The 144,179-nt window shown below is 39.1% G+C and overlaps 1 pseudogene; it reads right to left on the bottom strand.

The window, feature by feature from the left end:
- Nucleotides 1-134,268: 134,268 nt before the first annotated feature.
- Nucleotides 134,269-134,398, bottom strand: LOC118010139 (annotated as a pseudogene).
- Nucleotides 134,399-144,179: the final 9,781 nt, after the last annotated feature.

Here is a 144,179-nt window from a genome sequence, read left to right on the forward strand (position 1 = left end):
TCTTCCTGAGAAGACACATGGACCCGGTTGTCATTTCCAGACTCTAGCCTGTGCAGCCGATTACTCGGGATGGTGTGGGTGGAACAGAAGGAGCACGTCCTTTGATCTTTATCCATTGCTTACACTTCAGTGCACCTCATCTTACCCACATGTTGCTGTGGGCTCAGATAGCAAAACCAAGGTGTTTGTTTTTTTTTTTTCTTGCAAAAATGAAAATGAGCAGAACGAGCATAGAATTTGAAGTTCTCTCTTCATGTTATAGCTTCACAGAAACTGCAATCGGACAAGAGTAGGTATTATTTTTCTCTGACTTAATTTGGCATCATTTAAGTAGGATAAAATAATGGTACCGATTAAGTTCAAATTAAGTATCTCTGCAAGGATTTCATCCGAGTAAGGCCTGATTATTTGCACACTGGAATACTCAGACCATTGTATTCATGTTTTGCAACGTAGTCTTCATCTGCACCTGGGTTTGCAAGGGTAAGGACATGAAAGACTACTTCCATCAGTAGTTTTAATATTTCTCAGTCAAAATATATAGGGGCTATGAGGTCTTAAGAACTGAAAGTTTACCTTTCCATGATGTTCTCTTCTCTTTGGAACATAAGAATATTCATCAACAGAAAAGATAGGATTTGGATGAAGTAGGAAGCAGTGTGCTACAAATAGCAGCTAGAATGGGCTTTCAAAAAATGCATGTAAACATTAAAAGATACTTGGTAGAGGGGCGCCTGGGTGGCTCAGTCGTTAAGCGGCTGCCTTCGGCTCAGGTCATCTCAGGGTCCTGGGATCGAGTCCCACGTCGGCTTCCTTGCTCAGGGGGAGTCTGCTGCTCCCTCTCCTTCCAGCCCTGTCCCCACTCGTTCTCTCTCTCTCTCTCTCTCTCTCTCTCTCTCTCCTTCTCAAATAAATAAAAAAATCTTAAAGAAAAAAAGAAAAAAAGAAAAATGAAAAAGATCCTTGGCGGAGAGTTATCTCTCTGAAGAAGGTAGATGACTTTTCTCAAGCTGGATCACTTGTATTTTATTTACATTTTTATCTCATTTCTTTCTTCCTCAAGTACCCATCTTAATACCTGCATCTTAAGTAACCCTTGACTCAACAGGCACCCATCCTGCTCCTATTACTTGTCATGCTTGAGGCTGGATGGCCTGGCCCTGCCCTGCCCTCCTACTCTCCTGGGGCTCCTGCCATAAATAAGTGAATGAATGAATGAATGACAAACCAGCAGTATTAACTTCACAGGGCTGCCATAACAAAGTACCACAAACTGGGTGGCCCAACATAGAAATGTCTTCTCTGCAGTCTGGAGGCCAGAAGTCCAAGGCCACGGCGCGGGCAGGAACTCCCCTCACTGGTGACTCTAGGGGAGCATCTTTCCTGCCCTGCCCCTGGCTTCTGCTCACAGATTTCCCTTGGCTCCTGGGGACATCGCTCCGATGTCTGCCTCCTTCGTGTGGCTTTTCCCCTTAAGTGTGTGTCTCTGTCCTCATTTCAGTTTCCTCTGAAGAACACTGGATTAAGCCCCACCTTAATCCTGCATGACCTCCTTGCATCCACATCTGCAACGACCCTATTTGCAGATGAGGCCACACGTGATGGGCCAGGGCCAGGGACTTCGATGTATTTTGCGGGGGAGACAGATTTCCAGCGGTGGCATGCATATGTGCATGCAGACATATGTACCCACGCACGTGAAGTCGCACTAAGTAAATGACTCCTCATACGCAACCACAGGCAGGGGATCCACACCGCCCCAGGGAGAGAGGTGGTGCTTGAGAAGCCCCGCCGGGCAGAGGGTAGGAGGAGCGGGGTCAGCTGGGGACGCAGGCTGGGAGCGGCCAAGGAAGCTGTGGTCCCCATGCAGTCCCCATGCATACGCGGGGCTCTGCAGTCCATCTATTTTACTCATACTTTAGTGCCTGTTTTCTCTTGTAGTTTTCAACAGAAATCACTTCGTCTTTGTCAAGTTTTCACGGCTCGTAGTAATAATTTTGAAGTATTATCCTTCTATTCATGTTTTTATTAAAATTCCCGGAGAATTCTTGGGAAATCTAGGGTAATGCTAAATAGGAGAGAAATACTGATTTTTTTTTTTCTTTTCAACTTTTTATTGGAAAATAAAACTTAACAGCTTGCTATTAAATAAGCTATTGTACAACTACTACATAGAACAAGAGAGACAGTGCCAACACCTCAGAAGCCCTCCAGGTGACCCTCCCCCATTAAAATTCCTCCCTCTCCCCTAGATGAACCACTCTCTCTTTTTTTTTTTTTTAAAGATTTTATTTATTTATTTGAGAGAGAGAGAATGAGAGAGAGCACATGAGAAGGGGGAGGGTCAGAGGGAGAAGCAGGCTCCCTGCTGAGCAGGGAGCCCAATGCGAGACTTGATCCCAGGACTCCAGGATCATGACCTGAGCCGAAGGCAGTCGCTTAACCAACTGAGCCACCCAGGCGCCCTGAACCACTCTCTTGACGAGAAATACTGATTTTTAAGTAATGTATTTACAGGAACACCTCCTACGGTTCGCGTGTTCAGAAGCACGGCTAAAGAGCAAACTGGGCTATTTTATTTTCAGTTTGTCCCCGCTGCTTTACTGTCACGTTGTTACTGGTTTCTTACTCATTTATTGCTCTGTTCTCTCCTTGGCGATTCCAGCCTTCATTTCTCCACTTTTTCTGATGTCTTCCAAACTTAATCATGGATATTCCTGCATTTGCATTTCTTTTCTTTCAATTCACACTTAACAATGAGTATTTGGGGCTTTTCTTTCCCAATTTCAGGTAGAATTGCTACCTACTCTGTCTTTCCTAATTTATTCATTTTCATAGGCTATTTTCCTCAAAATTATAAAAAAAGATATATTCACAATAGAGAATAGATAATCAACAAGACAACGTATGCCCCATTTTTGCATATTTTAACTCCACTGATTGTGACTCAACAGATTAATTTTGTACATGATAAGAATAGCAGCGAAGATTCCAGGTAATGTGAATGTGGATAAAGTAAACTTTTTTCTTTTTTAAAGATTTTTTATTTATTTATTTGACAGAGAGAGACACAGCGAGAGAGGGAACATAAGCAGGGGGAGTGGGAGAGGGAGAAGCAGGCTTCCCGCAGAGCAGGGAGCCTGATGTGGGACTTGATCCCAGGACTCTGGGATCATGACCTGAGCTGAAGGCAGACACTTAACGACTGAGCCACCCAGGTGCCTCTAAAGTAAACTTTCTTTTCAAACCTGTATTTTAATGCAGTTTGTGGAGTTTTACTGCCTTGAAATCTTTTTAAACCATACCCTAGGTAAATCTCCAGTAATATTTGGTAGATGAGATAATGTATTTTGATAAAATTTGGACAGGCCTGTCTTCCAATGATAGTCGTAATGTTTTAAAATAACATATGCTATAAACTAGTGTTAGAGAACTGACTTGTGAATATTAAAATATAAAAGTTATTCATATTTCATTTTGGAAAGTCTTAAATTTCATTGGGCAATTCATCATGGGCATGGATATGACTACTAACCTATGCATTTGTGCATAAAAGTTATTAGAATAGAAGAAATGACATTTCTTCATTATGTTTGTTAAATTTACATTGAAATCTATAGGTGAGAATCTTATTAGAGTTGGTTTCATCATGTTTACGTTGCTGACAAGAAAACTGGCTTTAGAAACATGAGGTGCTTTCCCCTCCCGGACTCCATTCTCTGACTCTCTGCTCTCCCTGACTATCCGTTTTCCAGAATCTCCATTTGGAAACCTCAACTGATGGTGCAGGACCCAGTAATGTCGTTCACTTTCCGCCCCCAGTAGGCTCTGATCTTTGCTTCTCTTCTCTTTTGTCTGTAGATGCTTAGAGGGTTGGTATACTTAATTGAAGGGGAAGGACAGGATCAAGTCGGTCTTTGTATTATGAAAATAATTGTTAAAAATTAAGTCAGTATTTACTGCCTAACATTTGCACTTCTAGGTCGTTGCCCCTGTAATATGAGATGAGACATGGTTGTAACTACATATAAAACTTGTACTATCCTGAGATGTCATTTAGAGGTTCCACCTTAGCTCAGTTAACGCAATCTTTGTGATACAGTGAATTCTATTTATATTAATAGTTAAGAGGATAATCACTGATTTTGGAAGGTATTTGTATCAGGTAGTAACACCCTAACAGACTAACAACAAGGGAAATAGTGGTGAACACACACACACACACATACACACACACAACACTCTCTTTAAGTAGTTCTAGATTAACAATTATTTGTTAAAGGAATTTTAAACTCTTTTTATCCATAATATCTTTGCACATCAAATGTAGGTATATAATTATTACCACCTTGAGCCAAGAAATATTGTTGCCCTTAAAAAGATCTAGAATCTCCTTATGGTACCAAACTAGCTTCTTCCTTAAAATGGATGGTTCACTGTGGTTCTATAAGCAAATGTATTAACCTCAAGACTAAAATATTTGATACTGATCTCTTTTTCTTTTGGCCTTTATTCTGACACAACTCTGATCTTCAGATCAGAGTTGTGTGTTGAGCCTTAACTAGACCAAAATCAAATTTTAATAAGAATCTTCACTGTCTGTGACATTTTCTTCTACCTAATTGATAGCGTAGGCCCATGTTATATGAAAAACTATTTTTCAAGCATATTCTCAATAGCGGAGCACGTGTTAGTGGCAGGAATTGGACCGAATCATTGTGTAGTCTTCAATAAGGATTCACAATTCTATGGAAAATGGGTTCCAGATGTACCTGAAGGGCACTTATGTTCTTGAGCAGTGTTTGCGGGTCTACCAATGGTACCTTATTCTCAAAATCTTACTACCTTTCAACTGTCTTTTGCTTTTGGTTAAAGGTAATTCCAAAAGCAATACAGTGCTCAGTGGGTATAATTAAATGGAAATATTTAATTATTCTATTAAAATGATTATGTTTTTCTCTTCTAAAAATAAAATAGAAGCAAACTGTAGGATGGTCAATATGACAATTATCAGATTCAGTTAAAAAAGAAGGGACTCCTTCATATTGCAATATATACATTCAAACCAACATTTTGCACAGCTCAAACTTACACAGTATTACATGCCAATTACATCTTAATAGAAAAGTACGTCACCTTGTTATATACTGAGGCATCTAAGCTCATTTTTACTTGTGCTGTGAAATAAAACTTGAACTCACCTTTCTGTGGTTTTGTCTCTTCCAGAATGTCATATAGTTGGAATCATACATACTAGGTTCTTTCACTTAGAAAAACACATTTAAAATCCTTCCTTGTCTTTCTGTGGTGTGATAGCTCATTTCTTGATTTAGCCGAATAGTATTCCACTATAAGGCTATACCATGGTTTTTCACCTATTCACCTATTATGAAAGGACAACTTGGTTGCTTACAAATTTTGGCAATCATGGATAAAGCTGCTGTAAATATTTTGTTCAGATTTTATGTGAACATAAGTTTTTAACTGATTTGGGTAAATACGTGGGAATGCATTTGCTAGATTAGATAGTCTAATTACGTTTCACTTTGTAAGGAACTGCCAAATTCTCTTCCGAAGCGACGGCGTGATTTGCGTTCCCACCATCAGTGCGGGGAGATTGCCCTTTTGCTGCACATCCTCACCAGCACTGGGTGTTCGGACTCTTCCAGATCATCGCCATGGTACTAGATACACGGCAGCATCTCTCTCCTGAAAGACACAGGACGTGGGGCATCTTCTCATAAGCTTATTTGCCATCAATGTATCTTCTGCGGTAGGTGTCATTCAGGTCTTATGCCCACTTTTTGTTAAATACTGTTTTGCCCTGGAGAAGCATTTTCCAGGAGACAAACCATGATCTTTTAGGGCAGAGAGGTGAAATTGCCAAGATGGCTCACGGGACACCATCTATAGTTATCTGATACATCCTTCACTGGCACTTTTGCTGGTCTTATCATGGAGAGGACACAAGAGGAATTCTATTGTACATTTAAAACTGACAGTTGTAAGAAGAGGTGCTGAGAAAAGTCAGGACAGGTGCATCTAGACTTGTCGCCTTCCAGATAAAGCCACACTCCTTGACACATCAGGGATGGCCTCTCAGAATCCTCCCCTGACTGCCCCTCCAGGCTCATTTCTAACCACCTGCTCAGCAGCAGCCTCCGTGCCCCTGTGCAGAGCTGCAGCAGGTCCCTGCGTGCTCTTGCCATCAGGCCACCCTGAGCCTGCAGACTGCCTCCTGCTACTCACAAACCAGCTCTGGAGTTTCTTCCTGGGGAAATCTCCCTTAACCACTCCTGTGATAAGTTATGGTCACGCCAACCATTCATTTATATTAACTTATTTGCTACAACACTATAAAGGAAGGAGTAATGTTTTATCCAATTCCATCTTAGAGGAAATAGAGACTCAGGGAATTGAATTCATATTCCCAGCATCATTCAGCTAGTTAGTGACAGAGTCAGGGTTTGACACACAGGAGTCCTGCTCCAGAGGCTCTGTTCTCCTCTGCAATGCCACGTCCCATCTGAAGTGTGGTTTCTCCTTTTCCTTCTTTGTTACATCCATAGCAATGAATGCATGTGTCAAATTGGCATTGTTCCCACTTGATTTAAAGCATTATGTTTTTCCTTCCATTGTCTATGATCTCCTTTAAGAGAAGAATTATGAGCAGAGTTATGCATCTCATATCCTCACCACCTAGTACACAGAACATCTAGTTCACAGAACATACAGTATTTAAAAATGTGATTGATGAATGCATAATCTAAAATTATTAAAAGGAATTACTAGTTTGCAATACCAAAAAATAGAATTAAAAATTCAAACCAGTAAGTTTGGACTGGTTTGCAATACACATTTTATTCCTTAGAAATTAAGCTAGGGAACTAGAAGGGATGGCACAGCGTTCATGAAGATAATGGCACCATGGGATTGCTATGGGAAGAAAGGCTTTGGAAATTTGAGGCAAAGGCAATCTGCATTAGTTTACTGTTGCTACTTAACAACTGACCACTGACACAGAGGCTTAACATTACCCATAGTCTCCATGGGTCAGGTGTCTGGGCACAGCTTGCTTGGGTCTTCTGCTCAGGGCCTCCCAAGCCTGCAGTCAAGGTGTTAGCTGGGCTGTGGTCTCATGTGAGGCTCAGCTAAAGAAGGATCAATTTTTTTTTTTAAGATTTTTTAATTTATTTATTTGAGAGAAAATGAGAGAGAGCACATGAGAGGGGGGAGGGTCAGAGGGAGAAGCAGACTCCCTGCCGAGCAGGGAGCCTGATGCGGGACTCGATCCCGGGACTCCGGGATCATGACCTGAGCCGAAGGCAGTCGCTTAACCGATTGAGCCACCCAAGCGCCCGAAGGGTCAACTTTTATTGGCAGAATTAAATTCCTTTCAGTCATAGGGCTTCATGGTTTTTTGCTGGAGATCAGCCCTCAAGTCCTGGGGCTCATAGCACAGACAGCCCACAACATGGCGCGTGCTCCTCCAGAGCCAACAAGGAGTGTGACAGTGAGAGGGCCGTGGTCTTAGTGTGCAGTCAAGGTAAGTGCACGCATCTCATCATCTGGGCTGTGTGCTGTTCATTCAGTGCAAGTCACAAGTCATGCTCATGACCATAATAAAGGGAAGGGTGCAAATCCCAGGAGGTGGGACCAAGAAGGGCAGTGCCTAAGTCGTCTGTCCACCATATGATATCGGGAATAATTTTCAAGACAGTTGGCTCAACATCCTGTCACTCATCGTCCGGGTATATGATGTTCCTATTTTATGATTTTCCAGCAAATGAAAGTTTTGAGCACCATTTTGGAGAATGATAAAGCTTTTTGATGGAGATGAATGCCAAATACACACAGATGTGTTTAAGCAAACAGCAAACACAAACAAAAATCTCAAGGAAATTTTTCCTTACAAATTCAATTTTTGGAATATTTTTCTAGGCCTCTTGCAGCTACATTCTTGTTCTTCTAAACATGAGGGCTCCTTCAGTAGAAAAAAAAAATAGAGTGTTTAGTTATTATTTAAGGCATGTAAATTCTATATGCAGTATTTGTATTATTTTATCATAGGGATTAAGGATTTGGGATTCCTTTGCAGAAAGGAAGTTGCAGAGAGAAAATATGTAAACAAGATATCCTTGCTGGATATACCGAAGACATGCTATTGATGATTTCTGAGGTCTAATTTTATTTTATTTTATTTTCTCCAGCTTCATTGTGGTATACTTGACAAGTAAATATTGTATTAAGGTGTGTGATGTGATATTTTAGTATATGTATGCATTGCAAAATGATTACCACAATCAAGTTAACTAACAAATCTATCCTGTTATACAGTCATTTGTGTTTGCTTATTTACTTTGTGGTAAGAGCACTTTGGATCAACTGTCTTAGCAAATTTTGAGTATACAATACAGTATTATTAACTTTGGTCACCATGCTCTATATTAGAACCACGGCACTCGTTCATCCTATCAAGGAAATTTCTGCCGGTTGGCCACATCTTCCCATTTCCCCCACCTCCAGGTCCCTGGCAAGCCACCATTCCACCCTCCATTTCTTTAGGTAGACTATTTCAGATTCCACCTGTCAGTGTGATCATGCAGTGTGAGTCTCTGTGTGTCTGCTTTATTTCATTTAGCATAATGTTGTCCAGGGTCATCCATCCTATCACAAATGGCAAGGTCCCGTTTTGGCATTGGGACACTGAGAGAGCCTCAGAGATCAACCCTTTCCATCCCAGTGTGGTCATGTAACCCTTCGGTTTTTAGTTTTAGAGGATAAAAGGAGCTTGGCATGTGTTACAGTGTAGTAATCAAAAGTATCAATTATGCAGATATATTGTCTGGGTTCATTTTCTGGCTTCACCATGTATTTTTTGGTGTGAATTTGGACAAGTCACCTAACATCTGCCTTATGTAAAATCGGGACAATAATATTCCCTACAGGATTATGGTGAAGATTGAATGAGTTTCCACATACAAAGTGTTTGGAAAGTACTTACTGTATTTTAAGCACTATACAAATATTAACTAATTTTATGGTCGTAGTAAGTAAATGCCTTCAACAGGGCACTGCAATCCACAGGGCCTCCTATTTTTTCATTTTATTTTCTTTCCACTTAGATCCTCCCAACATCAAGGCTCTGATTTTACAGATAAATGGAAAGAAAGGTATGCTTAGCCTTGCTCTCTCTACGTTGCATAAGTTAATTAATTTTTTGTAAGTACATTGAGGACATGAATCTTTTTTTAGGTAATTAAGGCAGTGAGACCGAGTATAGTTATTTTTATAGCCTCTGAACAGGTATTTTAGGAACATTTTGAAAATTGATTTAATCACCAAAAAATCCTTTTTAAAACAAAATCAGGATTTTTGCCTTATTTTTACATTAATTTGAAAAACACTCATCTTTATTACACATTGTTAAAATAGTTCGTTATATGATCTTCCTTGAGGCTAAAATGACAGAAGAGTCTCCAACTTAATTAGAAAAGGAAATAAATGAAAATTCCCTTCTGTGGTGTTTCCTGTAGCCTCCACACCTTCCCAGAGAAGGTACTGAAAGCGGAGTCGGGGGCGCTGTCGGCTGTGGGCACCTCATTATGAGTAACTGTTAGGGCTCTGCCTCCCTGACAAGCTTTAATCGGGTGATAATTCGCTCTTCTCCAGTTTGGTCTTAAGTGCAGTGTCGTAAGCTTGATGTGTAATTAATAACAATGAGCAGGTAAAACTCGCGCTCACATCTTTTCATTAGAGCAGAGGAAGTTTTCAGGATCATCTATCACTTTGGTTTTTTGTATCAGGGGATTGCTTTCTTCCACAAGTGACATTTTCCTTGCACTTCTTGCTTTGTATCTCATTTTTCTTAATTTCACAGAGTCTAAGCTGCAGGCTCCTAGTCTCTATTTACTTCGCAGAGTTTAGATCACTGAGTTGTGTTTGTACTAATAAAGTCCTGGAAGGGATGACTGATTATGTGTTGGTTAGCTTTTATTATGCTTGCTTCAAAACAGATTTTAATAGTGAACACATGTAAAAACGTAAGATCATAATTATTTTTAAGAATCTAAATCAATATGAAAGAAGAAAGCTTTGAAAATATAAGATAGGATATAATTATACCATCATGGAGTATAATTATTTTATTTATTTTATTTTTTTGTGATTCCTGGAAGTAAAAGTGAGAGGGGTCTATATATACCTGTAACACACCCAACAAAATCATAGCAAGTGACCATTCTTTTTTAATGGGAAGAAAATCCCTGTGTGTCCATATGTTTGTGTGCAAATATGTGTAGGAGAGAGAAATGTGATTTTAATACTTACATATTATTATTATTTCTCGGCCAAGTCCAGATTGGTAGAAACAAATAATGGCTATCTCATATGAAGTGATTTATAAGAAGATCTTCTAATGACTGTCAATACGAGGAAGATGAATCTTGTGGCCATAACAAACTTGGATACAAGTTCCTGCCAGGCAGGAAGTCAATTTCTTACAGTCTGATCGGGAGGGATGTCACTGTGGTGAGGGCTGTGACATCAGTGTCTGTATTTTGCCACATTTCAGTTTCCTTTTTTCTTTTATGGCCAGCAAAAGTGTGAGTCCATGTACGTGTGTAGATGCACCCATCCCTCCAGCATTTGGAAAAATTAAGCCATTGAACTTCTCAGGACTGGGAGTGTGTCTTATTTTTTTAATTGCTAATTAACACATTGATTTTCATCCACCTAATTAATCTGGGCTGTACTGTAGCATAGAAGGTCAATCCTGGTAGTATGAAACAAGAGAAATTTTCCAGTTTAACCATCCAAGGAGAGGAGAGGTGGGAGAAAGTTTATAAGAATATTAAATTCTGGGCGCCTGGGTGGCTCAGTCGGTTGGGCGTCTGCCTTCGGCTCGGGTCATGATCCCGGGGTCCTGGGATGGAGCCCTGCATCAGGCTCCTAGCTCAGCAGGGAGTCTGCTTCTCCCTCTCCCTCTGCCTGCCTCTCTGCCTACTTGTTCTCTCTATCTCTCTGTCAAATAAATAAATAAAACCTTTTAAAAAAAAAAGAATATTAAATTCTATTAACTGACTCTTGATGTTAAGATTAGGAATTCAAGCAGGATTTCAGCCCAGCCAGGAAACAAGTCTGCAGTATTGTGCTCATCTTCCCTAGTGTCGTCTCTGAGTGGAAAAGTCCATGAATCAGGCTCCATAGGACAGATCTTTCATTCGGTACAAACTCACATGAGAAATTAAAATAAGGATAGATTGAGAAGTTTGGTTTGGTAAAATATCGACTGGAGTAAATCAAGTTAACTTCTAAATTGTGGTGGAAGTTTCTCAGCTTGTAAGAGGCCGTCCACGCAGATTTAAACGTGGCCACGTTCTGTTCTTTCGCGGGCAGTTCAGGGGGTGTGGGAACCCCTTTCTCCGAGGGGGACCGCCAGGATCCTAGTGGTCAAGAGCTGTTAAAGACGCTGTCTTTTCTGTAGAACAGAAGAAATCCAAAGGAAGAAAGCTCAGTCCGTGTCTAAAACCTATTTGGAAAAAATCCCCATATGGACCATCTCCCTGTATAGAAATGAGTAGAAAAAGGAGAAAACAGAACTCATACAATATGAGGATGCTTCGACCATCTGCCCAGCCTAGAGCAGCCTCAGGAAGATCAGACACTATCTTCCTCTCTAGCACCTGTCATAGCGGGGCTGGTGCATCGCTCGCTCGCCATCAGTGACTGAATGTGCAGGGAATCATTTCTTTGGTTTTACTCTGAAGGTGGGGTGTTGTGAGAAGGACTTTAAAAACTTGCTTAGAAACCCTTTATTCTGTTTTGTGCCTCCTCCAAATCATCCCTGTGCAAAAATAAACACCAAACACTCTTCATCTTTTCTAGATCAGTACATTTAGTGATAGACTATTCTGTAAGGAATATGTTTGGTATATTATAACCACCACCTTTCTATGTTTTTCTTTTTTCTTACCCAGTATTATTATTTTTTTTTTAATTCCACAGAATTTGGACAGAAAACTTGACAGAGGAAGCAAAAACAAAACAAAATAAAACAAAAAAAACTTTTTTTTAGTAGAAAAGTTTTTCCATAGAATTATGGAAAATAATCATACAAAAAGCAACAGTTCTTTCAAGTTATCTTAGCCACAGTCCAGTCTCTCTGGGTCTAAGTGATGGCCGTCTTCAAATCCTTCCAGCCTCCTTTGACTTCATTTTCCCATTTAACAGAAACTGTTTCTTTTATCCTGGACTGATGTTAAGACATCCCTTGACAGGCATGGAAAATGCACAGTGTAAGTAGCCCAATGACTTGAACTTGAGTGTATCCTGGGGCAACAGCTAGAAATATGCATCCCTCGTAAACTGTAGAACATTTAAGGAGAGACAAAAGAAACCATAACCCCAAAACACAACTAAGTATTCTTTGTTTGAATAAACATCACTTCAGTTTACCTTCTGTTTATTCACATTATTATAACATGCCCAGACAATATTTTTGACATTTTTCTAAAATTATTGGAAACTCTCACAAACCACACAATGATATTATTGAAAAATTAAATGACAGAGCCATTATCCATTATTAATATTTTCCATGATTATCTCCTGGAACTTTTTGAACCTTTCTCTCTCTTTCTCCATGAGAACCAAATCAGCTTGTTTTCATATAAAAACGTATTAAATGTGCTCATTAATCATGTTTCTTTTAAATTAGTCTTCACCTATGCTTCTCTTGAAAATGCATCAACAATCTGATTTCAATATTCATGAGAGAAAACCACCATCGGTTTTATTATCTTTGTTGCATATATTCTGATGATCATATTTTCTTGCCTTGGGATTTTATTGATTAGAATTGTGTTATATCAAAGAATAAGCATTTTTAAATAGCAACTAATTGTTTTTATCTTTTCATGTGATAAACTTTAGAAAATAAAGCAATGTTGGGTGCCTGGGTGGCTCAGATGGTTAAGCGTCTGCCTTCGGCTCAGGTCATGATCATGGGATCCCGGGGTCCTGGGATCGAGTCCCACATTGGGCTCCCTGCTCAGTAGGGAGACTGCTTCTCCCTCTGCCTCTGTCTCTCTGTCTCTTATGAATAAATAAATAAGATCTTTAAAAAAAATAAAAATAAAAAAATAAAGCAATGTTAATTGGAATAATGTATTTACTGGGAAAATAATGACCTCCCTAACTCTATTATTAGTTTCGCTATTATTGGGTGCCCGGCTAGCTCAGTTGGTAGAGCATGAGACGCTTAAGTATTATTTTTGCTATAATTTATTATACTGCTATGTTATAATGTTATATTATTATACTATTATAATAAACTATTTTGCTATTAAAATTTACTAAAAATATATTATTTGGAAAAATGTCATGTACATGCTTGATATTGTCACCCATTTGATGAAAGTTTAAAAAAAGAGGGAAGATAGAGTTAGACTGTGGCTAGCTTCACATCAGACTATTACCATGCACAGTTAACAAAGCTGCCCATGGAATGATCTTTCAAGATAATTTGTGAATCTCTGGAAAAGGCTGTACTGATGAAGGTAGTCTTACAAGGATACTAAGAGTATATATTCTAGAACCTACAGTGTTTTGGCATTTCCAAACCATGTGCCACATTGTGCAAATCTTTTTGTGGCATAATTTCCTCACTTCTAAAATGGGGGTAATAAGGATTGTTAAAAGTTAAGTTTGTTAATCCTGTCAGGTGTTTAGAACAGTGCCAGGCATAATGTGGGCAGAGTAGTTACTAGACATGTCGTTAAGCCACAAGAGAAAGTCTGCTATATGGAAAGCCAGATAGATCTGCTAATACTCAAATTGCAACATTTACAAGCCCTGTGGTCCTAGATACTTAGCTTCCTTCCCTTCTTCACGTGTTAAAGCTTATTTGTAAATATCAGATGAGATAACCCATGAAAAGTTTTAGCTCAGTACTTTGCCAGATAAAAAGAGGCTAATTCCTCTCTTCCTTTAAAAGAGCTAATGGTTAAGATATTTGATCAAAGCTAAGATGTCTTCTAACCAAAAATATATCCTTATTTTACCACGCCCAGGAAAGGAAAAATATTGTCAATTAAATTATAACCCAATGTTTTCTCATCATTGAGATTTTTCATTTCTATGTATTGAAACATCTCTTTTAGGTTAATGAAGCCATAGACTTTAATGTATCATTCTTGGTGCCCATAAAAATGAAAAAAAGTGATTGTCACTCCCATTGGGCTGGGACAAATGGGGAAATGCACATGGACACGTACAAATCTAAATTTGGATTTTGTTGTTTTTAAATCCCTGACTCTGCTGCTAAGAAGGTAGGAATAGATAAGCGTAAGTGATGATAATCTGGAATTGATACTTGTACTGAATCTCATGTGTGTGTCTTTGATATCTCTAGCAGCTCATTATAACGTTATACATAAGACTGAAGTGGAAATAGTTTTTTTAGGAGATTATATATATATATATATATATATATATATCCCTAGTCTGTTTGGGCTGCTTTAACAAAATGCCATAACCTGGGTGGCCTATAAACAACAGAAATTTATTTTTCACATTTATGGAGCCTGGGAAGTCCAGGATCAAGGTGTCCACAGATTCAGTGCCTGGTGAGGGCTTCCTGGTTCATGGATGATGATGTCTTCTCCCAGTGCCCTGACATGGTGGAGGGTGAGGAACTCTATGGGGTCTCCTTTATAATGGCACTAATCCCATAATGACCTCATCACCTCCCAAAGACTCACCTCCTAACACCACCACTTCACGGGTTAGGTTTCAGCATATGATTGTTGGGGAGACACACAGTTCATCCATAACAAGTATGTGTGTGTGTGTGTGTGTGTGTGTAGTCCTACTTGGGGTAAGGGAGAAATGGAAAAAAAAATGTTTTAAGGACACCTGGGCTTCTCGGTGAGTTAAGCATCTGCCTTCGGCTCAGGTCATGATCTCAGGGTCCTGGGATCGAGTTCTGTGTCCTCAGGCTCCCTGCTCAGTGGGGAGTCTGCTTCTCCCTCTCCCTTTGCTGCTCCCCCTGCTTGTGCTCTCTCTGTCAGATTAAGAAATAAAATTTTAAAATAATAATAATGCGTTTGATTCTAAAGATTTTTACAAGTCAATGCAAGAAAAAAACAATCACCTGAAAATCCAGTTTAAATGCAGATTTCTGGGTCCAGTCCCTAAGAAGACCTTGACTCAGAGACAGGGGTTCGTCCCCAAACTCTAGACATGTAACAAGTGTTCTCGGTTGTAGTGACAAGAGTGTGAGAGGACCCAAGAGTTTCAATCAGCCTTAAAAATCCCGGCTTACTGTTGTTTGGTTGGTGGGCCCTTTCGTTAACACCTAATGCAGTGTATTTTGAAATCTCAAAAAAATGGTGACTCTATGTCAGGTTGTCCACCCAAAATGGATGCATACCTGTGCAGGGACCCCACCGACAGGTAGCGAGGGCGAGCATGTTTGGGAGAAGCGCACATAGGTTTGTCTCTGAGGCAGTCTGGGTTTTATGGTGCAAGCCCCGCCCCCCTGCCTGCCCCCGTGTGCTGTGATCAGCTTCCATCTGGAGCATCAGGGGAACTGGAAGGGACAAGGTTTTCACCCAGGCTGAGTGTCTAGATGTCAGATACATCTCCAGGAGGCCCCTCTTTCCTTATCAGAGTGAAGGTTATGTTCGCAATATACTTGAAATAAGGATGTCACAGCACTTTACAAACTTCAATTAGGACTCAAATATTCTAGCGAGGAAAGTAATTTTCTCAGAGAACAGGTGAACCAGTCTCTCCAAGGGGCAGAGACAAAGAGGTTAAGTGATTTGTGCAAATTCATTCTGGGGGTTAGTGGTGAGCCTGCCCCAGACCGAGGAGTCCTGCTTTTTCTCGGGGCATGATTTCGTCCTTGCATTTTTCATGAGAGAAAAATGCACTCCCTCTCATGTTATTAGGCAAGTCATAGAAGACATAGATTCACAGTGAAATAGCAGCGATCACAGCCCCTTTCCCACTGTTGGTGTCTGTTCCTTTCCCTTCTTGACCTGAAGAGAGGGAAACATCCTCACGTAGAATGTGTGGGGAGTCTGTAACATCGGATTTCATCATGTTTCAGGTTTTTATTCATCTAGCTCTTTATAAAAGGTGCTTGGGGGAAATTATAGATGTTCCTTATCACTTGTCTTTTTGTTCTTTTACTGTTAATATTTATAAGATGCTCTGTTACTACTACTTAAGGATTTTGGTAATGTTTCCAAGATTGGAAGTGTTGTATTGTCATAATATGTCCTAACTCATTATATAGTGAGATTAAGAGCAAACTAAGCCTTCTCATAAACTCAAACTGGAAACCCATTCTTAAATGATCCCTGTTCATACTGCATATGACTCACATCTCCTGGAGAAATTATATTTTCATATAACAGAAGGTAAGAAATCACTTTTAAGAGATGAGAGGGTCAGTCCCCTGAAGGTTTTTCCTCTGGAGGCAACCACCACCCTAACGTGCATCTCCCTCTGCTTTATAGGATGGCAGCTCAGACCAGGAAGCATCTCTTGAGTATACAGCCTGTCTTCTTTAAAGTGTCTGACACTCCCGAATTCACAAGATGATTCGGCTTAAATGCATCCAAGAATTTACGTGAAAATTCTGGATCAGTGTTTGATGCTTTGTATCTATGTGGGGAAAAAAAAAAAAAAACACTTTTAAAAAAAATCTGACATTAGTTGCAATCTCTCCACAGAAGATTCTTAAAAGCATTTATATTAAAAATAAAGAGAGAGACTTTTACCAAATGAGATGTAGATAGTTGCCATATTTGACTTTGGAAAATCAGTTTGAAAAGCAGCAGCCAGAATTTTTATGAAAAAAAAAAATATGTTCTTTGTACAGTGGAAAACAAATGTATAATGAATTAGAAGGGAAGGTATGTAGAAGGTTTGGGGAATCCATTCACATCTTCATTATTTTGATAGCATGCAACGTTGCACTAAATATACTGGTTTGGGTTTGCTTGTTTGGGTAATTGTTTTTTGCTTTTTTTTTTTTTTTTGCAGTTTTTGAGTTGTTTCCCTGCTGAGTTACTACAGGGAAGGTTATATGCTCCAGAGCTACTTGGTTTTGTGACAGGACACAGGGAGTAAAGTGCTGTGGTTCAATTGTAGCAAACTCCTTTTTTTGTGTTTACCAAAAACAAAGCAAACACAAGCAAGAAGAACCTTGGTTTATTAATAAGGCGTTATGTTGGTAATGCTAATCTATAATTCCAAGGACATCCTCCCAGGGCTCTGAACTCATTTCAGGGTTGTGACTTCATTATCACTTCGTTACTTCACAAATCCGTGAAGCCTCGAGATGTTACAGAATTCTGCATTTCCTATATGCCAGAAAAAGAATTTTACTCTCTCCTTCTTATTTGCTTGAAGATTTCAAAATCCAAAAAACATCCATGGAGTGTCTGCCATACTCCTTGTGTTTCACATACACTAGCTTTCCCAAGCATCCTGAGGATGCTGTAGGAGGCGATTATCCCCATGTGCATGATGAACTGCCGGCGACTAAAGGGAGTTTGCATCTGTCCTTTCAAGTCCTGCCCTGTTTTCAAAAGAGGGCCCGATGTTAAAGCAGGGAAAGTGTATTAATGTTATTCTCCAAAGACTCTTTAGATATTTTCAGTGCATTATCATTTGTGAAGTAGTCCTTTGGGGCGTGGCTGTTAGCTAAGGTAAAGGGCAGGTGCATTTTCTAGCGGGCCGGCTTCACAAGCAAGCTGCACCTTAACATGCCTGATGGCCACATAAAATCCACTCCTTTCGGGAGTTAAGTGGTCTGTTCGGAGGCAGCATAGTACGCTCTGCTGATTGAAATTTTATGCCTCATTGATGATGCTATTTGCAGTCATCAATATTGGTAAATAAAACAGAAGGCAGTCCATTGAGTTTTATCTTTGCTTGACACATATGACTTTTTTTTTAGAGTATTTGAAAGAGAAGTTCTAACGCAGAAAATGACTGATACGATTTTTCATCAAAAGGATTTTGTCACTAATTGATGTACAGTGTTTACATCTATAGTACAGTTCAATATTTTGAACTTATGTTTCAAATCTTCATATTTCTCACAACTTAGAAGATGTCAAAATAAATTACACTGTCAAGGGAAGCACTTTGTGTTGATTTGAGTTGCTTTCTACTATTTTTAACTTTAGGAGTAAATCAGGAAATACGTTTTTATAAAGAGGCGTTTTGGTATTAAAATTAAGTGAACTATTTGGCTAGTGGAAGAATGTAAACAGGGACGAGAAGGAAGGGAATCTCTCACCTGTGCTGCCAAATTATAGGTACCACGCTTGTGAATAGGAACACCCTTGGGAGTAGGTATATGGCCCCATAACATTTGTTAAAATCAATTTTACTATGGTGTGTGGCATGGAGGGGATGGGCTGAACAGTGATAGAATTCAGTTCATATACTTAACAGTTTTGTACGTGATGGATGAAAGAAACGAATGGATATTTACTGGACACCAATCGTGTGCCAGGCACAAAGTGGGCAGGTGGCAGGTTTATCCTCTGTCCGCGATGAGACTGTTGGGTTTATGGATTCGGTGTCTCAGCTACCAAGTGAGGGAGCTGACTTTGGAAATCCAGGCTTCTGTCTTCAGGACTCCATGACTGGCCAGGTTCTCTAAAACTTCTCCAGGAAGGAGCAGAAACCCTGAACCCAGGCAGAGGGCTTCATCCTCCAAAGCTGTGAGGAGTACATTTGTGTTGCTTATAAGCCACTCAGGCTATGCTATTTTGTTATAGCAGCCCAAAGAGACTAAAACAGATACAGATAGAGGCGTGGGGACGGTCACAGGTGTGGATATATGTCAGCCTTGAGTAACATAGCAAGTGTAAGCAGTACTCATAAAAACCCGGAGTTGCTCACGGGGCAGAGAAAGAGGGAGGCGACCGGGAAACTGGGCACGTCCCTTTGTTATGGTTTTCTCTGGACAGAACAGGTGAGGCAGGGCAGGCGGGCCTGGGCTGGGCTAGCCCCCTGTGAGAGTGGTGACGCCGCGCAATCCGTGTTTCTGTGTTGAACGGGGCGCCCAGCTTCGTGCCATCCTAGGGCTCTAGATGGCTCTAGGTGACTCGCAATAAGCTTAGAGGTGCCTAGATGCCTTTTGGTGGATTTACAGCATCAATTGACTGAAACTAGAAGTGTGATTAGTACAGGAAGGGCTTTATCTTAACCCTATGTTGTCACTGAAATTGATAGTAGGCGTCGAATTTTCCGGTCTTTGGTCCAGAGACATAAGAATAAGAGGCCTTGTGTTTACGTTGTTAGATATTTTCTTTTAGCCTATCCAGGCGGCTAGAACACGATACCATAGACTGGTTGGCTTGTAAACAGACATGTATTTCTCACGGTTCTGGAGGCTGAAAAGTTCCAAGATCAAGGCACCAGCAGATTCCCGTGTGGTGCAAACCTGCTTCCTGGTTCGTAGATGGTGGTGGTCTCACTGTGTCCGCACGTGGTGGAGGGGGGAGGAGCTCTGTGGTGTCTCTTTTATAGCGGGCCTGATCTCTTTCATGTGGGCTCTTCCTAATCACCTAATCGCTTTCTAGAGGCCTCACCTCCTAATGCCATCACCTGGGGGGTTAAGATTCAACATACGGATTTGGGGGGGACACAGATATTGCAAGCATGGCAACATGCATTTTATTTCTAGTAAGTGATACAGTTAATTAGCCCCTTGAAATAAATGTTTGGCTAAAGAATCGTAATTCAATACATAGTAACCAAATATGTAGGCACCTTCATAAAACTTCTCACATAAAGTACAGAACTCTAGTGAATAAGAATTTTGGACAAGGATGATTTTATACAAATCTGTAGTTAGGTAAGGTTGTTTCATTCTACCCTTTGGAGACACACCTCTGAGCCTCTCCAAGTACCCAGGAAACTGCTTTCTGAACTGCCTCAGCCTCTTTCTGAGGATAGAAATCACTCTGAATACGAACTTCACATATTGCAATGGATGATGAGGGTCACTGACCCCCAAACAGAAATTCCAGGACATTCACACAATGCTGTGTTTTAATTATAGTTGTTAATTATAAACATTCAAAAAATCTCTGTTATGATATTAACATGATGTGGATATCTGTTAAAGAGAACAGAGGATATCTGTTAAAGGGTAAGGAGTTAGAGCGGTAAAAACGGATTTCCTTCAGGAACCATTGCAGCAGAGGGAAAGAGGCCTCAGTCTAGTAACAGGGTGCCATTTGGAACACAGCAAGGGCAAGTGGGGGTTCATGGTCGAGAAGCAGGTGAGGCCAGTGGATGGAATATTACTAAGAGGAAATTTCAGGGGTAAAGGTGGGGGTGTGTTGGCTAATCCAATTTGGCAGAATTCTTGCTGCAGGCAGGCCAGGGTGATCAGATATCAAGGGTGGCGCTCTTTCTAAACTAACTAAACAGTCTTCTTGCTAAACCTGGGTGATGCAGACCTGGAGGGCTTAGAGATGCCTGGCTAGAGACTGGCTAAGGACAGAGTGTTTATCAGCTGCCACGTCTTTCTGAGGCTGTCTGGTTTTCCCCAGCACCTTCGTCCCCTAGTCTGGACATGGCCAATAACCTAACGGAGACCCCAGCTTCTGCTGCTCCAGAGTCCTCCCCTCCCACCAGTGCACCCTCAGCTGGCTGCCCTGTGGTGAGGACCCAGGATAGGGAGAGACAGAGCCCCTCGAGCCCTAGGCAGGCCTGGCTCAGCTGGAGGTACCCACCCAGGGCACAGCCTGAGGGTGTGAGGAGCCTAGTGTCCGGTGATGAACTTGGACAACCAAGACGTAGGAACTAAAAACAGGCCTCCTTTTCTCTCCGGGACAGACAGTTCCCAGGCCTGGTGGCCCCACACCACCTATGGGAGGGACTTGCGGTGAGCATTGAGCACCTGTGTGTCCTATGGGCTGGGATAGGCAGTGGACGGCTCCTGTGTTGCTCACTCCTCTGCCTGTCCCATTTTCACCTCCACTCATCACGCTCTGGGATTTTGGTTTCCCCAAAGGCCTCATCCCTTAAGTTTTGGCTCAGGCTCGGGTTCCATAAAGAATGCAAGGTGAGAGAGTGATGAATTTTTGTTGAGTGCTCCAGTGTTGGAGATTCTTCTAAACATGATTTAGGGTTTATTCCACTTAATCCTTTAAAAATGACCAAATGGAAGGGCGCCTGGGTGGCTCAGTTGGTTAAGCGACTGCCTTCGGCTCAGGTCATGATCCTGGAGTCCCGGGATCGAGTCCCGCGTCGGGCTCCCTGCTCGGCAGGGAGTCTGCTTCTCCCTCTGACCCTCCCCCCTCTCATGTGCTCTCTCTCATTCTCTCTCTCTCAAATAAATAAATAAAATCTTTAAAAAAAAAATGACCAAATGGAAGCATCAAAGTTAAGAAAGTTGTCCATGAAGTAAGTGGTGAGTCAGGATTTGATGACAGAGTTAACGGAATTAAGGACTTTTTTACACTTTGAGTTAGTAATTCTCTCTCTCTTAACTTGATGTATAATTGAGACATTATATTATATTAGTTTCAGGTGTACAATGTAATTATTTGATATTTGTATATATTGCAAACTGATCACCACAATAAATCTAGCTGACATTCATGACCATGCTGTTAGGATATTTTTCTTTTTCGGTGAGAATTTCTAGGCTGTCTGTATTCCTTTAGCAGTATTCAATTATGTAATACAGTATTTTTAACTATAGTCACCGTGCTGTATGTTACATCCCCATGACTTGTTTATTTTATAACAGGAAGTGTGTACCTTTTGACTCCCTTCACCCATTTTGCCCTCCCGTAACCCCTCAAATCTCACAGCCACCAATCTGCTCTCTGTACCTATGAGCTTGGTTTTTCTTTGTCTTTATTCTTCTTTAAAAAATTATTTATTTATTTTGAGAAAGAGAGCAGGGGGTGGAGGAGGCAAGGAGGTGAGAAGCAAAGGGAGAGAATCCCAAACAGAATTCCTGCTGAGCATGGAGCCAGATGGTGGGCCTCAATCCCAGGACCCCAAGATCATGACCCTCATGGAAATCAAGAGCTTGACACTCAACCCACTGAGCCACCCAACAACCACCCCTGTTTGTTTTTAGCTTCCACAAATAAGTGTGACAATACATAAGATACCCAGTATTTGTCTTTCTCTTTCTGAATTATTTCATTTGGCCAAATGTCCTCAAATTCCATCCATAGCACCAATGGCAAAATTTAATTCTTTCTTTATGGATGAATAGAATTCCATGATATATTTGTTTTCTTTATCCATTTATCCATTGATAGTCATTTAGATTATTTCCATATCCTGGCTATTGTAAATCATGCTGTCATAAACATGAGGGTGCATATATCTTTTTGAATTAGTGTTTTCATTTACAATCAATAAATACCTAGAAGTAGAATTACTAGACTGTAAGGTATTTCTATTTTTAAGTTTTTGAAGAACCCCATACTGTTTTCCATAATAAATTGGCTACACCAATTTACATTCCCACCAACAGTGAATGAGGGTCCTCTTTTCTCTACATCATTGTCAAAACTCCTTAACTGTCTTTTTGATTCTAGCCATTCTGACAGGTGTGAGGTGATCTCTCATTGTAGTTTTGATTTGCATTCCCCTGATGATGAATGATGTTGAGCATCTTTTTATGTACTTGTTGACCGTCTGATCTGGATGTCTTCTTTGGAAAAAAATGTCTTTTCAGGTTTTCTGCCCATTTTTTTTTTTTTAATTGGATTGTTTGTTTTGTTATTGAGTTGTATAAGTTTTTAAAATATGTTTTGGATATTAACCCCTTCCTGAAGATATAATTTCCACATATTTTGTCTCAGTAAGTTATCTTTTCATTCTGCTGATGCTTTCCTTTGCTTTGTAGAAATTTTCAATTTGGATGGGTCCGACTTGTTTATTTTTCCTTTTGTGGCCTTTGCTCTTGGTGTCATTTCCAAAAAAATCATTGCCAAGACCAATGTCAAAGAGCTTACTGCCTATGTTTTCTTTCTTTCTTTTTTTTTTTTTATTTTTAAGATTTTATTTATTTATTTGACAGAGAGACTGCGAGAGCAAGAACACAAGCAGGGGGAGTGGGAGAGGGAGAAGTAGACTTTCCAGTGTGCAGGGAGCCCAGTGCAGGGCTAAATCCCAGGACCCTGGGATCATGACCTGAGCTGAAGGCAGACGTTTAACAACCGAGGCACCCAGGTGCCCCTGCCTATGTTTTCTTCTAGGAGTTTTGTGGCTTCAGGTCTTACATATATATATATATATGTCCTTTATTAGGTTGAGTATGTTTCCTCTAAAACCACTTTGTTGAGAGCTTTTATCATGAATGAATGCTGTAGTTTGTCAAATGCTTTTTCTGCATCTATTGAGATAATCATATATTTTTATCCTTTCTTTTGTTGATGCGATATATCATGGTAATTGATTTGCCAATTTATTTGTGAATGTTGAACCACACTTGCATCCCTGGTATAAATCCCACTTGATGGTGATGAATGTTTTTTTAATGTACTGATGGATTTGGTTTGCTAATATTTTTTTGACGATTTTGCATCTATTTTCATCAGAGATAGTGGCCTATAGTTTTTTTGTTTGTTTGTTTGATTGGTTGGTTTTGTTTTTGTAGTGTCTGTGTCTAGTTTTGGTATCAGGGCAATGCTAGCCTTGTAGAATGAGTTTGGAATCTATGCTTCCTCTCAATTTCTCTCTGTTTTGGAATAGTTAGAGAAAAATAGGTATTAACTCTCTTTAAATGTTTGGTAGAATTGATCCATGAAGCATTCTGGTCCTGGAATTTTGTTTATGGGCAGTTGTTTGATTACTGATTCAGTTTCATTGCTAGTAATTAGTCTGTACAAATTTTCTATTTTTTCCTCATTCAGTTTTGGAAGGTTGTGTGTTTCTTGAAATTTAATCATTACTTCTAGGTTGTCCAATTTGTTGGAATATAATTTTTCATGATGTTCTCTTATAATCCTTTGAATTTCTGTGGTGTCAGTTGTTATTTCTCTCTTTCATTTATTTTATTTTATTTGAGTCCTCTCTCTCTCTCTCTCTTTCTTAATGAGTCTGGCTAAACGTTTTATCAATTTTGTTGATCTTTTCAGAGAAACATTCCTGGTTTCATTGATCTGTTCTATTGTTTATTTGGTCTCTATTTAATATACTCTGCTCTAATCTTTAAAACTGCCTTCCTTCCACTGGCTTTGGGTTTTGTTTGTCTTTCTTCCGGCTTATAGAGTTTCTGCTGAAAAATCAACTGCTAGCCTTATAAGGTTTCCCTTGTATGTAACTGGGTATTTTGTTTTGTTCTGTTTTATTCTTTTTTTTTTTTTTTTTTCCTGCTCTTAAATTGCTTCTTTTTTTTTTTTAAATTCTCTCTTTATCACTACTTTTTGCCTTTTTAATTATTATGTGTTTGGGTGTGGGCCTCCTTGGGTTGATTTTGTTGGGGTTCTCTGTGCCTTCTAGATTGGGATTTCTGTTTCCTTCCCCACATTAGGGAGATTTTCAACTATTATTTCTTCAAATAAATCATCTGCCTCCTTTTATGTCTCTTCTCCTTCTAAGGTCCCTATAATGTGAATGTTAATATGCTTGATGGTAGCACTTAACCTATTCCCTCTTTTATAATTATTTTTTCTTTGTGCTGTTCAATGAGACTGTTTTAAATTACTCTGTTTTCTAGCTTGCTGATCCATTCTTCTGCTTCCTCTAATCAATTATTGATTTCCACTAGTGTATTTTTAATTTCAGTGTTTGAAGTCTTCATCTCTGATTGGTTCTATTTTATATTTTTTATCACTTTGTTGAAGGTCTCACTGAGGCCATTACTTCTCAAGCCCAGTGAGTATCTTTATGATGATTACTTTGAATTCTCTACCAGCCACATTGCTTATCTCCATTTCATTGAGCTCTTTTCCTATAATTTTGACCTGTTCTTTCATTTGGGACATACCCTCCAACTCCTCATTTTTTGTTTTAATTTTCTGTATTTATTTCTATGTTATTAAGAAACTCAGCTATGTCTCCTGATCTTTTTTTTTTTTAAGATTTTATTTATTTATTTGAGACAGAGAGGATAAGAGACAGAGAGCATGAGAGGGAGGAGGGTCAGAGGGAGAAGCAGACTCCCCACCGAGCAGGGAGCCCAATGCGGGACTCGATCCTGGGACTCCAGGATGATGACCTGAGCCGAAGGCAGTCGCTTAACCAACTGAGCCACCCAGGCGCCCCTATGTCTCCTGATCTTGAAACTAGTGGCCCTATTCTTATAGTGCCCTGCAGCACAGTGTCTCCTGTTCACCAGAAGCAGGTGCTGTCTTGGACTTATAGTTGGGTGAGGCCAGGTGCCTGCCCTCAGACTCTTTGTAAGAGCTGTGGTGACACTGATCTGCAGGGGCCTCTCGTCCCCTTGAGAGGCTTTCAGGTGGGCAGGGCCAGTGGTTAGAGAAGATGTGTGCACCCTGTCCATCCATTGGGGTTGCAGTGACCCAGAAGAAATAGTGCCCCCAATTCTATTGTTCTTGGAGAAGTCTCCAAAAATCCCTGCCTTTCTAGGGCACATTCTGAGATTAGTAAATAAATCTCCTTCCTATATAACCCCATGTGCTTTTCTAACTGCTGCTTCTATGCGGTATGTGGGCAGGGTTGTTATGCTGTGTCTTTAGGGGCAAGGACTATTTCCTACAGCACTCTGGCTCTCCCAGAGCTGAGCCCACTGATTTTCAAAGTATCCAGGAGTTAAGCCTCACTGATTGTAAAACTCGTGTAATGAAGCCCTCTGATTCTTAAAACCAAATGTTATGCGGACTTGTTTTCCCAGGGACTTGTTTGCCCACCCCCATGTCTAGGGTGTCTGGTATGGAGTTTGCTCCTCTCCCTTCTCCTTGCTGGTGGGGTCCCTCCAATTGTGGTGAGCCTGGCCCAGAGTTTGGTTCCCAACTGGTTTTCCGCCCCTCCTACTATTTTTGATGTAACCTCTTTTCTATGATGAACTGTGGAGAGTGTGTTCTGCCTGTCTTTGGTTTGTTTTCTGTGTTGGTGGCACTACTCCAGCTGTAACTAAGTGTGTTCATGGAACCAGGTGACCTACGGATCCTCCTACTCTGCCATCTCCCCAGGCTCCCTCTCTATATTCCATGTTTTCCTTCTTTATACGTAGGTTGCAAATAAAAAATAGAACTCATTTTCTTTTAAATTAGAGAAGGCAGTATTTTAGGCTACACAAAAGAGTAACTAGAGACAAAATGCTTTATTCTATTTTGAAGTAATTTTTGAGATTTTCTAAGTATAAGGAAAATAACAGTATAAATGAATTGTAATGAAGGGTGACAAGAATCAAAATTCATCAACTTGGAGGGGAAAAAAGTGTGCTTCAGAATCTGTGTCTTCTGACAAATCTGTATAGAACAGATTTTCCATCTAAATGTTAAATCAGGGTTTCCAATTAATTCTTTTGAAAACTTTGAAAGAAACATTGATTCTCAGGGTTCAGGGAAATGGTACTGATTATTTAGAAGACCTCTCATTTAAGGTTTTTACATCTTCTTTAAAACCCGTGTCAAGTGGTCTGATAATTCTAATCAGTGGAAACATCTATTACCCTCTCAACTTCTGCACACTTGTCCTGTTCTCCTTGCTGGGTCAAAGGGCTTGCTGACAAGTACTCTGATGGTCAACCTGCCTAGAAACTTTCCCAAAAGAGTAAATTGAATAAATTGTAAATGTTTTTCAGAAACACGCTCCATTTTAGTGATCACTATTTCCTCCTCTAGCTTTTACTAGTATGTTTGACATTTTATAAAATGTTTTGTTCTTGATTTTCTTAAATAGGATGCCATTTTTGTGAGCTTGGGGAACATAAGACTTTAAGTCCCTGTATCTTCATAATATTGTAGTTAGGATTAAGTCAGTTAGGGCCTGGCATGGAATAACGTCTCAGTTCTGTCAAAGGTAATTTTTAAAATAACATAATTAGGTGTTTCATACAGATAGAAAATGAGTATGTTTATATGATTAAGAAGGAAATTAATATGACGTGACAAATTGTTCAAAAGAGAATCCAGAAAACCACCCATATAAGCAGGATGTAATGCCGAAATAAATTACATGTAGGTATAAAACTGGCTTATTATAACTTGAGGAGGGATATCCCAAAAAACATTCCTTTACATGGCTGCGGAATGGAATTATTTGCATTGCTATGAGTTATCTATAATTTGTAGAGTTTAAAATTGCTCAAAACAAGGAAAGGATTTAGGCCAAGGATAACCCAGGTGGGGATCAAGCAGTGGAGTGTACTTAGTCATGGAGCACTGTCTCCAGATACGGTCCATTTCAGAGTCATTTGTAAAATAACTTTACCTTGTGTTATTTTTTTCCTTATTCTTGTATTTCCTGTTGTTCTTCACAAGTCCTCAAAGATCATGAGTAGAGTTCAGTAATCTCATTATTAAGATGGTTGATGTATGGAAAAATAGTTTATGAGCGTCATCTGTAGACCAGTGTTTGATTTTATAATAATATCTGGTTCTACATATATTCTCAATGTTTGCAATGTAATGTCCACACAGTCTTGAATTTGTTTCATGTAAATTCAGTAATTCTATTCACGCATTATTCTCATTCATTCATTATCCCAGTAAGTATTTATTGAGTGCATGCTACGAGCTTGAAGTGTCAGAAATGCAGCACTTCTAATCTTACAAGGGAATTATTTTCAAGTAATAATTCTACAGAGAAAAATAAAAGAGAGAAGAGAGAGAAAAGGCCAGAGGAAGGTTAACTGACAATATGGTAGCCAGGTTATGCCGCACTGAAGAAGTGGAAGCCGCATAAAGTTTGAAAGAGAGGAGGAGGAATCTTTTGCATACCTGGAGGCAGAGGTCCCTGAAGAGGGGAATCTCCCCTGAGGAGAAGTCTACCAGGTGGGATTGAAAATGTCAGAGGCTAGAGGCAGGGGAGGGAGGAGAACTGAGGAGAGAGCACTAAGGTGAGGTCAAGAGCACAAAGGGCTGGAGCATGTCAGCATTGGGAGTCCTGAGAAGGGCTTTGGTTTTGCTCCATTCGAAGAGGCCGAGGGTGGCGTGATTTGGGTATTCAGAAGGGTGGTTCTGACTGCTGCTTTGTGCATCGCCTGTGGAGGGTGGATGGCAGACGCTGGGAGAGCAGGTCAGGAGGCAGGCATTTACCTTGTGTGGGCAGCAGAGGAAGTGGTGAGGAGGTGGCTCCCAAATGCACTGTATTTGAGACAGCAAGGCATCATCAGAGGTGACTGGAAGAATTCCACACAAGCATGTGGGGGTTTGGTTCTAGGTAAAACCTGCTTCCCTGTCTCCATCTGAATTTGCTCTCTCAATGCAGTGAGTTCCACAGTGTTTAGCTCCAGCTCATACTCCTAATCTAATAATAGAGTAGGATCCTGAGACCAGTTTGCTTTCTCTCTTATACTCCTATCTTTCAGCCCCAAGCAAAGCATTTACACTCCTGTTTAATCCCATTGACAGATTCCTCCCAGAACTTTGGCTCATCCTCATGCCCAACCCATTCAGGAGCTTTGGCTCTCCTCGTTTTTTTCCACCTGTGGGGAGGCTATTGTGCAGGTCTCTGCCCTTCTTCTATATAAGCCTCTGGGTAAGCATGGCCTGTCCTACCTTCCTACTTGGGTCCCTGTAGTCTGAGCTCATCCAAAGAGTTCCAAAGGCCCCACCAATCTACATAAACTGTTCTTTTCCTTCCCTGTAAGAACAGTTATGCTTTCACTATTAGAATGTCCCTTAAAGAGCCTGGTACTGTCACTGAGGTTTCTTCTTTCTCAGAGTCTGCTGCTGAGAGATTCCTTGCTGTCTTGTCAGACCCATTGAGATTGACTCCGTGAGGACTCTGGGTGCTCCCCTGATTGTTGGCAGCATTTCCTTCCGATCAGCCAGTATGCTGGAAAATCCCTCACACTGTTCTAATTTATAATCAACCCAATTGATAACTTAATTACCCTTTGGGCTACATTTAATTCAATAATTACTGATTATCCATTATGTGAAAAACACAGGACATGCTGAGGTGATTAAGCCATAGCAGGAGGCACTGAGTGGGACTCATCTTAAGCAGTGTTCTCTCAGGTACGCTAAGCACTATTGTTATAAACACACAAGAAGACACAGAGGAAAAACCATGCATTCAGCTTGAGAAGGGTATGGACTATTTTGTTGTTTTTATAAATTACAACTTGAAAAGTCATTTGTGGCCACAGGAATGAACAGATGAAGTGGGACTTAGCTGGGGGGAAGGAGTGTGTAATTCATTCATCTAAGAAGAAATAGAATGGTACCTATTAAGAGGATATAAGTCTTTCAGTATACCAAGGGCTTACAGCAGAAAGTTTGAAATTTTGTGCTTGGTCTCACCAAGATAAGTCTTGCCTGCTACGCTAAACATGTTATATGTTCTCTTTCTCTTCCATGTTTTTAAATGTTTTTTTCCCCCCTAACTTGGTAATTCCTTTAAAAAGGACTATAGCACAATGAGTAACAAATGAGATACTTTCTCAGGTTCTCTTCCTGATAGCTGGTGGGTTCCAAAGAAAAGTCAGCTAGCTCTCCCTTTCTTTCCCTGGGGCACACCTTGAGGCACCTCCACTCCTTTACTGAACTTAGCCTGGCAGGTACCCCTGTTCTACAAAAGGTAGTACAGGGGCGCCTGGGTGGCTCAGTTGCTAAAGCATCCAACTCTTGACTTTGGCTCAGGTCATGATCTCAGGGTTGTGGGATGGAGCCCCACATCAGGCTTCCTACTCAGCAAAGAGTCTGCTTGAGATTCTCTCTCTCCCTCTCCCTTTGTCCTTCCCCCTGCTCATGTGCGGTTTCTCTCTCAAATAAATAAATAAATCTCTTAAAAAAAAAAAAACAGTACAGAAGATAAAGAGTGGTAGGCTTTTTAAGCAGAAGAGTTACATTTGAATATTTGCATCTTATTGGTTCCTCAGGAGAGAAGTGTAGACAATCGAATTCAGAAGCTAGGAAGAGAAGCAAAGGGATGAGGCAGGGCTACTGCAGTCAGGAAGCCACGGAGAGGTGGAATTGTCATTACAGAAATCTAAAGTTTAAGACTTCACAATCAAGCCTTGCTAAATCATAATACTAATTTGTTAGTTCAGGATCAGACTCCCTACTCTACTGACTATAAAACCAGTGCTCAATCGACTACATGCTTCTGCTTTTCAGGGCTACTTTTCCTTGGTTTCTCCATTCCCCCCCCACCCCCAGTTCTTTCCCAAAGCATTAAACAAAACTTAACATAAAAAAGAAATTTCCAAAAAGATAGAAAATGTTTTCTAAGGTATATGTTTTTATTATTTTTATCACAGGGCTTGAGATTTATGAAATGCTAGTTTCCCAGACCTACCATGTGTTGCTTTGAATTGGTTTGGTTAATATGGACAGAAAAAAAAAAAAATGGTCATATTTACCAGGATGTTGAAGGAGAAAAAGAGAGATTAAGATTTTTTTTTCCCCCCCTAAAATTACAGTTTCTCAGCAGGTTTGATAAGCTCGGTAGAGAAAGAAGTTGTCTGCTCTTAAATCAGAATCTCTGTCCCCGTTGGTTAATCCCACTGGGTGATTTACATGCACACAAACAGCTCCAACTGATTAACAGTTTAGAAGCATGACCACTAGGAATTCTATGGGAAAAATGAGGAAAGGGATGAGCACAGAATGAGGACATCTGAACCGATCCAGGTGCAAAAACTACACATTCAGTAACGGGTCAATTAAATAATCTGTACAGTGACTCCTTATTTCCTTGCCATGAATTGGTTTAATTGAATATGAATTGAAGTAGATTATTAGCTGGAACTCATCCCCAGGAGCTTTGTGCAGACATGAGGAAATTGTTAAGGACTTTCAACATTGTTTACAGAGTGACTTGTTAATTTTTTTTTCTTTACTCTAAAGAATCTGGGGCAAGAATAAGTAGAAATGTGAAAAGAAATCAAAGCTAATCACTTTTCTTTTTGTTTTTCTGCCAAGAGACAGACTTTTTGTTGCCTTTCCGAGGCCAGTCGAGGGATGTTTAGAAAGCGCTCCCAGCTGAATGTTTCCTAACAGCTGAGGGAATGAGGAGATTTGCACATGAAATTCTAGCTTCAGTGTTGTAAAAACACATTGTAAAATTTCATTATAATTTAAAAAATAACCATGGAAGATCTCATTGCTGGAGTCATCTTGAAATAGTATCAAGTAGTATCTCTACTCTTCAAACTGTGTTCTTTGGATTTAAAGTTTCAGTGGCTAGTTGTTTTCCTACATATTTATTTAGATTTCCTTCAATTGAGGGTCTTTTCATTACTATAATTTAACATATGTTAGTTTAACCCATAATTTAAAATACGGTGTTAAATATGGTATAACCTTTGGGATATATTTATTTGTTATACTCTATATAAACATTATAAATGTGTCGAATGCATATCAAAGCATCACATTGGAAAGGCAATTTGTAATACCAATGTAGTAGAAAGTACTATTCAATCATTCATATTTAAAAATTAATACTTATTATCAGACAAAGGATCTTTAATGTTCGGTATGTTTCTTTGCCAGTTTCTTTCCCCTCTTATATGCACTGGTAAAGATACTATGCCTAACATTTTATTTTTATTTTTATTTTTTTAAAGATTTTATTTATTTGACAGAGAGAGAGAGCGAGAGCAGGAACACAAGCAGGGGTAGTGGGAGAGGGAGAAGCAGGCTTCCTGCCAAGCAGGGAGCCCAATGTGGGGCTCCATCCCAGGACGCTGGGATCATGACATGAGCCGAAGGCAGACGCTTAATGACTGAGCCACCCAGGTGCCCCTACGCCTAACATTTTAGTGATACATATTTACATTACACTACTAACAGCACAAGACACAGCTTCCTTGAATGATAGATGAAAACTGCATATCTACCAAAATGAAATCAATTGTTCGATATTCCTTTAAAGAGAAAGAATATTGAAATTTGGGAATAAAGTTTCAGCTTCTTTTCAGTTTTGTGAATGTTTCTGTCTCACACATTTTAATAAAACTAAATATTAATAAAACAACAAATAATTATGTGGTAATAGGCTATTCATTTTATCCTAATGTTTAGGTTTATATGATAATCTAGGAATATTCATACTATTCATAATATGAATATTTCCAGAAATGTGGTTTCTTGAGTTCCTATTGGAAAAGTTGACAAAAAAAAAAAAAATAAGTTTGCATGATTTCTCTCATTTGTTTTATGTGATCCAGTCTGGTGTCAAAGCAATAATTGTATCAGACAAAGTTAAATGGGCAAAGAAGACTTCATTCAAGACTATTGCAAAAGGGAGAGAGCTTGAGCTCCCCTCTGCTGAAAGAAAGGGCAGCTGGGTGTTAAGCCCTGGGGAAGGCAGGAAAAGTATTAGAGGGTGCCAGGGAGGAGGTGGGTCAGTGGGAGTGTCCAGCACAAGGCATCCTTCCTGTGTTTGCCCAGCCTTGCCCTGTGATGAGGCCCTCTGTGCAGGCTAGTTGGTGCCCATGGAAATGAGGATCTTGCTTTCCTACCTTGGCCCTATCTTTCTTGATGATTGCATTTCAAAGGAATGGCTCCCAAGTTCTTGAGAAAGACATTCCTTCCTAAACTGAAAAACTGAGAAGAGACCTTTAAAATGATTTCCATGTCAAAGGGGTAGAAAAAGAATTTACAATTGCAAATCTCCTCTGATAAATGCTCTGACAAGAGGGAGGTGAGGGCCTCCAGTCAGGAAGGAGCCTGTCTAAAGCTGAGGGGACCCTGCAGACTGGCTTTGCCACTGACATAAACACAATTATACTTTTTTCAGGTAGATAGGTCATATAGGTGGTGTATACTGAAGTACTTAAAATTATTTTTGTTCACAATCAGATCTTTGCATTTTACATAAACACTGCAGACCAATTCATATGATCACATAACATTCACACTTCTATGGTACTTTTACGTTTTCTTTTTAAATATTTCAGTATAGAAAGTAAAATAGGTCCATTTTAGAATTTTCAGAATTTTTTGTTTAATGATTGTGAATGAATAGGTTCTCCCCCCAAAATCTTTTTTTTAATTATAATTATTATTTTTTAAAAATTCTGAACATGTTCAAAGTTATAGACAGGGAAAAGAATAGTACAATGAGCACCCACATACTCTTTGGACTCATCAACAAGCATCATTTACATAGTAAAAAATTCAGCTATGTTCAATAGCTCTGTAACATTAACAGTTTGGTGTACTTCTTTTCATTTTTTTTAAGCATACCATAACTTTCTTTACTGGTAATCATAGTGCACACTCTAATACAATTTACTCTTTCCATATATAAATATTATATGAATATTATTATAAATGTCATTACATATTCCTGTCATTTAATTTTTCTATAATAAGTCATTGAATGTTCCATATTCTACTTGTGTTGGTCATTGATCTACATTGATTTTTTTTTTAGAGTGAGAGAGAGCATGAGTGGGGGAGGAGGGGGAGAGGGAGAGAGAGAGAGAAGCAGGCTCCATGCCCAGTGCAAAGCCCAACTCAAGGCTTGATGTTAAGACCCTGAGATCATGACCTGAGCCAAAGTCAAGAGTTGGATGCTTTACCAACTGAGCCACCCAGGCGCCCCTGTACTACCTTTTGTAGAACAGGGGTACCTGCCAGGCTAAGTTCAGTAAAGAAGGAGGGGAGGTGCCTCAAGGTGTGCCCTGGGGAAAGAAAGGGAGAGCTAGCTGACTTCGCTTTGGAACCACCAGCTATCTGGAAGAGAACCTGAGAAAGTATCTCATTTGTTATTCATTGTGTTATAGTCCTTTTTAAAGGAGGGGAAGGAGGGAAGGAAGGAAGGGAGGGAGGGGAAGGAGGAGAAGGAGGGAAAGGAGGGAAAGGAAGGGGAGGGAGGGAGGGAGGAAGGAAGGAAGGAAGGAAGGAAAGGAAAGGGAAGGAAAAGAAAGGAAAGGAAAGGAAGGAGGGAGAGAAAGAAAAGAAAGAAAGAAAGGCTCTATTGTGATGTCCTGACACTGACAACAGGCATGTCTGGTTTGATGCTATTTGGGCTGATCTCCAGTAGAGGTATATGCTAGGTCTTTGGGAAACTGCCGATGTCCTTACTTTGTTCTTGGTCAAAGTTTCCACGGATGGACTGATTTGTGATTGAGTCTTTCAGAAGTGTGAGAGGTTACATACAACTGTTAATGGCTAAGCAACCTATCTTGGTTCTTGTTCATTGTGCTAACCCAGCTAAAGACTCCATCAGGCTGCTGGAATTGAGCCATCCAAACCGGAGCTGCTTCTTTGTGGTCCCTGTTCCTGTGATGCAGGATTCAGTTGTCTCCCATGTGCTTCCACTGCACAATGTGGGAACTTCTGCATCTCCTCTATGCTGTATGTGGACAGTAGGGAACCAAAAGTCACTGGCTCACACCCTCTCAGTGCCTAAACACCACAATATGACTTCTGTCCTGCTCTTGCCAACCCATGTTGGTGTGGATCATGGTACAGTTAAGGTAACTAATTAACCCTCCATATTAGAACAGCTCTGAGAGTGGAAGGGGCTGTGAATTGGACTTATGAGATAGTTTCCTTCCTTAATGCCAAAAGGGAATCACAGCTCTCTACTTGATTTACCTGAGGCACTTCTATTGTCTGGCCCCTGCCCTCCCCTCCTTCAGGCAATGGATGCCAATGATCAAATGGGTGTGCATACAAAAACAATGAAAAACATAGAGACTGACCTGATACCAGTACTGGCTATATTGTATCCATATAGAGTCAATATATATAATTACATATACTGATATAGTCAGCACGGGAAGCTCTACAGTTGAGGACATGTTAAGGAAGAGGAGATGATATCTGAATGGGATCTTGGGAGTCTTTTAAGGGCAGTAGGGAGGAAAGAGAACTCCAGGTAGAGGGTGAATCTCATCCATCTGAAGATTCTGAGTTCTTCTTCATTCTTCCTTTGGAAAACCAAGAAACATTTTCAGTCTTCTGGCGACTCTTCTTTATTCATTCTCAAACTGAATTAATGCAGATGTTTTCCATTCCATTTTATTTCATTTTCAAATTTAATTAACGTAGATATCTTTCAATATAAGTAATGTGGAAGTGGAAATTACAGTCAATTTGAATTTCAATATCCTCTATTATACTCTGTTCCCCAGTCCTGAGCTGTATTTCCTTTAATAATAGCTACTGAAATATAATTCACACCATAAAATCCACCTATTTAAAGTGTACAATTCAGTGGTTTTTAATATAGTCCCAGAGTCATGCAACCATCGCCAGAATCAGTTTTTACAACACTTTCATCAAGCCACAAAGAAGCCTTGGACCCATTTTATATCACTCTCCATGTTCCCTCAATCCCAATGACCTCTTTCTGCCACGATGGATCTGCCTCTTCTGGACATTTCATATAAGTGCAGTCACACAAAAGGTGGTCTTTTTGAATAGCTTCTTTTATTAGATATTGTTTTCAAGGTTCATTCATGTTACAGAATGAATCAGTAGTTTATTTCTTTGTATTTCTGAATACTGTTCAAATTTATGGACATATACCATATTTACTCATCTGTTGATGGACATTTGGGTTCTTGTCACTCTTTGCAATTATGAATAATGGTATAAATGTGTACAAGTTCTTTTGTTGACATGTTTTTATTTTTGAGTATATAACTAGGAATGGATTTGCTGGATAATATGGCCATGTTTTCAGGAGCTTCCAGAGTGTTTTCCAAAAATGGTTATATCATTTTACATTTCTACTAGCTGTATATGAGTGTTCAAATTTCTCTGCATTTTCACCAATACTTCTTATTTAGGATGCTTTTGAATATAGTTATTCTAGTGGATTTGAACTGATATAATTGTGGACTTTCATTTGCATTTCCTTGGTAGTTAATAATGTTGAGCATCTTTTCATGTGCTTCATGGCCAGATGTATATCTTCTTTGGAGCAATGTCTATTTAGACTTTTGGCCCAATTTTTAATTGAGTAATTTGCCTTTTTATCATTAAGTTGTGAGAGATCTTTATATATTGTAGCTAGAAGTCTCTTATCATATCAAATCGTTGCAAAAATATTCCACAATTTTATGAGTTGTCATTTCACTTTTTTGATGATGTTCTTGGAAACACAAAGTATTTAATTTTGATGAGGTCCAATTTTTTTTCTTTGTTGACTAGGCTTTTTATGTCATATCTATGAAGACTTGCCTTAATCCTAGGTCATAAGAATTTACTCCTATATTTTTCTGAAGGAGGTGTATAGATTTATTTTTTATACTTAGACCTATGATTCATTATAAATTGATTTTTGTGTGATGTGTGGAAGGGGTCCACCTCATTCTTTTCATGGTGGATACCCAGTGGTCTAAGCACCATATTTTGAAAAGCCCATTCATTTTCGACTGCATTGTTTTGGCACTCTTGTCAAAAATCAATGGACTATAATGTGAACTTTATTTCTGGGCTCTGAATTCTATCTATTTATCAACATGTCAATTTTTATGCTCATATGACATAATCATGATTACCATAGCTTTGTAGAAAGTATTGGAGTAGGAGGTGTGAGTCCCTCCTTTTTTTTTTTTTTTCCTTGTTTTTCAAGATGGTTTTGGTTATTCTAGACTCTTTGAATATCCATAAGAATTTTAGGATCATCTTATCAGTTTCTGTGAATCAGCAAGATTTTCCAGATTAAATGTTTCTTCTTTTGATTTAGGTTTCAAGGACAATTTCCAGAGACTTTATTTATTTTTCTGATACTTCTCACCAGTTGTTGTTTTTCTTTTTTTGTTAAGGTTTTATTTATTTATTTGACAGAGAAAGACACAGTGAGAGAGGGAACACAAGCAGGGGGAGTGGGAGAGGGAGAAACAGGCTTCCCGCAGAGCAGGGAGCTCGATGCGTGACTCTATCCCAGGACCCTGTGATCATGACCTGAGTGGAAGGCAGACGCTTAAAGACTGAGCCACCCAGGCACCCAAATTATTGCTGTTTTTCTATGGAGCTCATATTCTATACTCCTGCTGCCACTATTCTGGACGTAGATCTCTGGATTCAATGTTAAAGTTGTTAAAATAAATTAAATATCCTCAACCATTGCATCTTCAAATACCTAGAGTATCTTTTTATACACAGCAGAGGAGAGCGTTATTTCCATGCATAAAGAAATCAAATTAATTATTTTGTTGCATTTGTTTCTCATTTCAGACAAGGAGATATGAGAATACAAAGCATGTGTTCCTTGATTTTGTTGTGGTGGGGGGGTGGTATTTTTTTCTTTTCTTTTCTTTCTTTCTTTCTTTTTTTTTTTTTTTCCTGTAATCTATTGCCCAAATTATCTTGTAAAAAATAAAAGTAACTCTTCACACTAGGAAAAGTATATGTATGTACATTATGTAATATTTTCATCATGTAGTTCTAATTACATGCAGGTTTAGCAACAGCAAGCAAGCTGGACTCTCACATTGTTTTTATAGACCACTGGATAATAATCATTACCCAGGAATTCCTATAAATTTCTAATAACTATTCATAACTCTCTAAATTAATTTCATTATTATGTTTGCTGATATAACACTCAGCTAACTCTCCCCTTATATGTAAAAGAAAAAAAAAGAAAGGAATTCCTCACTGGGTCTCATTTTTATCTTACCCTTCAACCATTTATCTACATCACAGATTTATTGTTTTAGCTGCCAGATTCCTTTCTAATGTTAGCTATATCAGTTTTAATATCTACCATATCAGTCAAAGTCCACTCAAGAGGCAGAAATCACAGAATAATTTGAAAAGAGAAAGTTTGATATACAATCCTCTTCAGTATATGAGGAATTAGGAAAATAGGGCACTGTGTACTCATGGGTAAAAGAATACAGGAACCGCGGAGGTAGGGAGAAGTTACTGCCTCTTGGGCTGAGTCACACGCACCCAAAGAAGAAACAAATGGTGGGATGGGGTGAGGCTCTGCTCCCAGAATGAGATCTATCTATACGCTGCAGCCATGGTTCATGGGAATATGGGCGAGTCCACGGTGATGCTGTGTTGTGCTGAAATTGGGAGGCACTATGCCTTGCTGGCCACAAAGCTGTCTGAGAGGACGTAAAGTCTGTTCATGGGGAGATGGCAAGCTTTGGAGAAGCTGCCGGTGGAGAGGCAACAGGTGCTGCTTGCTGCTGCAAGGTCTCCTGTATGCAGAGACAAAGAGAAGGGAAGCTCCTTCCTCCTCCAGGATCCTTCCAGTACCTTCTCTGACAAAGCTTAACATCACCCACTCGGGCAAAGAGAAATATTTACCATGTTCAGTGCCATTATCACAGAGCAGGGGATGTCAAGTGGACCTGAAACAAAGAGGCAATAAATTAATTGACACATCTAGTGCATAAGTCACATTTTCTTCACTGTGTGGGCTATTCTAGCTATTATTTTCTTTATACTTACTCTGTTCAAATAGATAAGAATTTTTTTTTAAGATTTTATTTATTTATTTGAGAGAGAGAGAATGAGAGACAGAGAGCACGAGAGGGAAGAGGGCAGAGGGAGAAGCAGACCCCCTGCTGAGCAGGGAGCCTGATGTGGGACTTGATCCCGGGACTCCAGGACCATGACCCGAGCCGAAGGCAGTCGCTTAACCAACTGAGCCACCCAGGCGCCCATCAAATAGATAAGAATTTTAGATGCATTACGTAGTTTTCCTTCCTGGCTTCCAGATTTCTTCCTTGATGCTTCTCTGGGTGGACTGAAACATCTCAATCATTTGTTAGTTGTCAAGAGGCCCCATTCACTAATATTCCCTCCCCAAACCTGTTTCTCAACTCCAAAGCTCCCCCCAAATACTGAGGTATCCTGAGTTAGACCCAGTTCAAAGGAGATGTGGAAGTAAGATGAGCAAATAGTTAAAACCACTTGGTTGAGAATGAGAAATACAGATTCCAAACTTCCTCCACATCTCCTCAGATAGCACATTTTAAACCTTGGACTGTGAAAGACAGACCACCGAACTAAAAGGTGTGGGGTCACTTTGTCACAGTCACGACTAAAAATGGTGGCCATCATTTTCATTTTGTTCTGTGTTAGATACATCTGGAACGGGGTCATTCTCCCACAAGCCCTGAGAATCAAGAATTATCACATTAATTTTTACAGAGCTCATAAAAATCTTTGGAAAATGAGAGCAATTGCCCTGCTCGGGATAAACAGTTAGGGGGTGGAGTGGAAACTGGCTTCATATCCAGGTCTGTCTTTAGGTGGATGTTCATGCCCATGGCCACCCTTAGTCCGAATTTATTCACCCAGTGAACACTGGGATAGCTGTCACAGTTACTAAGGTATTAAATTTCTTTTGCAGCAGATAGTAAACAGCCCCTGCCTGAAGCACCGTGATTAGCTCTGCTTCCTAACCTGGTCAGTCCAGTCTCCTCCCCAGATCTAGCCGGGGTTTGAGTAAGGGCTGGCCAGCAGGGGGCTCCAGATCCTTCCCACCCTCCCCCCAGGGCCACCGCCATCGGATTGCGATTTGGTTTCATGATCCTTCTGTCTTACTGACTTTTAAACAAGTTAAATATCTCCTCAGCTCTCAGTATAGTATGTGTATAAGAAGATAGCTCTACGTTTATTTCTATCCAAAGTGATCTAGCTACTAAACCCCCCTGTGTTGCATTTATGAAGAACCCAAGTGCCCATTAAGTGTTACCAGTTATTAGTAGTAGTATTACTATTATTTGCAATCAAAGAGAAAAAAAAGGATTTTACAGTGAGTCAGTATTTTATCCTTGGTCCTTATCTCTTTGTTTAGGATGAAGAATTTTAACCCACGTATTCCAACTCCATGATTAATATATTTTTCTTGATATTATCATAGTCTTTATCACATATAGGCCTTCACTTTTAGTTCCCAAATAACATCTTCCCTGGTGCATACTGACTTCGCATTGTAAAGCGGATTTTCTGAATGAATTTCTCCAAGCTTTAGAAACATTTATTCATAAAGTGCAGATGATGCACTTTTCAAAGGACAGGTGCCCTGCTCTGCTGGTTTTCAGCACTTGGCATAACGGCCTTCCGATAAGGGTGCAATTAATACTTTGAAAGTTTGTTTTAGCCAAAAGCAGTATTGTGGAAGCTAATGAGGAGGATGCATTGTATTAAGGGTAAGAGATAAGCAATTTATTGTTTGTCTTCTAATACCTGACACCAATTGCATGTTGATGGTTTTCCTCCTCAAAGAGAAAATAAGATAATTTACAGATGATCACAGTTCCATCTGTCACTTACTTGGCCAACAGTTTAGTCTGATGAGCCGGAGGTAATAATCTATAAAATGAGTCACACTTTGTGTTGCCAGTTCCGCTGTAGAGACAAATGGAGATTAGCTGCCTCTTTTCTTAGGCGTGCTCTAAAGTGAGGGGGCTCCGTACCCTGTGTTGTTTCTGTTCTGTGCCCCCCACCATCTACCTGAAAGTTAGCCATAAAATCTATTCAGAGTTGATGACCAGAATTTCTCAGCTTCTGAGATTCTCATTTTACTTTCCTTTCAAATGAATTCGGGACCCTCTTTGTTGCTAATTAATGTAAAAACCTACTGTGGAGTTGTCCTGTTCCTAATTTTCCTTCTGGAAAAACAGCTGGAGAATATTTTAGAAGAGTCTTCTGAAATATCTCAGCACAGAATAAAGGTCATTGGTTGTCATGTTTATTGTATCTCCGATTCCAAAATACCATCTTCCTTCTTGCTAGCGTTCGAGACCTCTTTGATGTCAGTTACCTTTTGCTTGGTGTCAGGCCCTGAGAAGATATTATTTTTTCTTTTTTTTTAAAGATTTTATTTATTTATTTGACAGAGACACAGAGAGGGAACACAAGCAGGGACAGAGGGAGAGGGAGAAGCAGGCCCCCCGCTGAGCAGGGAGCCCAATGTGGGGCTCGATCCCAGGACCCTGGGATCATGACCTGAGCCGAAGGCAGACGCTTAACGACTGAGCCACCCAGGAGCCCCCTGAGAAGACATTCTTATGGGGCCTTGAACCGCCTATCCTAAGTGTGGCTGGTGCTGGCTCTGGGGCAGGACAGTGGCTCTGCCCGGGGAGGGTGGCGGAGCCATGTTGGGCAGGGGATCCCTTTTAAAACTGTCTTTTGGGGGCACCTGGGTGGCTCAGTCATTATGCGTCTGCCTTCAGCTCAGGTCGTGATCCCAGGGTCCTGGGATCGAGCCCCGCATTGGGCTCCCTGCTCGGTGGGAAGCCTGCTTCTCCCTCTCCCACTCCCCCTGCTTGTGTTCCCTCTTTCACTGTGTCTCTCGCTGTCAAATAAATAAAATCTTTAAAAAAACAAAAAACAAAACAAAACTGTCTTTCCAGGTCTACGTGGAAATGAAGTTTACATGCTCTGTAAATCCAGGGAGATATAGGTTAGCACAAGTTACATTTCTCTAGTCTTATCAGCACGAGTCCATTTACATTCAGTTTCTTGAAGAATAAAGTATCAAAAAAGTTTTCTATTTCTCCAGTGATTGAATCTTGACTTCTTAATTGTGGCTTAAGTGAAATTAGAATGGCCATATACTTCATTTTTTTCCTCTGAAAAAGTGTATTCTTTTTTTTTTTTTTAAGATTTATTTATTTATTTTAAGGAGAGTGAGTGCATCGTCTCTCATGGTTCGTCTACCCCTCCAATTTCCCCTGCTTCATTCTTGAGGGAGAGAATCTTAAGCAGACTCCCTGCTGAGCACAGAGTCCAGTTTGGGGCTTAATCCCAGGACCCATGAGAACATGACCTGAGCTGAAACCAAGAGTCTGATGCTTAACCGACTGAGCCACCCAGGAGCCCCTGAAAAAGTGTATTCTTAAACACTTACCACATGTTTGAGGTAGAATAGATGCTAAGTAGGAAAAATGGCAAGATGGTCGCATCTGGGAGACGCTGTGCAGGCTGCTGGCTCAGCCCCTTCCCCAGCCTGGCCCTACCATGTCCCCCTCCCCCCAACCAGCTCCAGTCCTAGCCACAGTGTGTATGTTCTGGGCCATGGTGCTCGGCATTGGACACCAGACACAGATGGCACATTGTCCCTGGCTCCAAGGGACTTCCATTCTCCTAGGGGAGTGAGGGAGCTGAGCCACCATACATCCTGGGGCGACTGGGCCTGGGCCACATATTCACAGAGGGTTCCCCAGAGGTCATATCCGAGCTAGATTTTGAAAACCAAGAGGAATGCATTCAATAAATGAGAAGAAAAGGAAGATGAAACCACATATCTGAAGACAAGGATGTCCGTGTGTGACAAACAGCAGAGGAGCAATGGGGACAAAGGTACCAGGGGAATTCAGAATCATCTCCTGCCTTCCCCCGTCTCTCGTTTTGCCCTGTGTGATCCCAGCGCCCTATCTCTGCAGATCAGGAGTCTGTCGTCAATTTATCCCTAAATCTTATTCTTCAGACTTTTGCGAGAAACCATCAGTGAAACCCCAGAAAAATTTTAAACTGAAAATCCTCACAATTTAACTAAAATTAAAAAGCTGTACCACAGCATCAGTGTTTGTTTCTCCACGTACTATGCTCCCCATCTGCTTGTCCTGGGCACCTTTCTCATCAATTTGCCTTCAATTTTCAACTGGTCCTCAGGACTCAGGGACCTCTTGTTTTAAATCCAATACAATTTCTGGGACTTTCATTATCATGATATGTCGAAAGATGAACAGGCACACATGGAGTGTGTTTAAGTATTGGTTGTTTCACTAACTTCAACATCAACAAGAATACCAAGATTTAGCTTGTCTTTCTGAAGAAAATGAATCATGTTTATATCATATTTAACTTAGCTCTCAAGAATTTTCATTTTTTGTGGGTCTCCTTAAGAAGTTATCTCAAATAGTTATTTTATTATCCATTTCCTGATATTTCATATTCTTCAACACTCGAGAACTGATGGAAAGAACTAAAGAATTGGATGTTATAATTGTAGAGATGATGGTCTAACAGTGAAGTCATAGTTAGGAGTGTAATGATCAGACTTAGAACAAGGGTGCCTGCTGGAATTTAATGACTGATTTGCCCCAACCTAAGATGTAACAGCCTGACCCCCTGAAATAACCCCAGAGCCCTCCGGGCTACACACACACAGACACACACACACACACACACACAAGGTCAACTCCCGCCTCTGAGTAGAATTTATGTATCATCATTGCTGTCAAAAGCTGCCGAAATAAGTCACCTAAATACCGTTGTTAAGGTAAGTCATCCATAAGAAGCAATTTGTTCCAAACGGAAAATAAGATTACTTTAGATGATATCAGTGATGTTCAGAGACCCTGAAATGAATCACTTCACTGATGCAGAGAGGGGCAAGAAGCCAGGTGTGAAGGAGGAGCCCAGCGGTCTGCCTTGTCTCTCCCCTGCCCCAGTGACCTGAACTGAATAAAGCAGAGTGATGTGATGTGCCAGGAGGGGCCAGCTAGGGAACCTCCTGATGTTGGGAGTCCCGTGCTGTCCCAAGTCACTAAGGAAAGGGCATGAGATTATAACCCAACTAAGGTGAGTTCCCTCCCCTGGGCGTTACAGGTAGAGATTATGCCAGGGGGAGTGGTCACACAAAGGAGCCTTTATTTGCAGCAAATAAGGAGATCACAGGGAATAATTCCCAAAGCCATTACTCCCCAAACAACAAAATGGGGAAGTTTTAAGCTAAGGGAGCATGCACTTGCATGAAACGTGTGGGGAACTTATGACTATCCGTGAAGAAAGATGGAGCATGCACACTGAGTAAACATGTATGTAGCATACATGCCATGTTCACTTAGGGATGGAGACTTAACATCAGAAGAAGGCAAAATTCAGCTCCTGATGTCAGGAAGTTCACTTAGGACAAGGGGAACGGCTGTGGGCATGCTCTCAGAGCAGGTGTAAACCAAGTGGGGTCTTGGCTTGTTATCTGGAATAAGGAATGCTTATTCCCAGGCAAGAACCATATCAGTTGACCCTGAGTCCAGACTTCTGCAGAGAGAGCTGGTGGATTTGTTAGTGGGGTCTGAAAACACACAATGGCCGACCTCGGAGAAATAATTCTCTGAAAAACAAGCTTTAAATTTTCTGCTAGTTTCAACCTCATTAACCACCTGGGGCATGATTTTAAGATCCTTGTGGCCCCTTGTGTTCCACCTCATGACTTCCTCAGGGGAGGGCAGGTTTCTGACAGACAACTTTTCTTTCTTTTTTTTTTTTTAAGATTTTATTTATTTGACAGAGAGAGACAGCGAGAGAGGGAACACAAGCAGGGGGAGTGGGAGAGGGAGAAGCAGGCTTCTCGCTGAGCAGGGAGCCCGATGGGGGGCTCGATCCCAGGACCCTGGGACCATGACCTGAACAGAAGGCAGACGCTTAACAACTGAGCCACCCAGGCGCCCCGACAGACAACTTTTCATGAAAGAATATCAAACAATACAGACACTGATAGGTTTCTACTTGGTGTGGAAAGAAGATTAAACCACATTAGATATGAAAGGGAAAGTATAAAACACTGAATTATAGAATCAAAACATAAAACTAATTATGATAAATTTTCCCCCGGTAAGATGCCTTTGCAGGTCCTGTAACGTGCTGTTGATGGAGGCATTTCTATTATTTGAGGCCCTTGTCTCATAATTATATGTAACCCAAAAAGAGCTCGTCTGAGGGAACTCATATTTCATGCTTTCCAGTAGACTCAGTTCATTCAGAAATATGTCCAGGTATCACCTCAACAAGAGCTCTCCTTTGTCCCGTTTGCTCTAAAATTCCTTTTGTCTTATTCTTTGTCTTCACTCTGTTGCTCAATCCTGTTATTTTCAGAATCTTGACAGTGAACTGGAATTTTTGTCACACATATATTTGTGTAATATCTCTCTCCTCTACTATCATGTAAACTCCATGAGGGTATGACTTCTGAATATTTTGACTACTTTGTCTCCAGTATGCAAAATAGTGTGATTTCTTGTGCCTAGTCCATGCTTAATAAGTATGTTCCATAAATATTTGTGATTGTCTGAGTACTGAAGAACTCATTCTATCCCCCCTCCTTTTATTTAAAGATTTTATTTATTTATTTGAGACAGAGAGACAAAAAGCACAAGCAGGGGGAGCGGCAGAGGGAGAGGAAGAAGCAGACTCCCCGCTGAGGAAGGAGCCTGGTGTGGGGATCGATCCCAGGACCCTGGGATGCTTAACCAACTGAGCCACCCAGGCATCCCTCTATTCCCCTTTTTACTTTTGTTAACAAAAAATTTAGCTCTAAATTTAATGTCCAAATGACATATATAATTTTACAATTCCTTTGTACACTTATATTGATTTTTCCTCTCCATGGTTTTTTTAATCCTAACACAGCCTGATTGGAAGAATGTTAAGTATATAGATACTTTAAGTCAAATACTAAGTGTCTACATATCTTTTATATTAACCAAAATCCAGAACACGGGCATCACGAGATGCTGGTGAGGATGTAGAAGAACAGGAGCTCATTCATTCTGGTAGAATGTAAAATGTACAGCCACTTTGGAGAATAGTTTGACAGTTTCTTATAAATCAAACATACTCTTATCACAATATTCACCCCAAAGAGTTGAAAACGTGTATCTGCAGAAAAACCTGCACACTGACATTTGACACAGCTTTATTCTTAATTGCTCAAACTGGGAAGTAACCAAGATGTTCTTTAATAGGTGAGTGGATAAAAAAACAATGATATATCCAGACAGTGGAATAATATTCACTACTAAAAAGAAATGAGCAAAAAAGAAAAAAAAAATAATGAAAAAAAGGAGCTATCCAGCCAATGAAAGATGTGGAGGAATCTTAAATGTATACTACTTAATGAAAGAAACCAGTCTGAAAAGATTACATACTGTGATTAAATTCTAGGACATTCTGGAAAAGGCTAAACTAAGGAGAAAGTAAAAAGATCATTAGTTGCCAGAGGTTGGGTAGGGGAAGGATGAATAAGCTGAACACAGAGGGTTTTTAAGGCGGCAATAATACTTTGTATTATTATAATGATGGACATGGCATTACACATTTGTCAAAACCCGTAAGATGTACAACATCCAGAGCGAACCCTAAGGTAAACTACAGCCATGTAGGTTCATCAGCTGTAACGGATGTACCATCTGATGCGAGATGTTGATTTTGGGGGAGTCTGTGCATGTGTGGGGGCCAGGGGGCACCTATGGAAAAGCTCTCTACCTTCCTCTCAATTTTGCTGTGAACCTAAAACTACTCTAAAAATAGTCTTTAAAAAGAGATGAATCACACTCACAAATATTAATTTTCATGGGCTAGTGTTTATTCCAGGCTTATACAGGAGAAAAGATCAATATTCCACCCATACTTTTGCTGAGGCATTTGCCTGTGTGATTTCCCCCCAACATCCTGCAATTAAACTGTAACAACCTTCTGTCCAAGCTTCTTAGGGCCGATTTAGTTCCCAAGGCCTGTATGAATTTTTTGCAAACAGAAGGAATCTTTCCTCCTATAGTCCAGGCCCCTCCCCACCTGTAGAATATGTTTGTTTCTCTTAATTGAAACAAAATGAAAATAGAGCACTTGCTTCAGTTCTGTGGACAGGGGCCGGGCTTCCTGCTCAGTGTATACTCCTGATGGACAGATAGATGCTGTCTTTTTGCTTGAAGCTTGGAACTCACGTGGCATTCTCATATACAAAATTGTTTTGATTGCTGTCCATTTCCATTCCATGGTGTGGATGGAGACTGTCAGGGGCTCAGGATTTGGAAGATCATTGAGTAAGAGGCACTGGCATTGGGGGGGGGCGAATTGTGCAGGACAGGGAGCCTGGAGCCCCTGCCTGAACCCAGCAGAAACTGGAAGTGAGGCCGAGGCTGCAGCAGGAGAGCTGGGAAGTGGGGGTCAGGCACAGAGGGAAGCGGGACACGGGCAGAAGGCGAGGGAAGGAACAAAGTTGAGCATCTTCTCTCCATTGGGCATGGCGCCCGAGTTTCTTACATATATATGTTGGGAGGTTGAGATTTCTAAGTAAAGAAACTGGGTAAAGGATGAAGTCATTGACTGAGACAGGGAATGTGGGAGGAAGAAGCTTGAAAGAGACTTTATGTAACCGAGTGCAAACGTAGTTGCGAACTTCAGAGCCACTCTTGTTTCTATCCCTCTGTGGGTCTGTGTATTTCCCGCCTTCCTCCTTCCCTCTCCTCCTATTCTCCCTATCCACCCCCCACCCAGGCCTCACAATGTGGTTACCTCCAGCCTTACCCACATTGCTCCAAGATGCCTTCTGGCTACAAGGACGACTCCCAACCAGCCCTCTTAGGAAAATGGCTAAGTCATTAAATAAAGCACTCATTGCCAGATTACACAGGACTCAGCAGGCCAGAGAGAGAACATGGCAAATAATTCAGGTCATGTTACACTCAGTGGCGATGGTTTTAACTACTGAATTATAAGTAAAGCTGGAACGAAACTGGGAACTTGTATACACTTGTTTTAAATGTATCCACTGCGTCCTTAAGCTATAAAACATTACAGACATTCTGATAAGGTGTGTGTGTGTGGGGGGGGGAGGTGCTGCCAAACACCCATTTGAGTCTTTTCGCCACTCTTTGTAGTTAAACATTTCTAAATTTTCTTCCAGTAATTACAACCCCAGCCTGACATAGCATATTTTCTCAGTAGACGGTTTAATAATGCCGAGAAAATGGAAATAAACTATTTGTGAAAGAACATACTTTTGTTTGTGTGATCTATCTTACAAACTATTTGCAGTGTCTGAATAGGCTTCATTAGTGTGTGGCATTCTTTTCTTGTTTGTAAATCTCTTAGAAGGGATTCAACCTCTTTAGAAAGAGGTTTGCAGTATCCTCACTGCAATTGTTAATCACGAACCATAAATTAGGCAAAATGTACACAAATAGTAAATGCTATTGACTAAAATCCATTTATAGCTTAGAATCCAAAAGAAAAAAAGAAAACCAGTAATTTATCAGTGTGATTTAAATTATATAGATGGGATGTGTCTGCATGTGTATGCTTACTGGGTAAATAAGAAAATTGGACACCTATCAGAGAGAAGAGGGAGAAATTATCCTTTATGTTGTCCTAATGTCTGGTTTATATATCCTTCTGTCATTTGTCAATGACAACATTTAAAACTCTTAAACAGGGCTGTCTGTGTATCATTGATGAGAAAAATTCAAAGGTGAAATTAAGATGGAATGAGCTTTATGAATGTGGAAAATGATATATGTTATCTTTCACATTCAGAGGACAAGTTAGATGTCAGTATTGGTGGGAAATGGAATCCAAATATCAAAGGATGCTGGATAAATTATTCTTTTGCCAATCACTTCATTTTTCAGAATGATTCTCGGACTTTAAATTAAAAAATACATAACAGGGAAAATGTCAGAGATCTCAAGGAAATGTTTGCATGGTCAGAATGTGATAAGTAGAATTATATGCAAGTCTGGAAAACTTTAAAGAACTGGTGAGGTTCTTGTGTCCTGTTGCTGGAGCATTAATTAGTGGACAATACTTCCAAAGTGAAAATTTTCTCCAATCTGGATTAGGGTACATAGAGTTACTGAGGAAAGCAGGGGAGTGTCCCGATAGCAAATTTTAGCACACGTTAGTTTAGGCTCTGCAGAATGCCTTTGGTTGAAAATCCTCCTAGGTTGGTAAACAGAATGTACTCCCTTTTTGTAAGCTCTATTGGGAAATGTTATATTAAATGGGCATTTTTGAGTCTTTCATCTTAGTAAGGGTGAGCAAAATGTTTAAAACAGACATTATAGTCATACGCTCATCTTGGGATGATGCAAGTTGTGCAGACTGAAAATAAAGAGGAGACATCTGGAAGAGGCCGAGAAGAGACAGAAAAGGAGGAAGGTCCCATTGGACAGCTCAGCTCAGGGGTGATGCCTCAGGAAACCTCAAGCAGAAACACTTAACTATGCTTTTTAAAATTGTTATCACATGCCTCTGCCAAAGATTTCCACAGTACTTTTTATGTCCGACATCATTTGTTTTTAAGATAATATTGTGAGTTTCATAATTGTCTTCATTTCCGTGAACCAAGTGCCCGAGACATAAAATCGTATATTAGCCAAGCATTGTCTGTCAATTTTTTTTTACTTTAATCCCTCAAATCTTAGAAATGCTGTGTTTGCTCAGTTGTATTTCCTTCTTCTCCTTTCTCAACTCTTAAAATGTATGCATAACTTCAGGAAAGATTCCTGAATCTTAATTTGGAGATTTAATTTTGATTCCATTAACTTGTGGGTGCTGGTTCTCCTACAAGAGGTCAGGAAATTTTAAAACATCTCTTCCTTTTGAGTTAGCCTGTCTTCTTGAAATAAGCTTAGTATAAAGTCTTATGTGAAAGCATTTTTTGTTAGCAGATCACTGGTATTGGTAGTGTTATTGTTTTCTTATCTACAATGTCAGGGATTTGGATTAGAACCTCTCCAAGGAATGTTCAGATCTTAGATTTAAGGATTTTGTTTACCAGCTCTGAATAATATAATTCTACTCATCTCCTGAGGTCCAGATCAAATGCACCTACTTCATCATTTCCAATCATTCAAGATGTTGAATAGGTTTTCTCTTTTCTCTGAACTTTTACGGCATTTAGAATACACCTCTGTTCTGATAATCATCACACAGTGTCTCTGCCACTTGGTTGGAGTGACCCTATATAACCTGCAGGGGAGTGACTCTCGGGGTGGGCAAGAACTTGACCTTGTATTTACACGTTTTCCCTTGTTCACAAAAATTGGGAACTAATATGGAACCCATAATTTATTAAAATTTTGTTTGTCATGAATACTTTTAATTGTCCACTTAAAGTAGGAGTATCATTTCCCAGAGAAACAGTGTTGTTGTAAGTAGGCTCCGTTCCCAGACAGGAAGCTGAGGTTCTCTGGCTGCTTCTGAGGTCCCTGTCTCTTCAGCCCTTCTTTCCTCCTCTCCACTTAGGGCTACTCTTTGGCCATCTCCTCTTCTTTTAGCCTAAAAACAGATGTTTGTTGAAGACACAGAACTTCTTGTGTCTGATTATGTGTTGTTTGTGAAGTATGTACTCTAGTCCAAAGATCAAGGGTGCAAGAAATATAACTTTAAAAAAAATCAAAACTTGTTTTCTTCAGTGAGCCCGGGACCCATCAGCCTGGTGGGACATGTTCACCTCTTTTTCCTGTGCTGTGTGAGGTTCCTGAAAGCTTCTGTCATATTAGGGCACTGCCAGGAAAAAGGGGTTGATATATTTCCATAATCTCACCCGCCTCCACACTCAAGCACATTTCTCTCTGTGGTCTTGCCGCCTACCTGCTGGAAACAATGTGGTAACATCAATGGTGATATATCACCAAATAGAAATTCCCAGAAGTAGTAAGGAAAACGACAATGAAATATTCTGTAGTACTTTCAGTAACCTGAACTTCTGTGGATATATATTGCATCCAGCTCGACTGTAATCATGCAGTTCTTTAGTGAGGAACTTCAATACTGATGTGTTATTTTGACTCATTGAAATCTACTTATATCATGCAAGCTATCCATATGAAAACAAAGCCAATGAAGTATAAAATTGATTTTATGAAAGCGAAGACACTGGCTTTCCTAAGTGACTCACTGGAGAGTATAAATTTTGAAAGAGTAGTTAGTATGGGAAGAAACCGTATTAGGGAAATATTATCCAAAAGTATAGAATTGTTCAGCTTTTTTTTAGAAACGCAGTCTAATGGAAAAGACTTTATGTGGTTCTAAAGAGTACAGAAAATGTTTAATGAGTCAAATATGACTAAAAGAATGTCTTAGGTGATGACAGATGAAACTGACTAGCAAGCGAACAAGTGGAAAATCATGCACACGATGAAGAAAGTCTTAGCCAGGATTGGGAATGTAAGAAAGAGATGTCAGCTTCTTCATTTTCTTCCAGCACCCTTGTCCAACCTCAAAATACTACGATATCTATTATGTAGTCCTCGTGTCCTCTGTCCTAGTTCACTGAAGTAACACGTTGAACATGCATTCTCGTGTGAGTGCATGAATAGGCAATGACTTCAATGTGGACACAGATTGTCCTTTTAACTCCTGAACACCAGATGCAGCAGAAGGGAGATCATGTCTCTTTGTCACTGTGGAAATAAGATGGGTATTTTTCAAGTTAACCAATTAATTAATGATAAGTTAACCAATAGAATCCCTTATACTGTTTAAAGGTAAAATATTTCTCCTTATAGTCTTCAAAATATACACACAAGTTTTATATCATTTGGCTCTTAGAAACTGATACACTAAAATGCTCTCTTTCAAAAGAACCTCTGCTTGGACCATCCCTAACTGATGTTAAACCTGATCTTTACCTTTGATGAGCAATACTTTTACTTATCATGTCCACTGTTGGCATTTTAGAAGCAAATTATATGTAGCTCAGTAGAATTCAGTAATTTCCAAAGGACTAGACCATCAGGGTCAAAAGGATGGTTTCTCCAGATTCTCAAATTGCCAAATTGCATATTAACGCCTACTTTATCCTTGAAGGAGCCAAGGAATGGACAGAAAAGAGCAGACACACTTGGCTTGGAGAACACAGAATTACCTCTGCAGGACCTGGGGCATTGAGACTTGTGATGTGTTTACACTGGAAAGGATGTGGTGGTCATGAGCTCCCATCAATATCTGGAACAGTACTCTCTTAGCTAAATCTGGGGAAATTAGACAGTTACACTCTGCACATCCATCTTACCTGTTATTTGCTTTTATGCATCCGTGCTTTCAGTGAGCCTGAGTCCTTGTTATTAGCAACAGGGCAAAACAATGACAGTAATGCTATTACTACTAATAATAACCATATCTACAGATAGCATTCATTGTGCAGTGTGCTCAGCATTTCATGTTCATTATCTGATGTAATTCTTACAAAACCCCTGAGACAAGCACTATTATTGTTGCTTCTCACTACTCAGTAAACTTGTCTGCAAAAATACGGCATGATGGCGCTTTACTGTGTTTTTTTTTTCCTTAAAGTTTTATTCATTAATTTTTAGAGAGAGAGAAGAGAAGGATAGAGAGCATAAGCAGGAGGGGCAGAGGGAGAGGGAGAAAGAGAATCTCAGGCAGACTCCATGCTGAACACAGAGCCTGATGTGGTGCTCAAATTCTCAACCGTGAGATCATGACCCGAGCTGAAACCAAGAGTTGGGTGTTTAACTGACTGAACCGCCCAGGCACCCTGTGCTTTACTGTTTTTATGCTTTGCTAGGGTCATTTTCTCCCATGTTATTTATCTAAACACTGTCCATGTTTTAGGGCATTACATAAAATCAGCATTGCCTAAGCCATGAAGCTCTACCTGATTCTAAAAGGTAGAACATCTGTCCTCTTCCCAGTCTTCCATCATGCTAATCTTTATTCTATTTATAACTTCCACCTCATAATAGAGCTATTCAAGTCATATATATCGATGATTTATCTCATATGTAATGAATATTATATATGGTAGGTAGTTCGTAAGTTTCATGTATATTATAATACACATAGACACACATCTACACAAATACACAAAGTATAAAATACATATACATAAACATTTCATGTAGAGAAGGCACATCAGTTAGATTCTATATGCCAGACATAAGAAAGTTGGGTGAATTTTCATCTGTTAGCTCATTTATCCATTTGTATGTAGACATAATGACATCATCATTTAAGTTATTGGCTTGACATCACACAGATCACACATGGGAGAGATCAGATTTGGTTATAGTTTGAGAAAATTCTATTCAGATTTGAATCACCTCTAGCTGACCACCAGAGATGCGAGTGTTGAATTGCAATAGCAAATGATATAACTGCTATTTCTTTGGACTGAGAACTGAACAGCTACTCCAATAAATCTTGGTATTGCCTAAGACTGTGGGCATGTCTTTGACTAGGAAATCCTTCCTCCATTTAGCCACACAAGACTGTGGTTTTTGCTGAGGTGTCTTATATTTTTGTGCTACCATATGTACCACATGAACATCTAAATATGGTAAAACGATGAATCATTATTACACTGCACACTGTGTTGAAACGATGAATAATCATTGTTGCAATTTATTGGAAGTGTTTTTTTATTGTCCTTATAATAAAGTAAATTTCACCATTTTGACAATCTAGGACAAAGGAGGCAAGAATATAAAATGGGGGAGATAGTCTCTTCAATGAATGGTGCTTGGTAAACTGAAGAGCCACATGCAAAAGAATGGAATTGGACCACTGTCTAACACCATACAGAAAAATAAACTAAAAATGGATTAAAGACCTACATGTGAGACCTGAAACTAAAAAATTCCTAGAAACCATGAATGACCAGAATTAAAAAAAAAAAAAAAAGACGAGAAATAACAAGTGTTGGCAAGGCTGCGGAGAAAAAAGAACCCCTGTCCATTGTTGGTGGGATGTAAATCTGTGCAGCCACTATGGAAAACAGTATGGAGGTTCCTCAAAAAAATTAAAAATAAAAGTGTAGAATTCAGTAATTCTAATCCCATTCTGGGGTATTTACCCAAAGAAAACAAAAACGCTCATTTGAAGAGATATATGCACCTCTGTGTTTATTGCAACATTATTTATAATAGCCAAATTATGGAAGCAGCCCACGTGTCCATGAGCGGATGAATGGATAAAGAAAATGTGGTCTCTATATACAATGGAATATTACTCAGCCATGAAAAATAATAAGGTCTTGACATTTGTGACCACATGGATGGGCCTCGACAGTATTATGCCCAGTGAAAAGCACAGACATAGAAAGACAAATACTGTATGACAATTTCACTTGTATGTGGAATCTAAAAAATAAATGAAGAAGAAAACAAATTAAAAAAAAAAACAAAAACAGACTAATAAATACAGAATATAAACTAGTGGTTGTGGGAGGGATGGAAAAAATAGATGAAGGGGATTAAGATTTATAAACTTCCACTCATAAAATAAATAAGTCACGGATATGGAAAGTACAGCATAGGGAATATAATATAGTCAAGAATATTGTAATAACGTTTGGTGACAGAAGGTGACTACACTTACTGTGATGAGCATGGAGTAATGTGTAGAGTTATTGAATCACTATGTTGTACATCTGAAACTTATAGAACATCGTATGTCAAACTACACTTCAATAATAAAATTAAAACAATTCACCATTTTGATGAAAGCTGGTGTGCATGTTTATGTATGGCAGACTTGATCAAAAATAAATTAACATTATTTTCTAGTAAATGCAAAACTTTTCAGTAAAAAAATCTATGCTGATGATTGGATGTGAACCATTCCTTAGTTACACATCGATTACAAACACAATATTGAACACCTATTATATACCCAGTAATGTGTTTGGCAAAGCTCATCTCCATAATAATTCTAAAACGTAGATGGGGCAATAAATACTACTGTTATATTGGCCATCCTATCTTATTGTCCTTTTATATAACTAAGTAAAGGCAAATACTACTGCTGATTCTTTATTCCAAATTAGAACCGAAACCTTAAAAATCGATAGTGGTCTCCTGGGCTGGAGGGATATGAAGAGTGGGCAGTACTTTGAAGATGTGTGTGTAGCTGTAGATGCATTACTTGGACGGTCAACTCTCTACACTTATATGTTGATTGAATACTAATGTTAACTTATAGTCTGATCTCAAATCCCTCAAAGGAAAGCAATTATGTATTTGAGTTTCAAAAATTAAATTCAAGAAATGTAAGTTGTCATAGACCATTATTGTCTTCAAATTATGTACAAAAAATATTCTGGTATCAAAAAACACTTTTAGGGTATAAGCTTTCAGTGACATGGAATAAGGGAAAAATCAACCCAGTTACATAAATATCCTGGAGTTTATAGAAAATCAGAGGGCTGGTATATATATTTTTCTAGCTATTTTGGGGAAGATCTGAAAGTAAAGCAAAACAAAATCTCTTCAGGCACGTACTCTTTGAGCTGGTATTCTAGGTAAACAGAGGTAAAATATTATGGCTTGTGTCTAAATATAGGTAATATGCTTATATATATAAACATATAAGTACATGTATTAAAATCTATAGATGTCTGTGTGTGTGGGAGGATCTGAAGTATGGACACTGTTAATAAGAATCAGCAATGTGAGGCTGCAGTAGGTTTTGAAGAACTTCCATCTTTTACTCTATTTTTGATTTCTAACTTTTTAAAATTTTGTATTACTGTTATAAAAATAAAAACGTAAACAGCAAGATGTTTTAAAGGAAGTGCATTTAGAAATGGCCCTAACTTCGTATGTGACATCGCATGCTGCAGTGAAGGCTCGCAATGCGGTCGGCTTCCCACGTGAGCTCATTCGAATCTGTGTTTCCTAGGTTCTGCTGAATGGCTACAAGAGATAAAAGGCTCAGAGAAGAGAACAAATTTAGCCACATGGTCCAATAACTCAAACTCTGGCCAGCTTATAAACAAAATGATTTTTCAGAGTCTCTAAGAGAAAAGTATCCATAGAAATGACTCAAATTTGCTTTGGTTTTTATGTTTTTTTGAAGAATTATTTTGCAACTGCGTTTGCTGGTACAATGGTAGATTATGTCAGAGGCTGAAATAAGGTTTATAAAGAAAATTTCTAAAACTCTAACAAAATACAGAGACTCAGAGTTCTTTCCTTGATTTTCTGTTCACTTTAAAAATATATGTTTATTTTTTTTAATTCCAGTATAATTAACATACAGTGTTATGTTAGTTTCAGGTGTAGAATATAGTAATTCAACAATTCCATACATTACTCAGTGCTCCTCAAGCTAAGCGTCCTCTTAATTCCCTTTGCCTGCGTCACCCATCCCCCCACCCCCTCCCCTCTGGTAACCCTCAGTTCTTTTTAGTTAAGAGCCTGTTTCTTGCTTTGTCACCTTTTTCTTTGATTGTTTATTTTATTTCTTAAATTCCACAGGTAAATGAAATCATAGGGTTTTTGTCTTTCTGTGACTGACTTCACTTAGCATTATACTCTGTACTTCCATCCATGTTGTTGCAAATGGCAAGATTTCATTATTTTTTATGGCTGAGTAATAAATATTCCTTTGTGTATATCTTTGTGTGTGTGTGTGTGTGCGTGTGTGTTTATACACACATCACGTCTTTATCCATTCAACTATTGATGGACACTTGGGTTGCTTCCATATTTTGGCTTTTGTGAATAATGCTGCTATAAACATAGGGCTGCATGTATCTTTTTAAATTAGTGTTTTCATATTCTCTGGGTAGAAAGCCAGTGGTAGAATTACTGAATTATAGGGTAGCTCTATTTTTAACGTTTTGAGGAACCTCCATACTGTTTTCCAGAGTGGCTGCACCAGTTTGCATTCCCACCAGCAGTGCAGTAGGGTTCCCCTTTTTCCACATCCTCACCACCACTCGTTTCTTGTGTTTTTGATTTTAGCAGTTCTTACAGGTGTATGTGACATCTTTTTGTGGTTTTGATTTGCATTTCCTTGATGATGAGTGATGTTGAGCATATTTCATGTGTCTGTTGGCCACCTGGATGTCTTCTTTGGAGCAATGGATGCTCATGTCTTCTACCCATTCTTTAATTGGATTATTTGGGCTTTTTTGGTGTTGAATTGTCTAAGTTCTCTGTATATTTTAGATACTAATGTCTTACTATATATATCATTTGCAAATGTTTTCTCCCTTTCAGTAGGTTGTCTTTTGGTTTTGTTGGTTGTTTTCTTTGCTTCAGAAGTTTTTTTTTATTTTGATGTAGTCCGAAGAGTTTATCTTTGCTTTTGTTTTCCTTATTCACTCTGTTATTATTTATTCACTCTTCAGTATTTGCTTGAACACTGCTATTGGGCCGAATTGTGATATACCCAAAATTAGTAAAATAGATTGCACTGCAGTATCTGAATAAAATATTCCATATCTTTCCTATACCTCAAACATTTTTATTTATTTATTTATTTTTAAAATATTTTATTTATTTATTTGACAGAGAGAGACACAGTGAGAGAGGGAGCACAAGCAGGGGGAGTGGGAAAGGGTTAGAAGCAGGTTTCCGGCGGAGCAAGGAGCCAGATGTGGGGCTCGATCCCAGGACCCTGGGATCATGACCTGAGCCGAAGGCAGACACTTAACGACTGAGCCACCCAGGCGCCCCAACATTGAAAGTTTTTATAATGCTATACTATATTCTACCTCTTACAAAGTACCTCATGTATAATTCATAACAACATCTGCTATCATTGATTTTATTCTAAGACAATAATATTAAATATAGCATTTTTTCTGAATAGTCACGTGGTCAAGAAAAAATTACAAAAATCATATATTTTTTAGAACTCAAATTAGATACATTTATTTCAATTAACATTTTAAAATAATTTAGTTTTAAAAATAATACACTCGGGCGCCTGGGTGGCTCAGATGGTTAAGCGTCTGCCTTCGGCTCAGGTCATGATCCCAGGGTCCTGGGATCGAGCCCCACATCGGGCTCCCTGCTCCTTGGGAACCTGCTTCTCCTTCTGCCTCTCTCTCTGTCTCTCATGAATAAATAAATAAAATCTTTAAAAAAATAAAAATAAAAATAATACACTCACATAATAAAGATTTCAAAAAGCAGAAACAAAAGCATACGATGAAATTCTCTTTCCCTATCCTGCCAGGCAACTGCCTTTGTCCCTTCAGAGAGGATAACCATGGCTATTAAAGTTTCTCCTGCATCTCCCCAAATTTTGTATGGACATGTGTGTCAGCAATGATATGGATGTGTGCATTTATATGTATGCACATAACATATACTATACATACAATGTTTTGGATATATATTTATATAGAGAAAGGGGCAGACAGAGAATATTTGTCAAGATAGATTTTTTTGTGTAAACAATAAGAGGAAGAAGCTTTTTACCTGTGGGGTGAGGTGATGATTAGATACGCATGTGTTTATGTGTATATGTGTGTAGTCCTTTATGTCCTCGTGTTATTTGTATTATCAGTGTGAAAATGCATTATAACTTATTTAAGTAATCCCCAATTAATGTACTTTTAAGTTGGTTCCACATTTTGGTTATAGTAACAATGCTTTGATAGTTTCATGAATACATATATATGTGTGTATATATATGTGTATGTGTATATATATGTAAACGTACCTATATATACTCATGTATATAATGTCCATCTATATGTGTATATATAGGTCACATTTTTCAATATTATTTTTGGGTCAAAGGATTTCTGCATTTTAGATTTTGAAAGATATATCTAAATTAGTAAAAAAAAAAAAAGTTACACAAAATTGCATTTCTGAAAGAATGAGTGTCTCCAATATCAAAACTGTGTTTTGAATGGTCGACTACTGCTATTTTACATATATTATGTTTACATTAAGATTTTTGATTCTTATGAAAATAAAAATATATAGAAATGTTTAGGTTGATAATGTGTCTAGGACATCGTATGAATTCATTTACTAAAACTTGCATGCATACACTATTGACTGCTATTGTATTTGCTAAAACTTTTGGAGTTCTCCTGTGATTATACTGTCCTATTATCTTTAAAAGATGGCATTTTTTTATGAGTTCCTTTGATTTTTGTACCTTGGATTAACTCTTATCCAAGTCAGCATTTGTGGGTCTAGGCTTCCTCATCAGTAACCTAAAGCTGATTTGTATTCTCTCTTTGCTTTACTATTAAGAAACGTTGAATTAAATTTAAGCCTACCTTTAGTAGATGTAAGCCTTTATGACAGGCATTTCCACATAACTTTATTCCAGCTTGCCTCACAATACTGCCTATTTTTTTAACCTTGAAATAGGTGAATAAATAAATATTCACAATGAAAAATATAGTTAAAATATATTCTTTTAAATACTTACATGTTTATATATAAACACTTCATATATACACTTTCAAATATATATGTATATAACTATCTTAGCTCAGCATTCAAATGTGAGAAGATAGAAAGATTAGAAAGGATGTTAGAAGTTAAATGAAAATAATTGCTGAATTATTAAAGATTTTATCGAGTAATGAACTTACGTGAAACAGTTTAACAAGACACAAAATTGTATAGTAATATACATTTTCCAATTTCCTTAAATTAAAAAAAAATACACATTGAACATGTTGATTGCTGTATTAATTTTGGCCTTAGGAGGAAGTTATTTCCAATTTTCCTGTTTTTAGTTTAAGAAAATTAATATACTTCAATTTAGTCTAAAATGATAATTTTATTAAGAAACTGGAGAAGAATTAGCAAAGCACTAAGGAGGATATAAGTGATTGATTTTGTGTTTAGATGATTAATTGGTATGACCCATATAAAAGTAATGAAATTAGGATGGCAACAGTGAGACTCATAGTAGCTAAGATCAATGAACAGAACATCATATGTAATTTAGTACTAAAATGAAAGTGTACCCCAAATGCCTAAGGCTGATGAGACATCCAGAATTGCATATTGGTTTATTTATGGAAACTTTCAAGCATCTTATTGTCACTTATGCTTATTTAAACTCTGTTAGAACAAGTATTTGCTATTTTAATGCTTTTAAGAGACAACAATATAGTTTCAGATAATGCTTCTCTCAATTTCAAGAATTAGATCTTGAATAATAAAGCCTTTTCATCCTTAAAGTAACTTGTGAATGAAGGCAGCTTATTTGAATGGTTTCATTTGTAGCCAAATATTTGCAGGTAATTTTAGGTAAGCTCAATTGAGTATTAAGGCCACAAGGGTTTGCATAAGTGGTTCAATCTCTAGGAGTTCCGAGTAAATACTAAGTCCTCGATGGGATAATGTGGGTATAAAATGATAGGAAGTTATTATGCACAAAGTCTCTCTGCAGGGCTCCCCAAAATCCTTTGGCTTAGAGATGGAAAAGTAAAGTACATGAATCAAACTGGGACTTTCTCATTGCCTTTTTCTAGGGCAGGTGCTGTAGAACTGAGGCTTGGCGTATTGCTGTCTTAGGTGGTGTGCATTCAGCATCATGTGAATCGGTTGAGTTTAAGTACCAATTTCAGCTGTCTTTATTGTTAGGTAGTACGCCTCAGTAGGAAAGGGATGAGGTAGGAAAGTGTCCAGAGTCTGGTGATTTGGTGCCAAGGCACTAAATCCGTCAGCATTTAGGCACACAACAGGTTCCCAAGATCTGAGGGAACTTCTCTCTAAAAAGTAAGGCTGTTGGTTGCCTCTTTGTTTTGTTGACTGTTTCCTTTGCTGTGCAGAAGCTTTTTATCTTGATGAAGTCCCAAAAGTTCTTTTTTGCTTTTGTTTCACTAGCTTTTGGAGATGTATCTTGAAAGAAGTTGCTGTGGGCGATGTCAAAGAGGTTACTGCCTATATTCTCCTCTAGGATTTTGATGGATTCCTATCTCACATTGAGGTCTTTCATCCACTTTGAGTTTATCTTTGTGAATGGTGTCACAGAATGGGAGAAGATATTTGCAAATGACACTACAGATAAAGGGCTGGTATCCAAGATCTATAAAGAACTTCTCATACTCAACACCCAAAAAAACAAATAATCAAGTCAAAAAGTGGGCAGAAGATATGAAAAGACACTTCTCTGAAGAAGACATACAAATGGCTAACAGACACATGAAAAAATGTTCATCATCATTAGCTATCAGGGAAATTCAAATCAAAACCACACTGAGATACCACCTTACACCAGTTAGAATCGCAAAAATGGACAAGGCAAGAAACAACAAAGGTTGGAGAGGTTGTGGAGAAAGGGGAACCCTCTTACACTGTTGGTGGGAATGCAAGTTGGTACAGCCACTTTGGAAAACAGTGGGGAGGTTCCTCAAAAAGTTAAAAATAGAGCTACTCTATGACCCAGCAATTGCACTACTGGGTATTTACCCCAAAGACACAGATGTAGTGAAAAGAAGGGCCATATGCACCCCAATGTTCATAGCAGCAATGTCCGCAATAGCCAAACTGTGGAAGGAGCCGAGATGCCCTTCAACAGATGAATGGATAAAGATGTGGTTCAATATATACAATGGAATATTACTCAGCCATCAGAAAAGATGAATACCCAACTTTCGCATCACCATGGATGGGACTGGAGGAGATTATGCTAAGTGAAATAAGTCAAGCAGAGAAAGTAAATTATCATATGGTTTCACTTATTTGTGGAACATAAGGAATAACATGGAGGACATTAGGAGAAGGAAGGGAAAAATGGGGGGGGGATCAGAGGGAGAGGTGAACCACGAGAGACTATGGACTCTGAGAAACAAACAGGGTTTTAGAGGGGAGGGGGGAGGGGGGATTGGTTAGCCAGGGGATGGGTATTAAGGAGGGCACGAAGTGCATGGAGCACTGGGTGTTACATGAAAACAATGGATCGTGGATCACCACATCAAAAACCAATGATGTATTGTATGGTGACTAACATAACATAATAAAATTAAAAAAAAAAAAGTAAGGCTGTTTTGGCAAGATTATTTTAAGATGTTCTTGAAAATCTAACTATCTTCATGTGTTTAATATTTTTAATTAGCAGTATCTAAATGAATAAGCACACTCATTTTTTTTTTTTTTTAATTGAAAGCAGCGTGGCGTGGTAGAAAGAAACCATTTGGAGGCCAGATGAGCTGGGTGTGATATACAAAGAGCCTCTGGACTAATCCTTGTCCACATTAAGAGGGAGAGAAGTCATTTCAGTGTGTTTCTGTGAGAATTTAGGAGAAAATATATGGAAAACTCGTGGAGAATTAGTTTAATCAGGTTCAATTTCCTGCCTAGCAGCTAGATTCTCAGAGGAGGCTCTTTGAGTTCTCTGACTATTGGGTAGGCTGTGGGTGGACCTGCGCCATTTTGCCTGTGAGCCCACAAAATCTACCATGGGCCATGATTGATTACCCTGCTTTTCGGGGACAGGGATGAGAGCCAAATACATGTCCTCCTCTCTCTGTCCCACAAACACTGAACTCAGAAGCAGCCTTCGTGATCACATGTAAAATAATACAGAATATTGTAATAAGATATGCTAAGGCTCTTTTATACATCAGGTGAAAATAAAGAACTCCCTTGTGTAACTGTGGGTCTCAGAGAGGCCAGGCAAACAGATTCTGGTAAAATATAGAAAAAAAATACCCTTCAATCCTGTTCCAAGTATCTACAGATACCTGTAGTACATATGTAAATAAGATCACAGAAATACATACAGGGCTAGGTGAAAGAAATCTTGACAGGAAAAATTTCATCTTATTTCTTTTTTTGTGACCATGTTTCCAATTTTCTGGATAGCTTAGTCATTACCAGAAAATGTGGCTCAATTTCTGCACTGTTCACCTTTAAGGTTTCCAGAAATGCCTTAAAACTTATTTCCTTTTCAAAATCAACTTAGATTTTTCTCTCCAACTAAACCCTCATTAGCCAGCTACTTGAAAGAAAGATTAATTTTCCCTACTATTCTTATTTCAAAAATAGTTCTTCAGTTTAAGATCGTGATCCATCATTTATTTTGACAAGAGAGCAAAGTTTTGCTTTGTTTCGTTTGATTGTGTTTGTCATTTCCAAAATAAAATGCCTACAAAATAAAATGCGTAAAATTCTACAAGAATTATCTGGACAGAAATAAACATTATTATTTTTTTCCATAACTAGCCATCGCATAGAATACTGTGTTAGAGGACCTTGAGGAAAAATCACTGGGTGCCTGCTCTGGAGAACAGTGAACTGGGGGGCCATGGAAGGTTGGAGAGGGGTCCCGGGGGGCATGGTCCCTGTACATACTTGGGCCACGCTGTGCTGCTTATTTAATAAAGCAGGCAATTAACCTCTGTAATAAGAGAGGTTGACATTCTCATTACAAACTGACAAAACAAATCCTAATGCAGGGTGGATTTTCAAAATATTCCTATTCAAATAAGAACTTATTTTCTGCTACAGGAAAAGGCTGCATAGACAACCATAAACACCATGAACAGCCCGTTTCTATAAAACAATGACATCTTGAAATCGCCACCTCTTGGTTTCTGTGACTTCTGTTCCTTATGGTGAAATGAAGAATACATTCACCTCAGTGGGATGTGTTGGTTTTAGTCTGCAAACTTGGAATTAGAAGTCTGTGAATGGTCATGATTTGACCTTTTTTTTAACACGAAACGAATTCATTATATTCTTCGTGGTAGAGAAAAGTTGAATGATGGGTAGTGATGTATGGGACTCAAGGCTAGGAACAGAGATCTGGGGCAAATTCCAAACATTCTCCTCCAAATCTATGTGCAGTGCATCCTTTACCTTGACCAAGGCTTCACAGTTTCTATCACTTGTGAGATGCCGGGCACATCACACGCCGGCTCTGAGGGCTGGTCCAGCCGTGGGCACCGTTTCCTCGCTTCCTTCAGCTGATACAAGTGTGGTGCTTCGTTTAGCCCCCAGCCAAGACAGCTGTTCACATAGGCACATGCCTCGCACACCCCCCACCCCACCCCAGCATCTGGAGCCCCATCATCAGAAATCAGCCCCATGCAGTATCTGCTACCAAACCCGACTCTCCTCCTGGGAAAGCTAATGCTAGATTAGCCACCTGGACGGGGCATGGAAGGATCTAACAGTTAGTTTCCAGATATTGATGTGTGAGGCTGAAGGCTCAGTGTTCCAAGCAGAGGAGCATGAGAGGAGCGACAGAAATCCCCGCAAGTTGAAGGAGGTTGGTACTCAGGATTCAGTGATTTTCGACAGAAATCCCCACAAGTTGAAGGAGGTTGGTACTCAGGATTCAGCGATTTCCTCTGGAAGCTTGTGATGAGGTTCACAGAATCTATAAACTCCAGACTTGCGTGGTGACGACTCTGAAAGGATTCTCACATTCTTGAAGCTGTATGTTTTGGTCTAAAAACTTAAATAAGGCCTTGATCTTTCATCATCCTGCATCTTCTGTGTCTCCTGATAATACTATCAAAATTAGGTGGGAGACAATTATTTATAGACATGTAGGGAAAACAAGGATGTTACTAATAACAGATTTTTTCCCCCAAGGTTTATTTTTCCAAAAATCAAAGTGACCAATGTGTTTACACATCAGTTTACATTCTGTATTTGAGCCCTATTATTTCTTTTTATACACTAATAATATTTCACTTTAAAAAACTCATTGGTCCTCCTTATCTGTAGCCTCTCCCATTAATCGCTTACCTTTGCCCAGAACTGGTATATATTACCTGGAAGGCTAATTAGAATCTATTCAACAGCAGAGGGTTCTTAAATTTCTCCAGGAATAGATGAAAGTATGAAACAGATAGAGGTGATTAGAATACATACATTTTTCTATGGGGAATAATTGTTTTTTTTTTAATTTTTTTTTTAAGATTTTATTTGCGAGAGAGAGAATGAGAGAGAGAGCACATGAGAGGGGGGAGGGTCAGAGGGAGAAGCAGACCCCCTGCTGAGCAGGGAGCCCGATGTGGGACTAGATCCCGGGACTCCAGGATCATGACCTGAGCCGAAGGCAGTCACCTAACCAACTGAGCCACCCAGGTGCCCGGGGAATAATTGGTTTTAACAAGTTGCCATGTTTTGGCTTGCAGAGACATGCGAAGGAGGCTTTCAGTACTTTCTTGGAGGGATAGACCTATTTCATTCCTGCCTTCATGGTAGGGACAGCCTTGCGATGGTTGGGCCCCGGAGAGGTGGGGCTTGGTAGGGGTGGGGAGTGCAGGGGACCACAGTAGGGAGAGGGGCAAGGCTGTGTGTGACATCCAGCCTGAGAAGGAAGAACCCAAACAGCGGGCAGAGTGCTGTTCACTCTGTACCTTTCCGACCGGAGTGGGCAAATCAGATGAGTCAGAATTCTTCCTTATTCTTCTATTCAGCAACAGTGTTTTGTTTGCATTGATGACTACATTGAGATTGGCTTCTTCCTTTCTCTGTGTTAATGTACGGAGGGTCCTATTGCTTTTGTTCTGTGTGTGGGAGGTGTGGGGACACCAGCATTACAGGCTCATGAGGATGATAGCTGAGTTGAGGAAGTGGGCTTCTGCTGCCAGATCTTCACGTTTGGGGTTCCTAGACCCAAACATTTAACTCCCTTGTCCTTGGTGAAAGATGGAAGCTGCTAACTCTGAAATATGGGACGTGACATCCCTTCCTTGAACCCAGGGTCACAAACAGGCTCCCCAGGCATGTGAGTGTTCTGTCACATCTCCTTCCTGTCCTCCCGACTTCGGTGATATTGCCCAAGAAATGTCACTTTGCTCTTGGGCTCTCCACTTCCATCTGGTTTTCCTTTTCTCAGGTCCGCTAAAGTTCTACCTTGTGAAAGAGATAGGTAAATGTATGCAAATTCCAAACTCCATCCGTACATTCATAAGGGTGCAGGGGATAGTCTTTTCCAATCAGAAGGTGGGAATTTTGCATGTTCACATACCAGGGGAATGACTAGAAGGTTTTAGTGCTGGGACAGATTTGGGTGTAAGAAAAATGAGACACATTCTTTTGCTTTTTAACAAAATAAAGCCAAGGGAAGAGAATTGGCTTTATTAAATTTGCTTTCTGTGGTTTAAGCCTATGTGCATGAGCATCCTTTCTGCTCCTGGGCCTTGGAAGGAGCTGGGTGCTGTGTGAGGGGCTGGGGGCGCATGCTTCACCTGGAGGGGCTGTCCCCTCTGGTGGGACTTCACAACCAGTGAGGTAACCTCACAGGAGAGGGGATTCCTTTCAGTATCTTCCCTACTTTTTGTTTGCAGCTTGATTCTTTCACCATTGATGTTCCTAATGATATCATTTCAATAATTTGATCATCTGCATGTATGGAATGCTGTTCTAATGAAGCCCAAATTATTGATTGTTTCCCAGTCAATAACCAAAGTTACTGCCTGGCTCAGTATTTCTTATGTCCCTAGGACCCCCATTTGAAATCCCTCATGTTTCCAGAGCTCAAAACACAGGCTCTAGAGAGTGACTCCCAACTCGATTCTTGGCTCTGGTCTTCACTCACTGTGTGGTCTTAGACAAATAGTGGAAGGTGCCTGAGGTTTACTTTCCTCACCCGCCCAACAGGACATTATTTTAAGTGCTGCGTGTGAAGGCGGCAAAGTCGGAACGCTGACAGTTAGTAAATGCTCCGTAAAGTCAGCTGGCATGAGATCTGGTGCGTGCGTGTTGTGACCCAATTCTAGAAAATCTACTCAGTGTGAAAGCCTTCCTGACATATAATGATCACTTGTTTAGCGTCGGGGAAGGGAATTCTGCAACCAGCCCTTTGAATACATGATTTTAGCTCTGCTGCTCTCTGAGCTCTGGCCCGAGCCACAGCGGGTAGCAAGAAACGGACAAGCTCCTTGTCACGTTACTGTCCTCTGATAAGCCAGGGTTTCAGAAATACTTACTAGTCACTTGTTGTTCAGACAACAAGTGATTTCTTTTCCGAGTAGCCAATATTTCCAGATTCTAGTCCTGTCTGTGGCTGTTCTAGTTTGTGAGCTTTACCAAAACCCTGCAGGTATTCATACAGGTCCTCTGAGAACACACGGAGATATGCAAGGAAGTGTAGACATGTAGATTATCTTTAAGGCCTTTGAAAAAAAAAATATACCATTTATTTGAAATAATTCCCATTTACACAATTGTTACATAAAATTCAAATATTTAAAAAGGATATATACATTTTATTATTTCCACAACGGAAATAGCAAAGCTGATTTCCCTAGAACCTTCTCTTGTCTGTGCACTTCATGAACTCAGGAAGCATGTGCTGTGTTTCTAATACACATCAGACTCATCAGAAAAGCTTGGTTTCCAAACCATTAGCAGAGATTCTTCATTTCTGTTTCAGGATGCACAGATTCTTCTGTTTCTCTCCTCTTTTCCTCCTTTCGGGTAGCTTCTGGGTGTTGCCCAGGCAGTCACTCCAGAGTTACAGCAGAAGGGGAGGAGAAAATGCTGTGATGGGGCCATTGTGTATTGTTAGAGTCAGGTGTTCTCTCTCTCTCTCTCTCTCTCTCTCTCAATTTTAAATGAAATGGATTCCACTAACGACTGGATTTGAATTTCAACGTTACAGAACTTAGGTTCAAATCAAGACCGAAATCTCTATTTCAGATTATTCTTTGTCAGATATCACAGTAAAATAAATAAATTTGCACATCCTTCTTCAGGTCCTTGAATGATTTTCTTAATATGATTGAGACTGGAGTCAACTCCAGGGGGTGATTACCCAATCCCTTCACTCCCCAACTAGAGAGGGACTCCTTTAAGGACTCACCTCATCTTTCACGACCATGAGCATTAAATATACCAACCCTCAGGTGAGAAAATCAAGCAGGAATGCTGTGAGGTATTCTAAAGTAACACAGGGCTTATCTACAATCCTAACATGGAAAAGTGGCATATCTGGGGGAAAACAGATTGAAAATATCTCGATAGAAAAATCCTACTAATGGATTTTGCACTAGAAAGACAATTTATGGATCCTTGTCACTCAGGTGGAAATGACATTAACAGCTTAGAAGGGTCCAGAGCAGAGGAGGAGAACACTGGAGTAGACTACTTACAGTCATATTTATGAGTGGGAAATGCTGTTACTATTTTAATGTTATTTATAAATGATGCTGTTTCTATTGTCATAATAGAGTCACATTGAGAGGATGTTCTTTCATGCTTGGGGGCAAAATTTGCTTAGATTTTTGTTTCCAGTAGTGTATTACAGACACTGTAATTATGAAATAACTTTCTCAAAATAACTTGATGTATTGGTAGAAAAAAAGGATCAGTGGAATTAATTCTTGGCAAATTTGTTTAGAATGCAATCTGGGGAAAGTTTATTTTTTCCAGAGGCACTTTTATTAGAGTAGTGTTTGAGGAGAGAGTGAGCTCCCTCAGGAGCAAAGTTTTGTTTAGTGCGATAAGGTAAAACAAGCACTAAGTCACCATAACCAAATGAGAGCCCGCTCAGGATTCTGGGAAGGAGGAACCCATGGAGTAACCGGGATGTGAACAGGAGTAGGTGCAAAAATGAAAGGCTTTTTTCTTTTTCTGTTTTTTAATTTTTTATGGCATAAACCTCTTTGGAAGGCAAGGTGTAAGTTAAAGCAAATGCAGTGGTTTGATTGTTCTCTCTATAAAATGTTAGGCCTCAAAACGAGAAATGTGATTTTAGAAAAGTTTTCCTCCACAGCATTTAACACTGTGTGGGAAACCCCTGCCTGACTCCCTGGGGCCCTGTTGGGGGTGGGGGATGTGGACCCTGACTGACAAAAGTAATTTTGCCTTAGCAGATCAGAGGGGGCATGGCGGATAGGTCCGCACAGAGCCTAGTTTTGCGGAATCAGAACAGTCAGTACTATCAAAATCATTTCCATGATATGTTTTTTTTTAATTCCTTTATTCTTTGGCTCCCTCTTTGATGGGAGAGAGTCATAGGGATATTTCAACAAGTGGGCTGCAGACACCTACCTCCTGGGAGCTCGGGGTGTGGCTGTGGGCCACAGTGAGCATCCCCCCACCTTCCTGGAGCTTCTCTTCCTTTCCAAGCATGGGGTCCAACCCGAGGGGGACCCAGTGCGAAAGCCACTCCTCTGCATACTCATTCTGTTCTCACGTCTAGCCCAACTTTGTCTCCTCCATCAATGCATACCTGGGCCTTCTGCATTGAAAGGAGCCTTCCCCTTTTCCAACTCTCTGATCCAATTTGGATTCTGTAATTTAAATTACAACAACCTCTTTATTTTTCATAATTGCTTGAAGGAATTGGCAACAGGTCAAACTCAGCCATTATTTCTAAAGCATTTGGAAGCCTGGAGGTTGACGTTTCTTCATTCACTAGAGCGGTATTTGGTATATATACACGTATGTGTATATATACACATACATATCTGTATGCACATGCATGCAGAGCTGTTGAAAAGCAATAAAACCAAAATTATCAGGATAAGTTGGACAGAGTATTCTCATGATCAAGAAGGCTACTAGAAATATGACATTTTCAAAATAGTGTCAGATATATTAATGTAACAGAGATATGATCCTTTAAGAAAGCAATCTGTCTCTTGTATAGAACTTCTGAGAAGAAAGTTAATTATGCCTTATGACATCAGCTCTGTGTGTGTATGTTTCAGGGCTTCAATTCTTGTTTTTAAGAGTTCTGTAAATTATATACATATCAATTTTCATAGATGTGAATAAAAGCCCTGAAATTTCTGGAGTATGAATATTGTTTAAAGCAGCTTGAACATATGTACATTATTAAATAAATTAGGGGGAAGATGTCTAGTTTATCATAGGAAAAAACACTATTGCATATGCATATATCCCTTCATCCTTAGTTATGTATATATAAACACATATATCCATTAAGCATATGAATTTTGTATTCCCGAAATTAGTATGAAAACTATTTCAAAGGGGTACCAGCAAATCATTTAGGCATTCCACCTGTGTTACCACTTCAAAGGCAGATGATGAGCTACCTAGAATGACTTAGTTCCTAGTAAGCACTAGGCAATAGGAAAAGATGTCTTGACACTTGGACAAAAGATCACTGTCTTATGACAGGATGCCCTGATTTTCCTTTGTTAACATGGATTACTCCCCTGGTTCTGTTGTGTGTATTACTTGTCCTTTAGTGAATGGACAGCAGGTGAACACCAGGCCCTTTTCTTAGGCTTTGTAAGTGCAGGATTTTACAAAATGTTTTGCCTCTGGACTCTCTTGATCTACTAATAATCGCAACGTAGTATTTTTAAAAACCCAGGGTCGGGCTGAGATAAAGTAATAAAACCAGATGACCAGATAACTTTCTTCTTCCTAAATCAATCAGACTCAGAGGCATGTAAGGAGAGCTTGTCAAGGGGAAGCAGGAGGTGTAGACATGGCCACATCCGTGCTTGAAATTGTCTCATGTAAAAACAGGACTGCAGCTTTAATTTCTTAATGACAGTAACAATAAATTGTTACAATTAATTATAGTGCAGTAACAATTGAGTATAATAGCTTCTTCAACTATCTTTGCAGCTGGGCCAATCATATGACCTACCAAAGAGGTCAAAAAATTTTGAAAAATCTTAAAGAAACTAGAAGGGATTTAACTCAGTCTTTGAGCAAGAAAGATGAAATAAACCGATGGTCCCTGAATTTAAAATCCAACATATTTTTTTTAGCAATGGAATTACACAACAGCTTGCATGTGTGTATTTATGGTCTGCCTGCTATGATAAAATGTATAATTGAAATTGATACTGTGAGTGGATTTGTATATTTTATCTTAATTGTTAGAAATAAGTGGTATGTTGAACGGAACAGAAAAATAGGCATTATTTTGAAAGGCCAGAAGTTAAGGTGTGATGAGAATACGTAACTTCTTAAATTGGATTTTACAGTAATTTCTACATAGAGTCCCTTTCCAAATGATGACAGAAATTTTCATTTGGTAAAGTTTAGGTAGATTGCTCACTTCAGTGTGGATGTGAGTGCAGGGGTATGTTTGTGTGTGTGTGTGTGTGTGTGTAGCAATGAGTGGGTATGTTTGTATATGTATGTGGTAGGTGTGTGTGTGTGGATGTGTGTGAAGTGTGTAGGTGTAGGTGGGTGAGTGGGTGTGTCTTGGTGTGTATGTGTGTGCATGTATGGTAGGTGGATGTGTGTGTAGGAGCGGGAGGATGGGTGTGTTTGTGTGCATGTGTGTGTGTAATTCCATCTTTTCAAAATTTTACCTACTTGCTTCCACACTCTTTAGATGGTATCTGAATCCAAGGGTCTTGTATGACCCCACAGCCCCTACCTGCCTCCTCCTGACATCATCTGAGACGTAACTTGTGCGGGTCTTTGTCAGGAGCATCTAGACCTGCTCGCAGAGGCTGAGCTTCCACATTAGCCATGTGCTCTCATGCATTCAAGACCATGAAGGACATGCCGCTTACCCTCTTGGATGGCAGAGTCTTTAGCTCGCTCTTGCACTCTAGCATGTCATCAGAGAGGGACATACCCTGCAGCGCTTGCATGCACATCTCATGGCTCTCGCTCTGTCCTGGTGTGAGGGGCTCCTCATGAGGGTGGCCGCCTCACAGGGCTCCACCTGCAACAGAAATCGGTCTCCTTAGGTTCTTCCATCCACCTCAGTTCTCTCAGGGACATTCTGATGTTCCAGACCACTTCTTGCTACCCAAACTGTCCTCATCCCTAGACCAGGAAACCATTATCAAGTCTCTAAAGAAGGGGGGTGATGCCATATTCTTTCAGGTTTACTGCTTGTGGCATGAACCTGAGGCACTAACAATTTAAACAATGAACATAGCTGCTGATGCTCTGAGTTTCAAGAGTCTGTTCAGAAGCCATGAACTTGATTCTTTGCTCCTTACGTTCAGTGGTAATTACTTTCTGAAAAGAAGAGGGACCAATGGGGGGAAAAAAAAAAGGAGGGTGGGGAGGAGAAAAGAAAGGAATACTTCAATACTTTATCCCACTGGACAAATCACCTTGAAATGACTAAGTGGCAAAACCACTGGCTTGGGAGGAAGATGAGCTCAGTTTTCAGCGTGGGTTCTGGCACTGTGTGCATGGCTCTGGCCAAGTTGCTGAGTCTCTCTCTCAGCATCCATTCTTTTCTCCGTAAAATAAAAAGCTGAAATAACTGACATCTAACGTTATTTTATGCTACCTACTACTTTAAAATTCTGCTCCAATAAAGAACACTTCCCTAAACCTGCAACCAATCTTGGACAAATTCTAGTGCATGACCTTGAATAACTTTCAGCCGATAATTAGTTAACTTCAAAGTATATGCCTAGTAACTGGAGATATAAAACTATGGAATTCACTGACAATATGTTTTGTTTTCTTATTATTCAACATAAGGATACATCACCTGGAAATTAATCCCAGTTTTTCTGCCACATCTGTAGGTGACTGTAAGATTGGTATTTCTATTAAAAATTAGTTCATTTTATTTATAGGCAGTTTTATCACCTTATAATTATATAATTTTGTGAAGTGTTTGGAAAACACTCCCCCCCCCAAATTTCAATGTATACCTTTTTAATTTGGGAGCTGTGTCTACCTATCTGAGCTCCTGCATTATTTTTTTTAAAACACTGAAAAGGAATTTATGGGATTTTTGGAGAACTTCACAGATTTTGTATTTTCTTGAACATTCAGTGATTACCAAGAACTTTATGTATAGCACCATAACCCCACCACCAAATCTGGCTGCTGTGAGACTTCTATGTGGATTATTCTGATTTACTTCTAGAATATCCCATGTATTTTCTTATCCTTCACTCTAGACTAGAAGCTTCTTGAATGCCTAAAATGTGTTAAACCTGAATATGACTTTTAGTAGATGTCCAGGAATGATTTTGAGTCGATAAAGAATTGATTCTCATTACCCAGTATTGTACTGCAAACTAAACATATAGTCATGTTCAGGCTCCAAAAAAACACCTAGAGAGACACAAGTCTTAAAAGAATAATAATAACCACACAATGGATGGTTTTTTGAAAAACATGAAGCCTCATATTTTATTCCATGGCATGAAAACTATGCAAAGTGATAGCAGGAAGTGAAAAATGAAGGGGGGGAAATCGGAGGGGGAGATGAACCATGAGAGATTATGGACTCTGAGAAACAAACTGAGGGTTCTATAGGGGAGGGGCATTGGGGGATGGGTTAGACTGGTGATGGGTATTAAAGAGCTCATGTACTGAATGGAGCACTAGGAGTTATACGCAAACAATGAATCATGGAACACTACATCAAAAACTAATGATGTAATGCATGGTGACTAACATAACATAAAAAAAAAAAATTCAGAAAAAAAATATGCAGTATTGGGGCAGTAATGGGACCAATACTTGAGCATCATAGAGAGAGAGAGATTCCTAAAAAAATCTAAGTTATTAGTTAATAATGTAATTAACTGCTTCGTAGGACGATTACTTCTCAGCCTTGGATGCATTCACTCAGGCCTTGGGCAGGGGCTAACTGAGACCCTTTCCGAGGAAATTAATTTGATTTGTGAAACACTGGATACATTAATCTCTTAGATCATTGCTAACTCCTAAGGTATGATTCTAATCTCACTCCTCATGTCAGGCCAAGCTTTTTTATAAGCTAGATTATGAGGATATCCACACTGGCATATGGTATGAAATGTGATGTTATCAATTATGGAGTATTAATGTGATTTTGGCAACATTTGGCTTTGCAGAGATTTTCTTTAAAGCAATTACATTCACTGAGAAAAGATTTAAGTTAGGGATTTTTTTTTTCCTAAATTACTTAAAGCATTCACTTGACATTTTAACTAAACTGTAGTTTTAAAGATATTTGACATTTTAAAATCACAAAAACTATAGATTATGCAGTATGTACAGTGTGTAATTTGGGAGTGAGCGTCTGTTTGATGGAGTCATAACTTGCTCATTAATTTCTGGGAAATAAACTACACTCATACCAGTCATCTGTTTCTGTTTAGCTTTTCACTGAATCTGCCTTTTTTTTTCTTTTTTCCTTCAACAATACCATGTCCAATATTCAAGGTTGTTCTATGGGTATCAGTGATTTGAGCATCTTGAATGATAGCGGAGTAGAAATATTCTGTATCTATTTCTGCATGCAATTCATCCTAGTAATTTCTTGAGAGGTGGAAACAGAATGAGCTTGTTTGATTTTGAGACTCGTGTTTCTGCCAAGTGAGCATGGATCAGGCATGTGTTGGTGCAGCCACTTCTCCATGCTCTGCTTTCCCCCACGCCCTCTCAGCTTCCACACACATGGTCTGTTGTTTCCCCAGATTGCTGCATGTGAGACGTGATTACTGTCTCCTCATCCCAGAAAGTAGAGTAAATGAGATTCTATAGGACACCAGGGACATCACTGGAAAAAGAGAGAGAGAGAGAGAAAGAAAGAGAGAGAGAGGCATATTTGGACCACTAGGGGCCACACTTTGCTTTTTACCGAGAATGAAATGGCTTTCTTATTACTGTTCTCATACGCCATCCCCTTGATTAATTATTCTCTTTTTCCTGCAAATGATTCAATTAGGGTGTCAGAAACACGCAAGCAAACAAAGAAAATCCCTAATGTTTTGAATAAGGATAATAGGATTGTTTTTCTCCAGGGGTGACCTTGGAATTGATGTTGGGGTAGACTCATCTTCTGGGTAAAATGGACCCTCTTCCAGCCCATCCTGGGTCCAGCTGCTGCCCAAGGTGGCCACACTACGTAGTAAAGCCCACTTAGTCTCGTTAGGCAGAATTATGACAGAAAAGATGCTATATACAGATGAACCCTATGTATTTGTGGATTGATTTTCATTTCATCTCAAAGTGGTAGAAATATATTATAGCCTCAATCTTCTGAAATACCAGTATTCTGAATCACAATGTATGAAGAAGAGGTAAGATGGTGGTAGGTGATTGGGTTTGATGGAAATGGGGATGGGAAAGATGATCTTATTTTCTTTCTTATTTGCTTTCATTAACTTACCATTTTATTAATCTCTGATTCCTTATAGCCGGAATTAATGTGGCTTATCAAGATAGAAAGAGACCTGGTTGGCAGCATGGTATGAATTAGAAAGGATACAGATGTATGGAATCTGGAATGAGGCCACTCCACAAATTCACATGTTGTTTTCGTAAAGGCCAGGAATTTGGCTCTGAGTTGTTCTGTTTTGTTTTGTATTTTAGTCAACACTAAGGGAAATACTTAAACAGCTCTATGATTTCCTAGGTGTTAAAAATAGACCAGTTTTTCCTAAGAACAGGTATTCATCTGAGAAAGACAACAATAACGTTCGTCCCCAGGGTCCACATGGAAATGATGTAAGTGATCAAGTAAAGAGTGTTCTCAACAGCGAATTTGTAGAGAGATGGAAGAGTGTGTGTTACTGGCCTTTTTTGTAACATTCCTCGCTCTCCAACATTCCTCAGCTGGTGTGATGGAGGAATGGCTATAAACAACAAAATCACATTTAGCTCTTGAATGTACTTTCTGGTCAACTGGATCGACTCACCCTCTCCCCCTGCCTCTCAACCAATGTTGGATTCCATTCTTTTTTTTCTTTTTTTTTTAATTTTATTATGTTATGTTAGTCACCATACAATACATCATTAGTTTTTGATGTGGTGATCCACGATCCATTGTTTTCATATAACACCCAGTGCTCTATGAAGTATGTGCCCTCCTTAATACCCATCACCTGGCTAGCCAATCCCCCTCCCCCCTCCCCTCTAAACCCCTGTTTGTTTCTCAGAGTCCATAGTCTCTCATGGTTTATCTCTCCCTCCAATCCCTTCCCCATTTTTCCCTTCCTTCTCCTAATGTCTTCCATGCTATTCCTTATGTTCCACAAATAAGTGAAACCATATGATAATTGACTTTCTCTGCTTGACTTATTTCACTTAGCATAATCTCCTCCAGTCCCATCCATGTTGATGTAAAAGTTGGGTATTCATCTTTTCTGATGGCTGAGTAATATTCCATTGTATATATGGACCACATTTTCTTTATCCAACATAGTACTAGAAGTCCTAGCAACAGCAATCAGACAACAAAAAGAAACAAAAGGTATTCAAATTGGCAAAGAAGAAGTCAAACTCTCTCTTTTCACAGATGACATGATACTTTATGTGGAAAACTCAAAAGATTTCACCCCCAAATTACTAGAACTCATAAAGCAATTCAGTAATGTGGCAGGATACAAAATCAATGCACAGAAATCAGTTGCTTTCTTATACACTAACAACACAACTGTAGAAAGAGAAATTAGAGAAATGATTCCATTTACAATAACACCAAAAACCATAAGGTACCTCAGAATAAACCTAACCAAAGAAGTAAAGGATCTATACTCTAGGAACTACAAACACTCATGAAAGAAATTGAGGAAGACACAAAAAGATAATGTAAGGGACTGAGAAGCAGTCAAGAAAATATTAACAGATGAAAATAATCAAATTAGTAAAAAAATCAAAAAAAGAGTATTTAATAACAAAACATTCTGTAAGTCCCAATGTAATCCAAATCAAAACCACAGTGAGATACCACCTTACACCAGAAAAATATTCCATGCTCATGGATCAGAAGAATAAACATTGTTAAAATGTCTATGCTACCCAGAGCAATCTATACCTTCAATGCCATCCCGATCAAAATTCCAATGACATTTTTCAAAGTGCTGGAACAAACAATCCTAAAATTTTTATGGAACCAGAAAAGATCCTGAATTGCCAAGGAAATGTTGAAAAAGGAAAACAAAGCTGGGGGCATCACGTTGCCCGATTTCAAGCTATATTATAAAGCTGTGATCACCAAGACAGTATGGTACTGGGACAAAAACAGACACATAGACCAATGGAACAGAATAGACAACCCAGTTATGGACCCTCAACTTTATGGTCCAATAATCTTTGACAAAGCAGGAGAAAACATGCAGTGGAAAAAAGACAGTCTCTTCAATCAATGGTGCTGGGAAAATTGGACAGCCACATGCAGAAGAATGAAACTCGATCATTCTCTAACACCATTCACAAAGATAAACTCAAAGTGGATGAAAGACCTCAATGTGAGACAGGAATCCATCAAAATCCTAGAGGAGAACATAGGCAGTAACCTCTTTGACATCGCCCACAGCAACTTCTTTCAAGATACATCTCCAAAAGCTAGTGAAACAAAAGCAAAAATAAACTTTTGGGACTTCATCAAGATAGAAAGCTTCTGCACAGCAAAGGAAACAGTCAACAAAACAAAGAGGCAACCCACAGAATGGGAGAAGATATTTGCAAATGACACTACAGATAAAGGGCTGGTATCCAAGATCTATAAAGAACTTCTCATACTCAACACCCAAAAAACAAATAATCAAGTCAAAAAGTGGGCAGAAGATATGAAGAGACACTTCTCTGAAGAAGACATTACAAATGGCTAACAGACACATGAAAAAGTGTTCATCATCATTAGCCATCAGGGAAATCCAAATCAAAACCACACTGAGATACCACCTTACACCAGTTAGAATGGCAAAAATGGACAGGGAAAGAAACAAAAGATGTTGGAGAGGTTGTGGAGAAAGGGGAACTCTCTTACACTGTTGGTGGGAATGCAAGTTGGTACAGCCACTTTGGAAAACAGTGTGAAGGTTCCTCAAAAATTTAAAAATAGAGCTAACCTATGACCCAGCAATTGCGCTACTGGGTATTTACCCCAAAGACACAGGTGTAGTGAAAAGAAGGGCCATATGCACTCCAATGTTCATAGCAGCAATGTCCACAATAGCCAAACTGTGGAAAGAGCCAAGATGCCCTTCAACAGATGAATGGTCCATTCTTTTGTATTCAAATATGACTGTGTCTGTTCCGTTTCAACTATTTGAAACGGATTAGGTATATATATTTACCTACAGCTGTGCATGCTAAACTTCCCCAGACTCTCAAAAGGTAGTCATGTAACATTGTTTTTAGAACTCTTAGCATCGGGTGCCTGGGTGGCTCAGTTGGTTGAGCGACTGTCTTCGGCTCAGGTCATGATCCTGGAGTCCTGGGATCAAGTCCCGCATCGGGCTCCCTGCTCGGCAGGGAGTCTGCTTCGTCCTCTGACCCTATCCCCTCTCATGTGTTCTCTCTCTCTCATTCTCTCTCTCTCTCAAATAAATAAAATCTTAAAAAAAAAAAGAACTCTTAGCATCATGTTACATTTTTTCTGAGCTAATACTGTTTGACTCTGTCCTTTCAAAATCACAATTCCTTACCAAACTCGTTAAAGAAAACACAGGTTTATATTTATTTTAAAGTGCTACCACATTATGTGATATCTAAACCTATGCTAATAAACATTTAAAATTCGTAAATGACCAAATGAAATGATCCACAACAATTTTCGTTCAATTTAGTTTTGGAACCTAATGAGAGAATGTTTTGTTATTAAATACTCTTTTCTTGATTTTTTACTAATTTGATTATTTTCATCTGTTAATATTTTCTTGACTGCTTCTCAGTCCCAAACCCTCCAATCTATTGTTTTATTAAACTCTTTGAGGTAATTATAGATTTCCACACTGTTGGAAGAAACACCAGGGAGATTCTGCATACTCTTCACCTGGTTCCCACAAAGGTAACCTCTCACAAAACCATAGTGCAATAACACTATAGAATATTGACATTGAATCAGTAGAGATACAGGCCACTTTGCAGCCCCACGAGAATCCCTCATTTACTTCTTTTATAGCCACACACCCTTCCCTTCTGACCCTATAATCTCCTTAATTGGTGGCCACAAAAAACTGTTCCTGTTTTCAATAATATTGCCATTTCAAGAATGTTTTAAAAATGGAATCCTGTGGTCTGTAACCTTTAAGGGTTGACTTTTTTTTCACTGTGCATAATTTTCTGGAGATTCATCCAGGTGGTGCACATCAATAGTTCATTTTTCTTTATCACTGAATAGCAATATATGATATAGTTGTGCCACAGTATGTGAGCCATTTACTTTCGAGTTATTTCCAAGTTTTTATGTCTTTTTTTAAAAAAAATTGAAGTATAGTTGACATACAATGTTATATTAGTTTCAGGCATACAACACAGTGATTTTACAAGTATATACATTATGCTATGTCCCTCACAAGTATAGCAACCATCTGTCCCCATACAGCATCATTACAATACCATTGACCTTATTCCCTGTGTGCCTTTCATCCCAATGACTTATTCATTCCATCACTGAAAGCCTGTACCTCCCACTCCCCTTCACCCATTTTGCCCATCTTCTCCCCCCCCTCCTCTGACAACCACCTGTTTGTTCTCTGATTTCTGGGTCTGTTTCTGTTTTTTGTTTGTTTCTTTGTTTTTTAGATTCCACATATAAGTGATATCATATGGTATTTGTCTTTCTCTATCTGACAATTTTACTTAGCACTATACCCTCTAGGTCCATCCAAGTTGTCACAAAGAGCAAGATTTCATCCTTTTTTATGACTAATGGTCCATGGTATATTTGTGTGTTCTGTGTGTGTGAGTGTGTGTGTGTATGCCATTCCATTCGTGTATATACACACACACCACACACACATGTACACACTCACATATATACACATCACATCTTCTTTACCCATTCATCTATTGATGGAAACTTGGGTTGCTTCCGTATCTTGGCCGTTATAAATAATGCTGCAATAAACATAGTGTTTATTATTGTTTTGGTTTTCTTTGGGTAAATACCCAATGGTAGAATTACTGGACTATATGGCATTTCTATTTTAACTTTTTTTGAGGAATCTCCGCACTGCTTTCCACAGTGGCTGCACCAGTTCATGTCCCCACCAGCCATGCATGAGGATTCCTTTTCTCCACATCCTCACCACCACTTGTTGTTTCTTGTCTTTTTGATTCTAGCTGTTCTGCCTGGTGTAAGGCAAAATCTCATTGTGGTTTTGATTTGCATTTCCCTGATGATTAGTGACACTGGGCATCTTTTCATGTCGGCCATCTGTATGTCATTTTTGGGAAAAAAATGTCTATTTAGGTCCTCTACTCATTTTTTAATTGGATTTTGGGTGTAAAGTTGTGTAAATTCTTTTTATATTTTGAATATTAACTCCCCATGGAATATATGATTGACAAATATTTTCTCCCATTCAGTGGTCACCTTTTCATTTTGTTGATGGTTTCTTTCACTGTGCAAAAGCTTATTTTGGTGCAGTCCCAATAGTTTAATTTTCCTTTTGTTTCTCTTGCCTCAGGAGCTATATCTAGAAAAATGTTGCTAGGCCCATGTCAGAGAGATTACTGCCTATGTTTTTTTTCTAGGGGTTTTATGATTTCAAGTCTCACATTTAGATCTTTTGTCCATTTTAAGTTTATTTTTGTGTGTGGCATAGGAAAGTGGTCCAGTTTTATTCTTTTATATGTAGTTGTCCAGTTTTCCCAACACCATTTGTTGAAGAGACTGTCTTTTCCCCAGTGTATAGTCTTGCCTCCTTTGCTGAAGATTAATTGGCCATATAATCATGGGTTTATTTCTGGGCTCTCTACTCCATTCCATCAATCTATGTGTATCTTTGTACCAGTACCATCCTGTTTTAATTACTATAGCTCCCAATTTTTGATTACTAAGAATGAAGCCTTATAAACATTTGTGTGCAGGTTTTGTGTGACCATAAATCATTTCTCTGGGGTAAATGTCTAGGAGAGCAATTGCTTGGTTGTTACATATTTAATCTTTTAAGAAACTGTCAAACTGTTTTCCAGAGTGGTTGTGCTCACTAATGACATATGAACAAGCGATTTTCTCCACATTCTCGCCAGCTTTGGTATGGTCACTCCTTTTTTATTTTAGCCATTCTGCACGTATATGTAGTGATATTTCTTTGTGGCCTTAATTTGCATTTCCCTAATAACTAATAGTGTTAAAAATCTTTTCATATACTTATTTGCCATATCTGTATCCTTTTACATGACATGACTCTTCATGTCTTTTGCCTGTTTTCTGATTGGATTGTTTGTTCTTTCACTGTTGAGTCTTTAATATTCTTTACATATTCTAGATGCTTATCCTTTGTCAGATATGTGGTTTGCAAATATTTCCTACCAGTGTATAGCATGCCTTTTCATCCTCTCAGTGTGGTCTTCCATAAAAAAGTGTTTAATTTTTATGAAGTCTGGTATGTCCGCTTCCTTTGCTTTTGGTGTCCAGTCTAGGAATTCTTCACCTAGTCCCAGATTTTCCATAGTCCTATGTGTTTTCTAAATTTTTTTATACTTTTACATTTATGTCTATGATTCATATTGAGTTAAATATTATATAAGGTTTAGATTTTGGTATAGGCTCATTTTTGTTGTTCTTGCTTGTAGACAACCATTTGTTCCAGCATCATTGTCAAAATGTTAATTTTACTCCACTGAGTTGCCTTAGCACTTTGAAATCAATTGGGTTTATTTATGTGGCTTTGTTTTTAGATTTTCTGTTCTCATCCACTGGTGTATGGATCTGTTAATTTGACAGTTCCACATGATCTTGATTACTGAATTTAAAAAATAAGTCTTGAAAATGAGTAGCCTGATTTATTTTATTCTTTTTTGAAATTATTTAAGCTATTCTACTGAGTCTTGAAGGCTTTCTTTTTTTATTATTTATTTATTTGATGGGGGAGGGGGAAGAGAGAGAGAGAGAGCACAAGCAGGGGGAGCAGCAGAGGGAGGGAGAAGCAGGCTCCCCGCTGAGAAGGGATCCTGATGTGGGGCTCAATCCCAGGACCCTGAGATCGTGACCTGAGCAGAAGGCTGACACTTAACTGACTGAGCCACCCAGGCACCCCAGGTCTAGGCTTTCTTCTGAAACATATTTTAGAAGAATCTTGCCCAAATCTTCAAAAAATCTTGTTGGGATTTTGATAGAAATGACGCTAAATCTGTTTGAGGAGAATTGATATCTTTATAGTTTTGAGGTTTCCAATCTTTTAGCATGGTATATTTCTCGATTTATTTGGTTTCATACTGGTTTCTTTCCTCAGCATAGCACAGTTTCAAGGGTATAGTTTTCTACCCTTACCCTACAGCTAAGCATTTTTTTTTAAATGATTATAAGTGGCATTGTAATATTTAATTTTAGTGCCCATGTGTCCAATGCTAGCATGCAGAAATACAGTTGAATTTTGTATGTTCATTGTGTATCCAAGTATTAGCTCCAGGAATTTTCTTATAGACTCATTGGCATTATCTATGTAGATAATTGTGTCACCTGCAAAGAAGGGCATTTTTATTTCTTGCATTTTTATATGCATTTGTTTTCTCTTCTTGGCTTACTGTTCTGGCTAGATCTTCCAGCACAATTTTGAATAAAAGTGGTGAGACAAGACATTCTTGCCTTGTTCTCAGTCTTAGGGGGAAGCATTCAGTCTTACACCATCAAATGTCATGTTAGCTGTAGGTTTTTTAGGATACTCGTTGTCAAGTTGGGGAAGTTTTCCTCTTCATATTTTACTGGAAATTTTTCTCATGATTGAATGTTTAAATATGTGCAATGTTTGTTTTTCTTTTTCCTACATAGATTATCATGATCTAGTGATTTTATTCTTTAGGCAATATGATGGCAGATCATATTGATTGATTTTCCAAATACTGAACCATATTTACATCCCTGGAATAAATACCACTTAGTCATGTGGGAGAATTCTTTTTATATATTGCTTTTGTTTGCTCTTACTTTGTTAAAAATTTTCATATCCATATGTATGGAAGCCATTATTGGTTTGTTGTTTTCTTTTCTTGCATACTTTTTGTCTGGTTTTAGTATCAGGTTATCTTATCTTGAGCCGCCACAATGAAATATCATATACTGGGTGGCTTAAACAGCAGAGATCTATCTTCTTACACAGATATTTCACAGAGATTCTATTTTTGGGGGTTGGATACCCGGTATCAGAGGGCAGCATGATCAGGTTCTGGTGAAGATTCTTCCTGGCTTGCAGATACCTGCCTCCTCACCATTGCTCATATGGCCTCTGCTCAGTGAATAGATGTTGGGGGCTGGAGGGGAATCTCTTTCTCTTCCGTTGCTCTCATGAAGCCACCAATCCTATCAGATTAGCACCTCACTCTATGACCTTATTTCATCTTAATTATCTCCTAAAAGCCCTGACTCCAAATACAGTTACACAGAGATAGGGCTTCAATAAATGAATTTGGGGGCAATCATTCAATCCATAGCACAGGGTAACTTTAGTGCCATAAAATACACAAGAAAGGTGCCCATCCACTTCTGTTTTTTAGAAGAAACTCTGTAAAATTGATGTTAATTTTTCAAATGTTTGGTAGATGTCTTAATGCCTTTGGGTAGATGTCTAAGTGTATATAATGGAATAGCATAGACCAAGTGGTTTATAAACAACACAGATTTATTTCTCACAGTTCTTGAGACAGGGAAGTCCAAGATCATGGTGCCATCCGATTTGGTGTCTAGTGTTAACTTTTTCTGTTACATAGACAGCATCTTCTTGCTCTCTTGATCCTCACATGGCAGAAGGGGTGGGGGAATATTCTGGAATCTCTTTGAAAAGGGTGCTAATCCCATTTTGGGGGGCTTTGCCCTCATGATCTAATTACAATCAGAAGTCCCCACCTCCAAACATCATCACCTTGGGAGTTAGGTTTCAACTTATGACTTTTGGGGGACACAAACATTCAATCTATGCCAGTAGAAATCTCCTGTAAAATCACTGGGACCTGGAGACTTCTTTTGGGGGAGTTTTAATAGTCATTATTCAAATTTTCTATTTTGTATTTGGTAAGTTGTGGTAGTGTGTGTTTTTTTTTAAGGAAGCAGCCTATTTCCTGTAAGTTATTAAATTTATGTGTGCATTATTTGTATTTTCCTTTGCTATTTTATGTCTTTGGGGGTCTGTAGTAATATTTTCTATTTTATTCCTGATATTAGGTATTTGTGTCTTCTACCTCCCTGCATTTTTTGCGTCAGTCTTGCTAGATGTTTGTTAATTTTGTTGACCTTTGCAAAGAATTAGCTTTTGTTTCATTATTTTTCTCTGTTGTTTTTCTGTTTTAAGTTTCTTTGATTTCTAAATTTATCTTATATTTCTTGCCTTCTCTTTGCTTTGGGTTTATTTTCTTCTTCCTTTTCTAAGTTCCTGAGATGGGAGTTTGGGTTGCTAATATGAGAAGTCTCCTCTTTTCTAATGTATGTTTTTAATACTATTAACTTCCCTCTCATCACTGCTTAGCTGAGTCCTCTAACTTTTGATAGCTTGTCTTTTTATTTTCATTCATTTCGATGTATTTTTTCTTCATTTTCCCTTGGGACTTCCTCTTCGATCTGTGGATATTTAGAAGTGTGCTGTTTGGTGACTGGGGATTGTCCTGTCATTTTTCTCTTATGAATTTCTAGTTTGATTCTGAAACCTACAGCAGCTGGAATTAGATATTCAATACCATAGACTTGCTGGTAGCCAGAATTTCTCGACAAAGAATGAATGTTCATACTTATTCTTTTTGGAATCGGAGAATTGTGTTCAGACTATACTAAATCACCTATCTAGAGACAACCTACTTAATTAGCAAAGTTAGTTTGTATTTGTAAAATACAAACTGATGAAACATTTCTTTGACATTTTGGAAAGCTGTTACTTTATAAAGCATTATGCATAAAATATATATTATTTTCCTAGTTCACTCATTCAAGACTGCTGACTTTATCATCATTAACATTTCTAAATATATATAAACTTAGTGATAGGGGGAAAAGCATATGTAAGAATCCAGAAGACTTGCCTTGAAAACCAAACATTAAAATCAATTCATTTGACCTCTGCTCAAGGTAGTAATTGATTTTTGTTTATTATGCTGTGACTAGTATATGTTTTCTTTTCAAGAAAGCTATGATTTATTTGGGGCAGATAATAAGAATAAGCACATTAACTATGAAATGTGACAACCCACCATCTAATAATTTCAGAGGACAATAATAAATCAAAGTGCATGCAAAATCATATTTTTTTCATGTAACATGTATAAAGATGACTTTGCATTAAGTTTCATGTCCCCTGTTTCATGCAATGGTGTATTGTACAATTCCTTCAATAAAGAATTTTCTCAAAAAGTTGTTTAAATGAACTGTTACTTGAACATGCTTAATTTCAATTACCTGGCAACACCTTGAGTGTGGATCATGTAATTGTTTAGTGACATATCTCAAATAAACATACCGCCGTGAAAAGAGAAATACAATGACTTCATCAAATAAGCTTGAATCACAAATTTATGCTTTTTCACTCTGTTCCTATATTTTTTATGGTTTAGATTATCGGGATTCCAGCTGCCGTCCTCAATAGTCAGCACGGGATCTATCCTCACGCTGTGGTTCACGACAGACTTCGCCGTGAGCGCCCAAGGCTTCAAAGCCCTGTATGAAGGTAGGACATTCCTGGGCTCTGGACACACATACTGTCCAGACCATCTCCTACTTGCCACACGGGATTCAAGATTTCAATGCAAACACAAGCTGCTATTTCAGAGGTGGTTTGATGTTATAAACACTTGACTCTTGTGTAATATATTGATGATTGCAGAACACCGTCTACTATAACTGCCAAACTTTCCAGGGCAAAACGTGTGTTTACAATTTTCCTTTATGGGTGGTACTCTTTTTAGTTGGAGAAGTGGTTTTTCTTTTGATGTGTGGCAGAGAAGTTTTGAAAATTTTGAATACTAACTCACAGCGCTGCTATTCTGTGAAAAATTCATTTTTAACTCAGAAGTGTTTTAAGAATGTAATTCTTAAACTTTTCGCTGGACAGTAATACTGTTAGTGCTTAAGTAAAGAGAATTCCATGACACGTTTTTCTTGTCAAAGCTGAAATGTTTAATTGAGATTACTTTGGTTTTACTGTTTGGTCATTGCAAGGCATCTGGATTTTGTTTGTGTTTTCAGATTTTGTGCCTAGGGACCCTTTAAAATCTTGATATTGTTGAACTATTGTTGAACTTGGGGATGGAAATTTTAAAAAGATGAAAAAGAATTCAACCTTTGAGAGAGGAAGTAATAATGACGATCTTTTCAGGAATTCAGTTTTGAGAAATTACTAGTAATTCTTTAAGTGTAAATGCTGAGGTGTGTCTGTTTTTGCCTTGTTTTTTGGAGATAGTTAAGATCTTCTTTCCTGTGTAATATGGAGCGTATTATTTTTAATATAAGTATACCCCAGAGCCTGTGAATTGAAAATAGGCTATAGGTAGGTGTATAAGCCCATCCCTAGTTTCACCTCCTTTACTTGGGATGTTGTTCTGGATTAAGTCACCTCTGCATATGCTTTTATTTGGAGTACTCAGTGCACTTTGGGAAAAACCATTCCTTGTAGAAAGATAAAATCTAGTGTGCTTTGGGCCACTGAACTTGGCTACTATGCAATTCTCAGAAAACGTGAGGGTAGAATGTCGTGTTTGCACAGGTACATAGACCGATTTATCCTTTAATTCAGTGTTTCAGATGGAATGATGTTTAAGATTGTTTACTCCTCTGACTCCAGTGTCTTTCACGCCACTGCATTTATATATAAACTGGCATCAGTGTATTTATTATACTTAAAGGTGTTTGAGTCTATTACCATTGGGAAGTAATTTAATCTTTGGAGAGTAAAAGCTAATTTAAGGTTAATAGGTGCTTTTAGCTTTCAAATGTATGTATACATGCGTACCACTTCCTACATACACTAACTTCACATAATTTATTTTTTGCTCAACATTATGAAAGTGTTTCCAAGGCACCCTGTTCTAGCTACCTGTGAAGCATATCTCATCCAGTCACCATATCTGATATTTGCTCAGATGGTTGATAATGCTTCAATATTTTAGAATCTGGCAATTTTCCTCTCCTTCCCGACAAAGTTGGTACTCGAATATTACATTTTGCTCAATTTCCTAAGACACATGTGGAAACTCAGCTGATGTTGAATGATTGCCAAATGTGTAACTCTGTTGACTCTGCCCGCACTATCGTTGCTGGTGTTATTGGTTGTCGTGATGGGATATAACACACAGTTGGTGAGATTGTCTCTCTGTTGGAAAGAATATTTATGAGTTATTTAAAAAAAATGAGGATAAAAGTAAGCAGGACCAGGAGTTAAGTTAAATGTGCATTTTAAAATTGTTGATCTGTGGACATGCTCTTTTTGAAATTTATATTTTAAATAATGACATTATAATGTAGTCTGATGTTTAAAAGCAGATACAAGCCTTTTTCTTGAATGGAAAAAAAAGATATTGAGTTAAAAGTTTGTCAGCAAAACCAAAATTGTCAGCTTTGTCAGCAAAACCAAAATTGTATGTAATATTTACTATCTCTATTTTAGAAGTATTTCTCCATTAGTTTTAAGGTCTCCTGAGAAAATCAATGTGTACTATCTGGAGAAATAAAGTTCATTGTGGTCTCAACAGAGGATTAAGTCCTGGAGAATTTATCCAGAAGAGAGTAAAGCTTTCACTGCAAGCACCAGCTGATTTATGAATGGTCTAAGTTCCCACATGGAAGTTAGCTACAGCTGTAGACAATGTCGCTGAAAAAAGCGAGATTTTATGAAAAATACTGCATAAAATATTCAAACATACCTATTCAAATAAAATATAAAGCAGAACCAATGATAATGGTCAGAAAATCATGTAAATTTTTTTGGGGGGAACCAGAACACAGAATCCTCTGAGGGACTCAGATTTCCTTGTTTCATTTATTTTGATGATACTCTCCGTCAAGTAATTAATATAAGCCAAATAATGTAATAAAATTCTAATGTCTTGTTCAAGACCTCTAAAGGAAATTTAATATAGATATAAAACAATAGATCAGCTTGTTCAAAAAAATAATATTCTGTAGTCTTAAGCTAGTACTATGTTTTTCAGTTAAAATTAGAATTTATTTAATATTACCAGATTGATGTTTAAATTTTTAATTTAAGTGCATTTGGTTAAATTGGAGAAAATGTTTCAAACTTTTAAAATCTGTCTAAACATGATAACCTTGATAACAAGCTTAATCCAGGCCCTGAACTTTGTAGTTTTCTGGCAGTAATTTTGGAATAGTCATTATTTACATAAATATATAAATATTTATGTATGGAACTATTATACTACATAATGAGTATGAAAACAATAATTTAAAAATTCTAATTAATGTATTCAGTCATTGAATTTAACCCTGGAAATTAAATGGAAATATTTATAAATTTCAGAGTAACATCACTCATCTATAGTAATTGACTCTCTAAATGTGGAGAGACCTTCAGGGTCTTAGTAAATTTATAGACTGTCAGTCAAATCAACATATTCCAATGCATACATACTTCAATAAAATTGAAGTTACCAACTTAATAGGGTATTTTGTAACATTTAATTTGCTAGGTTCATCACTGAACATTGTTCTTTATAGTAAACCAAAGAATTTGCATATTTTTTTGGTAAATTTATAACAGAAAACATTGAGACTACACATAATGTACCATGACATGGATTACTATCACACCTCCTGTATTTGCCCAGTATTGAAGTATTAGGTATGTAAATAGGATTTATTCATATATTTCTATTTGCCAACTTTATTTCATTAAGATTTGAATTACCAAAAAAATGCTTCATTTATTTCATCAAGATTATGTATGACTTAAGAAAAATATCATTTCAGAGACCAGAAAATTAACATGGCATGTCAAGGCATGGCAAATATTATGCAATGACAAACATGCATGACAAGGCATGGCCATCACTTGACTTGAGGGCAAGGAGAACAAATCAATTTGGTGACATGAAAATCTAGACAATGTGCCACAAAGAACCTGTCACTCTTTTTATTTTTTTCACTTTTTAGAAGGAGATGCCTCTTTCTTTCTTCCTTTCTTTGTCTTTCTTTTTGCCTTTCCCTTCCTCCCTTCCTTTCTTCCTCCTTCCTTCCCTTTCTTTCTTTCTTCTTTCTTTCTTTCAAGATGCCTCTTTTTCTAATGGATTTTCTTATTCGTGACAAAGTAAATTAAATGTTAGAAACACTCGCGTATATATCATGAAAACTTTTCAATGTGACATTTTAGTTATTTTGGTCTGAAGTCTGATTTATTTTTAAATGACTTTTCTTGTGTTAATGCACATGTTTGCTTTTGTTCTGGATATCATTCAAATCTTTTGCAGTCTATTTCCTGATTTTTATTTGCTGGTGTTTAATCATTTTATTCTTGATTAGTTTTTTTTAAATGTAGTTTTTACATTATTTACCATAACTTAGGTTGACTTTTTAGGTATTTTTGCAGGTGAAGTAGGTTTTCTTGGACATTGGTTGCATTTTTTATAATTCTGTATTTTCTGTGAGATAGAATTATTTTTAATTTTATTTTATTATGTTATGTCCATCACCATACAGTACATCATTAGTTTTTGATGTAGCGTTCCATGATTCATTGTTTGTGTATAACACCCAGTGCTCCATGCAGTACGTGCCCTCCTTAATACCCATCACTGGGCTAACCCATTCTCCCACCCCTTCCCCTCTAGAACCCTCAGTTTGTTTCTCAGGATCCATCGTCTCTCATGCTTCATCTCCCCTCTGATTTCCCCCACTTCATTTTTCTCTTCCTATTATCTTCTTTTTTTTTGTCTAATACCATTTACATTTGGGTAGAAAACACCAACTCTGTGATTCAAATTGAGTCCAATGTGTATTCATTAGAATCAATAGTTTCCTTGTATAGAACATTTTTCAAAAATGTAGGGCAATTTCATCGGTTGGAAACCAAATTTTCTTTGAACAATTGGCAAAGGTTTTTTATCTATGGGAGAACAGATGTTTTAAAGGGATCAGAATGAAAATCATATGCATATTTTGACATGGATATTTATATCTGGTGAGGTAGAAGGAAGGTTACACTGGATTCTTGTCTAAGGCAAAAGTGATAAATGGTGGGAAACTATTCTTTTCAAGACTTCTTTAAAAATAGTTGCTGACATGGTAGCTGAAAAGGGAACATTTTTAACGACAAATGTAGATAGTCATATATTTTGATCATACGATGCTGATTTTACACACTCAGCATTTATCTTTCCATGTTTCCATCTTAGAATATACTGGACTTCAATTTTATGCATGTAATATAAGAATCTGAGTGTCAGAATCTATTTGAATGAAACAAATACTGGTAGTATAATGAGGAGGAATTTGACATGCTAAATAATAAAAATTTGCTTGTGGCAGGAAATCATGTTTCATACAAAACAGTTCATTAATTGGAATGAGAAAAACAATTGTCCATGAAGATAGTTTAAGAACCTCTCCTGGGTTATAAAATACTCTTCTAAAGGACTTTTTTCAAGATTTTTTGTCTTAAAATCATTCATTCTATCAATTATAACATATGCTCTCCTTACTAAGGTATATGTATCTCTGTGGATCAATAGAAGATAGATACGTGATGCATATGTGTGTGTGTAAGATGGTATGAACTCCTCTATATATTTTCTTACTAAATTCTCATGAGATTTTTGTAAGTGAAATAAAGTTGCCTAACATTATCAGGTAGAGAAAGTGAGGTCATAACTTACAGTAATTTAGTTGGCCAAGACCCCATAGCTACAGAATTGTGAAAGCAGAGATTAAACACAAGTCCACCTCTTTCCCGAGGTTGTAATTCCTTTTTTTTTCTTAAAGATTTTATTTATTTATTTTATAGAGAGAGACACAGCAAGAAAGGGAACACAAGCAAAGGGGGAGTGGGAGAGGGAGAGGCAGGCTTCCTCCTGTGCAGGACCCTTGGGATCATGACCTGAGCTGAAGGCAGATGCCTAACGACTGAGCTACCCAGGTGCCCCCAAGGTTATAATTCTTAACCACTTACCACATAGCCTCTCATATACTTATGTTTATTTGTGTACATATATGCAAATGCACACTCATGAATGTGTGCATTAATACATATGTGCATACACACAAATAATTACATTCTGTATATATACACACACAAATACATACACGTGTGCATGGATGCACATATGTGCATGCCTGAGAATGTGTATGGGGTTACGCAGATGGACACACAGCTGTCCTCATTCATTCTTTCTCTCATTTATTTACTTAGCATTCACTGAGCATCTCCCAGAGACCCAATGCTGAGCTAAGTGATAGGAATACAAAGTTAAGAAAGGGGGTGTTGGTTCTGAAGCCATAGTGAAGGCGACAATGGCCCCATTCAAGGGAACATAGAGAGTAGTTGGTGTTTGACAAGGTCAGGCAAAGAAGGAAGGCCAGCTGCCCTTGGGGGCCAGGTACAGGTCATTACAGAATTAATGCTTGGGCTCTATCTCAGATAATGTGTTTAAAAAACTCATGTGGCAAATGACTTCATTGTTTCAGGCACTGAATAGAAGCTCTGCAGGAAGATAGAAATGGGGGGATCTTTCTGAGCGTGGAAGAATCATGTACAAGACTATGGAGAAAACTGATTACTGTGTCTAGGAATGCAGAAGCAAGGGGAGGTTGATGGAGGACTTCCTGGAGGGGGAGATGCCAGGCCCCCGTTGTCCACAGGGTTCACGGGGGCCTGGAGCAGGCACCTCTGCCCCCCTCACTCGAGGAGGTCGCGTTTATATCGTTTCATTTGTGGCTTACAGCCCTTCCTCCGTGCCATTCAGAAAGAAAGGCTGAATGAATTCCACTGGACTATTAAATAAATAGCATTTTAATCTGTGCTTCCATTTCACAATTTGTCACCTTTGGGCCTTTAAGTCATGGCTGTAGTGTTGGCAACCATGCAAGGAGAGGGGAGATGTGGATCTGGTCAGTCCCGAATTCCCACAGCATTTTCACCTTCAGACTGGCTGGCCTTCGGTACCATCTCTAAGCTCCCCTGTCTCTGTGACCTCAAGGGCAGTAATGGACTCTGAAGGAAAATTTGACTCCTCGACATTTGTCACCATGCAAATATTCAAAACTAGTTGTTTTTTTGTTTTTTTTTTTAAGATTTTATTTATTTGACAGAGACATAGCAAGAGAGGGAACACAAACAGGGGGAGTGGGAGAGGGAGAAGCAGGCTCCCCGCTGAGCAGGGAGCCCGATGTGGGGCTCAATCCCAGGACCCTGGAGTCATGACCTGAGCTGAAGGCAGACGCTTAACGACTGAGCCACCCAGATGCCCCTCAAAACTAGTTTCTGATAAGAAATCTACCTTTGACCGCAACTTAATTTCATCTCGTATTTTTCTTCTCTTTTCCCCCCTCAATCCCTAAAAAGAAAACCACTAGTAAGTGTCCCAATTAACTGATGTGAATTTGATTTTCCATCTAGTTAACACATCCTCTCATCTAGAAGTTTCTAAATCAGCACTGAAATAATTTAAAGGCAAAGAGATTAGGTGGTCCACAATGTGCTCAAACTGTTCACGTTTAAAAAATAATAGACTTTCATTCTTTTCCAATGACTGAAATACTTGTCTCTATGCAGTCTACATCCAAAACATATTTTGATTTTTAAAAGCATTCTTTGTGCATTTGGAGATATGAGCAAACAAATGTTTACTTTGATTTAAAAATGGTTAATTGTACATAAACAGATCAGATTTTGACAATTTCTTATGGAAAAACTGGAGTACTCAGGGACCACATTAATGGCATATTTCTTCATGAAGAAATACGGGGATGAAGTTAATTCAAACTAGTTATCAAAATATCTGAAAATATTAGATTGGCTATTTATTTGTTGTTTATTTAACAATATCTCCTTTCATTATAAATGTAATTATTGGGACATATTTTACATACCATAAAATTCTCCTATTTTAAGTGTATAATCATATATTTTAAAAGTAAGGTTATATAGAGTCTTGCAACCATCATAACAATCCAATTTTATAATGGATTGACCAATTATTGATCCTGTGTTTTGGATTGTTTAGACAGAACCTCAAGAATGTGCAGCCAAAATGGAAAGGTCCTCAAACAAGTTCACCATTCCAGGCTTGCACTACTAACGTTTATCATTGAGTGATGAAATTATTGTATACATGTCTCTGTCCCTGAGTATAGCCTGTGAGCTTTCCAGGGAGAATCTGATCTGGCACAAGAATATACTTTAATGCATTTCCTTAGAATATCAGAATTTGGGAATGTCATCTTTGTGGATGGTAGGTCCAGTACCAATGAGAGCCGTAGAATTTGAGGCACAAAGATCCAGCATCAGGCCTGCTCTCCTGCCTCCTCAGCTTCTCTATCTTTTCTTCAGTGTGAACATACCGCATACTGGAAGTGTTTTTGCTGAGTGTAAAATAGGTGAAGACTTCCCACAACTTTGGGATGATGATGTAGGTTTTTGAACTACAGGGAACAAGAAGTTTGTTTCACCAGCAAACAAAAAGACAGGACCTGAGGAGATGCACATGGGCCGTTTCTAAATCCCAGGGCAGAGGGTGATTTGTTGGTGCACCTGCCTCTCTAGGGCTGCTTCTGTCAAGGACTTATCCTGGAGCTCCACTGCTGTCTTGGTCAGTGTCTTCACAGAGCAAAGGACATATAAATATCATACAAAAGTCACTGTTGAACAGTGCTACTTGCAGACAATAATCATTTTGCTCTCAAGCTACCAGATGTTGAATATGGCATGCAGCCATCAAAACTGGCATCCTCCGGTGATGGGTGTCAAAGAGGGCACGTTCTGCATGGAGCACTGGGTGTTATATGCAAACAATGAGTCATGGAATGCTACATCAAAAATTGATGATGTAATGTATGGGGATTAACATAACATAATAATAATAATAAAAAAATAAGTGGCCAAAAAAATAATAGACTTAACACAGGCCATTAAATTAACCTTGCAAGGACTTAAAATGAATTAATTTCATTTATTATACATTTATGTCATGGATGCAAATGGCCAACATTTTCATGTACTCCTTAGTTTTTCATCGGGGAACAGGGGATCTTGGCTACAGGGCAGCCCTTTTGTTCTGGGGTTCACCATGTCAGTAACTCTGGGGCTGGGGTGGGGCTCCAGACCGACCGTGTGTTTCTTGTTGGCTGAATATATTTGGCATTTCCCTCTGACACATCCCTCAAGCAGAATTTTCTTTCCTTTAACACACGTGAATCTGGACTTAGAAAGAGCAGCTAGATTATTACCCTTCAAGCTCAAAGCTTTATTTAGAATGTCAGCACTGATTTATTTCTCCCTTGAAGTGATTATCCAAACTCAACCTGAATTAAAGCATGGAACATGAATGACCCACCTGGCAGGAGAGAAAGCTTTCTGACTAAGAACGGATGTCAAAGTGACAGCAGTTAGCTGTCCATTAGCTGATCCTTGAATGTTATCTTGGGTTTATAACAAGGACTGAGGCTGGAACAGATGGGAACTTCTAGAATCCCTTTCCTCCTGACTATTTTGGTCCTGTGGGTGGGTAAACCCAGGTAAGGACACACCTTTACCTAAGAGTGAGCAAAGCTCTTGGCCCTCATAGCAGACCTTCTCTGGGCTCACTTGTCAAAGCCTGGGTATCTGATTTGCAGGGATTTTCAACAGCAGCTGCATGAGAACTGCTAAGCAAAGATCTTAGAACTGCACTCGAAAATAATTATTGCTGTTAGTACTATCAATACTAATACTTTCAAAGAGCACAGGCATAGGAGAAATAGGATTCCTTTCTGAAAGTACAATGTTAAGGCAATCAGGTAACAGGGCAGAGAAAGAGAGATGCAGACCTGCCATAAAGAAATGAGTTTCACCAATCTAGCAGGGCATATATATAACCCATGGCTATTGACACACTTGATGAAAGAAGAAAAAATAAAATGAGGGCCAGAGGCAAAACACATCACCAGCGGCAAAGCCACGTCCAGTCCAGCTCCACCAAGAGGAGTCACATGCTCCGAGACGAGAGCACTGAGTCTGAGAGTCCACTGAACAGCCATGCCTGTGGGGCTGTGGATGCAGGGAGTCCCCTTGAATCTGTCCCTATCCTGTATCTCTGACTTTCTCAATGTGGGGGTCATGGATCATCTCAATTCCTACAAGGCTGGGAAATGACATGCGCAATTTGGTGTGGGTGTGTTTTTGGCGGAAAACATTTCCCAGGCTTCACCAAGTTCTCAGGAATTCTGTAACGAATGAAAAGGTTGGAATGACTTGTGTAGATGGATGATAAAGTTCTGCTCACCTGCGGCATCAAATGCTCTTTTATCTGATTTCTATCACTTCCCTTATTTCTTATTTCTGTTGTTCTGCCTCCAAGTTTAAGCAAGAAGCCTTCAGGTTACAATGTGGTGTCACATACTGGTCTAAAGTGAGAGAAAAAGGACTGTTACATTGGTGTGAGTGGTCTAGTTCCTTTGAATTGCAATTTATTAATTTGGCATTTTGATTATATATATATTGGTTCTGTGAACTTAATTAATGTGTATTTACCCGAGAGAGATGAAATCTGCTTTCTGTGCATTAGAAAATCTAGTTTCTGATTCAGTAGTAGATTACTATAAATTCATTAAAATAATACATTCTGCAGGGAGGCCTATTGAGAGAGACTGAGCCAGTCTTTTGCCCTGACAACACACACACACACACCCTCCTTATACTACTATGTACAATATTCCTTCAAGCACCACGATAAGGAAATATTTTTTTCAAATTGCTCGTACTATTAAAAAGATTCAGTTATTTCTAATCCTGTGTGTATTGATATAAAGGCATGTCCATAATATATGAAAGGGAAGAAAAGGCAGTATAATCCCATTTTGGAGAAAAATGTTTTTAAATACTTGCACAAGTGTGTCTTCACGTGTGTGTGTGTGTGTGTCTGAGTATCCACGATCATGTATATGCATTACATACATTCACACTTGTGTGAATATTCAGGGGATTGTTAAAGCACATTACTTTGGGGAGGAATTGGATGGGAGGAATTAGGAAGAAGGATTGCTTGACTTTTCTCTGTATAGTTGCATCATTTAGCTTGTTGCAAGGAGCATTAAAAAATTAAATAATGAACATCATAGAGGAAGCTATTTCTGAAGAGGACGTGGAAATCAGTGTTCTTAAGTGAATCTCTGACTCTCACCTGGAAGTTGAATGAAAAGTTGAACCAGGTGATCAAAAGTTCTTCAATATCGTATGGTTTTCAAATGGGTGACTTACTGCCTTCAAAGACCATCACCCCAGCTGAAATGTTTCCATCATTTGAAAATAAGAGAAAACAATGCATACTCACTAAAGTCCACATATAGAAATAGTAAACTGACAGGGACATGATAAAAGGCAAACTAATTCCATAGAAAAGGCATCTTCCAGATCATTATTTGGTAACAAAATAAGGATTGGTCAATATTTGTCCTTACTGGGAATTCCCAAACCATGAGTAGTGTACTTGTGTTTCTTAAAATATTTTATCTTGGGCGCCTGGGTGGCTCAGTTGGTTAAGCAACTGCCTTCGGCTCAGGTCATGATCCTGGCGTCCCTGGATCGAGTCCCTGGATCGAGTCCCACATCGGGCTCCCTGCTCAGCAAGGAGCCTGCTTCTCCCTCTAACCCTCCCCCCTCTCATGTGCTCTCTCTCTCTCATTCTCTCTCTTGAATAAATAAATAAAATCTTAAAAAAAAAAAAAAAAGAAGTTCCTTGTTAGAGAAAGCTTATGCTGCTCAGAGATTAAGCTTAAAACACCAAAAAATATGTCTCCTTCTATTTTAAGGCATATGCCTTTTTGAAAACATTTTTGATTGTTAATCATCAAAGTGATTTTATTGCAGAGACAAATGGAAACACACTTTATCATGGAGAATTCAAATAGCATGATTATTTTTTAAGATTATTGAATTCATGGGGCACCTGGGTGGCTCAGTCGGTTGAGCGACTGCCTTCGGCTCAGGTCATGATCCTGGAGTCCCGGGATCGAGTCCCGCATCGGGCTCCCTGCTCGGCAGGGAGCCTGCTTCTCCCTCTGACCCTCCCCCCTCTCATGTACTCTCTCTCATTCTCGCTCTTTCAAATAAATAAATAAATCTTTTAAAAAATATTTTATCTTGATTATAATCTATTTTATTCTTTGTACCCACTCATCTCCCAAGATTTTTATTTATTTATTTTAACCAGTTTCTTGTGTCAAATTGCTTCAAGCTTGTAAGCATATATAGACACAATATATGGAAATAACTCATCTCAGGTAATGTTTGAAAAATAAAAATTGATCATTATTTAAGATGAACTTTTACAAAAAAAAATTATGAGACTGAGTGATTTTTGAATAGTCTCCCGTTTTTTTTGCTGCCAGGGATCTGCAACATGTGACTCAATACAGTGGAAATCAGATGACCTCTCTCTCTCTCCATTGAAAGACTGCCAACCGTTGGCTGGCTATTATTTGGGTACCAGGGATGGCAATTAGTTTGGGGAAACTAATTACGTAAATGTCTACACATGGATGAGGGCATAGATCCTGAGGTCTGGTGTGATTCAGCTTCCCAATCATTACAAGTGTGCCCCTCACACGTATAACATATGCATTGATAGCGTCTGATTCCTCCTTCTAAGATGAAGAATGAATGGCACTGGCCTCAGAGAGTTGCTGGGAGACAGAAAATTAGCTACTGCAACGGTTTGGCTCAGTCTCTGGTTTGTAAAAATTTTAATCTATGCTTCTCGTTCTGCAGACTGGCATCGAAGATGCCCTCAATAGGTATAGTGTGTTATTATTTCTTCAAATTGTGAATTATATAATATCCTTCTTTAATGCTTATGCCCCTCTCTCTCTTGCTAATATCCTCTTTGCCATCCTATTCTTGGACACCTGTGTCTGCCTCTGTCTCACCTTCTCTCTGCTTTGTGTCTCTTCATCTTTTTTACATAGTAAAAAAAATTGCCAGATGTTGATGATTTTTTGTTTTTCCGAGTGAGAATGCAAAATGCCATTTTATCCCAGGTAAGAGGTTGGGTGGTACTTGTTGGTTTTAGGACAAGCTTGGAAATTCCACATTGTGGTTAGGGTTACTTCTTAATTTTTCTCAAATCTCAACTCATGTATGTAGGTATTTTTGCTGTTGTTTTGTTGTTGATTTGTTCATTATTTTAAAATAACAGGAGTATAGGATAGAGATCATGGAGGAAAGGCAAAATTACATTTTTTTTACAGTTATTGGTGGTTATAGTTGGTTAGTCTGAGCTAACATAAGGAAAAGATGTGAAAGAATGAGGTTGATTTGGATTATGAAAAGAAAAGAAAATAAAAACACAGGCATACACTGAAACCAGAAGGATCCAAGAATGTTGGAAAGAAATGTTAAATATTTAAATTAGAACAAAAATATTACAATGTGATAGATATATCAAAATCATTTTAGTTTTAAAGATAGAGAAACACCTCCCCTAAACAGATCCTTTTGTGAAAGATATATATGTTACATTAAATATAATCAGTCTGTAGCTATATGGAAAACTTAATCTTTAAACAATGCTTCACACTCTGATGTATGGTGGCGTAAACAACGAATATGCATCCAAATGATAAAAAGGGGTATAAACGGTTATCGGCAGAGTTCTTAATTCAGTCTACAGGAGATTCAGAATTCATTTCCATTCCTGACTTTGCATTTAGCATGTAAATTTATTATCATTTCTGTTATTCTTGCTACCTAAGTTTGACGGGTCACTGAATGTCAAACAGGCATCTGTGTTGCTAAATCTAAGCATAGTTTTCAAAGGATATGTTAGTCTAAAAAGTTTCCAACCTTATTGGGCAGTTTCTTCATTTTTATTGCTTAAATGTGGTCAGAAAGTGGCCATTTACAATCTCTTCTGAATAATAGATATGATGGCGACCTCTATAGAATTTATATTTCAAGAGATGGTCCATTATGGTTTTATTCTTAATTTCAACCAAATGAGACACTGATTCTACTGATTAACTGGAAACGGCATCATACAGAGTTGCACTATGAGTTGGTCCATTTTCTATATTTTTAGAATAGTTTTAGATTTATAGAAAATAACTCATCTCTTATTATTTTACGTCACCTCTCATTCCTTGGTGCTAATCAGAGGGGCAGAAACCAAAATAGGAAAAACCTTTGATTGTATCCAAGCATTGATCAAATGATTAAAACTCAGAGGTGAAATTAAGCTTATAAATCAAGAAAATGAATAATTTTGTCTTGTATTTGTGTTCTCCCAAATTTTTTCTCTAAAAACTGATTATGGAAAATCTTCTGCTGCTCAACTACCCATTTCAAGACAGTAGAGGTTGAAATGTCCTTTCTACTCGGCCTCAGTGTTTGTTTTAACTAACTTCCTTGCAGACATTCTTGACATTGGTTCTTACAAAATATAACCTTATATTTCTTTCATATCCTCAGGGAGAAAAAACATCATTTAATGCAAAAAAGAGTGGCCTGGGGACTGTCAACTTGCAACATTAATTTATACACATCCCATTAAGCTTCTGTAGTCATTTAATCAAATACATCTTCAAATTTTAATTTTGTTTTTTCAACTCAGGCATCTCTTTTTCCTAAAATATGTTTTTAAATATTAGAATAATGGAATGGAAAATTCCATTTGAGAAGAGAGGAGGCTGGGTGAGCAGACAGCTGGTGTGTGGGGGACATTGCAATTTCCTCCTGCAGTTTTGCCCAAGTGTAGGAGGGTAACAAATGGGAGATTTTGTGCAGGAATAAGATGCTGAACAATTTCAGCTTTGGACGCCTTATCCGTCTTAACTCATAAAAATGGGATTTTAACATTCCACATCTTATTTTTCATTTTTGAAGACTTTCACACTTGCTCAAAACCTTCCCATATGGCACAATTCTGACATGTGTATCAAAATTTACGTATTTACTTGACTCTTTTTTGGAAGAGAACTTCAGATGCATGAATCATAAGAACAGTGATAATGAATTATTTTTATATTAAGTTTACCAAGTCAGAGGAACTAGCTGACATGTGTGTATAATTAATCCTTATACGTTTATTGCCAGAGTTCCTGAAAAATTAATTGAAATATCATTTCATTTGTAAACTACCCTATAAAATAAGGCAATTTGTACTTTCAGTGTAAACAACAGAATACAGCATTGCAATGAAATACAACATTACATACAACATTCACATTGCACAACAGACTTTAGGCGGTATGTTAACCACAGACAGTGCAACTGTTTCAGTTTTCAACAACTTCAGTACAAGATGCCATCGAGCGTGTTAAATCACGGAGTCACATCAACACTTTCCAATTAAAAAAAAAAGCCTTTATTATACATTAAGTTTCATTTAATCCTTACAACTTTGTAAGTAAGGACTTTACTCCTGTAACTCTCCAAATGTGACATTGCCATGCAGTGACATAGAAGAACTAGAATTCCAGCAAGATCACTCTGAAGAGAACCACCAGCAAACGTCTTCCGTAAAGGGCCAGATTGTAATGTCTTTGGGCTTCCCAGTTTGTCTGGTCTCTGTCTCAACTATGCGGGTCTGCTGATATAGCATGAACACAGCTCTGCACAATGGTTGCATGAATGAGCATGCTTGTGTTCCGATAAATCTTTATTTACAAAGATAAGCGGCCATTGTTTGGGACCCCTGCCCGAAAGCCAGAATTATTTCCTTCTCTCGGAAGCCCGATAGTCTTTCCTGCTGTGGTTGGTTGGCTTCATTATTTAACCAGCCCTCTAATTATGCCGTAGCAAAAGTCAGTGATGCTCACAAAGGGCTCCCCGTGACGGCCAGGCTAATCGTTAGGCTGTGACTGACAGGACAACCTTGTGAGTCCCCTGACTCAATCACCATGAGACTCAGGGCTTTAGGATAGTAAATCCTTTTGAAATTGGCGATTAACACATTGTCTGCTGATACTTTCCACAGAGCTTGCTTACATTTTCGCTTTTGTATTTTGTGTGTGAGACATGGCCAGGGCGAGTGTGTCTCGTGTCTCGTGTCAGCTTTCCGGGTTTCCTTTGGGTGTCTCGTGACAGCTTTCCAGGTTTCCTTTCCTTCTCAGAAGCTCCCAGACCCACAGGCCTCGCCCTTGGATTTTAACCCCAGAGGCACTCCTTAAACTTCTTCATCTGAAACGTTAGGTCAGCTCATCAGCTCCCGACTTCTAAGCCATCCGTGCCCAGGGGACAATTAGTGGGAGATGTAGAGGAAAGAGGATGCTGTGAGGTATGATTTTTATGTGGTTGGGGGAAACGTTGAGTTTTAATAATCATTTTCATAGAACATCTCTTTGTCCTTTACGTTTCCCGACGCCTTGTCATTTTGAATGTGGTGAATGAGCAACTGGAGGCTCAGTGGTGAATAGCTTCTCAGGTTGAGACTCGTATCCTCTGAGGACACGTGCAGGATGAGAGCCACTTGCAGCTTTTGGGAAGGGTTTGCAGCCTTTACAGTATAAAACCGTGCCGATGGAAACATCCTACTCAGCATAACTAAATTGTAATATGTGCACGATGATGCTCGCTGCCATCTGACAGCTGCTCGGTCCCTCTGGGAGATGAATTTGTGCTGTCATTTTACTAATAGACCAAAAATAAAGTTGCTGGCATGGTTTCCAGCAGCCAGTTCGCCCAGAAGCCCGTCTGAATGAATTGCCCTCTCCCTGGTCACAGTCATGCCTGTTCCAGGACAGGCTATCAGAACATAAGGCATGACTCAGAATACTGACTGAGGGAAGCAGAAAGGACACTCTGCAGAGCGAGTATTACCATGGGCTGGCGAAGAACAATCTCGGCTCCTTGCAGACCACTGAGCGTCTCCCTTTTACTATGACTGTCGTGCATGCGCCGCCCTGGCGAGGAGGATTTGTCAGCGATCACTCACCAAACTCAAATACATGTGAAGTGTGTTTTATGCTTGGGCTAACTCTAAGGATGGTTTTGGGAAAACCACGTCCTGTCTCTCGGAGCGTACCAAGGAGAAGGCTTACGTGTCTTGCCCAGGGATGATGCAACGCAATGCCAAGCCATGCTTTTCTTTTTGACGTGAGCAACAACAACAAAACCCCTAATGTTTTAGCAGAATTCCAAACCCAGGTTTATTGTTTCATGGCACTTAAAATTATTCACTGAACCGCTAGGTGTTTTCATGGTCTCATTTTACTTTGTAAGACACACTGATAGAGATGGGAGTTAAAATCCCCATTTTACAAGTGAGGAAGTGAAGCTAAACAATGTGTTCGTGCTCACACAGCTAGTAGGGGGCTGCTGCCAGACTTAAAACCTACTTTTAGACAACGGAGAAGCAAAAAGATGCTGAGTCTAAAAATAGATGGCAAGCCTTTCGATCTGTTAAGGTAACTATAATTTCCCTTTCCGCATCTTTTTTTTCCCCCAAGCTAAACACTCCCAGTTCATGCAAAACCATGACTTTGAATAAATAATAGTCCACCATCCTCCTTTGAATAAAACACGTTGGGTTGCTATGTCTTTTCTGAAGTGAAAGTACATCCCAGATGTTAGCTGGCCGATGGGGAGGATGGTGGTCTAGGATTCCCTTGTCTGAATAATATACCACCAGTGCCATGTTGAGAGGACAAGTGCATGGCAAGCAGTCATGCTGTATGAGCTCTGGAGCAGACCACCTGTGCGTGAACTTCTATTTCATTGCTTTCTGTTGTGCGTTGGGCAAATTACTGAACCCCTTTGTGCCCGAGTTTCCGCATTTTAAAACTGGGATGATGATAGAATTAATGGCTTCATAGGCCATTTGGAAGAATTGCATGGGCGATTTTTTTTTTAATTTTTAAAAAGATTTTATTTATTTGAGAGAGAGTGAGACATCACAGTCAGGGGGAGCAGCAGAGGGAGAGGGATAAGCAGACTCCCCGATGAGCAGGGGGCCCAACACCCTGGAATCATGAACCGAGCCAAAGACAGATGCTTACACATCTGAGCCACCAGGCACCTCGGCATGGGTGAATTAAATGTAAGCTGCTTAGCAGTGTGCCTGGTCCAGAGTGAGTGCCATACCTTGTTATCACCGGCTTGATGGGTAGTGATAGAAGGTTCTTGGTTTAGTTCCTGCTTACAGCCTTCAAATTCAATTTATATTTAATGATATTAAACATAATAATATTAAACATAAATGGATTTTAAACAAGAATAGAATAATATAAATAAAATATAGTATCAGTACTATGGGTACAATGTAAATGTAAGTAAATAGTATAATAGAAATGTTAATCATGAATTTAATGTAAATTCCTATCTTACTACTAGCTAAAACTCAACTGGGTTTTAAATTTTTTATATTTAATGATAGGAAACATTACCTTCATAAACTTATTTTCCCTGCTCCCATTTTCCCCATATCCGTATTTATATCTCATCAATGAATACCTGTCTGTGCTCTGTAACGATTTTTGCATAAATGTGTTTCATGCAAAACACATGCATGGGGTTTTAATAAATGTTAGACTAAAAGTGAAATAATTGGAAAATACAGTATGAAATAAAGTTAAACAAGTTTCTTGACAAGATGGTAAAGTTAAAGTTAGAGGTGGTAGTGAAGAAACATCTTTAATATTCCCATGACCATCTAAGTTCCTAAGAGGGGGCTTTTGTAGCAGCGTTTCCCAAAAGTGATTGGACATAGAAGTTAATTTTCATGGAGCATCTCATGAAGTTGGGAAAAAAAAAAGTGCTCTAAAGCCTCCCCATTTTCTTCCCTAGTTTCCTGAGCCAACCTCAGGAACCCCAACCCTATTCAATCCCATATCAGCCACACGCAGGGCATGTGGCTGCCCTGTTTTGATGCTCTCTGATAAATGTCACCTGGGCACAGTCAGGACGGCGTTGGTCCAAGAGGTGGGGCACCTGGTGTTGTTCTGCTTACTCCCTCTGGTCTGCACACCACAACCATCACTGCGGAAGTCATTTCCCATCTACACGCTTCTTCCCTGGATTCTGGTCCAGAGCTGTTCACACGTTAAAGAGACCCTTTCTAGAGAATGTCTTTTAGTGGGACTGGAGGAAGCCAGCAGTTTTCAGAGCATAACCTCAGGGCATTCCTGCCCTCCGACTCCTGGCCAGACAGACCCTGCCCAGGTAATCGGGACTCTGAGCATTTCACTAGAGAGACAGTCAAAGTGAGGAGCAAAATTCCTCAGTGAGATGTGGTTTGGGTCTTGACACATCAGATTGTAAAATGACCATTTCAGGAAAGATAGAGTATAAATAAAGACAGTATAAGTAGTCGTTAAAATATGATATGAATAATGAGAAAAAAAGATTATAATTGCTATAGCAGTGTGACTAAAATGTGAAAGAGGTCATTAACATATATTAAGTGATAGAGGCTAATGAGTTAAAAATCTACTTCAATCACCATGTCTGTATCATCATTTTGAAAAGAAAATTTAATTTCCTTTTGCCCATGATATATAAAGGGGAAAGATTTTCACATCAACACCTGTTTTTATTAATCCATCTTAGAGAAATGTAAAGACGCTGTAAACAAGAATGAATTTATTAGGTATATTCACTCAGAATGTGGAATATTGCATTGCTTAAAAGGTGTTTATAGCACCTGAAGTAGAAAATTATGTTAAATTTAAGTTAACACTGAAGGTCACTTCTATACTGTCATAGATAGCCAAATTTAAACTTGTCAGAATAGAAACATGTATTTATTATATTGGGCCCTCAATAAAATTAATACTTTTTATTCTACAAATATGTTTTGACCACCTGCTATATGCTAGACATTTTCTGGGGCTTAGGTACACAACGTTCAACAAAGCAGAGGAATGTCCCAGGGCTCATGTGTCTTAACTCTGGTGGAGGGAGTCAGAAATTGAAATATATAGTATATTACGTGGTGCCCCATGCTATGAAAAGTATACATCAGGGAAGGTGTATAGGGTTGTCAGCCTAGGGGATTGAGTTGCAAAGTTAAATAGGGTGTTTGGCAAAGGTCTTCACCAGAAGAGGGTTGAAGGGTACAGCACATGAACTTCTGGGGGAATCCCATTCTGGGAAGCAGTAAGAGCAGGTGAACAGCCCTGGGACTGGATTAGTTCTGGATATATTTTAGCATTGGGATCAGTGGGCTTTACTAGTTGAATAAATGTAAGATCTGAGAAATGAGAAGTTAGTGATGACTTCAAGGTTTTGGAGGTGGAGAACATATCCAAAGGATGACATTAGAGTTAATGACAGGTTGACAGTGGGGATCAGGAGTTCATTTGTAGGCAGGGTAAATGCAAGTGTCAATCATACATCCACAGGCTGATGTCATGTGGGAAATGGATCTATACATGGGAAGTCAAGAGAGAGGAGCAAGGTGGAAATGGAAATGTTGGAGTTCCCAGTCACAAGTTAAGGTCATCAATAAGGAAGAAAACCATGAAGTGAAGAGGTCAAGGCACTACCTCTTGGTTACTCCAGGGTTTGGACACCAGGGAGATAAGAAGGACCATTAAGTACAGATCACTGAGGAGTGGTTGAGGAACGTAAATGCAAGCGAGAGCATAGGATGTTGGAGACAGAGTTTTGGAGAAGTATCTGTGGTTTGTGTGACCAAGTCCTGTGACCACGGGAGTAATTGATGGCAGAGGATAGAAGGCGAGTTGATCAGAGGACAGGAGGCGGGGGACCCAGGAACCTGGGGATTGGAAGGACTGTTTATGAGGATAGTGCAGCCACCAAGAATCACCTCAGGAACAGTGTGAGGAAACGTGACAGTGACCAGGTGCCAGGATTATCAAGGAGCAAGGCTGCATGAAATAAGAGGGCTGGAGAGGGATGAATCAATTCACTATGTACAGTCTCAGAGTCGCAATAATCTAAAGATGTAAGATGCAGAGTTGGGGATTTGGGGAAACCAGCTGGAAATGATAGGAGCCACTTCCTGGGAACATGGTGGGGGTGCCTAAGACAGCATGTACCACCTGGAGGGATGGGGAGAAGCAATGCCTCAAGGAAGGCAGCCCCAGCTTTAGTGAGAAGCTGAAGGGGGCATCCAAAGTGTGGGAGAGAGGGTTGGTGGGGTGGGGGAGGTTCCATGGGGTTGGGATGAGAATAAATTGAGATGAGCATTGGGGAAGTACCGGGTACCTTGGGGGACACAGTGAGGACTCAGGCTGATAAATGTGATTGGACTCAAAGCCAGGATGGAAGGAAAGGTGAAAGCTGGATGTTCCTAGAAATCTAGAGGCTCCCCTTTGGGATGAGTAAAGGGGCTGGCCAAGGCACCATTACCTTGAAATTATGTATGTATGTTAAAAAAAAGTAGTACACATATATACTTTAAAATAATGTTATGGCCCAATATACTAACGTTTGAAAGCATTATGTTGTGAACAAACTGTAATGATATTTGTGGGTTCACTTGGGGCACATTTAATTATATTCCTGTATAGTTATTTTGCTATTTTTTTAAGATTTTATTTATTTATTTGAGAGAGAGAATGAGAGAGAGAGCACATGAGAGGGGGGAGGGTCAGAGGGAGAAGCAGACTCCCTGCCGAGCAGGGAGCCCGATGCGGGACTCGATCCAGGGACTCCAGGATCATGACCTGAGCCGAAGGCAGTCGCTTAACCAACTGAGCCACCCAGGTGCCCCTATTTTGCTATTTTTTATTATGTTCAGTTAGCCAGCATATAGTGCAATTGATGTATAATTAACATATAATGTTATATTAGTTTCAGCTGTGCAGCATATTGACTCAGCAATTCTATACATTGCTCAGTGCTCACCATGGTAAGTATAGCCATCTGTCACCGAACAGCGTTATTACAATATTACCGACTATATTCCCTGTGCTCTACTTTTCATCTCCAAGACTTATTTATTTTTTAACAGGAAGTTTGTACCTCTTGCTCTCCTTTTACAGATTTGAAGGCAGAGTACCTGCAAGATTTAAAATAAACAAATAAAGCCTAAATTCATAAAGCTGTTTAAAAAACCATTTCGGGCATCTGGGTGGCTCAGTCGGTTAGGCATCCAACTTCAGCTCCGGTCATGATCTCAGGGTCCTTTAATGGAGCCCCGCTTGGGGCTCGGCACCCAGTGGGGAGCCTGCTTCTCCCTCCTCCTCTCACTCTGCCCCTCCCCCTGCTCCTGCTCACTCTCTCTCTGTCAGATAAATAAAATCTCAAAAAAAAAAAAATTGAAGATATTTTCTTATAATTAGATTGAGGAATATCTTGACCAAAGCAGTAAATGAACACTTATCCTTCCGGCTTAAAAGACAAGGTTTACATGGAGCTGATAAAGATGTCTTCTCTTTAACATGTTTTTACTTTATAAAAAAACATTTCCTTAGCATCAAAGGGATCATAAGGCAAAGTCAGTGATGTATTAACTTTCAGATTTTAATGTAACAAGAGTGAATTTCAGTTTAAGAATCATCTCTTGTTAAAATACTTTTGGAATATTACAAATACAAACCTTACAATATTACTGGAAATAAAACCATGAGGTTAGTGTTCCACACCTCGCATATACATCACAAAAGCTGGGCAACTGGTAAGCCCATGTTTGGTCCATTTCTCCTGCTGTTAAATAAACATTGTACTTCAAACAACCCAATGATCTTTTGAAAGCGTTTACTCATGAAGACATTTCGTAAAATAAAAAATAAAAAGAAAGAAACACCACCCGCTCTCAGAGCTCTTAGAAAAAAAGTGTCCATTAAAAAATCTGAAATAAAAGGCAAATTAGTCTGAACCAGCACAAAATATGGGTTATATTAAATTTAAAGACTTCAAGACTGCGGGTCAGTCTGGATCCCGGCCACGGTATTCAGTTCCACCAGCTCTGATGGAAGTAGTTGCTGACACGGCTGGCCCTCTGCCTTGCACAAAAGGCACGGCGAGGGCAGTTTTTACTGACTTCAGTTGGACCTGCAATGTCGCTGAATCCAAGAATTTAATGGAACAAATGGGTAAATGTAGATCCCCGTGCACAGGCATGTGAGCGAGAACATACGCTCTAGAACTGCAAGCACAGCATGAGGATATAAAGGCGCCATGTCGGGAAGTGCTCACAAGTTTATAGTACACACGTGCAACCGTTTTCGGTGGGACCTGGAACTGAGAAATCCAAGTGGATTGAATTCTTCCAGGTTCACACATTTGCAGCTTCTTTCCTTCCAAGTGGCTTTGTCTATATGGCTTATCTTTAATCTGTAATTAACTTCTGAACTCATGGCTATACTTTGCTCAAATATAAATTATTATAGAACAGAGACCATGTTCTACTTTACCTTACTCATCTTTAAATCTCTATTTTGGCATGGTGATAGAATACATAAGTTATTTATGTATATGTCCATCTACCTCCACTAGATGGTGTGACAAATCAATTTGGAGGAAAAGCTTACCGACTATGGTCTCATATCATGGTGTGGAGCTACAGGTGAGGGGTGAGGGGTAGGTCCAAGTCCACTTCCCATCAGGGTGATAGTGATTATCTTGGTGAATTTTTAGCGCAGGGTCTTTCCCTCACCTTGATAACTTGGAAGATTTATTTTAACAGCCTACTGAAAGCAGAGGCATTTTTTGGAGGTAGACTCACCTTACAGAAGATCAGAGCCCAGTATATAAAACACACATGCCAATCTGTCACCTTACAATGAGACCTAGAATTGTCACACTCATCTGTCCTATGTTAGCGGGCAGTCACATGTGGGAAAGCTATGTCATGTTTCCAAGATGGCCAGGAAGGGGTGCAGTTTATTCTTTAACAGATACTTACTAAGCGTCTTCTCTAAAGAAAGAAGAAAGGGTGTGTGATAAATGACATTTTGGTAGCAGAATTGAAGATCATGTATCCATGAAGAGCACATCATTGAATAGATTACCATCTAAGAATATTGCCAGTGGAGTGGAGGATGAGAAGCAGGAAGAGAAATACCAAAAACCAAACCAAGCAAAAAAGTGTTTCCTCACGGGGGCAAATATCAGCAATCTTCACACGCCCAACCACCGTCTCAAAGGAAAGTTATCAGTACCTGTGACGTCACTCCGAAAGTAAGATCTGGGTGGGTGTGATGCTATTGTCCCTTCAGTGTTTCTAACTCATTGCTGTGAGGGTTTCTACTTGCAGAGCGTTACCACCATCTGTACCAGACAGAGCACTCTTAGCATAAGGGGTCTGACTTAACCCTCACGCTCACCCAGAGAGAGTGAAATACAGGCAAACTGGAATTTGTGGTGATTAAGCAACCTCCCTGTTCCCACAAGAAATAGCAGAGTTGGGATTCAGGTTCCAAGGTTAAGTGCCTAAATCCAAAGATGTATGAAGCCGGAGTCTAGATTTTGTAGTCAGGATTATATAGAATTTGGGAGGCTTTTTTTTTTTTAAGAAAAAGAGTACAAAGTCATGATTATGAAATCAAATATTTGAGAAAAGTTGCAGCAAATTACAAATTTTAAAAATGCAAATAAGTAGAAAAGACATCACAAAGAAAAGCACATGCAGAAAAAACAATATTTTTTAACTTCTTGATTCAACTGTATGTGTTTATTTTTTTCCCTGAAATTTCTGGTGGCATTATTCTTTGACCACCTCTGCATAAAAGGATATTTTAATAGTTTCATTAGAGAATGAAAGATAATTCTGAGTTGTCTTGTTGTGTTTTTTTTTTTTTCCTAGAATGGCTGATCAGATATAATTATTACTCACAGCTATGATGCATACACCAGTCTTTCTACTGGGTGATATTCTAGACACACAGGAATTCTCATAAATTCTTTATATGTGATCTCATCAAAAAAGAAAAAAAAATTGCATGGAGCTTTAGAATTGTTTATGCTGCCTTATCAAGGATATTCTTGACAAGAGAAACATTCTGTTTTAACCAGACATCAGTGGTGTGAGACCCCAAATCCTCAGCTTATGTTTTGCACACTTGATGACTAAAAGAATTTTCTACAAACTAATATCTTGCATCGTTTCAAAATTATTTCTCCTTGGCCACCCACATACTTCCAATGCTAGGGTCTTTGTCTGCGTGCATGCCAATGTAACCCCAAACCTTCCACCTTTATGGCCAGAGGGCAAGGAAGTCAAACCCAGGAGGTGGGGGGAGTAATCCTGAAAGGCTTCCCTGAATGTGTGTGTGGGGTGGAGGGGCTAGGGAGACATTAACACTACAGAGACATGACTGTAAACCACATAAACAGATCCCACCCAAACCTAACTCAATGGAATTCAGTTCACGAGAACTTCTCTGTAACTGGGACTCCAAAACCGCCCTGCCGAGGCCACTGCCAGGAAAGGCGGGTTCTGGGGGAGGAGGGGGGTCAGTTTTCTAGCATCAGTGACCATGCCACCCCATTGCCAGCCCCTTCCAAGGGCCTCGAAGAGACCCGTGCAAGGAGCAGCCCTGGGCTTAAACCCCAGGAGCTCCTTCCAAGTGAATTTCAGTGGGAATACATTTAGCTTCAGACTACACTATGCTGTGAGTAAAAGTCAAATGGTAGAACGTGGCAATTGGGCATCAAAACCTCTTTGGCGAGTTCTGGGGGTGGGTGAACGAACATGAGGAAGACTGGCCATAGACCAGGGTTTGCAGCATAGACAATCTCCTTTGTTGTGCTCGAGGAAACCGGACTTCTGCTGGAAGTCGGGAAGAGACCACCAACGTCGTTGCCATTCCCTATACTCCAGACAGCTCTTACATCATAACCTCCACCTCTTTAGCCATTGTCCACTTTGGAAGTCGTGCATTTTTGACAGCGTTCTCCAAAATCGAGCACTTTGCTCTATCGGGGCTGGTGGTGTCTTTGTCTTCCCAGGGCAGGGCTATGGAAGCTGTCTGGTGAGCGATGGTGGTCCATTCATTGTTGAGTTCCTGGGGGAGGGTTACACCGGAGGGAAAAGCCAAATGGTTCCTCATGTGTTTTAAACACCACACTGTGTCTCACGCTGCCTTCCTTAGAGCCATTTTTTTGTCAGTCTCCATAATAATACTACAGAGTTTGGGCTGTGTCTTCATTTCAGACAGGACACTTCTAAAGCTCTGAGAGTGTACACGGCTACCAGGAAGCCAGGAACTAGCCCCCATCAGAAATGAGCTTCTCTGAGCAGCTCCTCCTGTGTAGGTACTAGGTGCTCAGTAAATAATTTTGACTGATACCTGATGAAAGCTATTCCAAAAATCCCCCATCCCCCAGAATGTGTTCTGTAGCTTTGCAAATGAATCTGTGAATGGGAGGCTTCTTTTTAATAAGAATGCCAATTGCAATGACTTAAAGTCCCAAATGTCATGTATAAAAACTTTCAAGAGAAAGAAAAGCCCATAGTTTCACAGAGGAAAGATCTGTGTTGACCGATACATTTGATACATGAGAAATTCAATAATCTGCTAGGATTCATTTTGAGAAAGAAAGCTGAATGTTGCAGCAAGGAATTAAAAGGAGGATACTTAAGGATGTGTAAAGCTCCTAGTCCTAATCAGTCCTTAGGCTTCTGTGCAGAGTGGAAGAGGCAGAGATCACCTTGGGCACACTGTACCTCATGCTTTGCTGGGGTGTGGTTCCCCACAGTGCGGGTCAGCCTCCTCCATCAGACCCACTTGGAGATTGGTGTCAGGACATCACCTGCTAGCAACACATTGCCAGATGTGGTATTAGGAGCATGAAGGATTGCAAATCCTGCCCTTGATTGATACTGACGCTATTACTACCTATTTGATTTTTCTAGAGAGATGCCAAGTAGGAAATTACTAATAGTCTGTGTTTAACCTAGCCAAAGCCTGTGAAAGTATATAAAAACCATCAAAGACTTTTAAGTAGATGTATGACAACCCTTTCAACCCACCACAGAAAGTTTTAAAGAGTAAGCTTAAGATCGTGGCAATTTATAACATTGAAAGTCATTATAATATTGGAAGGAAAGTTTTGTGGTTTGATTTTTTTTTTAAGATTTTTATTTTTTTGACAGAGAGAGGTGCAGAGAGAGAGGGAACACAATCAGGGGGAGTGGGAGAGGGAGAAGCAGGCTTCCCGCGGAGCAGGGAGCCCAATGCGGGGCTCGATCCCAGGACCCCGGGATCATGACCTGAGCCGAAGGCAGACGCTTAATGACTGAGCCACCCAGGCGCCCCTGGAAGGAAAGTTTTTTAATTACAACAATATCCCAACGTTATTATATTTTGTGGTTACAAACGTTGTGTGATTAGTATGTAAGTTCTAGACAGGTGTCACTGTTAGAGGTTTTTCTTCATCTCTATATTCCGTGTTCTAAAAACATGCGTTTTTATATTTGAGTAGAGTTATTACTCTGAAAACCTTGTCATATCTGTTCCCTTAATTTATATTGACATAATTCCTAGCATAATTTTAGGATGAGTGATATATATGGTCTCTGTTTTATTGCAAAAAATAATGCGTCTTAAACAAGCAGTGGCTTCGCTCAAGGTTACACTGAAGGTCAGTGAATAATCTGCAATAGGACACATGTGCCTTAACCTCCAGATGAGCGAGGTTTTCTTTATAACAGTGTCCCTAATGTTTTCTTGTAATGAAATAATTTCTCTTTCTCACTTAAGATAATACATTTTTAGGCTTTCTGGACAGATACTTTGCAGTGGAATATGCTTACATATTCATGATTCAAAAACAATAATTTAGGGCACCTGGGTGGCTCAGTTGGTTAAGCGACTGCCTTCGGCTCAGGTCATGATCCTGGAGTCCCGGGATCGAGTCCCGCATCGGGCTCCCTGCTCGGCGGGGAGTCTGCTTCTCCCTCTGACCCTCCTCCCTCTCATGCTCTCTGTCTCTCATTCTCTCTCTGGCAAATAAATCAAATCTTAAAAAAAAAAACAACAACAATAATTTAGTGCTTAAGTAATTCTTGCTCAGTTTTTGTGATAATTTGAATTCTCATTGCAGAGTAAACACCACACAAACATTATTCTTACAGCACTCATTGACTTTAAATTCAGAATATATTGTCAGTATAGAAGTAGAAATTAAAAATATTTAACACAGACAGAGATAGTTTAAAAGAGAAACAAGTGGGGCGCCTGGGTGGCTCAGTCGTTAAGCATCTGCCTTCAGTTCAGGTCATGATCCCAGGGTCCTGAGATCGAGCCCCGCATCAGGCTCCCTGCTCGGCGGGAAGCCTGCTTCTCCCTCTCCCACTCCCCTGCTTGTGTTCCCTCTCTCGCTGTCTCTCTCTCTGTCAAAAAAAAAAAAAAAAAGATTTAAAAGAGAAACAGGTGACAGATGACAGCATCATAGCTAAGTACCCACCTCTGTACCATTAGCAATGACATGCATGACTCAACATTACTTACTTTTAAATTTCCAAAAGGTAACCAAAAAATATTTATTTATAAATTAATGACATAACTGAGGTGTATTTCACCATTTTCCAAGTGACAAGATTACAGAGGACTTCCTTTCAATTATACTTATTTTTGATCTAGGTTACTTTTAAACAGTTACTTTTAATACTCTTCGAGACATGCTACCTGTAATTTTCATCATGCTACTGTTTTCTAAGTTAAAGTATGTGCCTGCTCTGAAGTTAAACACACACACACACAGTTGAATTGTGTTTTCTTTTTCCACTTAGCATTTTGTTTCTTTACAAACACTTCTACAGCACCTGCATTTGCAGTAGCTAATTTGCTTTGTACTGAGAGTCTTTAACGAGATATATTTCAGTAGTGTGTGTCTTCTGTGCACCTCCATTCTCATCAAACATTCAGATAGAAGTATTAGTGGAATAGGGACAGCATTTATAATTTTCTCCTGAAATCTTAGCTTCTCTTAGATTTTATTCCAGATAGTTGGAGCTGCTGGGCAGGAAAAAGTGTGGGGTCAGGGGCAGAGGTAGGAGTAAGAGATAAGAGGTTCGTGTGTAAGAGGTCAGCAAGATAAGCTTGGCATCATTCTTGAGCAAGAGAGAGAGAGGATGTTTTACTTTCTTTCCATTGTTGCTGAGCATTTCAGGAGCCTGGCTTGGTGGGCACTGTATTGAGACTTCTCTCTTAATCCTCATGAGGACAACCCTTTCAGACACCAAGGACAGCAAAGGGGCTAAGATCAAGCAGTTGGAGAAAGGTCCTTCTGTGCTGTAGTTTTGGGGAGGGAAAGTAGAGAGGAGGTAGAGGCAGTCTGGAGAAGACACTCAACCATGTGTGTGACTTCCTCGGGGGCTGGCCAAGAGGGGAGGGGTTGCCTTAAACAATCCTCACAGAAAGCACAGTCTGGCACAGTTAAGAGCAATATGCCCATCGAGAGGGAAAGAGTCTGGCTTGCTTCCCCAAATCCTCCCTTTCTTAAATTCTTCATCGTGAGTTAAGATTCAGTAGATCTGCCCTAGGAACGCTGTGATTGGGACAGAATGGCCCCACAGCCAAGGTGGGATGGGCCCTGTGGTCCAGGGGAAGCACAAAAGACCTGGTGGAAATTCACAGTGTTCTCAAGTCCATTCAGAAACCAAGGTGAAGCGGAGTCAGCAGGGAGATGCTAATGGATCTCAGCTTAGCAGAGAAAAATATAGAACTGGGGATTGGCTGTTATCCAAAGCTGATAGCAACAGTGGATGCCAGCCAGATGCCCGTGGGAATAAGTAAAGAAAAGGAGAAATCCTGCTGCTCTCACAGGATTTAGAGCCTCGGGGACACAGACAGCTTCCCCGCAGCTACGCTACGGAGTGTCCAAAAGCCCCATTGGACCAAAGCAGCAAGTTCGGGCTGAACGAAGACCTGAAACCTCTCCAACTATACTCAGATCTAACCTCATAAATAAGGGAACCTGAGCAGTTTTCCTCTAACTGAACTTGCAAGATCCTTTATAAATGACCATGTGGATCAAATGTTTGTTTCCTAAGTGGGAGTAGGGCTCCTGAAAAAGACATTAGTGTCCAACAAAATACCTACATTCTCTGTATAATTCAAAATGCAGGAGGGTAAACATTGTTGCCCTACATAGCACAGTTTTCAAATTAAGTTTTCACTTGCTGAAAAAGAAAAAATAGATTACCATTTATTTTTAGAACCATGGGTGACTTTTCTGATAAGTGCGTAATACATATCTGAAGATCTAATAGTACTTTAGGTAGCTTTCAATGTACTCCTTGTAGCATTCTTGGAAACTCTATCTCCAGTGTTTTCTGAAGAGGCTGAGAAATTTATTTTGGGTATAAGCAACTGCAGAACATTTGTCCTTCATTGGTGAGTTCCTTGAACAGAGCCATCCCATTTTGTTGCTTCATTACCTAGCAAACTGGCATTCACATATTCCATGCTTGGCCCTCAGATATAGTCAACATATTGCAATTTTGCTAAGAGATTTAAAATGGAAAGTTATGTTTCGGGCACCTGGGTGGCTCAGCTGGTTGAGCGACTGCCTTCGGCTCAGGTCATGATCCTGGAGTCCCTGGATAGAGTCCCGCATCGGGCTCCCTGCTCAGCGGGGAGCCTGCTTCTGCCTCTGACCCTCCCCCCTCTCATGTGCTCTCTCTCTCTCATTCTCTCTCTGTCAAATAATAAATAAAATCTTTATAAAAAAATAAAGTTTCATTGGGCGCCTGGGTGGCTCAGTCGGTTAAGCGACTGCCTTCAGCTCGGGTCATGATCCTGGAGTCCCGGGATCGAGTCCCACATCGGGCTCCCTGCTCGGCGGGGAGTCTGCTTCTGCCTCTGACCCTCCTCCCTCTCATGTGCTCTCTCTTTCTCATTCTCTCTGTCTCAAATAAATAAAATCTTTAAAAAAAATGGAAAGTTATGTTTCATATGTTTTTTAGTTGTTTTATATGGTGTATCTGGTTGGAGAGCTGAACATCTCTGTAATTCTACAAAGGTTCCTGAATGTCTTTGGAAAATATAGCATACGTAGATGCCTACTTAAGGTCTGAAGCTCGTTGTCTTTCTAAGGTGATTGTTGTTATTGGGAAAAATGAATTGGGGATTGTATCTGAGGTCAGTTCCAACCTCTTGGTTAATTATATATGTGGGTGGCTCGGTTGGTGTCAACGTCTTGTCATCACTGATATACTCAAACGATGGCACTTTACCTACCTTGTCAACTGAAGACGCTGACCAGAATGGTGTTTCTTTATTGTAAGCTTATGTAGTTGTATTCAAGTCAAATTGGCCTCCTGGATGGATGATATTGGCTTGCATCTGTTTAGGTAGTGCTATGATCGCAATATAACCAGATATGGGATAGTTACAAAATTGCATTGCTGGTTCTACATATTTTCCTCTAAAATAGATGATTTCATAACCATAGGTCAATTTCTATTTCAATTCTTTGGACTTTCATATTAGGAAAAATAATTTTGCTTTTTCTATCACCCTGTGTTCTTCATCTTTCTGTCTCTTCTAAAGAACCTAATTAAAACCAGGCTTTTTTTTTTTTTTTTCACATCACCTATTCTTCTCATAGCAAAATGCATTCCAGTTTTCTTGGAAGCAATTCTCACAAGTTTTCACCTGGTTCCTCAGTTTTCCTTTGGCCTGCCAATGTTTAATATCATTGAACACACATTCTTCCAAAAAGTTTATAGTCTCTGGCTTCCTTTTATTGGGAGGAATTTGAATATCATTGTATCTCTATGATTGTTATTCCTATATTCACATCCCCAAAACCAAACTGCCGTGTGTTTAAGCTCCTTGTTGCTGTGTAACAAATGACCTCAGGACTTAATACCTTACAAAAAAAAAAAAAAAAAGCCACCTTCCGTTACAATACTGCAGGTCCGTAACATGGACTCCACTCACTGTTGGTTCCTCTGCTGGTCTTCTTGGTATCACTCAGACAGCTGCAGGTGTGCAGTGGCCCAAGTAGGGCAGGGTTGTCTCAAGGGACCTCACCCATGTGTTTAGGAGTTGGTGCTGATGGTTGACTCAGTCTCTTTTTCTGCAGGGTTCCAGGAGGCCTGAGCAGAAGCTGGTTGAAAGAAACAGTACCACTGTAATGACAACAAACAGACTATTTATTCAGAGTCTACTATAGCAAGGGAACCAGCTACCATCGTTGTGCTTGGCAGACCCTTGGGGATGGAAGGGAGTGGGAAAGCTTTACAGTGGAAAAAAAGGAAAGGCAGTAGGTATGTTCTAACTATATAGGTTGTTGGCTTAGGGAGCCTGGAGGTGGTGTGCTAACTAGGAGAGAGGCATCCTGTGTGATTGGTTTGGGGAACACATTTGGCTTTCTCTGCTTGATAATGGGATGAAAGCTGGAGCAAGGGGATAGCAAAACTGACAGTCATTTCCTGAGTCCTAATCTTTCTGGGCCAAATGCTGCAGAAGTGGTGGTTGGTTTCCTGGACCAGTTATGGGTTAGGGTTCTCTTGTCATCTGTATTCGGGTGATGGGTCATTTGTATATTCATTCTCTCAATCAAGAAAGCCCCATAATGTCAGTTCTTTTGCATTCATTGGTAAAAGCAAGTCACCAGGACAGCTCGGTTCAAGGGACAAGAAGGGAATAGACTTCTCAATGGAAGGAAAGTTTCAGTTAATCACAAAGGCATGCAGAGACTGGAGGACAAAGCATACCCCAAACCTAACTTGCCATGTCACTGTAAGACTTTTTTTTTTTTTTTCTTACTGTGATCACGACAGTTTTCTAGGTCTTACTGACTTGGAAATGCAGTGTTATTTTTGACCATTGCTTCTCTTTTTCTTGTGTTTTCAATGAACCTCAGTAACTGATAACTTGATTATTCTTCCCCTTTTTTTATATCTTGTTTCTCTCTCCTTTTTTTTTTTTTTACCATTTTTCATCAGTGCTGCATTAATTCAGGACTGAAATGAGACTTAATTATTATAAAAGCTCTTTCTTCACATTTAAGCAACACGTTATTTACTGAGTTCTGCTCTATGTTGATACAAGGTTGGCAAGATGATAATCAAAACCTCAGGGAATCAGTGTTTTAGCCTCTAGAACTTTAGCTCCTCCTCCACCAACCATCAGTTCTTCACATTTGGTGATTTTGTCCAGATTCATTGAACAATGCATGACTCTGGGGCACCTGGGTGGCTCAGTCGTTAAGTGTCTGCCTTTGGCTCAGGTCGTGATCCCAGGGTCCTGGGATCGAGCCCCACATCAGGCTCCCTGCTCTGCGGGAAGCCTGCTTCTCCCTCTCCCGCTCCCCCTGGTCGTGTTCCCTCTCTCGCTGTGTCTCTCTCTGTCAAATAAATAAATAAATAAAATCTTCAAAACAAAACAAACAAACAAAACAAACAATGCACTACTCTCCTTCAAACCCTAACATGCAACAACAACAGATGGGAATGCCACCTTATTTTTCTTCAGAAAATATCAAAATTACACGGTTTATGATCAGTGATTATAAAACCCATACTTCACAGCAAAACGGTGCTCACAACTATTAATGTTCTGAAGATTTTTGGCCTTTGCAAATGTATGACCTTCTCTTTCCCATATGTTTTTCATATGTGTGGAAATCTCTCCATGTGATCATCTTCAACACACCATGCATTAACTTCCAATCATCTTTGAATATATATCCAATCCATAGTATTCTCTGGGAAACCTGCCTGATTTTACCTTTCTTTTGCTTTGGTATATATTATATGTTATGGGTAAATATCATATTGTGTATTATCTATCATATGCATACACACATAAGTACACTAATATCGATCTGTGTATATACTACTTTCTTTCTTTTTTTTGCATCTGCACCCTAGGAGAGACAGAGAATAATTTGAGTAATAAACAATCCACAGAGATTATAAATGTTCTAAAGTCCTATCAGGATAGAGATGCTAAATAACTACAAACTTTGTTAGAAAAGTCATAAGTGTGTTAAGAACATAAATTATTGCATTAATAGAAATACGGTCCCTGACTTCTACACAAGCTAAGTGTATACAAAGGAACAAAGAAAATATTGTTGTTTCAGTAGAAAAAATTAATGAGAAAGTAAAAAAAAAAAAGAAAAAAAGATAAAAGAAAATAAACAGAAAACAGGATGTTGATTCACATGATTCATTTTTGTTTTCAATCAAAATCAATGTTAATAGACTAAACCCCACTGGGTAAAGCAACAAAATGCAACTATTCCCTTAAGAAGAGAGGCAGTGAAAAGAGGATGCAAGATAAGAGTTATAAATAAAGTCAAGGAAAATACACCAGCTAAAAGCAACTAGGTTTAGAAATGCCCTAACATGAAACACAAAGCTTTAGCAAAATGCATTAATAGAGATACAGAAGTTGTACACCAGGATGAAAAGATCAGTCTACTAAATTATATAAACATCATAAACTTGTATTCACCTAACAACAAAGCTTTGAAGTAGATAGAATATATAAAGTGTGAACTGGCAGAAAAATAAGGAGAAATTGACAATTCTGAAGTGAGACGTTAAAATATCTATTATCAGAAACTTGTGAATAAAGCAGACAAAACTTATTCAAGTTAGAAGTCCTGAGTAAAAATTAACTGTCCTGCTTTAATGAATGTTTTTCTTGATATATACAGAATATACATTATTTTCTAAAACATACATGGGACATTTTAAAAATTAAGTATTCTTGGGGTGCCTGGGTGGCTCAGTTGGTTAAGCATCTGCCTTCGGCTCAGATCATGATCCTGGAGTCCTGGGATCGAGTCCCACATCGGGCTCCCTGCTCAGCGGGGAGTCTGCTTCTCCCTCTGACCCTCCCCCCTCTCATGCTCTCTCTCTCTCTCTCATTTTCTCTCTCAAATAAATAAAATCTTTTAAAAATAAAAAAATAAATAAAAATTAAGTGTTCTTATGAAAGAAATATCAACATTACCCTAGATATTGATATCACACAGCCTCCGATGTTCTCATTAAATTATAAATCATTAAAAAAATACCAAAAACAAAACAAAAGCAATTCCATACCATTGAATATTAAGAACACTAGATTCTCATTTTGCATTACCCCCAAATAAATTCCAGGTGGATTAAAATCCCAAACATGAAGAATAATTTTTAAATAATTAATTATTATAATATAATGATTATATTACAATGTATTAATATATTTATATTATATAATATATGCAATTTATCACATATAATATTGTATGTAATTATATATTATATATTTATACCTTAGGTGGGGGAAATGGAAAAGGGTGGAATATTATTAAATGAAGTTATAAAAATACACATAATAGAAAGATTGGAAAATTTGAGTAGTACATTGAAATTTTAAAAAACAAGTCAGAAGATTATATGAAACAGATGATATGAAGAAGATAAACCACAGCCTCTGAGATTCTATTTGCAACATGTAGTCAATTATATATAATCATATATAATACCAAGTAGCATATATGCGCATACATGTACATACGTGCAAGTGTATATAATGTAAAGAACTACAAGTCAGTGAGAAAAAGAGGTAACAATCTAATATAAAAATGAGTAGAGAACAAGGCATGGGATCCTGACTAGTAGAAAATATGGCTAGGCTTGACAGGCTCAGGAAATTCAAATTAAAAAGCAATGAGATAACATTTAATTGATACTAAATTGTCAAGTTTTGACTAACTGTCTAAAAAATGGAATCCCAAATATTTAGGACAACGTATGAAAGTGGTAAGTCCCACATTGCTGATGGAAATGTAAATTAGTAGAGCAATTTTGAAAGGCAAATTGGCACTGTTAAAGTTAAAAATGTTGGGGCTCAGTTGGCTAAGGGACTGCCTTCAGCTCAGGTCATGATCCCGGAGTCCTGGGATGGAGCCCCATACTGGGCTTCTGGCTCACTGGGGAGTCTGCTTCTCCCTCTGACCCTCTCCCTTCTCATACTGTCTCTCACTCTCTCTCAAATAAATAAATAAAATCTTAAAAAAAAAGTTAAAAATGTTTGTACCTGATGAACCAATTATTATTCACGCACATCGTAAGACACGTACAAGATTGTTCATTCCAGAACTATTTGTAATAGTGGGAAATTCGAAATGGCCCACATGTCTGTCATCAGGGTGGTAGATATGTAAGTTTCTATAATATTCACATACATACCATACTTTAGTGCGGTTAAGACAAAGTAGTTGAGTAACTTTCAATGTTAAGTAGATTTCAAAAAACAAAAGAAGAGGTGGAAGAATAAGATGTGTGTGACTATTTTCACAAATTTAAAATACGAATTTTATGAGTAAAATTATAAACACGTAGGCTGTATTTACACCAAATTAATAATAGAGATGTAACTGCATCTTTATTGTTTTCAGGAAGGGAAGAAAATATGCTTTGAGTTGACTTGAAATAATTATTTCTTAAAAAGTCATCTGATGCCCTTTTGATAAAATGCTAACATTTTAAATTTCTCCTGTTGAGTACACGAGTGACATGATGTCCTTTACATTTTTCTATTAAATGTCTAAGAAGAAAAAACTATGCAAATAATGTTTTTCTTGGGATCTTGGAACCGTTTTTCCTGTGCCTCCTTTGTTCTAATTCCAGGAACCTTATTGATTGTAATTTTCTTTTTCTTTTTTTTTTAAAGATTTTATTTATTTATTTGACAGAGAGAGACACAGCGAGAGAGGGAACACAAGCGGGGGGAGTGGGAGAGGCAGAAGCAGGCTTCCCGCAGAGCAGGGAGCCCGATGCGGGGCTCGATCCCAGGACACCGGGGTCATGACCTGAGCTGAAGGCAGTTGCTCAACCAACTGAGCCACCCAGGCGCCCGACTGTAATTTTCAAGTACTTCCTCCAGATAAGAGCATGGGGAACACAACCAGATGAGGATGATAAGGATAAAATAGAGGCATATGATAGCATTTTTGAAATTCTTGTAGTTCTAAATTCTTTGTTTATGCTCAGTATATGGTACAAATGCAAGGACAGAATGTATCGATAGAAATAGTCTGGTCCCCCCAAAAAAGAAGTTGGCCAGTTGATGATGTTATTTTGTATCATCAATGAAAAATTTTATAATGAATACATGTGTTTTAGTATTTATCGCCCTGTCCAGGCTTTCCCTGGAAACATTCCGATGATGTAGGATAAGGGAGAAAAGAAGATGTAAATTAGGATATCTAAGCCAAGAGTGTGCTATCTCACTTCTGGCCTATGGATCTGCATGTTCCGTGACAAAGAACAGGGATTCATTAAAGTCTGTGAGATGAGAGATTCTGGGATGGCCATGGAAACTGTCATGACTTTGAACAAACTGGGATCAATGAGAAAAGATGGAAAGAGTCATCCTTGCCACCTTCGAGGCTTTAAATGGTTCTCATGCCCAAGAGAAGTCAGGCTTGCACTGTGGTGGTTCCAGACATAAAGGAAGGAAAAGGCATAAACACACAAAGGCAGATTTTTGTCCCATTAGCAGAAAGGACTCTTTACTGATGCAGTTGTGCATAGACCCTAGAGGCTTGGTGTGAATAGATTTGGACTTGGTATCTCTGACATGCCCTCCTATTCTCAGATCCTAAACTTTTAATTTACCAGGCATAAAACCCACGGCTGTTACTTCCTAATCATTGTATTTTGTGTGATCCTGGCGGATATGCTTTTGAATGACAGTAAAGAGGATTTGTTGACAACTGCCATTCATGACTAAAACATAAACCTACAACTTTCTGAAGTATCTGAGACTCTTCTTTTTAATTCTTGTAAGCTTTTGGATTATCATTTGAAATAAGTTGAACGAATATGCCCATTTTAACTGAAATAAAGTACTATTGCCTCAAGGCTGCCTCTTTGGGAAATCCCTTCGTTACTGTAGCTTTTCATTTTAATTTATTATAACTATTTTTTATATTAAGTCCTTAAAGAGTATTACTAAACGTTTAATAGTTTTTAAACCATCTTAGATTTGTAGGTCTCTTCTGTGTGTTGTAAAAGATAAGCTCACGTGGAAAAGATTTTCGGTGAGCAATTGTGCAAATATGATGCTAAAATAGGCAGGATTTCCTGATTATGTAGATCAAACACACCTTGACATTTGGCTTTGAATCGTGACTTGACTATTGTAAAATATTTTGAATTACTATTTAGGAAAAACCAGAGAAATGTTTGCACCACTGAATATAGGTTAATATAGGACTTATTACACATTTTTTAAAGACTCAGTATCAAGCATTATAGTTAGTCAATTTTAAAATAATCCACTCCCACAGTTTGAGTAAGTAAGAGCTGAAATTTACATTATTTAAATTTGTTTAGACAAAGTGATTAACACTGTGATACCTCCTATCCACCAGATGGCATTCTGTTAGCTCATATTCCAAATTAAGAACTTCCCCTTCAGTCTGTTTTATGAAAAGCTCCAGTTTATTCTAAACCCAGCAATTGCCTTTTTAATTTTTTTCAAACATTTTATTTTTTTATCTAGATATACCACCAGCATCTTAAATAGTCTATTTCAAATGATGCCTATTACTGCTACTCCAACAAATAATATAAATCATCACACATTACTCTTCATGATTTTCTTTTTCTTTTAGCAATAGCACATGCCTGGAAGATTATTTTTACCATTAACGATACCATCTGGGCTTCAAAATTTGGTGCTTTCTTTTTTTCCTTAAATCCCAAGATCCAGAAGATTCATTTTATTCCAACCCTTCAGTCAAGCCTACTGTTTTTACCCTAATGAAAGCCTCCATTAACACTATTTTCCTAGCTATCTCACCATCAGTACCCCTTGTGTGCAAAATATTCTCCAAAAACAACTGTCAGGGTAGTGTTCCTAAGACTAAACACCTTGTGTGATTTACCATGGTCTCTCTGCTTAAATGTAAACTATTTACCTGCCATATTAGGTCTTTCTCTACTCGGGGTCCTCTTTGCTCTTCCAGACTTGTCTTTGAATTCTCCTATAGAGACCAACAACTAATAGGATGAAGATTCTCTGTCGGACATTGGGATGCAAGATGGATTTTGATGGAGAGGTAAAGAATGTCTGGTGCTGGACATTTGAGAGGAAGGAAAGCAATGGCTAGTGAAGGAAGCATTTCAGATTCCTGGGCAAATTCAAGATTCCCATTGAGGCTGGAGAACAGCCAACATAATAAGGTGCCATAGTGAGGGCAGGATGGAGCTGACTGGTAGGGAATCAGCAGTGAGACCAGACTGGAGGAATCATTATGATCAAAGGACACAAAGAAAAAAAAAAAAAAAACAGAGAAAATCAGCCAAAAGGAAAGAAGATGTGGTGGAATGGGGACTCTGAATTTCAGGAGGGACGGATATGCTTAGGTGTCATAGAAACCATCTGGGAAATGGGCAAATTGCATTTCTGAGATCATTCTGTCCTTTGCAGGGTGGGTAGGTTCAGGTGTAGGTGAGGCTGGAGACCGTGTTGGTGATTTAGGGATGATGGGAGCACTGCTCCTTTTGAGCTGGAGCCAAGAAAATCACTCTGACCAATAACAAACATCTACCAAGGAGCTGAAGTGTCCCTGAGAACTTTTTCGCAAGTTCTATCTAAACAGTACACTATTGAGAGCAATTTCCATAAAATAATTTTCTTCCAGAGTGTAATATTAATGAATACTTAGGCTAATATTAATATATTAGCCATATACTTAGGAAGAGGTTTCTTTTTAAAATTCTGTAATTTTAGTGTTACAATTTTCAAGTTCCACTTTGGTAAATATTTGGTATGGTGACGTTTGACTTTGGGGAAATTGGTGATTTATCTTCATAAAGGAAATCATTTTATCCACCCTATGTTTCTCATAGGTATAGTTTTTACTAGGTTTCCCTCACTCTGATGATTTGGTTTCTCAATCTGGGATATTTCTGTGAACAATGAAATATGGCGATGACTCACATGCAGTAAATCCAACAAACATCTATTAAACACTCCATGTTTAGGGACCCTTTGTTAGAATCTGAGGTTCATAAATGTTTCTGGTTTGAGCACTCTGCCAGTATCATGGCATTAGGTGTCCTGGAAAAACATAACAGAGGACAGATTACTCTATTTTTTTTTAAGATTTTATTTATGTGAGAGAGATGGTGGGGGTGAGGAGCAGAGGGAGGGAGACAAGCAGACTCCATGCAGAGCAGAGAGCCAGACTCAGGGCTTGATCTCACAAAAGTGAGATCATGACCTGAGCCAAAATCAAGAGTTGGGTGCTCATCCAACTGAGCCACCCAGGTGCCCCTGCTCTACTATATATAATACTGGGCGCCCCTATTCTACTCTGTATAATATTAGGAACAACTGTTGAATTCATGGTATCCAGGTAAGCTTCATGAGAATGAGGGCATGCATATCTTAAATGCAGTTCTAGGCATTCTGAATCATAATTTCTGTAAGTACATAAAAAAAAAATACTTTCAACATGAACTATTCTTCACTGACTCAGAGATTCTCCACACCTATGCCCCATTCTTTTCTACCCCTGGAAAGGGGCATGGGCTCAGTAGACTGTGGTGCTTAGGATCTTGTTCCATGTCCTCTGTTAAAATACTAGGTCAGTGCAGCTAACCCTTGAACAATGTGGGGGTTAGAGGCACTGACCCGCGTGCAGTGGAAAATTCACATATGACTTTGACTCCCCCAGAACTTAACTATAATATACGAATAGCCTCCTGCTAACCAGAAGCCTTACTGATAACATCAACAGTTAACGCATATTTTGTATGTTGTGTTATGTATATTATAGATGTGTTATATGCTGAGTTGTTACAATAAAGTAAGCCGGAGAAAAGAAACTGTTGTTAGGAAAATCAAAATGAAGATAAATACATTTACTTCACTATATGTATCAAAAAAAAATCTTCACATAAATGGACCCTCCCAGTTCAAACCTTTGTTGTTCAAGGGTCAATTATAATTTGAATTATATAGCCCTGCACATCATCTGGAGTTAAGCTGAAATATTATGAAACAGAGGAATCATCAGGTTGTGAACATTAATACACATAGAAACACAGAACAGAGGATGGTAGTATTGTTTAATTGCGGAACAGCTGTTACTCCAGAATCCTACTGCTTAAATGGGGTCTGGAATATTCCCATAGTTCACACTGAAGTCACTGATGTGCACCCAGATGCTGGGACCTCTCAGTTGTTTCTATAAGCCTTCCTATATGCCATTTAGATGATAAAATGAGTGTGCACCTGCCCACTTATACACAATGTAATTTTGAAGCATTGAATAGTTCTGAGCCTAGAGTTCCTCCTAGACAAAATGTGGGGAGGTGGTCCTGAGGATTCCTTGAGATCATTTTAAAGCATCTGAAACTTGGAGTTGCTAGTTTCTTCTTTCTGTTAGACACAAAAAGTTAATGGATCCAATAGTGTGAAAGCATAAAAAATAGTAAATTCAAACCAATTTCATTTATATCATGTATGCTAAAAGCTGATGTGCAAATTTGTTTTTTTCTACACTTAGAAACCATAGTACATATCCTTCTTAAGATCTAATGGATATCCAAGTCTTTTATCTTTTTCTCTTGAGGAATTTATACTCAAAGGGGTACTTATTATAGCTATTCAATAGAGCTTAAACGATGAACTGGGAGCAGAGAGCACAGGTATGAGTGGAGAGTTAAGGGTCTGGACTGCAGCCTAATGAGGTCAGCTCCAGGGTAGTTCAGAGTAACTCCACCCTACTTGCTGGAGAAAGAACTCAATATGCCTTACTACTGTTAGGTCAGTAATCTTGATGTCTTTGGTAATGTTTGTTTAATGGAATTGAGTTTCTTTTGAAGGGAAATCTTTCATTGTGCCCAATGCTACCATATGCAAAAATACATATTTTACTTTGTCCAATATGTCTTTAGTTGACTGAGGTTTATTCTGTATTAATTATGCCATTATGCCACCATCTGTCATTGAGAACATAAGTATTCTGAAGTCCTGGTTTTGGTATCAGATAAAAGAAATTCAAATCCCATATATACCATCTTTTTGAGGGACCTCAAAAGACAGGTTATTTTATTTCCTACAGTCTAATCTAATAGAATATTTCTACACATATTTTCTTTCACGTAATGACCACGAGTCTTGTACACTCTGTAAGAACGAAGCAAATGAGTCAGTCAGGGTCGACCAGGGAGAGACAGGCTGAGCCTTGGTGAGTGGGAGGTGGAAAACGTGAGATGACCAGCCCCCTTGAGAGAGACCAACCAGAAAAAACATCACCTTCAAGCCTGATGTCCATGCGTGACAGCGTCAGCTTTGGGAATGTCAATGTGTTAAAATCTTACACACCCACAGTGCAGTTATCAAAATGTTCATGTTGACACATTATTATTATCTAAATTCTGAGATTTCCCCCATTTTCCTGCATCACTTTTCAGTTCCAGGCTTGCATCCTGGTCCCAGTGTGACAGTAAACCATCACCTCTCCTTGGTCCCCTCTAATTTGTGTCTGGTCCTCTGTCTTGCCTTGTCTGTTATGACCTTGACAGTTTGGAAGATTACTGATCACTTACTTTATAGAATGTTTCTCAATTTGGGTCTGTCTAATGTTGTCTCACGATTTGGTTGAATTGTGTATTTTTGGCCAGAATACCACAGAAGTGATCAATTCTTTCCAAAGGCACGTGATACCAATATGGCTTTTCACTGTTGAAGCTGACATTGACTACTTGGTTAAGGTGGGGTCTGGGGAGTGACTCCACTGTGAAGTTACCATTGTTTCTCTTTAAAATTAATGAACCTCTTGAGGGAGAGATTTTATTACCATCCACATAGCCTATTAGTCCTCAAACTTGTTCTTAACATTTTTTTTTGACCAAAGATATCTAAAACTTATTGAAGGAAAGTGTGAAGTTGAAAGAAGGAATAGTTACATTGTAGATATTGTTGTATATTAGAAGAGAAAGAATGTGTGTATGAGTGGTGTGTGTGTGTGTGTGTGTGAGAGAGAGAGAGAGAGAGGAAGATAGGGAATAATTCAGAAATTTCTCTAAATCACACCATGTTTATTCTTATGTTTCAAATCAACTTGTATGCAAATGATTAAGCTAATTTCTCAGGGATATATTACACCTATGTTAATTTAATGTCTGATACTTAATCAGTATTCATAACTACTAGACTTTGCAGGCTTACATAGCATAGAAGGTTTAGAACAATTTATTTTCAAATATGAATAGAGAGTAAAGTGGAATTTTTTTTTAAAAAACCTCACTACTCTGGCACCTGGGTGGCTCAGTTGGTTGAGCGACTGCCTTCGGCTCAGGTCATGGTCCCGGAGTCCTGGAATCGAGTCCCGTGTCGGGCTCCCTGCTCAGCGGGGAGTCTGCTTCTCCCTCTCCCTCTGCCACTGCCCCCACTTGTGCTCTCTCTTACTCTCTCTCTCCCTCCTCTCTCAAATAAATAAATAAATAAATAAATAATCTTAAAAAAATAAAAACCTCACTAGTCAATACATAACACAGTTAATCTGTTGGAATCCAATTAGAATCATACAGTACCTAGAGCATACATGATCAGTGAAAATGTGTACCACACATGATATGCCTTCAGTAAAGTTGGGCTTCTGGATTTTTCATCTACTTCACCTGCAGAGCTTGTAATCAGATGCATAGTAGGGGTTACAATTGCCTATAGTTTAGAAAGAACACAAACAAGGGAGTTACAAATGTATTTTTTTTTTTTTAAGATTTTATTTATTTATTTGACAGAAAGAGGCAGCGAGAGAGGAAACACAAGCAGGGGGAGTGGGAGAGGGAGAAGCAGACTCCCCGCTGAGCAGGGAGCCCGATGCGGGGCTCGATCCCAGGACCCTGGGACCATGACCTGAGCCGAAGGCAGACGCTTAATGACTGAGCCACCCAGGTGCCCCACAAATGTATTTAAATATTGTTGAGAGCACTAGAATTCTATCATCATTTGCCATAATCAATATCGCGAGTGTCATACCTAAGTACTGTTCTATTAAAGTATTATACGGAGTAGCTCATGATCATTTGCTTACCTCTCTTAGGCACTGCCACGATTATAGAAGTGTACTAATTAGGGCAAAAATACTCATTCACACAGAGATAATTTTATAGTATTTAGATTTTAAAAGGTGCCAACCTCTATAGTGTCATAGTTTCTGTGAGCAGAGCAGCCTGAGAAATATTATAAATCCAAATTATGGAATAGATGAAATTTTTAAAAGCTTAGTAAAAAGACATTTACATATTTAGCTAAACAATAACCTTCTAAATGATTTCACCAAGCTCCTAGTTTTACAGAAGATAAAGCTGAGGCACTGAGGAATTACCTGGCTGGTCCCAAAGTGACTGAATTAGCTCTATGTCAGGTTTTCCGGTGTCTGAGTGTGATCTTCATGTACTTTTTTTCTTTTTTTAATTTAATTTTATTATGTTATGTTAATCACCATACGTTACATCATTAGTTTTTGATGTAGTGTTCCATGATTCATTGTTTGTGCATAACACCCAGTGCTCCATGCAGAACGTGCCCTCCTCAATACCCACCACCAGGCTAACCCATCCTCCCACCCCCCTCCCCTCTAGAACCCTCAGTTTGTTTCTCAGAGTCCATAGTCTCTCATGGTTCGTATCCCCCTCCGATCTCCTCCCCTTCATTTTTCCTTTCCTGCTATCTTCGTCTTCTTTTTTTTAAAACATATAATGTATTATTTGTTTCAGAGGTACAGATCTGTGATTCAACAGTGTTGCACAATTCACAGCGCTCACCATAGCACATACCATCCCTAGTGTCTATCACCCAGCCCCCATCCCTCCCACCCCCCACCACTCCAGCAACATGTACTTTTAAAATAAACCCAAGTCAATTTGTTAGAGATGAGGGTTAACACTCACGTCACATGGCAAAACAAAATAGATCCCAAGTTGTTTAAATACAGTCATTAAAAGAGAAGTAAAAGAAGGTTCCAGCACAGACACTGCCCTCCTCCGCACATGCAGCCCCTGCCCCGTCCCCGTGAGACTCTCCACTGACCACCAGCTTCTGGGCCCTGGCAACACCGCCTCCTCCTCTCCCTCCTTCTCACCCCAGAGGTGAGCGCGGCTTTCTGTAGTTACTGATCGCTGATGAATTCTCTTCCCCCTTTGCTCTCTCAGCTCTTCCAAAGACATGTAAGCAATCCCATGCATTAAAACCCCAGTGTTTAAAACTCATCAAATGCAAAATAAAAGAGAAATGGCTCTACGTCAAAATTCACAAGGATGCAGAATTAAATGCTTAAAAGTAGTTGAACCAATGGTAAAGGAGAGAGCTCTGAAATGAATTACGTCCATCCCATTCATCACAGGACCCCTGTAACTGCATGCAGTTCTTCCTGCTTTGTGGGTGCTCAGGAACCATATGCTGGGTGAAGGGGCAATCATTAAATCAGCTGTATAGAAATCTACAGCAGCACGTTAACAAACTTAACGTCAAGTAGGTGTCCAAGTATGTGACACACAAACTCTTACAAATGAGAAATGATGTAGCTGGTTAAGGGCATCAGCATGCCGATCGGATGAGAAAACATCTCTGCTTATCAAACTTATTGAAACTATCTCAATGTTATGAATAACAATGCAAGTTACAATCAAGTTTGCAGAGATTTAAAATTTCATATGCTAAGGTCAGTGTTAGGGTCCCCTCACTGTTGGACGCTGTTGGGTGGGGATATAAACGGTCGCAGCATTTTCGAACAGAAGAGAGCATTATCCATTGTCCCCTAAAAAAGTATCAGACCACCTAACACAGTGGGATAGCAACAACAAATAGGCAGATATATAACATAACATAACATAAAAATTATTAGATATGTAACAGAGCAAATGATGACACATCTGCATATAGAATTTTTTAATGAGTTTGAGAATTTAAAATGAGTTTACAGGGGCGCCTGGGTGGCTCAGTCGTTAAGCGTCTGCCTTCGGCTCAGGTCGTGATCCCAGGGTCCTGGGATCGAGCCCCGCGTCGGGCTCCCTGCTCGGCGGGAAGCCTGCTTCTCCCTCTGCCACTCCCCCTGCTTGTGTTCCCTCTCTCACTGTGTCTCTCTCTCTCAAATAAATAAATAAAATCTTTAAAAAATAAATAAATAAAATGAGTTTACAGAGTTGGCAGAAAATATGCTGAAGTAGAGGTCATGAAGGGCTGTCAACTGTAGGTATTTCAAGGAGATGGGATGATAGCTAGTTTTTATTTCTTTCTTGAAAATCTTCTGACTTCCGGGCACCTGGGTGACTCAGTTGGTTAAGCAACTGCCTTCGGCTCAGGTCATGATCTCAGGGTCCTGGGATTGGGCCCCACGTTAGGCTCCCTGCTCAGCGGGGAGCCTGCTTCTCCCTCTCCTTCTACCCCTCCCCCCGCTCATGCTCCCTTGCTCTCTCTCTCAAATAAATAAGTAAATGAAAAATATTTTAAAAAAGAAAAAAAACTGGGTGCCTGGGTGGCTCAGTTGGTTAAGCGTCTGCCTTCGGCTCAGGTCATGATCCTGGAGTCCCGGGATCGAGTCCCGCATCGGGCTCCCTGCTCGGCAGGGAGTCTGCTTCTCCCTCTGACCCTCCCCCCTCTCATGTACTCTCTCTCATTCTTGCTCTCTCAAATGAATAAATAAATCTTTAAAAAAAAAAAAAAGAAAATCTTCTGACTTCCTAAATTTTCTGTAATGGCTACAGGTCTTCTTCTTCTTCTTCTATTTTTTTTTTCTCCCATAAGATTAAACGATATCAGTACATTCATTGTCAGATGTGGAAAAATGACAGGGGAGATGGTTGACAAAAAGAACCCACTGAAAATAAATTATTTTGCCATGATTGTTAAGTGTACTTTACATTGCAGCATAGATTCAACAACATATTTCCATTTCTTTTGATAAAGAGAAGTGCTACATAGTTAGGATGCATTACAATATGGAAATGTGCCTCTCTAGCTTCAGAACAGATATCAAGACCGGAGGGCAGGCATTTTCTACCAGCGATGAACTTTTGCTGCTGAAACACCTTGGAGTAAACAGTGGCAGAGGGGCCTCCACGCCACCCACCCGACATGTCCCTGCAGAGTCAGGAGCGAGCATGTCGGGCAGGATCCAGAGGGCATTTTGCCTGCATTCAGATTTGCAGCCGAGTTTCACCTATCTTTTCTTCAGATAACACTGAATGTTATTTTGACTTTAAAAAAACAAACAAACAAGCATGAAGTAGTTAAAAATGCAAGAAAGTGGCAGAGAGAGGCCAAATGGGCAATAAAGTTGTTCAGCCAGGGTTCTGTAGGGACTCGGAGCCCATAGCACCTGTCTAGATGTGCACAGAGAGGGGTTTAGGATGAGGATCTCTCTCACAGGATTATGGGCTCTGAGAAGTCCCACCATCTGATCTGCAAGCTAGAAGCCGGGGGCCTGGGGTGCAGCTCCAGTCCAAATGGGAAGGCTTGAGATCCAGGAGCTCTGATGTTGGGGGAAGAAGATGGGGGAGCTCTCAGCTCAAACAGAAAGAGTAAATGCCCCTTCCTTCCCCTTTCTCTTCCATTCTGGCCCTCAGTGGATTGGATGCCACCCACCTGCGCTGGGGACGGTCTTCTTTACTCACTGTACTGACTCAGTTGCTGACGCCCTCCAGAAACAGCCTCATAGACACACCCAGAAATAATGCTTTATCAGCTCTCTGGGCCTCCTTTGGCCAGTCCAGCTGACACAGGACATTAGCCACAGGACATTAGTGACAGAGGTAATGCAGCGGGGACAGTGCAGGGAGACAGGGAGGGGGATCCAGATGGTGAAAATGGAGACAACTTGTCTTTACAGCTCTGCCTTTCACTTCTGGCTCCATCCCCTGGCTCCCAGGGTCATTCTTTCCTGTCTTTCCATCTGTCCTGCTCCATGGCCACTATTCTGTGTGGTTCAGCCAGTGACCCTCAGGCCTCTAGGGAAGCTGCCGGTTGGAGGCTAGTCCCACTAAGATGTTGGCTACGGTGTTTTAGGAAAAAACTTTTATTCTAATGGTCCCGGGGATTTGCCAGTCATGGAGACTGGCTGAGGTGGTTTTTAGAAGCTCAGCAAGAGTACAAATTCATGCCTCTATAATGAAAAATAGCTAAAAATAGTGCCCCCTTTTCCTTTCAGAAGTGTCCCTGTTTGAACGATGAAGAGCATGATTGCCCTCACCTTAGACCATGAGACCCATTGTTTTGGAGACATGACACTGTGTTTTCCTCAAATCACTGAGTAGGTAATTGCATATTCTCTATCATCAAAAGACCATCTGAACTGTCTCACGTACTCATTCTTGGAGACTCTGAATATTCCTTTTCTTCATTATTTGACCCTAATGTTGTATAATTCCATGTTAGGTACAGTTAAGGTTTTATGGCAGCTCATCTTAGATCCTATTACCATGTTTTAACCTCTCTGTGGCCATTGTTTCTGAACAAGCTTGTCACACCTACCAATAAACATGTCCAAAAATGTGACCCGCTCCAATCTATCCGTAGCAGGCCTTGGATGCTCACAAATCTCTCTTTCTTTCTTAGTTTTGTGATGGTTCTTCAAGCTCCTCAGACTGAAAACCTGGGACATGTTGTTGATTCTTGTATGACTTCATTCCCTTCATCCCACCTTTGTCTCCAAATCACCCTGAAAGGCCCCGCCTTTCATTCCCCCTATGGCCCTTCTAGGCAGGTTCCATTACTTAAGGAAGAATCACTCCAAAGTCTTCCCTACTCACTCTTGTTCCATTCCAGACACTGATGGATGTCTCATAACTGCTTTGTCCTCTAACCCCCTAACCTAAAAATGTCAGGGTGAAAACAAGCTTCCCTCACCTTGCTTTCAAGACTCTACATGTTTCTTTTTATGTCTTTGGTGTTTCTTCTCATTTCCTAACAGCATGAGTCACTTCAATCAGGCTGACAAGCCCACTTTTTTCTAGACATTCTGTGATCACTCTCACCTTGGGCATGCTAGCTGGTAAGCCGGGTCTTTTTGCTCTCCAAGAGAGATTAATTCCCATTTCCTCCACAAAGAGTTTTTGGGTTACTTGAGCCCAGGGTGACTTTTCTTTTTTTTTTTCCTGATATCCTTCAGTACCTATAATCTAACTGAGCTTTATACTAAAGTAGTTATTTCTGACTTGAATCTTTTGATATGTCTCTTATTTAGGTTTGCTTTTTTCTTTCTCAACTAGAAAACACTGTGAATGTATATGTTGTAACAGTGGTGATGTTGGGGTACCACTATCAATCCTCTGTCATGTCTAGTCCTGTATGTAGCTTATGGGGGTGACCTCAAAGGAGAGGGGTAGGGGAACACTTGTCTAGCAGGTGGGTCAAGAAAGTGACAGTTGCTAATGCTATGTTTCTCTCATATGTGTGCTTGATGATTGATTGTATTATCGATGTTTCAATTCAACATGGTCATGTCATTTCCCTGAGAATTTTTTTGGGTTTTCATCATAGTGTATTGGTTTTCCCTTAATAGTATTTATCGAGTCTATTCAGAAAAGACACCCAAGCCTTTTAAATAAATAAATAAAGTGAGAGTTTCCTTCCTAATGCCTCATTAATAGCTTCTGATTTAAAGGAAAAGAAAAAAATAAGCATTTACATGTATCTATATATAAATGAAATATCCCTTGGCTAGAGCCCTATCTTCCAGGGTTCCTTGCCTACAACAAATCCATCAAAGAGGGAAAGGGCCCTAAAGGAAATCCTGCTAATAAGATGACACAACATTCCCTCCCTGGAGGGAAAAAAAAAGAGGATAGAGGATTTCCTTCTAATTTAATTAAAGTGAAAGCTTTTATTAAAGTATCATAGCTCCATAATATTTTTAGAAATCTTTGGTATGTTCAAGAATCACTCTTGCACACAGGAAAATTAAATAAGATGAAATTAAATGATAATAGTTGAGGACTTAATAGAAATGAGCTGATGATGCAGTAGTTCTGTAAGGTTTTTTTTGAAATAACTTATTTTTTGGAACAGTTTTCAATTAGCAATGATTGCGCCTTGGATAAACCTCATTGGCTACGATACTGCAACTGTGCAAAGCTTGGAACAGTTTCCAATTCATAGAGGAATTTAGAATGGAGGTCTCATATACTCCCTGCTCATTTTCCTCTGTTATTAAGCTCTTACAGTAGGAATTAATAAACCAGCATCACTACACTACTATTAACTAAATAGCATACATTCCTTATTTTTTCTCCAAGTCCTCGTTCTGTCCCAGGACCCCATCCAGGATGCCAAATTACATTTAGTCCTCATGTCTCCTTAGGCTCCTCTTGGTTGTCACAGTTTCTTAGACTGTTCATGTTTTCGATGACCTTGACAGTTTTGAGGACAGTCGGGAATTTTGCAGAATGACCTTCAATTGGGATTTGTCTGTTTATCTTGTAATTGGTCTGGGGTAGGGGTTTGGGGGAGGAAAATCTCGGAGGTAATGTGCCATTCTCATTACATTATGTGATCTCACTGACACTCTGATGGATCGCTGTTGATGTTGGCCTCGCGCACACGACTGAGGTAGAGTTTGTCAGGTTCCTCCTGTGTACGTTCCCTGTGTGGTCCCCATTCTGTATTTCATTCTTTGAAAGCAAATCCAAGCCTGGGGGATGGGGAGTCATGCTCCACCTCCTTGAGGGTGAAGTGTCTACATCCATTATTTTGTATGCTTCGACGCTGGAGATTTCTATTTCTCCTCATGTTTTTATTGAACTCAGTATGAACTCAAGAACATGTTATACTTCAGATTAAAGTATAGTAATTCTTTATTTTTTTGCTGTAATTGTGCCACCTTAGATCAACGGAAGCTCTTCCAGTTGGCTCTGTGTTGGTCAACATACCCCATTAACAGGGGTGTTTGGTTTGGTTTGGTTTGGTTGGTTTTGGACCCTTCCTTACTTTCTGGAAGACTCATCTTGTATATGCCTTCCCCCAATCCTAGAAACCGCCATTTCTCCAAGCGTCCCTGGTTCCTTTTATGGGAGAATGAAACCCACATCTGGCCACTAGGTGTGCTATTGGAGTTTTTTTAACTGACATTTATCCATTGCTAATAAATAGAGTTTACTAATTCATTATGTGAAGATATAACTGTTAAAGGCAGATGCAGTGATTACTTTTTGAGATCAACAGTGGAATACAGTTTATTGAATGCAAAGCATTAAACATTCTTACTTCACTTTTATTGCCATCAGAGACCATTCTCATGATATTCTTTATTCCATGGAATCAGTTAAATGAAATGCAAAGCAGATGTTATGTATTTTTACTTTAAACACGGTTTTACTTTTTTGCTTGAGATTATACCTTAATGGCTAATATTGAAACATAATTATCTCTTTGTAGATTTATAGAAGATTAGAGAAATTCAGTTAGAGAAATGCTAATTTCCAGCAAGTGAACTTTGAATTAAGGCAGAACTGGCTTTCCTTCCACACCTCAGCCACACCCTCTTCACTCACCACCAAACCTTGCCATGATCCATAACTGAGTCATGTCTCATATAGGGGTTCAAATGCCCTGTATTTGAATCGGTAAGAACTCCTACTGCTCATACAGTCTCTGTCACTACAATTTATTTATATTTCATTGGCTTCACTATTCTGAAGATCTCAAATCCCTTCTTAACTGTGCAATCCCCTTGTCTAAAATTGCCTGGCAAGAGTTAGGAACCAATATTTGCCCTACTGTTGCTACTACCTCAGGCCTTTGAAAAATACACAGCACACACGTACGTACCCATGCAATTATGATGATCACCCAGTTGTGATTCTATTAACTTTAAGATAGAGGAAAGAAAATAAACTCATGTGAGCAATAAGATGTTTATTTAATGAAGAAGAGAAATCCATATTTCCAGTCCTTGAATGAAAAAAAAAAAAAAGTGCATTGCTTTAAGCTATTTGCAATGATGCTGTTTCTTGCCAAAGGACATATCTCCTGTCTAAACATTTGAGACTTATATTTATTGAGAATTTCCCCCTGCCTGTCTTCAACTTCCTCCATAAAAATCCAGGGCTTAATTTCATTCAACAGATTTAAAAAAATGTTTAAAACAAAATATAACAAAAAGATTATCTTGAAACTTCATGTTTAAAACCTCAAAAAAGATTTACACATCAAATAAAAACTATGATATGGATAGATTTTTAGAACTCTGTCCTTAATGGAATCTAAGGGAAAAATAATCTGGATGGTGATTCCAAGAACAAACTGGACTAAAGTGTCTGTCTTTTTATCATTATTATTTTTAACATTTTGGGTTTTTTTTAAGTATCAGTTTTGACTGTTGGAGTCAATGTTTCAAATCTGATACTTCAGGCAAAAAGCACTGTGGCAGGAGGGAGGGGCCAAGCCAGACTGGCATTTGCTTTAAGTTTTAACTGTGATTGTGGGAAGCAAAGGTCCACACTCTTCATTAGTATTCAAAGTAAACAAATCAAGGAGAGAGAGAGAGAAACTTAAGTATACACTTGATGTCTTCCACATAAGGGGCAAGATGATTCATAGAGGATTTTGTTACAGTGCCAGGCTGGGAAGACCTCCCCTAAGGCCAGCAGCTTTGGCTGGAAAGAGAGAATCAGGTCCAGTAGAAGAGAGTTTTCCTCTTTTCTTCCCCTCCCCCAGACCCTAGCCAGGCAGATTTAAAAATTCTAAAAGAAAACCAAACATAGAGAAATGCGAGAGAAAGAAAAAAAAAAAAAAACTAATGTACAGTTTGATTACCTCGGCATTGCAATTAGCTGTGCAATTTCCAGGGGGTGCGTGTAATGCAGAATGTATTATAGCTTTTCTTAAAGGAAGTCGAGTTAAAGGGCACAGTACGAGCATTAACAATATCCATGTATTTTCCATCTCCATATAAGTGGCAAGGTATTTATTTTGAGCAGGATTACAAAATTAAAAATAAATGTATGAATAGTCTATGTATAAGTTCATGTCCTATTTCTAAAGCCATTAAAAATATTTAAGCTCTTTTTGTTAACTTCCCATAGCCACTGATTAAAAAGGAAAATGTCCTCACAATTGAAAGTGAATATATTTAGTAAAATTTCACTGGAGTTCTATTACAGCATAGGGGTTTTCAAGTAAAATTTAAACATTTTAAATCCCTTCCGTGTTTTTGTTGGGTGCCTTGATTCGGTTTCCACGCTGCTAATCATTTTAGCCGGAGACATTCTGTTACGCTGCATTATTTTCATGATTTCTTTTTTTAAGCTGAGGAAATGCAGGTTCTTCTAGAAAGCAAGACAGGAGATTGCCTTGCTAAAAATGCATTCTTTAGAAAAAAATTTGAAAAGCAAATTATATCTTATTATATCAACTAGGGGAATGGTGATGACCTGTAAGCAGGAACTAAAGAGGGGTACATTATTTTCTCAGGGGAGATTTCTGGTCATTTTAAGGGAATGAATATGACTAAGGGGCCTTTAATGTTCCCCACATCTTGAATAAACTTGTAATTGTGAGTCCTTTCTCTGCCCCTTTGAGATGTAAATATTTTTAGAAGCTTCTAGACGGTTTTACAGCTTAGGAATGTCTTCCTGAAGAACCTTAGAGCCAACACTTTGAAACGTGACCATCAGTGGGAAGGAGCTCCTGGTTCAGTCTCTGTGGGATGGGAAGACTAGGGAGCAGGGCAGAACGGGAACGGGTTATTTTTCTACTTTATTAGCTTTGCAAACCTTAGAAGTGTCTTCCACGTCCCTAAAGGGAAGGGGGGAGGAAGAAGGTGGGGCGATAAGATCCTCACATTGGGGCAATGGAATATTAGAGAGCAGGAGAAAATGCCTTTTCTGTATATGAAGCACAGTTGTGCAGGGATTCCCAATCTTGTGCACTATTGATGGGAATGTAAATTGGTTTGGCCGCTATGGAAAATATAAAGGCTCCTCAAAACATTAAAAGTGAAACTACCATATGATCCCTCTATCCTCCTTGTGGACATAGATCCAAAGGAAGTGAAAACAGGGTATCAAAGAGCTATCGACATTCCCAGTCCTGCATTATTCATAACAGCTGAGATCCAGAAACAACCTAAGTGTCCGTCAGGGGTAAGAGGATAAAGGCATGGTACACATGCATGTACACACACACAGAGGATTGTAATTCAGCCATGAGGAAGTAGAAAATCCTACCATTTGCGACAGCATGGATGCACCTTGAGGGTATTATGCTAAGTGAGATAAGTCAGAGAAGGACAACTACTGCAGGATCTCACTTACATGTGCAATCTTTAAAAAGCTGAACCCATGGCAACAGAGTAGAACGGTCATTATCAGGGGCTGGGATTGGGGGTGGGGAGATATTGGCCAAAGGCTACAAACTTCCAGGTATAAGATGAATAAGTTCTGGGGATCTAGTGTACAACACGGTAACTATAGTTAATAATACTATTTTGTATACTGGGAAGTTGTTAAGAGAGTAGATCTTATATGTTCTCACCACAGAAATGGTAATTATGTGACAAGACAGAGGTGTTAACTGGCTATGGTGGTGCTCATTTCATAATATATAAGTGTATCAAATCAATCAAATCAACAGGTTGTATAGCTTGAACTCACATAGTGGTATGTCAATGATATTTCAATAAAGCCATGAAAAAATCTTTAAAGAGACATAGATATGTATACACACACACACACACAGTGCATAAACTGTTATTCTGTGAACCTGTGTTATTAAAATTCGTGGCTGGAGGGAGGGTGATTAGGGGAAAAAACCTAGAAAGACTCCTTCAGGGGGGGATGATGAATAAAAGAGATGGAGAAAGGTTGGCTTGGGCCATCTTGGAAGACCTACCAGGTAACAATAAATGGGAGCAACTTCTATATATTTCTCTGTTCTGTTTGAAATGCTCGCCTGATATTTGTTCTAGAAAAAGTACACTGAAGAACGACACCATGATCCACTGTGGGCTGCTGCTAGGTAGGGAACACTGAATTTTGCCTCTTCTGTAAAAGGGGAAACAAACATTTACTATTACAATTCTTTTTTAAAGTTTGTTACGGAGATGTTAGGTTTAATTTTGAATGCTCGGGTTAAGTTTTGTGATCTCATCCCTTCTAACAGTTTCAGAAAGAACTCTTTGTATTTGAGCATTAAAAACTATTTTTGTAACCCTTGTGAGCCATGGATTTAAGTGGCCTCAATGCCAATATATTGGGAGGGGGAGAAATAGCCAATATTGGGGAATCAAAGTACAGAACAATTCCCTTCCATTTTGAAATTTAACCAAAAGCCTATATGTATTTATTTTATCTATTTCAACTGAAAATACATGCTTGGTGGCTTTCTTTCAGACTCAATAAAGAAAAACTGGTTATAAAATTATGTAACAAAGTGGTTTGCCTTTGAAAATCTTATCAGCCTATCAGCCTTTCTGTAAGTTTTCTCTCCTTCCCCCTGCCCTCCCCTCCCCTCTCCTCCTCTCCCCTCCTGTTCCTCTATCTTGTAGTGGGTGGAGAGGATCCCAAGCCAGTGATAAAAGGAAGGGAAATTTATTGAGCCCCTTCTCTGTGCTACTCTGTATACAGATCTATCATCTACTTTCCACAATAAATTCAAGATCGTGTTCTCTCTGTTCTACAAATTGAAAAGCAAACAAATATAAAGAGTACTTTGAAATAAATAGCAATGCTCTTACTCTTTTAAAACTACTTTTCCTTTCGAAGCTCAGCCTATCCCTTGGGTGTCAGAGGCTGCAGACGTGGGCTCCACTGAGCAGACCAGAAGTGAAGTGCGTGGACAGCAGGTGGATGGATGCAGATTGCAGGGCTGAATGTCCCGTTAAACATCCACAGCTAACTGGTCCACTCTGATAAAGGAGTCTCCCACTCTTTCTGATTAAAATCCCTTATCTCACTTAAAAGACAAGTTTTCATCAATAATATGGCTCATTTCCTTAAGGAATTTCTGCTTACTTCCCCTTTAAAATCCTGAAATTTAGCCTTCTCCTGCCTGGCCCCATATACCTGTTTTTTAGATCCCCTAAATCCCCTACATCCTTTAAAAAATATAGACTAAATGGACTTTTTTTTCACTATACTCATTTAAATAGAATTATCTTCTGTCATAATTCCGTTTTTATAAAGTACTGCTTGGAATTTTAATCTTCTCATTCTTGGTATCGATTAAATTATCTCAGATTTTCTTCATGGGTTCCTTAAGTAACTATATGTCCGTTCCTTAGCTTGTTCTTTCTTAGTCTTCCACAGGAAAACTTTTTAAAGGGGGGGAAAAAAACAGAAAAGAGACATCAGAGCATAAAGTTAGGAGCACGGAATAAAGAATTGACATTTTTGACTTGAATTCCATCCTTTTTTTAGTTTATAGGAGCATGGGCAGTTTAGCCAACATTCTGGACCCCGGCTTTCTCATCTGTGCGGTGGACATGAGTGTAGTATCTATCTCATCAGATGTCCTAAGAATAAAATAAGTTAACATTTTAAGGTGCTTCAAAACAGCCCTCAGCACACAGTGAGCACTGTGCATTAAATCAGTTAATAGGTCAGTTGCAGAGGATGACAGCCAAGGGATACGTCATTACCAATTTTTTTTTTTTAAATACTCTTATCTTGTATTATTTCTGAACATGTAGTAATCCTTCTTTTCTAATTACGCCTTTTTTCCTCCTGCTTTTTCTGGGTAACAGATATGACGCTGAAAATGTTTTCTGACGTAATCCTCACAGTTCCATAGCATCAGGTGATTTTGCCCACTCTACAAGTGGTCAAGGTGGGGCTCGGAGTTATAACTATTTCATCTTCCAGACAGTTGATGTCAGGAGATCTGGGATGGGAGGACATCTGTCAGATGCCAACAATCCATGTTTTCTTCTCTTTATGGCATTAGTTAAAATATTTTTATACGAAATGCACTCAATAAGTATTAATCAAACACCCACTGTCATCTAAGCACTCTTCAAATCCCAGGGGAGATACAGAATGATAAAAAAATAAAAAAATAAAAAATCTCGGGCTCCCTGCTCGGCAGGGAGCCTGCTTCTGCCTCTGACCCTCTCCCCTCTCATGTGCTCTCTCTCTCTCATTCTCTGTCTCAAATAAATAAATAAAATAAAATCTTAAAAAAAAATCACCCACCCTCAGAAACCTAATTCTAATTTGAAGAGACCTGTCAATACTTCAGCAGTATTAAAAATAAAAGAGACCATAAACTTGGCAATTAATTTTGTAAGTAAGTGTAAGATTAAGGACCAGGAGACTAGAGCGGGAAGTAAGAGCAGTAAAAAAGAGCTTGTGACAGCAAGATCTTACAGAATTTTATACAGTATAATTATTTAACTTTTAAAGATAGTAGAGCTTTGCAGTAATTTCCAGTAGGGTGGAGAAGTAGTGTTAATAACACAAAAAGCCAAATGAGCAAAGGCTAATTTGTGCTTTCTATTATGGATATTCTTTGGAAAAACCTGTAAAAAGAACAGATTTGGGGAGGCAACTGCCTACTTCATCAGGGAATCAGCATTAGATGAAAAAGGTCACTTGCGGAAATATGATAAATACATTTATTTACTAGGCGGTGTTCACTATGATATATGGTTTGTTCTCTTATATCATCTGCACACACAAAGCTGCAAAGTATATCAGCTTATAGAGGAGGAAACCAAGCTTACAGAGTTCAGTAATTTGCCCCGGATCCCACTTAGAAACTAGAAGAAGTGGCCTGAAGATGCTAAGAGGTAAGTGATATGGGACTCCAAAATAGGGATGGCAGTGGGATTTGCCTAAATATCCTAAGCACATGTGGGGTCTCAAGCAGAGGAGAACTCTTAGTCAAATGTGGATGTTTTAGCCCACCGTTAAAATTCCAGAACTGTTCGGATTTGGGGCTTGTGATTTGTCCTTGAACTATATACTTACAGAAAGTGTTGCTTCATACAATAGCAGAGCTAATGAGCTGATTGCAATGAACGTGTGCTTACTAGGCATCTTTTACCTGCTCCCTGGCATAGACCAGTAGAATAGACAAGAGCGTGGAGTAGGGCCAGGCCACACCACCCCGCTTGCAGATGCCTACACGAAAACTTGGAGTTCCAGCGGTTCACGTCAGAATCAGTGCAAATGTTGGTCATGGGACTACCACGTAAATTGCATGTGCACTGGTGCTTGAATTAACTCAGTCTTTTACAGCATCATGTAATGTTCAAAGACCAAAGTTCTCCCCAGCACAGGAGGATTCTAGGTCTTCTATTCATGGGGTGGGGGAGACACTGCTGTCTACCAGAGTGATTAAGGACCTCCGTATGGAAGATGAGGGATTCCATCTTATCTCTAAAGGGTGGCTTAGCTTTCAATTTCCAGAGAAAACAAGGGTAAGAGGAAGTTTCTTTAATTAGTATGGTGATGTAACTTTTTTTCTTTTTTTTATTAAGCTTTTAATTTTAATTTCAGGGCAGTTAACATATAGTGTATTATTTTTTTCATAAAAGGATACAAGAGGTTTATTAAACAGCAAAGTGATTCAGCACTTCCATACATTAGCCTGTGCTCATCATGACAGGTGCACGCCTTCGTCCCCATCACCTGTTTCTCCCATCCCCCCACCCATAGCCCCCCTTGGACCATTAGTTTGTTCTCTATAGTTAAAATTCTGTTTCTTGGTTTGGCTCTCTCTCTCTCTTTTTCACTTTGTTCATTTGTTTTGTTTCTAAAATTCCACATAGGAATGAGGTCATATGGTATTTGTCTTTCTCTGACTGACTCATTTCACTTAGCATTATACTCTCTAGCTCCGTCCGTGTTATGGCAAATGGTGGCAAGATTTCATTCTTCTTTATGGCTGAGTAATATTTCATTGTGTGTATGTGTGTGTGTGTGTGTGTGTGTGTCACATTTTCGTTATTCATTTATCTATGGATGGACACCTGACACTTGGGTTATTTCCATAATTTGGTTATTGTATATAATGCTGCAATAAACATAAGACTGCATGTTTCCCTTTGAATTAGTGTCTCTGTATTATTTGTATAATCATGCAATAGTGTGATTACTAGATCACAGGGTAGCCCTATTTTTAACTTTCGGAGGAACCTCCATACTGTTTTCCAAAGTGGCTGTACCAACTTGCATTCCCACCAACAGTACAAGACGGTTCTTCTTTCTCTGCATCCTCACTAACACCTGTTGTTTCTTGTGTTGTTGACTTTAACAACACAAGAAACACAAAAACATTTGTGACAGGTGTGAGGTTGTATCTCGTTGTAGTTTTGATTTGCATTTCCCTGATGATGAGTGATGTTGAGTACCTTTTCATATGTCTGTTGGCCATCTGAATGTCTTCATTGGAGAAATGTCTGTTCATGTCTTCTGCCCATTTTTAACTGGATTATTTGTTTTATAGGTGTTGAGTTTTATAAGTTCTTTTTATATTTTGAATACTAATATCTTATTGGATATGTCATTTGCAAATATCTTCTCCCAATTGGTAGGAGCTGATTTAACTTTAATCCCACTGGTAAAATTCCACTGATAATTTTAGTCTTTGCACACACTGCCCCTTACTGACCCTATAAAATAACAACAGTGTATCCTGCATAGAAAAAAGCATTAGAGGACGCCTGGATGGCTCAGTTGGTTAAGCGACTGCCTTCGGCTCAGGTCATGATCCTGGCATCCTGGGATCGAGTCCCGCATCGGGCTCCCTGCTCGGCGGGGAGTCAGCTTCTCCCTCTGACCCTCCTCCCTCTCATGCTCTCTGTCTCTCATTCTCTCTCTCTCAAATAAATAAATAAAATCTTAAAAAAAAAGAAAAAAGCATTAGAGCCACATATGCCTAGTGCCCATTTATTGGATTAAATACCCTTAAAGAGTA

This window comes from Mirounga leonina, unplaced genomic scaffold (genome assembly GCF_011800145.1).
Source record: "Mirounga leonina isolate KUSES-001 unplaced genomic scaffold, KU_Mleo_1.0 Mir_128, whole genome shotgun sequence".
NCBI lineage: Eukaryota > Metazoa > Chordata > Mammalia > Carnivora > Phocidae > Mirounga > Mirounga leonina.